General features: G+C 39.9%; 13 protein-coding genes, 1 long non-coding RNA gene and 1 other non-coding gene across 23 annotated transcripts; 8 read left to right on the top strand and 7 right to left on the bottom strand.

The window, feature by feature from the left end:
* Nucleotides 1-27667: 27667 nt before the first annotated feature.
* On the top strand, nt 27668-29363 carry Aos1 (SUMO1 activating enzyme subunit 1). The gene is made up of 9 exons (XM_090181274.1): nt 27668-27821; nt 27969-28080; nt 28161-28217; nt 28293-28552; nt 28608-28674; nt 28735-28837; nt 28895-29042; nt 29110-29179; nt 29252-29363. Exons 1-9 carry the CDS (start codon nt 27748-27750, stop codon nt 29339-29341), a joined length of 981 nt encoding a protein of 326 aa, XP_090037400.1. The 5' UTR covers nt 27668-27747; the 3' UTR covers nt 29342-29363.
* Nucleotides 29364-30895: 1532 nt separating this feature from the next.
* On the top strand, nt 30896-38595 carry LOC149936161 (zinc finger MYM-type protein 1-like). Its single transcript, XM_090153641.1, has 3 exons — nt 30896-30980; nt 37719-38112; nt 38184-38595. The coding sequence occupies exons 1-3, from the start codon at nt 30896-30898 to the stop codon at nt 38593-38595; spliced, it is 891 nt and encodes a 296-aa protein (XP_090009767.1).
* An 11041-nt stretch (nt 38596-49636) lies between these two features.
* Nucleotides 49637-50493, top strand: Srp14 (signal recognition particle 14). Its single transcript, XM_090154115.1, has 5 exons — nt 49637-49806; nt 49886-49958; nt 50035-50156; nt 50219-50251; nt 50317-50493. The coding sequence occupies exons 1-5, from the start codon at nt 49783-49785 to the stop codon at nt 50404-50406; spliced, it is 342 nt and encodes a 113-aa protein (XP_090010241.1). The 5' UTR covers nt 49637-49782; the 3' UTR covers nt 50407-50493.
* Nucleotides 50494-50518: 25 nt separating this feature from the next.
* Nucleotides 50519-53749, bottom strand: LOC149936159 (Golgi resident protein GCP60). Of its 2 annotated transcripts, none has more exons than XM_090154112.1 (9): nt 53417-53749; nt 52997-53138; nt 52617-52757; nt 52373-52486; nt 51879-51966; nt 51763-51816; nt 51437-51704; nt 51056-51376; nt 50519-50996 (listed from the first exon to the last, which is right to left on the bottom strand). In XM_090154112.1, the coding sequence occupies exons 1-9, from the start codon at nt 53637-53639 to the stop codon at nt 50755-50757; spliced, it is 1593 nt and encodes a 530-aa protein (XP_090010238.1). In that variant the 5' UTR covers nt 53640-53749; the 3' UTR covers nt 50519-50754. The 2 variants fall into 2 exon arrangements, with proteins under 2 accessions (XP_090010238.1, XP_090010237.1); XM_090154111.1 differs by having other exon boundaries at nt 51056-51379; nt 53417-53743.
* Nucleotides 53750-54030: 281 nt separating this feature from the next.
* LOC149936158 (uncharacterized) lies at nt 54031-64826 on the bottom strand. 2 transcript variants are annotated; one of them, XM_090154110.1, is made up of 8 exons: nt 64808-64826; nt 55983-56647; nt 55582-55922; nt 55451-55529; nt 55208-55392; nt 54914-55141; nt 54572-54858; nt 54031-54514 (listed from the first exon to the last, which is right to left on the bottom strand). In XM_090154110.1, the coding sequence occupies exons 2-8, from the start codon at nt 56632-56634 to the stop codon at nt 54448-54450; spliced, it is 1839 nt and encodes a 612-aa protein (XP_090010236.1). In that variant the 5' UTR covers nt 56635-56647; nt 64808-64826; the 3' UTR covers nt 54031-54447. The 2 variants fall into 2 exon arrangements, with proteins under 2 accessions (XP_090010236.1, XP_090010235.1); XM_090154109.1 differs by lacking the exon at nt 64808-64826 and adding an exon at nt 56896-57038.
* LOC149936157 (acylphosphatase-2-like) lies at nt 64333-66743 on the top strand. Its single transcript, XM_090154114.1, has 5 exons — nt 64333-64439; nt 64544-64691; nt 65543-65559; nt 65644-65753; nt 66588-66743. The coding sequence occupies exons 2-5, from the start codon at nt 64562-64564 to the stop codon at nt 66700-66702; spliced, it is 372 nt and encodes a 123-aa protein (XP_090010240.1). The 5' UTR covers nt 64333-64439; nt 64544-64561; the 3' UTR covers nt 66703-66743.
* Nucleotides 66744-66907: 164 nt separating this feature from the next.
* Nucleotides 66908-68707, bottom strand: eIF3k (eukaryotic translation initiation factor 3 subunit k). The gene is made up of 8 exons (XM_090154113.1): nt 68573-68707; nt 68143-68241; nt 67952-68072; nt 67820-67891; nt 67682-67754; nt 67534-67611; nt 67349-67474; nt 66908-66990 (listed from the first exon to the last, which is right to left on the bottom strand). Exons 1-8 carry the CDS (start codon nt 68623-68625, stop codon nt 66959-66961), a joined length of 654 nt encoding a protein of 217 aa, XP_090010239.1. The 5' UTR covers nt 68626-68707; the 3' UTR covers nt 66908-66958.
* A 507-nt stretch (nt 68708-69214) lies between these two features.
* Nucleotides 69215-71387, bottom strand: LOC149936155 (uncharacterized). Of its 6 annotated transcripts, XR_016472172.1 has the most exons (9): nt 71167-71385; nt 70924-71068; nt 70771-70858; nt 70542-70694; nt 70437-70460; nt 70119-70369; nt 69943-70059; nt 69796-69882; nt 69215-69738 (listed from the first exon to the last, which is right to left on the bottom strand). It is a non-coding gene; the product is annotated as an uncharacterized LOC149936155 (long non-coding RNA). The 6 variants fall into 6 exon arrangements; XR_016472169.1 differs by having other exon boundaries at nt 70437-70707; nt 71167-71387; XR_016472167.1 differs by having other exon boundaries at nt 70437-70694; nt 71167-71386.
* Nucleotides 71388-98408: 27021 nt separating this feature from the next.
* Nucleotides 98409-100277, top strand: L2HGDH (L-2-hydroxyglutarate dehydrogenase). The gene is made up of 8 exons (XM_090154532.1): nt 98409-98534; nt 98602-98869; nt 98930-99061; nt 99124-99300; nt 99359-99523; nt 99577-99734; nt 99799-99930; nt 99987-100277. Exons 1-8 carry the CDS (start codon nt 98437-98439, stop codon nt 100189-100191), a joined length of 1335 nt encoding a protein of 444 aa, XP_090010658.1. The 5' UTR covers nt 98409-98436; the 3' UTR covers nt 100192-100277.
* Nucleotides 100188-104645, bottom strand: LOC149936152 (eukaryotic initiation factor 4A-III). The gene is made up of 10 exons (XM_090154533.1): nt 104546-104645; nt 102199-102401; nt 102030-102102; nt 101701-101963; nt 101406-101628; nt 101085-101339; nt 100912-101019; nt 100710-100837; nt 100482-100537; nt 100188-100314 (listed from the first exon to the last, which is right to left on the bottom strand). Exons 2-9 carry the CDS (start codon nt 102365-102367, stop codon nt 100521-100523), a joined length of 1236 nt encoding a protein of 411 aa, XP_090010659.1. The 5' UTR covers nt 102368-102401; nt 104546-104645; the 3' UTR covers nt 100188-100314; nt 100482-100520.
* Nucleotides 100382-100450, bottom strand: LOC149936153 (small nucleolar RNA U54). Its single transcript, XR_016472714.1, has one exon. It is a non-coding gene; the product is annotated as a small nucleolar RNA U54 (small nucleolar RNA).
* On the top strand, nt 102519-105531 carry LOC149936151 (inactive rhomboid protein 1-like). Its single transcript, XM_090154531.1, has 11 exons — nt 102519-102669; nt 102742-102972; nt 103151-103303; nt 103374-103451; nt 103514-103641; nt 103699-103814; nt 103874-104005; nt 104080-104244; nt 104316-104485; nt 104552-104794; nt 104853-105531. Exons 2-11 carry the CDS (start codon nt 102748-102750, stop codon nt 105321-105323), a joined length of 1881 nt encoding a protein of 626 aa, XP_090010657.1. The 5' UTR covers nt 102519-102669; nt 102742-102747; the 3' UTR covers nt 105324-105531.
* On the bottom strand, nt 104799-106913 carry LOC149936150 (DNA-3-methyladenine glycosylase-like). Of its 2 annotated transcripts, none has more exons than XM_090154535.1 (2): nt 106829-106913; nt 104799-106165 (listed from the first exon to the last, which is right to left on the bottom strand). In XM_090154535.1, exons 1-2 carry the CDS (start codon nt 106871-106873, stop codon nt 105563-105565), a joined length of 648 nt encoding a protein of 215 aa, XP_090010661.1. In that variant the 5' UTR covers nt 106874-106913; the 3' UTR covers nt 104799-105562. The 2 variants fall into 2 exon arrangements, with proteins under 2 accessions (XP_090010661.1, XP_090010660.1); XM_090154534.1 differs by having other exon boundaries at nt 104799-106258; nt 106829-106905.
* A 21042-nt stretch (nt 106914-127955) lies between these two features.
* LOC149936149 (uncharacterized) lies at nt 127956-129553 on the top strand. The gene is made up of 7 exons (XM_090153247.1): nt 127956-128060; nt 128142-128435; nt 128501-128735; nt 128825-128989; nt 129070-129262; nt 129323-129403; nt 129467-129553. The coding sequence occupies exons 1-7, from the start codon at nt 128056-128058 to the stop codon at nt 129487-129489; spliced, it is 996 nt and encodes a 331-aa protein (XP_090009373.1). The 5' UTR covers nt 127956-128055; the 3' UTR covers nt 129490-129553.
* LOC149936148 (uncharacterized) lies at nt 129513-131572 on the top strand. Its single transcript, XM_090153248.1, has 9 exons — nt 129513-130001; nt 130079-130198; nt 130271-130390; nt 130464-130583; nt 130656-130775; nt 130848-130967; nt 131043-131158; nt 131217-131384; nt 131494-131572. The coding sequence occupies exons 1-8, from the start codon at nt 129893-129895 to the stop codon at nt 131382-131384; spliced, it is 993 nt and encodes a 330-aa protein (XP_090009374.1). The 5' UTR covers nt 129513-129892; the 3' UTR covers nt 131494-131572.
* The last annotated feature ends 10596 nt before the right edge of the window (nt 131573-142168 follow it).

Genomic DNA, 142168 nt, shown 5'->3' with positions numbered 1-142168 from the left:
CATTGGAATAACGCGTACAGTCCATTGAAATAACGCGTAAAACCATTGGAATAGCGCGTACAGGCCCTTTGGAATAACGCGTACAGTCCATTGGAATAACGCGTACAGGTCTATTGATATACCGCGTAAAACCATTGGAATAACGCGTACATGTCCATTGGAATAACGCGTAAAACCATTGGAATAGCGCGTACAGGCCCATTGGAATAACGCGTGCAGTCCATTGGAATAACGCGTACAGGCCCATTGGAATAACGCGTACAGGTCTATTGATATAACGCGTAAAACCTTTGGAATAACGCGTACATTTCCATTGGAATAACGCGTAAAACCATTGGAATAGCGCGTACAGGCCCATTGGAATAACGCGTACAGTCCATTGGAATAACGCGTAGAGGACCATTGGAATAACGCGTAAAACCATTGGAATAGCGCGAACAGGCCCATTGGAATAACGCGTACAGTCCATTGGAATAACGCGTACAGAGCCCATTGGAATAACGCGTACAGGTCTATTGATATACCGCGTAAAACCATTGTAATAGCACGTACAGGCCCATTGGAATAACGCGTACAGAGCCCTTTGGAATAACGTGTAAAGGGCCACTGGAATAACGCGTAAAACCATTGAAATAACGCGTAAAACCATTGGAATAGCGCGTACAGGCCCATTGGAATAACGTGTACAGTCCATTGACATAACGCGTACAGGCCCATTGGAATAACGCGTACAGGTCTATTGATATAACGCGTAAAACCATTGGAATAACGCGTAAATGTCCATTGGAATAACGCGTAAAACCATTGGAAAAACGCGTACATGGCCATTGGAATAACGCGTACAGTCCATTGAAATAACGCGTAAAACCATTGGAATAGCGCGTACAGGCACTTTGGAATAACGCGTACAGTCCATTGGAATAACGCGTACATGTCTATTGATATACCGCGTAAAACCATTGGAATAACGCGTACATGTCCATTGGAATAACGCGTAAAACCATTGGAATAGCGCGTACAGGCCCATTGGAATAACGCGTACAGTCCATTGGAATAACGCGTACAGGCCCATTGGAATAACGCGTACAGGTCTATTGATATAACGCGTAAAACCTTTGGAATAACGCGTACATTTCCATTGGAATAACGCGTACAGTCCATTGGAATAACGCGTAAACGACCATTGGAATAACGCGTAAAACCATTGGAATAGCGCGAACAGGCCCATTGGAATAACGCGTACAGTCCATTGGAATAACGCGTACAGGTCTATTGATATACCGCGTAAAACCATTGGAATAACGCGTACATGTCCATTGGAATAACGCGTAAATACATTGGAATAGCGCGTACAGGCCCTTTGGAATAACGCGTACAGTCCATTGGAATAACGCGTACAGTTCTATTGATATACCGCGTAAAACCATTGGAATAACGCGTACATGTCCATTGGAATAACGCGTAAAACCATTGGAATAGCGCGTACAGGCCCATTGGAATAACGCGTACAGTCCATTGGAATAACGCGTACAGGCCCATTGGAATAACGCGTACAGGTCTATTGATATAACGCGTAAAACCTTTGGAATAACGCGTACATTTCCATTGGAATAACGCGTAAAACCATTGGAATAGCGCGTACAGGCCCATTGGAATAACGCGTACAGTCCATTGGAATAACGCGTAAAGGACCATTGGAATAACGCGTAAAACCATTGGAATAGCGCGAACAGGCCCATTGGAATAACGCGTACAGTCCATTGGAATAACGCGTACAGAGCTCATTGGAATAACGCGTACAGGTCTATTGATATAACGCGTAAAACCATTGTAATAGCACGTACAGGCCCATTGGAATAACGCGTACAGAGCCCTTTGGAATAACGTGTAAAGGGCCACTGGAATAACGCGTAAAACCATTGAAATAACGCGTAAAACCATTGGAATAGCGCGTACAGGCCCATTGGAATAACGTGTACAGTCCATTGACATAACGCGTACAGGCCCATTGGAATAACGCGTACAGGTCTATTGATATAACGCGTAAAACCATTGGAATAACGCGTAAATGTCCATTGGAATAACGCGTAAAACCATTGGAAAAACGCGTACATGGCCATTGGAATAACGCGTACAGTCCATTGAAATAACGCGTAAAACCATTGGAATAGCGCGTACAGGCCCTTTGGAATAACGCGTACAGTCCATTGGAATAACGCGTACAGGTCTATTGATATACCGCGTAAAACCATTGGAATCACGCGTACATGTCCATTGGAATAACGCGTAAAACCATTGGAATAGCGCGTACAGGCCCATTGGAATAACGCGTACAGTCCATTGGAATAACGCGTACAGGCCCATTGGAATAACGCGTACAGGTCTATTGATATAACGCGTAAAACCTTTGGAATAACGCGTACATTTCCATTGGAATAACGCGTAAAACCATTGGAATAGCGCGTACAGGCCCATTGGAATAACGCGTACAGTCCATTGGAATAACGCGTAAAGGACCATTGGAATAACGCGTAAAACCATTGAAATAACGCGTAAAACCATTGGAATAGTGCGTACAGGTCCATTGGAATAACGCGTACAGTCCATTGGAATAACGCGTAAAGGACCATTGGAATAACGCGTAAAACCATTGGAATAGCACGTACAGGCCCATTGGAATAACGTGTAAAGGGCCATTGGAATAACGCGTAAAACCATTGGAATAACGCGTATATGTCCATTGGAATAACGCGTAAAACCATTGGAATAGCGCGTACAGGCCCATTGGAATAACGTGTACAGTCCATTGACATAACGCGTACAGGCCCATTGGAATAACGCGTACAGGTCTATTGATATAACGCGTAAAACCATTGGAATAACGCGTAAATGTCCATTGGAATAACGCGTAAATCCATTGGAAAAACGCGTACATGGCCATTGGAATAACGCGTACAGTCCATTGAAATAACGCGTAAAACCATTGGAATAGCGCGTACAGGCCCTTTGGAATAACGCGTACAGTCCATTGGAATAACGCGTACAGGTCTATTGATATACCGCGTAAAACCATTGGAATAACGCGTACATGTCCATTGGAATAACGCGTAAAACCATTGGAATAGCGCGTACAGGCCCATTGGAATAACGCGTACAGTCCATTGGAATAACGCGTAAAGGACCATTGGAATAGCGCGTACAGGCCCATTGGAATAACGCGTACAGTCCATTGGAATAACGCGTACAGGTCTATTGATATAACGCGTAAAACCATTGGAATAACGCGTACAGTCCATTGGAATAACGCGTACAGGCCCATTGGAATAACGCGTACAGGTCTATTGATATAACGCGTAAAACCATTGGAATAACGCGTACATGTCCATTGGAATAACGCGTAAAACCATTGGAATAGCGCGTACAGGCCCATTGGAATAACGCGTACAGTCCATTGGAATAACGCGTACAGGCCCATTGGAATAACGCGTACAGGTCTATTGATATAACGCGTAAAACCATTGGAATAACGCGTACATGTCCATTGGAATAACGCGTAAAACCATTGGAATAGCGCGTACAGGCCCATTGGAATAACGCGTACATGTCCTTTGGAATAACGCGTAAAACCATTGGAATAACGCGTACATGTCCATTGGAATAACGCGTACAACCATTGGAATAACGCGTACATGTCCATTGGAATAACGCGTACAGGCCCATTGGAATAACGCGTACAGTCCATTGGAATAACGCGTACAGGTCTATTGATATAACACGTAAAACCATTGGAATAACGCGTACATGTCCATTGGAATAACGCGTAAAACCATTGGAATAGCGCGTACAGGCCCATTGGAATAAAGCGTACAGTCCATTGGAATAACGCGTACAGGCCCATTGGAATAACGCGTACAGGTCTATTGATATAACGCGTAAAACCATTGGAATAGCACGTACAGGCCCATTGGAATAACGCGTACAGAGCCCATTTTAATAACGTGTAAAGGGCCACTGGAATAACGCGTAAAACTATTGAAATAACGCGTAAAACCATTGGAATAGCGCGTACAGGCCCATTGGAATAACGCGTACAGTCCATTGGAATAACGCGTAAAGGACCATTGGAATAACGCGTAAAACCATTGGAATAGCACGTACAGGCCCATTGGAATAACGTGTAAAGGGCCATTGGAATAACGCGTAAAACCATTGGAATAACGCGTATATGTCCATTGGAATAACGCGTAAAACCATTGGAATAACGCGTACATGGCCATTGGAATAACGCGTACAGTCCATTGAAATAACGCGTAAAACCATTGGAATAGCGCGTACAGGCGCATTGGAATAACGCGTACAGTCCATTGGAATAACGCGTACAGGTCTATTGATATAACGCGTAAAACCATTGGAATAACGCGTACATGTCCATTGGAATAACACTTAAAACCATTGGAATAGCGCGTACAGGCCCATTGGAATAACGCGTACAGGTCTTTTGATATAACGCGTAAAACCATTGTAATAACGCGTAAAACCATTGGAATAGCGCGTACAGGCGCATTGGAATAACGTGTAAAGGGCCATTGGAATAACGCGTAAAACCATTGAAATAACGCGTAAAACCATTGGAATAGCGCGTACAGGCGCATTGGAATAACGCGTACAGTCCATTGGAATAACGCGTACAGGTCTATTGATATAACGCGTAAAACCATTGGAATAACGCGTACATGTCCATTGGAATAACACGTAAAACCATTGGAATAGCGCGTACAGGCCCATTGGAATAACGCGTACAGGTCTTTTGATATAACGCGTAAAACCATTGTAATAACGCGTAAAACCATTGGAATAGCGCGTACAGGCGCATTGGAATAACGTGTAAAGGGCCATTGGAATAACGCGTAAAACCATTGAAATAACGCGTAAAACCATTGGAATAGCGCGTACAGGCCCATTGGAATAACGCGTACAGGTCTTTTGATATAACGCGTAAAACCATTGTAATAGCACGTACAGGCCCATTGGAATAACGCGTACAGAGCCCATTGGAATAACGTGTAAAGGGCCACTGGAATAACGCGTAAAACCATTGGAAAAGCGCGTACAGGCCCATTGGAATAACGTGTACAGTCCATTGACATAACGCGTACAGGCCCATTGGAATAACGCGTACAGGTCTATTGATATAACGCGTAAAACCATTGGAATAACGCGTACATGTCCATTGGAATAACGCGTAAAACCATTGGAATAACGCGTAAAACCATTGGAATAATGCGTACATGGCCATTGGAATAACGCGTACAGTCCATTGGAATAACGCGCACAGGTCTATTGATATAACACGTAAAACCATTGGAATAACGCGTACATGTCCATTGGAATAACGCGTTAAACCATTGGAATAGCGCGTACAGGCCCATTGGAATAAAGCGTACAGTCCATTGGAATAACGCGTACAGGCCCATTGGAATAACGCGTACAGGTCTATTGATATAACGCGTAAAACCATTGGAATAGCACGTACAGGCCCATTGGAATAACGCGTACAGGCCCATTGGAATAACGCGTACAGAGCCCATTGGAATAAAGTGTAAAGGGCCACAGGAATAACGCGTAAAACCATTGAAATAACGCGTAAAACCATTGAAATAACGCGTAAAACCATTGGAATAGCGCGTACAGGCCCATTGGAATAACGCGTACAGTCCATTGGAATAACGCGTAAAGGACCATTGGAATAACGCGTAAAACCATTGGAATAGCTCGTACAGGCCCATTGGAATAACGTGTAAAGGGCCATTGGAATAACGCGTAAAACCATTGGAATAACGCGTATATGTCCATTGGAATAACGCGTAAAACCATTGGAATAACGCGTACATGGCCATTGGAATAACGCGTACAGTCCATTGAAATAACGCGTAAAACCATTGGAATAGCGCGTACAGGCGCATTGGAATAACGCGTACAGTCCATTGGAATAACGCGTACAGGTCTATTGATATAACGCGTAAAACCATTGGAATAACGCGTACATGTCCATTGGAATAACACGTAAAACCATTGGAATAGCGCGTACAGGCCCATTGGAATAACGCGTACAGGTCTTTTGATATAACGCGTAAAACCATTGTAATAGCACGTACAGGCCCATTGGAATAACGCGTACAGAGCCCATTGGAATAACGTGTAAAGGGCCACTGGAATAGCGCGTAAAACCATTGGAAAAGCGCGTACAGGCCCATTGGAATAACGTGTACAGTCCATTGACATAACGCGTACAGGCCCATTGGAATAACGCGTACAGGTCTATTGATATAACGCGTAAAACCATTGGAATAACGCGTACATGTCCATTGGAATAACGCGTAAAACCATTGGAATAATGCGTACATGGCCATTGGAATAACGCGTACAGGCCCATTGGAATAACGCGTACAGAGCCCATTGGAATAAAGTGTAAAGGGCCACAGGAATAACGCGTAAAACCATTGAAATAACGCGTAAAACCATTGAAATAACGCGTAAAACCATTGGAATAGCGCGTACAGGCCCATTGGAATAACGCGTACAGTCCATTGGAATAACGCGTAAAGGACCATTGGAATAACGCGTAAAACCATTGGAATAGCACGTACAGGCCCATTGGAATAACGTGTAAAGGGCCATTGGAATAACGCGTAAAACCATTGGAATAACGCGTATATGTCCATTGGAATAACGCGTAAAACCATTGGAATAACGCGTACATGGCCATTGGAATAACGCGTACAGTCCATTGAAATAACGCGTAAAACCATTGGAATAGCGCGTACAGGCGCATTGGAATAACGCGTACAGGTCTATTGATATAACGCGTAAAACCATTGGAATAACGCGTACATGTCCATTGGAATAACACGTAAAACCATTGGAATAGCGCGAACAGGCCCATTGGAATAATGCGTACAGTCCATTGGAATAACGCGTACAGAGCCCATTGGAATAACGCGTACAGGTCTATTGATATAACGCGTAAAACCATTGTAATAGCACGTACAGGCCCATTGGAATAACGCGTACAGAGCCCTTTGGAATAACGTGTAAAGGGCCACTGGAATAACGCGTAAAACCATTGAAATAACGCGTAAAACCATTGGAATAGCGCGTACAGGCCCATTGGAATAACGTGTACAGTCCATTGACATAACGCGTACAGGCCCATTGGAATAACGCGTACAGGTCTATTGATATAATGCGTAAAACCATTGGAATAACGCGTAAATGTCCATTGGAATAACGCGTAAAACCATTGGAAAAACGCGTACATGGCCATTGGAATAACGCGTACAGTCCATTGAAATAACGCGTAAAACCATTGGAATAGCGCGTACAGGCCCTTTGGAATAACGCGTACAGTCCATTGGAATAACGCGTACAGGTCTATTGATATACCGCGTAAAACCATTGGAATAACGCGTACATGTCCATTGGAATAACGCGTAAAACCATTGGAATAGCGCGTACAGGCCCATTGGAATAACGCGTACAGTCCATTGGAATAACGCGTACAGGCCCATTGGAATAACGCGTACAGGTCTATTGATATAACGCGTAAAACCTTTGGAATAACGCGTAAAACCATTGGAATAGCGCGTACAGGCCCATTGGAATAACGCGTACAGTCCATTGGAATAACGCGTAAAGGACCATTGGAATAACGCGTAAAACCATTGGAATAGCGCGAACAGGCCCATTGGAATAACGCGTACAGTCCATTGGAATAACGCGTACAGAGCCCATTGGAATAACGCGTACAGGTCTATTGATATAACGCTTAAAACCATTGTAATAGCACGTACAGGCCCATTGGAATAACGCGTAAAACCATTGGAATAACGCGTACATGTCCATTGGAATAACGCGTACAGTCCATTGAAATAACGCGTAAAACCATTGGAATAGCGCGTACAGGCCCATTGGAATAACGCGTACAGTCCATTGGAATAACGCGTACAGGTCTATTGATATAACACGTAAAACCATTGGAATAACGCGTACATGTCCATTGGAATAACGCATAAAACCATTGGAATAACGCGTACAGGTCCATTGGAATAACGCGTAAAACCATTGGAATAGCGCGTACAGGCCCATTGGAATAACGCGTACAGTCCATTGGAATAACGCGTAAAGGACCATTGGAATAACGCGTAAAACCATTGGAATAGCACGTACAGGCCCATTGGAATAACGTGTAAAGGGCCATTGGAATAACGCGTAAAACCATTGGAATAACGCGTACATGTCCTTTGGAATAATGCGTAAAACCATTGGAATAACGCGTACAGGTCCATTGGAATAACGCGTAAAACCATTGGAATAGCGCGTACAGGCCCATTGGAATAGCACGTACAGGCCCATTGGAATAACGCGTACAGGCCCATTGGAATAACGCGTACAGAGCCCATTGGAAAAACGTGTAAAGGGCCACTGGAATAACGCGTAAAACCATTGAAATAACGCGTAAAACCATTGGAATAGCGCGTACAGTCCATTGACATAACGCGTACAGGCCCATTGGAATAACGCGTACAAGTCTATTGATATAACGCGTAAAACCATTGGAATAACACGTACAAGTCCATTGGAATAACGCGTAAAACCGTTGGAATAGCGCGTACAGGCCCATTGGAATAACGCGTACAGTCCATTGGAATAACGCGTACAGGCCCATTAGAATAACGCGTACAGGTCTATTGATATAACGCGTTAACCATTGGAATAGCACGTACAGGCCCAATGGAATAACGCGTACAGTCCATTGGAATAACGCGTACAGGCCCATTGGAATAACGCGTACAGAGCCCATTGGAATAACGTGTAAAGGGCCACTGGAATAACGCGTAAAACCATTGAAATAACGCGTAAAACCATTGGAATAGCGCGTACAGGCCCATTGGAATAACGCGTACAGTCCATTGGAATAACGCGTACAGTCCATTGAAATAACGCGTAAAACCATTGGAATAGCGCGTACAGGCCCATTGGAATAACGCGTACAGTCCATTGGAATAACGCGTACAGGTCTATTGATATAACGCGTAAAACCATTGGAATAACGCGTACATGTCCATTGGAATAACACGTAAAACCATTGGAATAGCGCGTACAGGCCCATTGGAATAACGTGTAAAGGGCCATTGGAATAACGCGTAAAACCATTGGAATAACGCGTACATGTCCTTTGGAATAACGCGTAAAACCATTGGAATAACGCGTACATGTCCATTGGAATAACGCGTAAAACCATTGGAATAGCACGTACAGGCCCATTGGAATAACGCGTACAGGCCCATTGGAATAACGCGTACAGAGCCCATTGGAATAACGTGTAAAGGGCCACTGGAATAACGCGTAAAACCATTGAAATAACGCGTAAAACCATTGGAATAGCGCGTACAGGCCCATTGGAATAACGCGTACAGTCCATTGGAATAACGCGTACAGGCCCATTAGAATAACGCGTACAGGTCTATTGATATAACGCGTAAACCATTGGAATAGCACGTACAGGCCCAATGGAATAACGCGTACAGTCCATTGGAATAACGCGTACAGGCCCATTTGAATAACGCGTACAGGCCCATTGGAATAACGCGTACAGTCCATTGGAATAACGCGTACAGGTCTATTGATATAACGCGTAAAACCATTGGAATAACGCGTACAAGTCCATTGGAATAACGCGTAAAACCGTTGGAATAGCGCGTACAGGCCCATTGGAATAACGCGTACAGTCCATTGGAATAACGCGTACAGGCCCATTAGAATAACGCGTACAGGTCTATTGATATAACGCGTAAACCATTGGAATAGCACGTACAGGCCCAATGGAATAACGCGTACAGTCCATTGGAATAACGCGTACAGGCCCATTTGAATAACGCGTACAGGCCCATTGGAATAACGCGTACAGAGCCCATTGGAATAACGTGTAAAGGGCCACTGGAATAACGCGTAAAACCATTGAAATAACGCGTAAAACCATTGGAATAGCGCGTACAGTCCATTGACATAACGCGTACAGGCCCATTGGAATAACGCGTACAAGTCTATTGATATAACGCGTAAAACCATTGGAATAACACGTACAAGTCCATTGGAATAACGCGTAAAACCGTTGGAATAGCGCGTACAGGCCCATTGGAATAACGCGTACAGTCCATTGGAATAACGCGTACAGGCCCATTAGAATAACGCGTACAGGTCTATTGATATAACGCGTAAACCATTGGAATAGCACGTACAGGCCCAATGGAATAACGCGTACAGTCCATTGGAATAACGCGTACAGGCCCATTGGAATAACGCGTACAGAGCCCATTGGAATAACGTGTAAAGGGCCACTGGAATAACGCGTAAAACCATTGAAATAACGCGTAAAACCATTGGAATAGCGCGTACAGGCCCATTGGAATAACGCGTACAGTCCATTGGAATAACGCGTACAGTCCATTGAAATAACGCGTAAAACCATTGGAATAGCGCGTACAGGCCCATTGGAATAACGCGTACAGTCCATTGGAATAACGCGTACAGGTCTATTGATATAACGCGTAAAACCATTGGAATAACGCGTACATGTCCATTGGAATAACACGTAAAACCATTGGAATAGCGCGTACAGGCCCATTGGAATAACGTGTAAAGGGCCATTGGAATAACGCGTAAAACCATTGGAATAACGCGTACATGTCCTTTGGAATAACGCGTAAAACCATTGGAATAACGCGTACATGTCCATTGGAATAACGCGTAAAACCATTGGAATAGCACGTACAGGCCCATTGGAATAACGCGTACAGGCCCATTGGAATAACGCGTACAGAGCCCATTGGAATAACGTGTAAAGGGCCACTGGAATAACGCGTAAAACCATTGAAATAACGCGTAAAACCATTGGAATAGCGCGTACAGGCCCATTGGAATAACGCGTACAGTCCATTGGAATAACGCGTACAGGCCCATTAGAATAACGCGTACAGGTCTATTGATATAACGCGTAAACCATTGGAATAGCACGTACAGGCCCAATGGAATAACGCGTACAGTCCATTGGAATAACGCGTACAGGCCCATTTGAATAACGCGTACAGGCCCATTGGAATAACGCGTACAGTCCATTGGAATAACGCGTACAGGTCTATTGATATAACGCGTAAAACCATTGGAATAACGCGTACAAGTCCATTGGAATAACGCGTAAAACCGTTGGAATAGCGCGTACAGGCCCATTGGAATAACGCGTACAGTCCATTGGAATAACGCGTACAGGCCCATTAGAATAACGCGTACAGGTCTATTGATATAACGCGTAAACCATTGGAATAGCACGTACAGGCCCAATGGAATAACGCGTACAGTCCATTGGAATAACGCGTACAGGCCCATTTGAATAACGCGTACAGGCCCATTGGAATAACGCGTACAGAGCCCATTGGAATAACGTGTAAAGGGCCACTGGAATAACGCGTAAAACCATTGAAATAATGCGTAAAACTATTGGAATAGCGCGTACATTCCCATTGGAATAACGCGTACAGTCCATTGGAATAACGCGTACAGTCCATTGGAATAACGCGTACAGGTCTATTGATATAACGCGTAAAACCATTGGAATAACGCGTACATGTCCATTGGAATAACACGTAAAACCATTGGAATAGCTCGTACAGGCCCATTGGAATAACGCGTACAGTCCATTGGAATAACGCGTACAGGCCCATTGGAATAACGCGTACAGGTCTATTGATATAACGCGTAAAACCATTGTAATAGCACGTACAGGCCCATTGGAATAACGCGTACAGAGCCCATTGGAATAACGTTTAAAGGGCCACTGGAATAACGCGTACATGGCCATTGGAATAACGCGTACAGTCCATTGAAATAACACGTAAAACCATTGGAATAGCGCGTACAGGCCCATTGGAATAACGCGTACAGTCCATTGGAATAACGCGTACAGGTCTATTGATATAACGCGTAAAACCATTGGAATAACGCGTACATGTCCATTGGAATAATGCGTAAAACCATTGGAATAGCGCGTACAGGCCCATTGGAATAACGCGTACAGGTCTATTGATATAACGCGTAAAACCATTGGAATAACGCGTACATGTCCATTGGAATAATGCGTAAAACCATTGGAATAGCGCGTACAGGCCCATTGGAATAACGCGTACAGGTCTATTGATATAACGCGTAAAACCATTGTAATAGCACGTACAGGCCCATTGGAATAACGCGTACAGAGCCCATTGGAATAACGTGTAAAGGGCCACTGGAATAACGCGTAAAACCATTGGAATAACGCGTACATGGCCATTGGAATAACGCGTACAGTCCATTGAAATAACACGTAAAACCATTGGAATAGCGCGTACAGGCCCATTGGAATAACGCGTACAGTCCATTGGAATAACGCGTACAGGCCCATTGGAATAACGCGTACAGGTCTATTGATATAACGCGTAAAACCATTGTAATAGCACGTACAGGCCCATTGGAATAACGCGTACAGAGCCCATTGGAATAACGTGTAAAGGGCCACTGGAATAACGCGTAAAACCATCGGAATAACGCGTACATGGCCATTGGAATAACGCGTACAGTCCATTGAAATAACACGTAAAACCATTGGAATAGCGCGTACAGGCCCATTGGAATAACGCGTACAGTCCATTGGAATAACGCGTACAGGTCTATTGATATAACGCGTAAAACCATTGGAATAACGCGTACATGTCCATTGGAATAACGCGTAAAACCATTGGAATAGCGCGTACAGGCCCATTGGAATAACGCGTACAGGCCCATTGGAATAACGCGTACAGGTCTATTGATATAACGCGTAAAACCATTGTAATAGCACGTACAGGCCCATTGGAATAACGCGTACAGAGCCCATTGGAATAACGTGTAAAGGGCCACTGGAATAACGCGTAAAACCATTGGAATAACGCGTACATGGCCATTGGAATAACGCGTACAGTCCATTGAAATAACACGTAAAACCATTGGAATAGCGCGTACAGGCCCATTGGAATAACGCGTACAGTCCATTGGAATAACGCGTACAGTCCTATTGATATAACGCGTAAAACCATTGGAATAACGCGTACATGTCCATTGGAATAACGCGTAAAACCATTGGAATAGCGCGTACAGGCCCATTGGAATAACGCGTACAGTCCATTGGAATAACGCGTACAGGCCCATTGGAATAACGCGTACAGGTCTATTGATATAACGCGTACAGGTCTATTGATATAACGCGTAAAACCATTGTAATAGCACGTACAGGCCCATTGGAATAACGCGTACAGAGCCCATTGGAATAACGTGTAAAGGGCCACTGGAATAACGCGTAAAACCATTGGAATAACGCGTACATGGCCATTGGAATAACGCGTACAGTCCATTGAAATAACACGTAAAACCATTGGAATAACGCGTACAGTCCATTGGAATAACGCGTAAAGTACCATTGGAATAACGCGTAAAACCATTGGAATAGCACGTACAGGCCCATTGGAATAACGTGTAAAGGGCCATTGGAATAACGCGTAAAACCATTGGAATAACGCGTACATGTCCTTTGGAATAACGCGTAAAACCATTGGAATAACGCGTACATGTCCATTGGAATATCGCGTAAAACCATTGGAATAACGCGTACATGTCCATTGGAATAACGCGTACAGTCCATTGAAATAACGCGTAAAACCATTATAATAGCACGTACAGGCCCATTGGAATAACGCGTACAGAGCCCATTGGAATAACGTGTAAAGGGCCACTGGAATAACGCGTAAAACCATTGGAATAACGCGTACATGGCCATTGGAATAACGCGTACAGTCCATTGAAATAACACGTAAAACCATTGGAATAGCGCGTACAGGCCCATTGGAATAACGCGTACAGTCCATTGGAATAACGCGTACAGGTCTATTGATATAACGCGTAAAATTATTGGAATAACGCGTACATGTCCATTGGAATAACGCGTAAAACCATTGGAATAGCGCGTACAGGCCCATTGGAATAACGCGTACAGGCCCATTGGAATAACGCGTACAGGTCTATTGATATAACGCGTAAAACCATTGTAATAGCACGTACAGGCCCATTGGAATAACGCGTACAGAGCCCATTGGAATAACGTGTAAAGGGCCACTGGAATAACGCGTAAAACCATTGGAATAACGCGTACATGGCCATTGGAATAACGCGTACAGTCCATTGAAATAACACGTAAAACCATTGGAATAGCGCGTACAGGCCCATTGGAATAACGCGTACAGTCCATTGGAATAACGCGTACAGGTCTATTGATATAACGCGTAAAACCATTGGAATAACGCGTACATGTCCATTGGAATAACGCGTAAAACCATTGGAATAGCGCGTACAGGCCCATTATAATAACGCGTACAGTCCATTGGAATAACGCGTACAGGCCCATTGAAATAACGCGTACAGGTCTATTGATATAACGCGTAAAACCATTGGAATAACACGTACATGTCCATTGGAATAATGCGTAAAACCATTGGAATAGCGCGTACAGGCCCATTGGAATAACGCGTACAGTCCATTGGAATAACGCGTAAAGGACCATTGGAATAACGCGTAAAACCATTGGAATAGCACGTACAGGCCCATTGGAATAACGTGTAAAGGGCCATTGGAATAACGCGTAAAACCATTGGAATAACGCGTACATGTCCATTGGAATATCGCGTAAAACCATTGGAATAACGCGTACATGTCCATTGGAATAACGCGTACAGTCCATTGAAATAACGCGTAAAACCATTGGAATAGCGCGTACAGGCCCATTGGAATAACGCGTACAGTCCATTGAAATAACGCGTAAAACCATTGGAATAGCGCGTACAGGCCCATTGGAATAACGCGTACAGTCCATTGGAATAACGCGTACAGGTCTATTGATATAACACGTAAAACCATTGGAATAACGCGTACATGTCCATTGGAATAACGCATAAAACCATTGGAATAACGCGTACATGTCCATTGGAATAACGCGTAAAACCATTGGAATAACGCGTACATGTCCATTGGAATAACGCGTACAGTCCATTGGAATAACGCGTAAAGGACCATTGGAATAACGCGTAAAACCATTGGAATAGCACGTACAGGCCCATTGGAATAACGTGTAAAGGGCCATTGGAATAACGCGTAAAACCATTGGAATAACGCGTACATGTCCTTTGGAATAACGCGTAAAACCATTGGAATAACGCGTACATGTCCATTGGAATAACGCGTAAAACCATTGGAATAGCACGTACAGGCCCATGGGAATAACGCGTACAGGCCCATTGGAATAACGCGTACAGAGCCCATTGGAATAACGTGTAAAGGGCCACTGGAATAACGCGTAAAACCATTGAAATAACGCGTAAAACCATTGGAATAGCGCGTACAGGCCCATTGGAATAACGCGTACAGTCCATTGGAATAACGCGTACAGGCCCATTGGAATAACGCGTACAGGTCTATTGATATAACGCGTAAAACCATTGTAATAGCACGTACAGGCCCATTGGAATAACGCGTACAGAGCCCATTGGAATAACGTGTAAAGGGCCACTGGAATAACGCGTAAAACCATTGGAATAACGCGTACATGGCCATTGGAATAACGCGTACAGTCAATTGAAATAACACGTAAAACCATTGGAATAGCACGTACAGGCCCATTGGAATAACGTGTTAAGGGCCATTGGAATAACGCGTAAAACCATTGGAATAACGCGTACATGTCCTTTGGAATAACGCGTAAAACCATTGGAATAACGCGTACATGTCCATTGGAATAACGCGTAAAACCATTGGAATAACGCGTACATGTCCATTGGAATAACGCGTACAGTCCATTGAAATAACGCGTAAAACCATTGGAATAGCGCGTACAGGCCCATTGGAATAACGCGTACAGTCCATTGGAATAACGCGTACAGGTCTATTGATATAACACGTAAAACCATTGGAATAACGCGTACATGTCCGTTGGAATAACGCATAAAACCATTGGAATAACGCGTACATGTCCTTTGGAATAACGCGTAAAACCATTGGAATAACGCGTACATGTCCATTGGAATAACGCGTAAAACCATTGGAATAACACGTAAAGGACCATTGGAATAACGCGTAAAACCATTGGAATAGCACGTACAGGCCCATTGGAATAACGTGTAAAGGGCCATTGGAATAACGCGTAAAACCATTGGAATAACGCGTACATGTCCTTTGGAATAACGCGTAAAACCATTGGAATAACGCGTACATGTCCATTGGAATAACGCGTAAAACCATTGGAATAGCACGTACAGGCCCATTGGAATAACGCGTACAGGCCCATTGGAATAACGCGTACAGAGCCCATTGGAATAACGTGTAAAGGGCCACTGGAATAACGCGTAAAACCATTGAAATAACGCGTAAAACCATTGGAATAGCGCGTACAGGCCCATTGGAATAACGCGTACAGTCCATTGGAATAACGCGTACAGGCCCATTAGAATAACGCGTACAGGTCTATTGATATAACGCGTAAACCATTGGAATAGCACGTACAGGCCCAATGGAATAACGCGTACAGTCCATTGGAATAACGCGTACAGGCCCATTTGAATAACGCGTACAGGCCCATTGGAATAACGCGTACAGTCCATTGGAATAACGCGTACAGGTCTATTGATATAACGCGTAAAACCATTGGAATAACGCGTACAAGTCCATTGGAATAACGCGTAAAACCGTTGGAATAGCGCGTACAGGCCCATTGGAATAACGCGTACAGTCCATTGGAATAACGCGTACAGGCCCATTAGAATAACGCGTACAGGTCTATTGATATAACGCGTAAACCATTGGAATAGCACGTACAGGCCCAATGGAATAACGCGTACAGTCCATTGGAATAACGCGTACAGGCCCATTTGAATAACGCGTACAGGCCCATTGGAATAACGCGTACAGAGCCCATTGGAATAACGTGTAAAGGGCCACTGGAATAACGCGTAAAACCATTGAAATAATGCGTAAAACTATTGGAATAGCGCGTACATTCCCATTGGAATAACGCGTACAGTCCATTGGAATAACGCGTACAGTCCATTGGAATAACGCGTACAGGTCTATTGATATAACGCGTAAAACCATTGGAATAACGCGTACATGTCCATTGGAATAACACGTAAAACCATTGGAATAGCTCGTACAGGCCCATTGGAATAACGCGTACAGTCCATTGGAATAACGCGTACAGGCCCATTGGAATAACGCGTACAGGTCTATTGATATAACGCGTAAAACCATTGTAATAGCACGTACAGGCCCATTGGAATAACGCGTACAGAGCCCATTGGAATAACGTTTAAAGGGCCACTGGAATAACGCGTACATGGCCATTGGAATAACGCGTACATGGCCATTGGAATAACGCGTACAGTCCATTGAAATAACACGTAAAACCATTGGAATAGCGCGTACAGGCCCATTGGAATAACGCGTACAGTCCATTGGAATAACGCGTACAGGTCTATTGATATAACGCGTAAAACCATTGGAATAACGCGTACATGTCCATTGGAATAATGCGTAAAACCATTGGAATAGCGCGTACAGGCCCATTGGAATAACGCGTACAGGTCTATTGATATAACGCGTAAAACCATTGTAATAGCACGTACAGGCCCATTGGAATAACGCGTACAGAGCCCATTGGAATAACGTGTAAAGGGCCACTGGAATAACGCGTAAAACCATTGGAATAACGCGTACATGGCCATTGGAATAACGCGTACAGTCCATTGAAATAACACGTAAAACCATTGGAATAGCGCGTACAGGCCCATTGGAATAACGCGTACAGTCCATTGGAATAACGCGTACAGGCCCATTGGAATAACGCGTACAGGTCTATTGATATAACGCGTAAAACCATTGTAATAGCACGTACAGGCCCATTGGAATAACGCGTACAGAGCCCATTGGAATAACGTGTAAAGGGCCACTGGAATAACGCGTAAAACCATCGGAATAACGCGTACATGGCCATTGGAATAACGCGTACAGTCCATTGAAATAACACGTAAAACCATTGGAATAGCGCGTACAGGCCCATTGGAATAACGCGTACAGTCCATTGGAATAACGCGTACAGGTCTATTGATATAACGCGTAAAACCATTGGAATAACGCGTACATGTCCATTGGAATAACGCGTAAAACCATTGGAATAGCGCGTACAGGCCCATTGGAATAACGCGTACAGGCCCAATGGAATAACGCGTACAGGTCTATTGATATAACGCGTAAAACCATTGTAATAGCACGTACAGGCCCATTGGAATAACGCGTACAGAGCCCATTGGAATAACGTGTAAAGGGCCACTGGAATAACGCGTAAAACCATTGGAATAACGCGTACATGGCCATTGGAATAACGCGTACAGTCCATTGAAATAACACGTAAAACCATTGGAATAGCGCGTACAGGCCCATTGGAATAACGCGTACAGTCCATTGGAATAACGCGTACAGTCCTATTGATATAACGCGTAAAACCATTGGAATAACGCGTACATGTCCATTGGAATAACGCGTAAAACCATTGGAATAGCGCGTACAGGCCCATTGGAATAACGCGTACAGTCCATTGGAATAACGCGTACAGGCCCATTGGAATAACGCGTACAGGTCTATTGATATAACGCGTACAGGTCTATTGATATAACGCGTAAAACCATTGTAATAGCACGTACAGGCCCATTGGAATAACGCGTACAGAGCCCATTGGAATAACGTGTAAAGGGCCACTGGAATAACGCGTAAAACCATTGGAATAACGCGTACATGGCCATTGGAATAACGCGTACAGTCCATTGAAATAACACGTAAAACCATTGGAATAACGCGTACAGTCCATTGGAATAACGCGTAAAGTACCATTGGAATAACGCGTAAAACCATTGGAATAGCACGTACAGGCCCATTGGAATAACGTGTAAAGGGCCATTGGAATAACGCGTAAAACCATTGGAATAACGCGTACATGTCCTTTGGAATAACGCGTAAAACCATTGGAATAACGCGTACATGTCCATTGGAATATCGCGTAAAACCATTGGAATAACGCGTACATGTCCATTGGAATAACGCGTACAGTCCATTGAAATAACGCGTAAAACCATTATAATAGCACGTACAGGCCCATTGGAATAACGCGTACAGAGCCCATTGGAATAACGTGTAAAGGGCCACTGGAATAACGCGTAAAACCATTGGAATAACGCGTACATGGCCATTGGAATAACGCGTACAGTCCATTGAAATAACACGTAAAACCATTGGAATAGCGCGTACAGGCCCATTGGAATAACGCGTACAGTCCATTGGAATAACGCGTACAGGTCTATTGATATAACGCGTAAAATTATTGGAATAACGCGTACATGTCCATTGGAATAACGCGTAAAACCATTGGAATAGCGCGTACAGGCCCATTGGAATAACGCGTACAGGCCCATTGGAATAACGCGTACAGGTCTATTGATATAACGCGTAAAACCATTGTAATAGCACGTACAGGCCCATTGGAATAACGCGTACAGAGCCCATTGGAATAACGTGTAAAGGGCCACTGGAATAACGCGTAAAACCATTGGAATAACGCGTACATGGCCATTGGAATAACGCGTACAGTCCATTGAAATAACACGTAAAACCATTGGAATAGCGCGTACAGGCCCATTGGAATAACGCGTACAGTCCATTGGAATAACGCGTACAGGTCTATTGATATAACGCGTAAAACCATTGGAATAACGCGTACATGTCCATTGGAATAACGCGTAAAACCATTGGAATAGCGCGTACAGGCCCATTATAATAACGCGTACAGTCCATTGGAATAACGCGTACAGGCCCATTGAAATAACGCGTACAGGTCTATTGATATAACGCGTAAAACCATTGGAATAACACGTACATGTCCATTGGAATAACGCGTAAAACCATTGGAATAGCGCGTACAGGCCCATTGGAATAACGCGTACAGTCCATTGGAATAACGCGTAAAGGACCATTGGAATAACGCGTAAAACCATTGGAATAGCACGTACAGGCCCATTGGAATAACGTGTAAAGGGCCATTGGAATAACGCGTAAAACCATTGGAATAACGCGTACATGTCCATTGGAATATCGCGTAAAACCATTGGAATAACGCGTACATGTCCATTGGAATAACGCGTACAGTCCATTGAAATAACGCGTAAAACCATTGGAATAGCGCGTACAGGCCCATTGGAATAACGCGTACAGTCCATTGAAATAACGCGTAAAACCATTGGAATAGCGCGTACAGGCCCATTGGAATAACGCGTACAGTCCATTGGAATAACGCGTACAGGTCTATTGATATAACACGTAAAACCATTGGAATAACGCGTACATGTCCATTGGAATAACGCATAAAACCATTGGAATAACGCGTACATGTCCTTTTGAATAACGCGTAAAACCATTGGAATAACGCGTACATGTCCATTGGAATAACGCGTAAAACCATTGGAATAACGCGTACATGTCCATTGGAATAACGCGTACAGTCCATTGGAATAACGCGTAAAGGACCATTGGAATAACGCGTAAAACCATTGGAATAGCACGTACAGGCCCATTGGAATAACGTGTAAAGGGCCATTGGAATAACGCGTAAAACCATTGGAATAACGCGTACATGTCCTTTGGAATAACGCGTAAAACCATTGGAATAACGCGTACATGTCCATTGGAATAACGCGTAAAACCATTGGAATAGCACGTACAGGCCCATTGGAATAACGCGTACAGGCCCATTGGAATAACGCGTACAGAGCCCATTGGAATAACGTGTAAAGGGCCACTGGAATAACGCGTAAAACCATTGAAATAACGCGTAAAACCATTGGAATAGCGCGTAAAGGCCCATTGGAATAACGCGTACAGTCCATTGGAATAACGCGTACAGGTCTATTGATATAACGCGTAAAACCATTGGAATAACGCGTACAAGTCCATTGGAATAACGCGTAAAACCGTTGGAATAGCGCGTACAGTCCCATTGGAATAACGCGTACAGTCCATTGGAATAACGCGTACAGGCCCATTAGAATAACGCGTACAGGTCTATTGATATAACGCGTAAACCATTGGAATAGCACGTACAGGCCCAATGGAATAACGCGTACAGTCCATTGGAATAACGCGTACAGGCCCATTTGAATAACGCGTACAGGCCCATTGGAATAACGCGTACAGAGCCCATTGGAATAACGTGTAAAGGGCCACTGGAATAACGCGTAAAACCATTGAAATAACGCGTAAAACTATTGGAATAGCGCGTACAGGCCCATTGGAATAACGCGTACAGTCCATTGGAATAACGCGTACAGTCCATTGGAATAACGCGTACAGTCCATTGAAATAACGCGTAAAACCATTGGAATAGCGCGTACAGGCCCATTGGAATAACGCGTACAGTCCATTGGAATAACGCGTACAGGTCTATTGATATAACGCGTAAAACCATTGGAATAACGCGTACATGTCCATTGGAATAACACGTAAAACCATTGGAATAGCTCGTACAGGCCCATTGGAATAACGCGTACAGTCCATTGGAATAACGCGTACAGGCCCATTGGAATAACGCGTACAGGTCTATTGATATAACGCGTAAAACCATTGTAATAGCACGTACAGGCCCATTGGAATAACGCGTACAGTCCATTGGAATAACGCGTACAGGTCTATTGATATAACGCGTAAAACCATTGGAATAACGCGTACATGTCCATTGGAATAATGCGTAAAACCATTGGAATAGCGCGTACAGGCCCATTGGAATAACGCTTACAGGCCCATTGGAATAACGCGTACAGGTCTATTGATATAACGCGTAAAACCATTGTAATAGCACGTACAGGCCCATTGGAATAACGCGTACAGAGCCCATTGGAATAACGTGTAAAGGGCCACTGGAATAACGCGTAAAACCATTGGAATAACGCGTACATGGCCATTGGAATAACGCGTACAGTCCATTGAAATAACACGTAAAACCATTGGAATAGCGCGTACAGGCCCATTGGAATAACGCGTACAGTCCATTGGAATAACACGTACAGGCCCATTGGAATAACGCGTACAGGTCTATTGATATAACGCGTAAAACCATTGTAATAGCACGTACAGGCCCATTGGAATAACGCGTACAGAGCCCATTGGAATAACGTGTAAAGGGCCACTGGAATAACGCGTACATGGCCATTGGAATAACGCGTACAGTCCATTGAAATAACACGTAAAACCATTGGAATAGCGCGTACAGGCCCATTGGAATAACGCGTACAGTCCATTGGAATAACGCGTACAGGTCTATTGATATAACGCGTAAAACCATTGGAATAACGCGTACATGTCCATTGGAATAACGCGTAAAACCATTGGAATAGCGCGTACAGGCCCATTGGAATAACGCGTACAGGCCCATTGGAATAACGCGTACAGGTCTATTGATATAACGCGTAAAACCATTGTAATAGCACGTACAGGCCCATTGGAATAACGCGTACAGAGCCCATTGGAATAACGTGTAAAGGGCCACTGGAATAACGCGTAAAACCATTGGAATAACGCGTACATGGCCATTGGAATAACGCGTACAGTCCATTGAAATAACACGTAAAACCATTGGAATAGCGCGTACAGGCCCATTGGAATAACGCGTACAGTCCATTGGAATAACGCGTAAAACCATTGGAATAGCGCGTACAGGCCCATTGGAATAACGCGTACAGTCCATTGGAATAACGCGTACAGGCCCATTGGAATAACGCGTACAGGTCTATTGATATAACGCGTAAAACCATTGGAATAACACGTACATGTCCATTGGAATAACGCGTAAAACCATTGGAATAGCGCGTACAGGCCCATTGGAATAACGCGTACAGTCCATTGGAATAACGCGTACAGGTCTATTGATATAACGCGTAAAACCATTGGAATAACGCGTACATGTCCATTGGAATAACGCGTAAAACCATTGGAATAGCGCGTACAGGCCCATTGGAATAACGCGTACAGTCCATTGGAATAACGCGTACAGGCCCATTGGAATAACGCGTACAGGTCTATTGATATAACGCGTAAAACCATTGGAATAACACGTACATGTCCATTGGAATAACGCGTAAAACCATTGGAATAGCGCGTACAGGCCCATTGGAATAACGCGTACAGTCCATTGGAATAACGCGTAAAGTACCATTGGAATAACGCGTAAAACCATTGGAATAGCACGTACAGGCCCATTGGAATAACGTGTAAAGGGCCATTGGAATAACGCGTAAAACCATTGGAATAACGCGTACATGTCCTTTGGAATAACGCGTAAAACCATTGGAATAACGCGTACATGTCCATTGGAATATCGCGTAAAACCATTGGAATAACGCGTACATGTCCATTGGAATAACGCGTACAGTCCATTGAAATAACGCGTAAAACCATTATAATAGCACGTACAGGCACATTGGAATAACGCGTACAGAGCCCGGTGGAATAACGTGTAAAGGGCCACTGGAATAACGCGTAAAACCATTGGAATAACGCGTACATGGCCATTGGAATAACGCGTACAGTCCATTGAAATAACACGTAAAACCATTGGAATAGCGCGTACAGGCCCATTGGAATAACGCGTACAGTCCATTGGAATAACGCGTACAGGTCTATTGATATAACGCGTAAAACCATTGGAATAACACGTACATGTCCATTGGAATAACGCGTAAAACCATTGGAATAGCGCGTACAGGCCCATTGGAATAACGCGTACAGTCCATTGGAATAACGCGTAAAGGACCATTGGAATAACGCGTAAAACCATTGGAATAGCACGTACAGGCCCATTGGAATAACGTGTAAAGGGCCATTGGAATAACGCGTAAAACCATTGGAATAACGCGTACATGTCCTTTGGAATAACGCGTAAAACCATTGGAATAACGCGTACATGTCCATTGGAATATCGCGTAAAACCATTGGAATAACGCGTACATGTCCATTGGAATAACGCGTACAGTCCATTGAAATAACGCGTAAAACCATTGGAATAGCGCGTACAGGCCCATTGGAATAACGCGTACAGTCCATTGGAATAACGCGTACAGGTCTATTGATATAACACGTAAAACCATTGGAATAACGCGTACATGTCCATTGGAATAACGCATAAAACCATTGGAATAACGCGTACATGTCCTTTGGAATAACGCGTAAAACCATTGGAATAACTCGTACATGTCCATTGGAATAACGCGTAAAACCATTGGAATAACGCGTACATGTCCATTGGAATAACGCGTACAGTCCATTGGAATAACGCGTAAAGGACCATTGGAATAACGCGTAAATCCATTGGAATAGCACGTACAGGCCCATTGGAATAACGTGTAAAGGGCCATTGGAATAACGCGTAAAACCATTGGAATAACGCGTACATGTCCTTTGGAATAACGCGTAAAACCATTGGAATAACGCGTACATGTCCATTGGAATAACGCGTAAAACCATTGGAATAGCACGTACAGGCCCATTGGAATAACGCGTACAGGCCCATTGGAATAACGCGTACAGAGCCCATTGGAATAGCGTGTAAAGGGCCACTGTTATAACGCGTAAAACCATTGAAATAACGCGTAAAACCTTTGGAATAGCGCGTCGTACAGGCCCATTGGAATAGCACGTACAGGCCCATTGGAATAACGCGTACAGGCCCATTGGAATAACGCGTACAGAGCCCATTGGAATAGCGTGTAAAGGGCCACTGTTATAACGCGTAAAACCATTGAAATAACGCGTAAAACCTTTGGAATAGCGCGTCGTACAGGCCCATTGGAATAACGCGTACAGTCCATTGACATAACGCGTACAGGCCCATTGGAATAACGCGTACAGAGCCCATTGGAATAACGTGTAAAGGGCCACTGGAATAACGCGTAAAACCATTGAAATAACGCGTAAAACCATTGGAATAGCGCGTACAGGCCCATTGGAATAACGTGTACAGTCCATTGACATAACGCGTACAGGCCCATTGGAATAACGCGTACAGGTCTATTGATATAACGCGTAAAACCATTGGAATAACGCGTACATGTCCATTGGAGTAACGCGTAAAACCATTGGAATAACGCGTACATGGCCATTGGAATAACGCGTACAGTCCATTGAAATAACGCGTAAAACCATTTGAATAGCACGTACAGGCCCATTGGAATAACGCGTACAGTCCATTGGAATAACGCGTACAGGTCTATTGATATAACGCGTAAATCCTTTGGAATAACGCGTACATGTCCATTGGAATAACGCGTAAAACCATTGGAATAGCGCGTACAGGCCCATTGGAATAACGCGTACAGTCCATTTGAATAACGCGTACAGGCCCATTGGAATAACGCGTACAGGTCTATTGATATAACGCGTAAAACCATTGGAATAACGCGTACATTTCCATTGGAATAACGCGTAAAACCATTGGAATAGCGCGTACAGGCCCATTGGAATAACGCGTACAGTCCATTGGAATAACGCGTAAAGGACCATTGGAATAACGCGTAAAACCATTGGAATAGCACGTACAGGCCCATTGGAATAACGTGTAAAGGGCCACTGGAATAACGCGTAAAACCATTGAAATAACGCGTAAAACCATGGGAATAGCGCGTACAGGCCCATTGGAATAACGCGTACAGTCCATTGACATAACGCGTACAGGCCCATTGGAATAACGCGTACAGGTCTATTGATATAACGCGTAAAACCATTGGAATAACGCGTACAAGTCCATTGGAATAACGCGTAAAACCGTTGGAATAGCGCGTACAGGCCCATTGGAATAACGCGTACAGTCCATTGGAATAACGCGTACAGGCCCATTAGAATAACGCGTACAGGTCTATTGATATAACGCGTAAAACCATTGGAATAGCACGTACAGGCCCAATGGAATAACGCGTACAGTCCATTGGAATAACGCGTACAGGCCCATTGGAATAACGCGTACAGGCCCATTGGAATAACGCGTACAGGCCCATTGGAATAACGCGTACAGAGCCCATTGGAATAACGTGTAAAGGGCCACTGGAATAACGCGTAAAACCATTGGAATAACGCGTACAGGCCCATTGGAATAACATGTAAAGGGCCGTTGGAATAACGCGTAAAACCATTGGAATAGCGCGTACAGGCCCATTGTAATAACGCGTACAGTCCATTGGAATAACGCGTACAGGCCCATTGGAATAACGCGTAAAGGTCTATTGATATAACGCGTACAGCCCAGCCCATTGGAATCTTGGTAAGAAAAATTCTGAAATAGTTTATTTATTTGCTTCACTCTCCCTATTGAAACGCCCCTTTCGCATTCGGGTAAACGGAATTTTTGTTCGGGGAAATGGGCATTCGGGCAAATGAACGTTCGGCCAAATGGGTTTTCGGGGAAATGGGTATTTGCCAACTCTCCATCTCAACAAACGGTAGGTCCTGGAAGGTGGATTTGGACAGCGTTGCCAGACGTACGATAAGTATCGTACATGTCGATAATTTCGTGCTAATTTTTAGGACGTACGATATTTTCAATGGCGTACTATATAGTACACAATTTTCGATAATTCAACTTGCGCGTACGATAATGTACGAAATTTTTTAAATTGACTGAAAACCAGTTAAACATTACTTTTAAACATAAGTTTTCAATGGTTGTATACCATTGAACCGTATCCCGTTCGACCGAATCCCATTGAACCGAAAAGTATTTTCGTTTATAGCCCAACATGGCGGGATTCAGTTGAATGGGAATTTAAATCTGGTTCGTTTTCACTTCGGGTAGGTTAGTTCAGGTTGGGTTAGGTTAGGTTAGGTTAGTTCAGGTTGGCTTAGGTTAGGTTAGGTTAGGTTAGTTCAGGTTGGGTTGGGTTGGGTTAGGTTAGGTTAGGTTAGGTTGGGTTAGGTTAGATATGGTAGGCAACTATTTCACGTCGGGTCTTATCAAGATTATTTTCCAAAATTAAACCCGGAAAATATCAAATTTCAAGGGAAAAAGGTCTAAAAATACACGTCGGTACGAAATAATAAATATTTAAGACATAGTTTAGTCCAAATTAGATATACTATCGTCACGTAACCTACGATATGTAAATATGTATCATTAACGGTATATTGAATGAAAACCGTGCAAAACGCGGTTTTCGGTCGATTGGAATTCGGTTGAATGGTACATTCGGACGAATGGTCTACAATCGTTTTCAATCGGTCGAACTTTAAGGGTTATTAAATATTTTGATTTCACAAGTTTAACGTCAATGTTTAAAACAAAATTCAAATATACGGCCAGTTTTCAGCCGTACGATAATATTTTTCTGAAATCGATAATTTTTAGGCTCTGGTACGATAATTTAGTTTCAGGAACTGGCAACGCTGGATTTGGATCTCTATTTATTCTACCTCATTGGTTTTAGCTTCACATTTGGTACCCACGTCTTGCCGGAAATTATTAGTTTGTTAATATTTTCGTTTTACTCGGAACTTTTTATTATGAATATAACAGAAGATGAAGCGGCTCTTTATGATCGTCAAATTCGATTATGGGGACTTGATGCTCAAAAACGGTGAGAACTGAGAACCAGAAACCTTCCAATTGATAAACCAAGGCTTAGACATCGAAGGATTAGGATTTGACTATATTATCAGATATTATTAATACAAGATTTGACAAAAAACTTGACCATGGTGGTTGTTTATTTGAAATCTTTTAGACTCAGGGCGGCTTCTATTTTAATAGCCGGGCTTGGAGGTCTGGGTGCAGAAATTACCAAAAATCTAGTCTTAGCGGGTGTCAAGGAAGTTGTGCTTCTTGATCACAAAAATGTTAGAAGTTAATGTTTGTAAATTACCAAAGATTTTTTCCCTCTGTTTTGATAAATATCTTTTTTTTTTTAAATTATTAGGTCACCGAAGGCGATAGAGGCCAATTTTTATTCAGTGAAGGTGAAATGGGAAAAAATGTTAGTTTCATTTACACTTGCGCAATGCACATTTTAACGTAATAACAGTTAACAATGTGGTATTAATTTTCACAGCGCGCTGAAGCATCTCAAAAAGCAGCTGAATCTCTGAACCCTATGGTTGTGATCAAAGTAGACAAAGAGCCTCTTTCAGCAAAGAGTGATGATTTCTTTAATTCGTTCACTGTTATTTGTGTGACTGGTGAACCAACCTCAAGCCTCCTGCGCCTAGACCAAATTTGTAGGAAAAATCAAATAAAATTTTATTCTGGTGATGTTTGGGGCTGCTATGGCTATGGATTTGTTAATTTGGGATTACAACATACTTACGTTGAGTAAGTAACAATACATATATAATATGAATATTTCTTAAGTAACTCATTATCATAGGGAAGTTAAGACAAAAGCAAAGGATAGAGAAAGTGCAAAAGATCAAACTACAGAAATGCAACAAAAAGTAAATTTTTTGTCTTAATATATTTTATTATTCAACACAATTTCTTAATTTATTTTGTAGGTTGTAGATTATCCTACACTGGAAAAAGCTCTTTCTGTGAAATCTGGGAAAGTTGGATCAGGGATAGATAAGAAAACTTCCCCAGTTTTATTTCTTGTTCATGGTAAATATGAAAAAATCTTATTTAAATTTAGCATTATATTTGAATATTTTATTTAAGTGATGTTACAATTCATGGAGCAACATAAGAGGTTTCCTATTTCTGATGGAGGCTTACAAAAGGATATGAAAGACCTCAACAATTTGAAGGAAGAAATTTTAAAAGAATTGGGTGTCGATGGCAAACGTCTTCCTGATGATTGTTTACAGTATTAAATTTTAAACATTTTACGAAAGGGGTGTATTTTTTTAACATTATTTTATTACATTTTATAGGAATGTTTTTGGTGAATTAAGTCCAGTGTGTGCTGTAGTGGGTGGCGTGATAGCTCAGGACATAATAAAAGTATAATAATTACTTTTTAGAGGTTTTTGTTTAAACTTTTTCTTATTTTCTTTAAATTTTTGTGTTTTTTAGGCAGTTTCTGGAAAAGATCAACCTATTCGAAATTTTTTCTTATTTGATGGTGAAGCTTGTGTGGGATCTATTGAGTGTGTTGGAAAATAAATGTCAAGACTTTTTAAGTATTCTTTTGTGTAATTGTGTACATTTTTTCCATTTCATTAGAATTTCTGAGCCATTAATTTTTCTTATTACCACATACTATTAAACTAGTTCATTTATAGAGATTTCATATTCATTGTGTTAATTAAAAAACAAAACAAAGCTAATAACTCAATGTGATTTAAGTACGAATTTGAAATTTTAAGTGTATAAAGCTTAATTAATGGCGTTAACTTGGGCCTAAAGTGGTGCCTTGGGTATTAGCCTAGCAGATTATTTATTCAACAATTAACCATGTCTTCAAGGTCATTCAAAATGTATCTCGAGAACCATTAAAGATAGAAAATTGGTTCCAATTATAAAAGTATTCCCCATCACTATTTATGTAGAAATGGCTTTAACCCAACGTAATGTGCTAAATCGAAACCTGATAAGTTTTATACCAAACACATTATATATTATTATTATTAGTAGGAGTTGGATGGTTGGGTCAAACCCAACGTAGCACTTGGACCATAGGTACATTGTGCAGCCCAGCGTTTTAGACAAGCCCAGTCTCCAAAATGAAGCTCAAGATTTGCTTCGTCGAGATATTGGCAAGATCTCTCGTTTCTAACTTGTGCATACCAAGATGCTCAAACCTTTGAGCTGCATAAAAATCACAGACACAAAGGACATGAGAGGAAGATTCCTCCTCTGCAAGACACGCCCTGCACATAGGATTCTCACTGATGTTAATCAGATGCAGATGTCTATTTAGCTGGCAGTGACCTAAGAGTAGGCCTGTAACCACCATGATACTACTCCCTTCCATAAACTGCCACTGAGTAACAGATGGTGAGGCAACCCTTCATGCTCGCCAACTAAGGCTCTACTTCTTCCTTAAGCCAAGGTGTAAGGTATTATGATGAGGGCTGACTGGTACTGGGGAAGCAAAAACATGGTTGTAACTAGCCTTCCACTCGGAAGGAGGACTACCGGGTGGTGACCTTTTACTTTCCTCCATACTCGTGGGATCGTTCATGAATTCTAAAAAACAAAATGAGCCAGGGTCTGCTTACAGCAGTACCCGGCTTGATGAGGAGTCTGGGTCATCTTCGGATATTACCCAACCCTCTTATCAGAAATTTCCACCTGGCCGCAGGTGCCATAACCTACCTGTGTGGGGATGCCCCAACTGGGGAGTGGTTGAGGAAGATCTTTCACCAGAATGACTGTGCTTTGGAGAGCACGAAGCTTTTGGTAATAAAAACAAGTGAATTACCGAAACCAGTCATGGTCGCCTTCAGGACTAAGGATGTCACCTCTGTCTATGACAAGAACTCAATCTGCTGTATTTTCCAGATGGATGAAGAGTCTGTCGCAGTTATAAAGAAGACAGGATTTTCTGCCTACACAGGGGTGGATAGAGGTACTTTCCAAGTCCTTAAAAATCCTAACACCCCAGCGCAGCCTGAAGTGGTGGCAGAGGACTCTGCTACTGAAATGTCGGACTTCGATCTGGCCGGATAACTGGGTTATATCACCCTGGGCTCCTTGTTGGATATTTCCGACATTATGGTGGTGGAGAACACCTCCACCGGTAAAGAAGGGTCAGCCCAACCCACAGTGGCTTCAGGTGAAAGTGAGAGTGGTCTGACTGGTGAGGGGGTAGGGTTAATCCTGTACCCACCCCCTTAGCAGGCGAGTAACCCAGCACCAACACCAAAAACTGTGGTTGGGTAAGGCAGCCTCAGCAGTCCTCTGTCGAAGGTTTGCAGTGGAGAACTAGACGTGGCCCTCATACAGGAGCCTTAGATCCATAATGGAAGAATCCTGGGTCTCAAAAATGCAGATACTGTATACTATGATTACAAGTCTACTAAACCAGAGCATATATTTTGATACGAAGGGGTATTCACGCTCTTCCTCTTTCATTATACCAATCTAGGGACACTGCCGCCATAAAAATCTTCTCCTCGTTAGCTGATGACCGTCTCCTTGAGCGGGTTTACAGGCACCATCCGGAATTGTATTTGTTTTTACGGCAATGCTATAAGGCCCCGACGCATCTTACCTACGGTGAGGCTCTTATTTCTTCGGAAGGGGGTGTCCAGCAAGGTGATCCCTTAGGTCCGGCACTTTTTTGCCTTCTCGTTCAAAACGTAGCATGCCGTATGCAATCAGAGTTAAATACATGTTACCTGTTTGGGTGATGTTCCTAATGTCGTCTTGAAAGATCTTCAACTTCTACAGGAGCTTTCGTCCGACATAGGCCTTGAAGTAAACCCGTCGAGGTGTGAGCTTTTAATTCTTAACCGGGTTGCTTTCCCGAACAGCACTTTAAATCTATGTTCGCCGCGGCAGCACCTGGAATGAAAATTTTGTCTCGACCAAATTACGTGCTCCTCGGTGCGCCCCTATCTGCTGAAACTATTTCCTCTTGCTAATTAGCTAGTAAGACTGAGGCTTTAAAGGTGATGGCGAGAAACCTCGAGAACATCGCAGCCCATCACGGTTTCTTCCTGCTTAAAAACTCCTTGGCTATTCCGAAGTTGTCGTATCTTCTCTGGAGCGCTCCTGTGTGGCTTTGTGAAGATGGCCTCAGGCAGATGGTTCGATCACTTAGAAATTCTACCATAGGAGAGTTTTTTTTTCAAAATAAGAAAGATATTTATTTGGTGCCTATGACAGCGGGGTCTTCGCACCACACACTCCAAAATTACATAAAAGGACTTAGCACCAGAACAAAGAAGAGGAAAAATTAAAAAACAAAAACGAAAATAGAAAAAACTGACAACAGACGAAATCTAATGACAGCCAATTAAAAAACTAGGCAAAACAAAGGTAGGAACTTAACTTTAATTGATTTTCGCCACTTTAAAAACCATAGGAGAGTTTGGCTATAGAAAAAGTGGCAAATAGATGGCGCGCCGGACACTGTGTAGCCCCTTCAGATACTTATGGGCGTTCCCCCAATGCATAGAAGTACTGAGGTACAGCTTAATTTATAGGATACAGTGGGAAATTTTACAAGCTAACTGGGATCACTTTAATTTCTGTTTCGTTTTTACACGTGTGAATTTTAAGGAAATTTATTTTTTTAATATTTATAATTAGCGAACATTAAATTACAGTTTCTCAGATATTTATTTGAATTGAAATAAAAATTTTGTACTAGAATTAATAAAGGAATAACACTGACCGTAGTTTTGCCTTGGATCCGCTACTATAGGTGCCTTCATTCTCTCTGGTGACATTAAATTCTTGGCAGAACCACTCTTTGAGCTCTGATTGGCTGAGATCTGGCTATCGTCTGCCACGGCGTTTGGCCATTTGCCAGTTACACGGCAGCATTCTAGTTACCTATGAGATTTCTATGGTCCCCCCCCCCCCCTTAGACTTTCTATATCTACGCATGGGCAAACTACTAGTAGTAGTTTGCCCATGATCTACGTGCTTGAGGGGCTACTTAGCGTCACTAGCGCCATCCATGGTAGAAAAATATTTCGCCAAATAAAAAATCTAAGTGATGGTGATAGAACAATCTCCAGTAGTGCCGCCAGCGGTAGGCACAAGTAGGCACGTGCCTACGTTGACAAATTTTGGGCCTATACTTAGGGGGCCTCCATTTTAAGAACTATAGGCCTACTTGGGGCCTCCAACTTAAGAAAAGGTGCCTACTTTAGGCTTCCAATTTACGAAAAAGGTGCCTTCTTGGGGCCTAAAATTCATTGACTACCAGTTTTATTTTATTCCTGAACGGCCGGTAATCTTTCCTTTCCACTTTAGAAAACAAGCCCCCTCAGGGGCCCCCTGCAGCCTAAAAAGGGTAGGTTAAGCGTTGTTAACATTCCGAGTTTATTTGTAAAGGGGGATCATGGTAATTCGGGGAAAAAACAGCTGCTTCCATAAGTCGCACACGTTATCGTAAAACGTAAAAATTACCTCGGACCTTAGCTCCCCTCCACCTCGTGGCAAGTTCAAAGAGCGAAATGTCTCCCTGCTCACAAGATGCAAATCGAGAAAGGGAGCCCTTGCACCTGACACCTGTTCGTCCCATAGAAATCGGATAACAAACTAGAATTCTTAATCGAATGGCTGACAAGGTACCGATTAGATTCTTGGCTAAAACGACAGTAACGCCATCTGCGCTGCAGCACCGTAACCAGGATTTGATTTCAGGGTGGGCACACAATGGAAAAAAATAAAAATAAAATAAAAAATTGTACATACAACCATACGGTTCAGGGTGGGCACGGCCCGAACGCCCCCCCCCCCCCCCCTGGTTACGGCCCTGCTGCGCTGCCTAAGGAGGCGCGCTCGCGCGTAACTTGGTTAAAAGTTTTCCTCCACCCCATTGAAATTAATGTAAAGTTGGCGATAATTAAACGTTAATTAACCTACCAAATGATATAAGAAATATTCCACTGACAATTTTTCCCGTTTATATGAACTTAAATGTAATATAAAATCGTCTTGAAAAATCGTTTATCGCTTTATAACATTCAAAAATAATATTTTCCCGCACCATGTAGATAACCGAGCATCTGCTCGTCTAGGTAAAGTTTGTGTTGTTAACGCGCGTATTAGAAAGCAAAGTGAGATTTTAGAAAGTAGGTTGTAATTCGGAACGATATTAATACTTTTCACGAATTTTGTCATCAGTGAATTATAATTATGACTTGAAATAAGTTTCAAGGTTTATTTAAAAGCTAGTTTCATAACTTCAGAAATACATGAACCGAAATTATCAGCGTCCTATTCCTCTAACACGGGAGGCAAGTTCCCCGTTTTCCCCCACCTTAGTGGCCGGATGTCATTTTCTCCTTCTCGAAAAGAGAACCTCCCCACCTCCGCGGTGAAGGTTTGAATACGCTACCTGGCGACGGCCGAGCGAAACTTTCTCGAAAAACAAATAAATAAATAAAATATGCTGCTGGGGAAAAATTACAAGTGCATCATGTGTCTGTCGAAGAAAGGCTGTCACTATTAGAAGAAACGTCCAAGGAAAGAATAGCTCAAACAAATATCATCGTAATCAGTTAATTGTTATTAATTAATGAAGCCCAGTTAACGACTAATAAAAACTAGTTTAACTTGACTACGTTAAAAATTATAAACAATAAATATTTGTATTATTTTGTTACAATAATTCTACTTGTTTTATTTGAAAAATAAATCTGAATAGAAACATAAAGGTAGCCTTACTCGTAAACGAAATCATCATTTCTATTGTTTATTTCTACTAGTTCTTTTCTTGTGGTTTATTTCAGTTTCTTCTTCTTCCGTAGCCTTCTGTTTCTTTGGTCTTCCCATATTCTTTGCTACTGCAGGTCTAAATATTTTTATCTGGGTTTCATATATCTTAAGTAGCTCCATTAAGTAATTTATATATTTTCCGATTCTAATAAAACTAAGTATTTCTCTGTTCTTTCATACATAAATGGTCTTTTAAGATTAGTTGAAAAGGTTTTTAATTCATCTACTTTTTCCATATTGAACAGCTGCTGCAGCTACCGCCTTCCACCTTGGATTAATTTTAATCCAAGCTTCCACTGACCTCTCAAAAACAAAACACGGCTAAGCCAAAGACTATATAAAAGCTTATATAGTCTTTGGGCTAAGCCTAGGTTTACAGACCACGTTTCTCACGATCTTCTTCGATTAAATAATTTATCTTAGCCTCACTAGATGGCGGTATAGTTACCCGTGGTGCATTCGAAATTCTCCCTGTAGTCGCGGGAGGCGGAAAATTAACAAGGCCTTGCTTGTTAACCCTCCCCTTTCGCACGAGGAAATGATAACTTTTCATCCATTGGTTCGTTCAGAATGTATCTTTAAAGTAGACGAAAATTTTAAGGCGCGGAATCTTGCCCAGTCTTAAGCCTCGGTTTAATCTACTGCGTATTTTGAAACGGAAAAACCCGATTACTATCGTTAAATCTTGGTTAAATGTTGGCGAACGCTCCTTGTAATAAGAAACAAATAACGAAATACGTTCTAAGCTTATTTAACGCCAAAAATTCCACGTATTTCGTTATTTGTTTCGTATTAAAAAGATCATATTATTAATCCAAGATTTAACAACAGTAATCGGGTTTTTCCGTTTCAAAATACGCGCGTTGACAACGCAAACTTATTATATTATTAATGTTAATAATTTTAATATTATTTTTGAATTTTATAAAGCAATAAACGGTTTTTCAAGACGATTTTATATTACATTTAAGTTCATATAAACGGGAAATTTTCTATGTTGAATATTTCTTATATCATTTGGTAGGTTGATTCGCTCGCGTTCTACATTTCGAACAGTCTCATCGGTGTCGTGTTTTCTTTTCAAAGCATTGATACTGGTCTTTTGGATTTTTCCTTACGGCAGTCAGTATGAACTTAAATTGAAGTGATCCATTATTCCGACTTTCCCATCATTTTGTCTCACACAACCTTCACAATAGCTTCATTTTCAAGCGATTTATTGCAAAAATAACAAGAGTTAGCTGGGTGGTAAATTTTAAACGCGGTTACATGAAGAGCGGCGGATGCGTTTTAAGTAAACGAAGGTGCAAAATTGTAAGACGCGTTTCAGGTACAACGTTAAAACCGCGATTACGACACAACGATTGCTCGTATGTAAAATGTTCATAGCACATTATTTGTAGGAAATAGCCGGACCCTAATGTTCATACTTGGTTTTATAGCTGTACATACAATACTAACGTAGATATTCGCGATAAACCATTACTGTGCACCGGTTTTCCCCATAACCATTGCTCGTAAAGCAACTATTTCTAACAGTAACCTGTGAAAAGATATGTTTTTGTTTGAGTAATTACTCCTTAAATATTTGATTACGGAATTTTGGACCATTCTTCATTTTTTATTTAAAAAACTATCTTTCTATGATTTGAAAGAAACGCGTTTTCTAGTGCGTTCTTAGCGATTGGAAATTATGGTAAAAAGAAAACTATTTCTAACACTAACCTGTGAAAAGATATGTTTTCTTTTGAGTATGTACTCTTACACGATTTGATTACTTTAATTAAACATAAGTTACTTTAAAGATGTAAAAAAAACCGCGTTAGCGTCGAGCTAAAGTCGGCCATTTAATTTTAGGCGAAATAGAGTGCTAGTTCACCAGTTTGGCATCGATGGCGTAACTTTCGTTGCCAGTCAAACGAAAAGCATGGGCCAAAGGCAGGGTTTTTTAAAAGTTCTAATCGGAACCCGCGACAAAATTTCAAAAATCGTTCTAGTTTGTTATCCGATTTCTATGGTTCATCCCAGAGCTACCGTGTTGTCAAGAATGTCGTTTGTTGATAAGCGCAATATCAACCTAAAAGGGTGGGCCTCCACCATGGGGGTAAAAATGGAAAGCTCCAGTTTATTTGGGGGTTTGTGATTCGCCCACTGGGTCACGTGTTCGAAAGGCCGGTGGTCACTCTTATCTTAACGAAGTTAAGACATTATTTTTACCAGAGTTTGATTTCATTTTGTGCGCTTCTTCAAAGCAGTTCTCTACATTTCGAGTCTTTCTCAGTCAGTTAATTTAGTGTCCTTTTTGTTTAAATATTTTTGGCAAGTGCCGACTTCTACCTCCTAGAGGTTTAAAGAAGCCGTACTGCGCTTGTTTTAAAAAAAAAACATTTCGGGCTAGTTAATATAGTTATAGTTGGCTTTTTCAAGCTTTTAGTAGATAGATATTTTGAACCAAACTATTGGTGGTGCCGAGGGTGGTACCATTCTTAAAACTAGTTTTTTAAGACTATAGTGGTACCATTTTTAAAAGATGTAATATCTGTAGTTTTTACTTTAAAAACTAAAACCAGAATGAGTTCCCGAAAGTTTATGTCGGGGCCCAAAAACGCCAAAAATGTAAGAGAGAGGCGAGTATAGTTCAACCGTCAGCTAAAATAAATAAAATGAATTCTGGGGAGACTCTAGGTTTTACAGAGCCTGAAAATAGTAAAAAAAATGTTGTTGACGTTTTACCCAATGTCGATGTCAGTCTAAATTCTGAGTTATCGGAAATTTTGGTTGAATCCTCTAATAGAGCCTCGAGTGCAAAGATAGACAATTCAAACGTAAGACGATTAATTGCTTTAGATATTAGTTTAGATAAGGATTGTCTGCCCGTTCAACCTAACCTCGCGTCTTTTCCCAAAACCCTAATGGGTGGCAAAACCGAGGCTTCAATTCTTCTTGGTACACCAAATACCAAATGCTCGAATATTCTGTAGCAAACGATAAAGTTTTTTTTTGTTGTCGGCATTTTTGAGGTGGCAGAAATACGGGATTTATTGAGGTGTTTTCGGACTGGAAAAAATGGCCAAAAAGTTCGAAGAACACTTTACTTCGACTAAATCTTTACACCAACAGTCTTATAAAAAATATTCAGACTATTTGGAATCGAAATCTCGAAACTCAATAGTATGTCAGGTTGATCAGCATCATAAAACAGACGTTGCTAGAAATAGAGATGTCTTAGCTGCTCACGTGCAGATAATAGTACTGTCACTACTGTGCGCCCAAAATGGGAACAGGGGCAATTTCGTAGAAATTTTAGATTTATTAACGAGAAATTATCCCGACTTAAAAGCCACGTGCGAAAGTATGCCAAATAATGCTAAATACATACATAGCACTGTCCAAAATAAGCTGATTAACCTTAGTGGAAATTTTGTTAGGCGAATGATGGTAAAGGAGGTTAATGAATCAGGTGGTTTATTTTCCTTAATTGCCGATGAGATTAGAGATAATGCGGGAGTAGAACAGCTGAGTGTTTGCATTAGGTATACTAGAAAGGAAATTGACGTAGTAGAGTGATTTTTAGCATACACAGATTTGCATAAGTTCGACTCAGCTCTGCTATAATTACCCTTTTGACGGAGAAAGGACTGAAAATTGAAAATTGCGTTGCTCAGACTTATGATGGGGCCAGTGTAATGAGTGGGCACGTAAAAGGGGTGAGGGTTCAAATAGAGAAGGCTGTAGGTGGAAATTGTCCGTACGTTCATTGCTATGCCCATCGTTTAAATTTAGTTTTGGTTGAATGCTGCTCCAATATAGTCGCGGTTAGGGAATTACTCGGATTAGTTCAAGCGATCTCTAATTTCCAAAGCAATTCAGTTATTAGGAGTGAATGTTTTGATAATTCTCAAAAAGAGCTGGGCTACGAAATAGATCTTAAAATGCCGCAAAACTGCGACACTAGGTGGTGGAGCAAAAAAAGGGTCTTCGTTACTTCAGAAGTAGATTTGATTATGTTCTATTAGCATTGGAGAACTTGGTAGAAAATGGTAAGCCCGAAGAAGCTACCGAGTGTCGAGGGTACATATTGCAATTACAAAACTTAACTAACTTGATTTTGATTACGGCTTTAGTTGAAATATTAGGTATTAGCAACTCCTTGTCGGAATATTTACAAAGTTCCAGAGTCGTTCTAACTTAAGCTATCGCTATTTGCATAGCTACCATAACTACCTTAGAGGAAGTAAGGAACCCCGAAAAATTCGACTTAATTTGGGACGAAGCTTCTAAGTTAGCAGAATCCGTTTTTATCACGGTTCCCGATCGCAACACTGTACCTTTAGCTTTAAGAAAACGAAAAATAATCCCTAATCAAAGACTAAAGCATAGTGTGGTAACGTGTACAACAGGAAACTGAGACACTGAAGCAAAGACCTTAAATGAACAGTTGAGATCAACTTACTACCAAATAATCGATAAATTTATATCAGAAATGAAAAACCGATTTTTAGAAAAAAATAGCCTAATTAAAGGAATAACTGCGTTTGACCCCGACTCGGAAACTTTCTCGTTGAAAATGACGTCCTAGCCCACTGCCAAATATACACTCGCTTTAATTTCGACCTAGATTCATTGAAAGGTCAAATTAAAATAGCCAGAAATTTAATAAAATCGAAAAATTTGAAAAGCGTAACAGACTGTTATCACTATCTATAATGACGATGGAAGGTGGCTTTCCCGACTTAGTTACTATAAAGTTGTTCTGTGTATTCCCGTGGCCAATAATATTTCTGAAAGGAGTTTCAGTTCCTTGAATAGAATTGTAACGCGTCTACGGACCACAATGCGAGAGGATAAACTTTCCAACCTGGTCACATTATCCATTAATCGAGATTTATCGAATCATTTAAAAGAACATCCGATGTTAGTGGTTGATGATTTTGGGAAGAGCTCTAATCGCAGAGTGTCATTCATTGAGTAAAACGACTTTAATATTTAAAATAAGGGATTATTGGAATTGGGGATATTGGATATCTAAATGTTGGTTAAACTGGGGGACAAGTGAAAAATTAATTTAATTTTAGCTTCACATAATTTTGCAATAAGAAACACGGGGAACTCTTTCAAAACGGAGAGTTTAGTTAAAAGAAAAAAACGTGAAATTATCGATTGAAATTATTGCGTAGAGGGGGCCTCTAAATTCATCGGTGCCTACTTGGGAAAAAATCCTGGCGGCGCTACTGTCCTCGATGCTTCATTTCCACATGTAGAAAACGATTTGCGGTGGACGATAATGTGTCGTTGTACAGGTAATAGTTTGGGTTTTCTTAAGCGGTAAATTGGAACAATAGCCCCGCACACACCCTTTCCTCCGCTTTCCCAACCGCCCTTAAAATACTTTTTAAAATTTTCTAAGGAGATTCCAATGGTGCAAAAATTATTCCCCGCATAGCATTATTAAAAAGTTATGGTTACTTAAACGAAAAGTGTAACGTAACCCCCCCCCCCCCCCAATAAAAGCGTTTCTTCTTTGTATTCCTTGTTTTAATCGTAAAAAAACCTTTTAAAAAAAAGAAAAAAATGGTAATTTACTGATTTCCTAAATTACGGTAATTTAAGAACTCTAAGAGGGAGTAATCTAGATTCTAGAAATATGGATTTTAAAGAAATGGACCGCGAGTGCCGACCCCTTTTTCGCCAATGTAGGAAGCCATGAAATGGGCAGATTACGTGGCGTCATCGACGCGCGGTGAAATGAAATACATTAGTCCTTTTTGAAAATCAAGTAGGTGTTTTTTTTTTCGCTTGTCCGGGGACAAAAAGTGTAAACTTTATACCCTAAGACGTTTTATTCGCCTGTTCTCGGGGTAAGATTTACCCTGTCCCGAATTTTGTTCGCTTGTTCCAGAGCTCGAAGTTTACACTTTTTACTCCTCCTCGAAATTAGGTGTAGAGGGAGTAATCTAGCTTTGTCGTCTGCTTAAATTTCGTTTCACGAAAACATGACGGGAAACTTTTTATAAATAACCTTTAACCTTTAACTACTCCCTTCTTACTCCAACTCGTTTCTTTCGTCAAGACAGAATTGAAGTAAAATGACGTCATATGGCTACACTTTTTAACCTGCTCAAAAAAACCCAGAACAGGCGAAAAACAATTCGGCCCAGGCCGTAATATTAGTTCCACATCAGTGTATTAGAGTGGACAAATAAATACACCCTTAGTAGACACAGGTAGGCAAACTAATACAAAAGCTAATGAGGCTACGTGATTTATTATCTTTTTATAAATAAATTGCCACCCTAAGTTAAAGAGTGGATGCCGCCCACCATCAGCTGAACCGGGTGGGCAAACTAATAAAAAATCTGTTGGGCCCATGTGATTTCCTATTGTTTGAAATAAAATTAACCATCCTATGTTAAAGAGTGGCCACCGCCCACCCTCATGAAATCAACTTTTTTTCCCGGTAACTCTCCCTTTAAGGGGGTTGGTCGGAGGGGGCGGAAATTAACGGCACTGCGTGCGCGTTAAAGAGTTCTATCGAATGAGACCAACTGTTTTTTTTCGGTCACTCTCCCTTTAATAAGAAAGTGCCACACTTATCTATTACTTCTGACCATACACGGTTTCGATAAGAAAGTGCCACACTTATCTATTACTTCTGACCATACACGGTTTCGATAAGAAAGTGCCACACTTATTTATTTCTTCTGACCATACACGGTTTCGATAAGAAAGTGCCACACTTATTTATTACTTCTGACCATACACGGTTTCCATAAGAAAGTGCCACACTTATTTATTACTTCTGACCATACACGGTTTCCATAAGAAAGTGCCACACTTATTACTTCTGACCATACACGGTTTCGATAAGAAAGTGACACACTTATTTATTACTTCTGACCATACACGGTTTCGATAAGAAAGTGCCACATTTATTACTTCTGACCAAACACGGTTTCGATAAGAAAGTGCCACACTTATTATTATTATATAATATTATATGCTCTCTGCTGCAATGTCTAACGGATCTATCTCTCCTGCCTTTACGGGCACTACTAGTTAACAATCTACTTGTACCGCTATAGAAAGTGCCACACTTATTTATTACTTCTGACCATACACGGTTTCGATAAGAAAGTGCCACACTTCTTACTTTTGACCAAACACGGTTTCGATAAGAAAGTGCCACACTTATTATCCCCAGTCCGACCCGCAGACCGCACCGTCAGCGGGGCTTCGCGATTCAGGGGCGAGGGAGAAAATTGACGGGCGAAAAAGCCTATGTGATACGAAAAGAGAACGGAATATGGTTGTCCGCAAATCCCCAGTCCGACCCGCAGACCGCACCGTCAGCGGGGCTTCGCGATTCAGGGGCGAGGGAGAAAATTGACGGGCGAAAAAGCATATGTGATTCGAAAAGAGAACGGAATATGGCTGTCCGCAAATCCTCAGTCCGATCCGCAGACTGCACCGTCAGCAAAATTTCGTCCCGCCCCAATGGAAGAAAAAAACTGTTCAAGGGTAAAATTTCAAGCAAATGTATATTAAAGACGGCGTGGCTAGGTTGGTAGGCCGTGGGATTATTTAGTGATTACGCGGCTAGCGGCTGTCTGTGTTCCAGCCCCGGCCAGGCCAACAATATAAAATATATTAAAAAATTATTTTTCGCAGCTCCATCTACCGTGTCGTCGCTTTTCCACAACAAACACACAAACACACAAACAACAACACTTAACGACAATCCGTCCATAGCAATAGTCCCACTTCGATATATATATCTCGATGTGGAACTAAAAACCACCTACTGTCATTTTATGTAATCTTCCCTCTATTTCTTTTCTATCTCTATGAATCTAGCTTATATAGAAAATTCGTCTGCTTAAATTTCGTTTCACGAAAACATGACGGGTTTTGAACATCTTCACATGTGGCAAGCTTTTAATAACGAAAATCTAATTGTTAAATGCTAGTTAATGACTTTAAAAGTCGCTTGATGACTTAGGCCTAAGGTGGTCCCTTGGGTATTAGCCTAGCTGATTATTATTATTATTATTAAATAAATAAGAAAAATGAGTCATATATTGATGACCTCACCACCGGTCGCCATCTTAAAAACTAAACAAATAAATAACCTTTAACCTTTAACTACTCCCTTCTTACAAGGAGGATTAAGGGAAGGGGAGTTGTATTGAGGCTCCTTTTATGGCTGCTTCCGTAGTCAGAGACTCAGAGAGCGTGAGACGCCCAGTGGGTGGGAGCGGGAGGAAAACGTATGTAAAATACCGGCTCGCGTTCCTGTTTTGAGCGCCCTCAAGTTCAAAACAATTGTTGAAGGTTATTTCGGTTTTTATTTTGAGAATTTTTTTGCTGCTTCGGTGTTTCGTCGTGAATACGCTAAAAATGAATGTCGACTAGATTTACTTAGTAAATAAAATTCGAATTTTTTTATCACGCGAAGGTTAATATCATATAACTTAAGCAAGAGCATTTTCCATATAAAAAAATATTTTGAGTTTTGCAAATTGTTTACTAATTTACGGCATTAGAAAAACAAACACCAAAGTAGCCGAATTCTCAAAATAAAAACCGAAATAACTTTCAACAATTTTTTTGAACTAGAGGGCGCTCAAAACAGGAACGTGAGCCGGTATTTTACATACGTTTTCCTCCCGCTCCCACCCACTGGGCGTCTCACGCTCTCTGACTACGGATGCAGCCATAAGAGGAGCCTCAATACAACTCCCCTTCCCTTAATCCTCCTTGGTACAATCTAAGGCCTCTTGCATGTGACGCCGCAAGAGAGAAAGCGAAAACCCAGGAAGAAACAAAATAATATCGTCCGCATAGATGGCGACGTGAGTGCCGTCTGGCAGAGCTTGAGGAAGGTCATCGAGAAGCAAGCTAAACAACAGCGGGCTCAAAACCGCCCCCTGAGGCACACCGCGAGTAATCGCATGGACCTCAGAGAGGGCCCCAGCCAAGCGAACCTGAAATGTGCGGTCAGTCAAATAGGAAATAAAAAAACGGAGGTAATGGTCGGAAAGACCCAAAGTTATGAGCTTGGACAGTAGATGAGAATGACGAACACTACCAAAAGCGTCCTTAATGACCAAGAACACAAAAAAACAAGAGCCCTTTAGGGAGAAAGAATGACGCGCGACATAAGATTATCAACACAACGCCGCCCCCGTCGAAAGCCGGATTGAAATGGAGTCCGCTTGTCAGACGTTTCAAGCAGCCAATCTAGACGGGCCCGAATGAGGTGCTCAAATAATTTTCCCAATACCGAGAGCAACGTGACGGTAGGAAGAAGGCAAGCCAGGGTTAAAGAAAAGCAAGGACCACACCAGACTTCCACCGAGAGGGCATATAAGCCAAACTCCAACACATTGTACAAAGAGAGCAGCGCCTCATGAGCCACCAGCGGAAGATTACGTAAGTGCAGGGCCATGGCCATATCCTCCCCCGGAGAAGTATTCTTCAACCGCTCAACAGCATCCAGAAACTTCGCCGAAGCAAAAGGAGGCTCCACACCATCCCCAGTAGAATGAGCTGGCAGAACAGGACCGGGATTAGCAACAGACTCCGTCTCAGCGTAGTGATCGGCCAGAATCGTCACCGCCGCCTTAGCGGAAGCAACCCGACCTCCGCCACTAACTAAGGATAGAAAAAAAGGAGGGGGAGCGGAACCACCGCGAAACCAGCGCACCCGGCGCCAGAGAACCGGGAGATGAGAAGTTGTTGTCAAAGAAGAACAAAAGGTCCTCCGGGAACAACGCCACGCATCACGAACCATACATTTGGCACGTGCGGTCAAACGGTGAGCTTGAAGAAGATCATCGTCACGGTAAGAGCGGGAAGCTCTACGACGGGCCACCGCCGCAGGTTGTAAAGAACGCTTACAAGTAGTAGACCACCAAGGGGAAGGACGAGGACAACTTAAAGACGAAGACCGTCCATTGCGAGAAAAAGTTTGCTCCGCCACGCCAATAAGCGTACAGGTAAACCATTCTACTGCACATTCAGGTTATAAATCTGAAAAGAAAGACCAATCAACCGCGGCAAGAAGTTCACGATACCTCAGCCAATCCGCCTTAGAAAAGTCCCAATGCAAAGGAGTATGGAGCACCGGAGGAGGAGAATACCCAAACCCTACACGAATAGGAAGGTGATCACTGCCGGAAGCCGGCAAACGCCCCCACGAGACACTAGGTACCAGATCGGAGCTAACTAAAGTCAAATCAATCGCCGAGTCACGTTGGCCACTACGACCCGTGGGGGTCGGGGAGCCATCATTAAGCAGAACCATATTATCGGACTCAAGATACCAGTCCGTCACAACACGACCCGCACGGTTCTCAATGGAATCCCCCCAGAAAACATGATGGGCAGAACCCTGATGATTGTACACATTAACAAAAGTACACCAACCAAAACCCAAGTGAACCTTCACAGCGACAACCTCTAAGGCCTGAAGAGGAGGACACGCCAAGTGGTATTGTGGAAAATGACTATGCACCAACAACACAACACCACCATGAGAACGACCCAAACGATCGTGACGATAAACTTGAAAGATACCAAATGTAAGGTTATAGTGAGAAGAGGGACTTAAACAGGTTTCCTGAAGCCCCACAATCGTAGGAGATTCCTCTAATACTAAATTGGCCAACCAATACCGTCAACATTCCATTGCAACAATGAAAGTGGGGAACTAGTCATGCTTATGACTAACAGACCCACCTGTGAGCGGTGAAAGAACAGCCTGAAATGCAAATGCATCCCTCAAGACAGTACCCCAAGGAGAAGAGCACACTCCACCATCTTCTCAACTCGCTGAGCTTTGTCTCCAATATCAAGTGTCTCTATCAAGACTGCGCCGAGGAAAGAAATAACGGAAGACAAAAACTCAGGGGGAGCCGTAGAAAGCGTCAACAAGGAAGGTGACTGACTGGAAGAAGTAGTCTGCGAGCGGACTGAAGCCGACGGGAGAGGGGGAAAAGCTTCCGCCGTGAACGACGGGGCGGAGGGCGTAAAGGAATGAGTCTTCGTCGCCCCAGCGTAGGAGTAAAGGGCACGGACCTCCGGGAACGAAATCCGACGTTCTGATTGGAGACGCTTAACGTCCAATTCCCGCTTAAAAACCGAACAGCTTCGAGAAGCCGCCACATGATCACCACCACAGGAAACACACCTTGTAGACACCAAACAGCCAGAGGACTCATGGGCCCCCCCACACCTAGCACACCACTGTTCCGAACGACATTTATTCTTAGAATGGCCATAGCGAAAACAGTTCCGGCATTGCAACGGACGCTCCTCAAACGGAAGCACCGCGAACCATTGACAATAAATATAGACATAATTGGGAATATCAGACTCACAAGAAAAGCCAAGAAGGACAAGCTTGCTGGTAGCCCCAAGACGCCGAATCTCCCGTGGAGAACCATTTCCATCCGTGCGAAGTTCCGCAGTCAGATGCTCCGGAAGATAGGAAACCGGGACATTAATTTTCTTACGACGATACAGGTGCTGATGCAACTATTCCTGTACAGTGAAGGTAAGACCACCAAACAACGTAGGAAGACTTAAAAAGCCTTAGACACCAGCACACAATAACTGATTAATCAGGGTGAAATATGTGTAACGGCCACGCCAACGGGGGGATACGTGGGGACAAGGGTGGGGACACCCGCGGCGGAAGTATCCCGACCACCCGTTGGGGGATTGGTGGTCGTCCTCACACGGCCATCCACAAACTCTGCCTCCCAGACGCTTGGGATTACAGGAGTACGCCACTACTACCGGCCTTGTAGTCGAATTTATCAATATAGGCCAAGTCCCAACCGCTGTTCAATAACCACGTTTCAAATTTTGTAAATTGTTTCAACTTCGCGCCAAGAATCATTCTTGCAGTCGCCATAAAAACACTTTTTACCGTCATTATACGTAAAAAATTTAAATTTTTGGTAAATAAACAAAGAGCTAGGAGGCAGCCATATTGGTCTAGCTCTCTCGAGATACACTTTTTAGCGCCACATCGCGGTATTAACGGTGTTACCCTTTGAATATATTAAATAAATTAAATACTTTTTTTAAACTGAAATTTTAAGAAATTGTTATAAAATTTTATTCAAATAATTTTCTATTTAAAGTTTTAAAAAAATTAGGAAAACAACAATTTTTAATATAAAAGAATTTAACATGATTAATTTCTAAAATCTGTAGTAATTGATTTATTAAATAGAAATTATTAAAAAGAAATTTAACATATTTTAATGTGTGGAGGTTGTTATTTTTTAAAGTTAACTAATTTTAATTCGTTTAATAGCATTCATAAGACACTATTTTAAATAGAAGAAATCAACAAGATTGGCTCTTAAAATTCAAGTTTTTATTAATTTTGATTTCTAGACTAGATACCATCAAAGATAATATAACTACGTAGTTAACTAGTTATATTATCTTTGATACCATTTTTGTAATTTCAGAATGTTGACCAAGGCCTAAGGAGAGATAATTTATTAATAACTCATTATTTATTTATAATAAATAAATAAATAAATAAATAAATATATATATTTACCTTTAATCGTTTAGCAATCGTGTAGAAATGGAATTTTCCGATGAAAACAATATCGTACTTCGTTGACAAACCGAAACTTGTCGCGGGCGCTAGAAAGCGCTAGTAAAGTATATTCATAATTTTAAAATTCTGGCCTCTATATTGCGCTAAGTACCGCATATCAGGAGAGCCAGAAACCGAGGGGGGGGGGAGGAAGTTACTCTTTCGAAGCCAAAGTAACTTAACCATCTCTTCTATAGCCTTGCTTATTGTAACGAAAAACCATAATCGTTCCATTCGATTCAATGCTAATAGTTAGGTCCGGAAGTGGCGCCAGCGCCTCCGTAGCGGTAAAGAGCGAATTTCGCTATTTTTGATCTTTTGGGCAGGCCGCGTGGGGCGAGCGTAGTGAGGGCGCGAAGTTGGCCATGACCAGTACTTTCGTTGCCAGCCAAACGAAAAGCATGAGCCAAATGCAGGGTTCTTTAAAAGTTCTAATCGGACCACGCGACAAAATTTCCAAAATCGTTCTAGTTGGTTATCCGATTTCTATGGTCTAAGTTGGCCGTGCTCAGGTAAACGAAATCTGTAACTCATAACATATCCATGAACTAGATATACAATTAGAGTAGAATAGAACAGAACAAGCAGAAAAGCCTAAAAAATACTTTCTTTCCCGTTTAGAGAACGCTTTTCCCTCATTTCCCCCGCGAAAGGCCATTTTCCGCTTTCTTTATTAAATTGCATCATTCCCTTTTAGCGTTTTGGGAGGTTGAAAAATTCCGAAAAGCACTGGCCGCACAGCCCGCGCTGTAAAATTGCAAGAAGTGTATACTATTCGCTTGTTCCTGGATTTCAGAGTAGGGTACGAAGAGTAACGCTATGACGACATTTTACTACGATTCTGTGGTAGCGAATAGTTCGAGTCGGAGTAATAACGTTTTTCTATAATTTTGGTGGTTTCTTTTCACCTGTTCTTGAACCCTAAGACGTTTTATATGCCTGTTCCGGGGATGAGAATTACTCCACACCATAAACTATTCGCTTGTTCCGGGCATGAGAATTACTCCACCCCATAAACTATTCGCTTGTTCCGGGGTATTAGACCTTTTAAGCAAATAAATTTTGGCTAGCAGACGACAACATCCGGTTTACTCTCTTTACATCTCCTTTTCAGAAGGAGTAAATAGAGTAGCCCTAAAATCCTGGTACAGACGTATATTTTATGGTGTAGCGTAATTCTCAGCTCCGGAACAGGTGTATAGTTCGTTATACGGTTAAAAGAGTACACCTTTAGTCCGAGAACAGGCGAAATGTATTCACCTACAACTAGGTTTGCCAGTAGCTCCGAGTTACATACAAGAAACTGATCCAAGGAAAACACCAAATCTAAAATGAAGGCCACCTTTATTTTTGCTGATCGATCTGAGAGCGCACAAAGCAGCCCGTCCATCCTCACCTCGACTACTGCTCCAGTATTTGGCCGCCTCACGTGGTAAAAGACATTACGAATTTGGAGAGGGTGCTGCGAAAGGCCACGAAACTTGTATCTGGCTTACCCCGATCGCCTCAAGCACCTTAAAATCCTGTCTTCGAACGGACCTCGTGGAGACCTTTAAAATTATTTACGCCCACTACAACATCACAGCTGATCTGTTTTTCACCATCAAATGAACTGGGCGCAAAGCCCCCTTATTTTTAAAAACGATGTTTCAGCGCGGTTCGACGTAAGTTCTTTACCCAACGGGTGGTTAACGTCTGGAACAGTCTTCCCTCTGATATCAAAGCTAAATCGTCCGTGTCTGCCTTCAGGGATCAGGGCCCACCTCGATAAGTTTCGGGGTTAGCGCTAGTGTTGCTTGCCCATGTAATTCTCGTTGCTGTAATATATATATATATATATATATATATATATATATATATATATATATATATATATATATATATATATATATATTTCTGTAAACATCCATGTACATCTGTAAATACCTTCGTTGAAGCCATTGTCAAAATAGCCTTATTTGCATATGTCACGTCTATCCTTGACTTTTGCTTGTCCGCATCGTGATGTCGGGGCACAGTGTATAGTTTTACCCATAGAAATCTCATAGTTAACTAGAATTCTGCCGTGTAACTGGCAAATGGACCAAACGCCGTGGCAAACGATAGCCAGATTCAGCCAATCAGAGCTCAAAGAGTGGTTCTGCCAAGAATTTAATGTCACCAGAGAGAATGACGTCTCCTAGCTCCCGCGATAGTAGCGGAACCAAGGAGGATTATTATCCTCCTTGGCGGAACCACTCTACGGCATCTCATTGGCTGAAGGTTCAAAACGAACTGGCGACAAGCTCGGACGTAGGCGGCAGCATTCTAGTTACCTATGAGATTTCTATGGTTTTACCTGACGAATAAAATTATTATTATTATTAGTAAATGTTTAGTCCATTGTCAGGCAACTTTCACATATTTTACTGCATTTTTCATTTCACGGCCTGGCAACACCGTTATATAAAAAACTGAAAGAATTTCCACATGCTGAATTGCTGATGTTACGGTCTTCTTAAGTTTTCGCTCTTTAAAGCAGCCAATATTATTTTCAATTCATAGTTTGGGTTAGGTTGAGTATTTAAAGATTATAACTATGGTACTTCTAGAAAACGAATCGGTATGTTGGCTCCAACATATTTCCTTTCGTTCATTGTAACAAGGCTTAACACTTCTCTCCCTTTTTTTCCATTGTCAAGTTCCTGAGCGAGTTAACACGTATGTTTCAAAAAAGTAGAGTTGCTGGCTCCGTTTGTATTACGATGAAGAGGTGTAAGTGTATTTAAGACAATCATGGCTAAAATTTTCATTGTTAAAGTAACCTTTATTGGTTTACTTCATATTGTAGATGATGGAAAAACTAAACCAAAACCAAGACCAGAAAAAGCACCTGAAGTCCCTCCACCCCCACCATCAGAGTATAAATGTCTAGTCAGAGCCACATTAAGGAACAAAAAAATTACCACAATTGTAACGCCCATTCTAAAGTGTCAACTCAAAGAACTCGCTAAAACCCCTTTTTTCCATTGTAGGTCCATGCTAAAGATGTCAATAAATTTCAGCTAGTAAGATAAAATTATGAAAGTTAAATAACAAGTGTTTGATTAATACATGTACAATCTTTTTTAAGGCTTACTCGAATTTGCTGAAAGGAAATATTGATGGACTAAAGAAAAAAGATAAGAAGAAAGTTCCCTCAAAATCAAAAGCTACTCAATGATGTTTTTTGAACACTGCTCGCTAATGTTGTATTTTATATTTGTATAAATGAATTAAATACCCATACTATAAAATATTTATCTTCTAATCCCCATGAAATAATATTCACACAATGGGTCTTAAATTTTATATATAATTATGAATATTAACCTCTATAAATATATTACTACAACTTTACTTTCAAAACTTAAAAATAAAGGACAAATTTTTGGCAATACAAATAGCGGGGCAATTCAGCACATGGGGTACAAAGAAAAACATTTAACTCTGGCATATAACGTAAATAGAGCTTTAAAATCTTACATATTCAACCTTTAATTAAAGTGTAAGTGAAACTTTCAAGCAACCATTACCTGGTATAATAAACTCTGTAATAAAGGGACTTGGATCGCCAAAGTGAATAAGAGTTGTCAAATTTAAGTAAATAAACTCCTTGGCCAGGATACGCATGACTACCTGCATACACTTCTTCGTGACAGTCTCTCCTGTAAACCGGAATAATTACGCTAATAGGAGGCTTTTTAACTAATTTTCCTGAACCCTCGGCATTGGCAAGCTCAGTATGGTGGTTTCTACCTCCTCGCTCTACATCTGGAAATTCAAAAATTAATCGTATCGAAAGTAAAAGACCTATTTACTTTCTATTTTACCTATATCATGTTCTACATTTTCTTCATTTGTATCCTCATCATCAGTGTCTTCACTTTCACTTATGTGAACAGAAACCTGTGTTCCAGGGTTTTTGGTCCATTCAAAGTATACTCCAAAGCCAATGTCATAAGAGTCGGTGGCAAATTCCCAGAACAAACACGATCCATCAGAATGAGTAGGAACCCGTACCGTAACAGTCTCTCCGTGTCCAACCCTTATTACACTGTCCCCACTCCCCTCTTGACGAATAGATTCTTTAAACTCTGATATTTCCTTTCTTGTCCACATTGAAGCTGAAGCTATGGGTGGGGTTCCATCATCTACTAAAATAATAAGACAAATGTAATACATTTATAGCAAAAACCTCAAACGTTACGTACACTCTTCTTCACTGGTATCAGGCTCCGAAGATCCATCTTCATCCAATTTCTCATTTCCTTCATCATCTATGGCATCAATATTTCCAGAGAGATGACCTTTGTGTAGACTTTTCACGTTAATATTGTTATTGTTGCTACTATTACGCGCAAACCTCCCAGTTTTAGAATTTAAAGGAGCCGCAGTGAAGGAAGACAGGGAATTAGTGACAGAAGAGCCATTCAATTGATGAGACTGCTGCTGTTGCAGAAACTGGCGTTCAAGTACTTGCTAGATTTAAAATGTTGCTTATCCATATTTTTTTATGAAAACTAAGTGCAAAGATTACCTGCATGTATTGTTGATAATGTTGGGTTTGTAACTGTCGTATTAAACTTGCTTGCTAAAAAAAGGAAAATGAATAAATAAGCAGGCTTAGTGCAATCATTATATAGACAACTTTACCTGTTCAGGGTTACCAGGATGCTGCTGCTCTGCGTATGTCTTAAATTGGTGGAAAGTTTGTTGATTTAGGGCATCTTGGATCAGCCTCCTAGAACATTTCATACATTGAAATACAAAATCTGCTATACTCGGTTAAAGTCTTAGAAAGGAGAAAATTCTAATACAATTTGAGAATAGATATCAATACTTTACGGGGAATTTTTTAAAATTGACTAGTAATAAAAGAAAACTGTGTATATTTAATAGCAATTTTCTCAAATAGGATCGATTCCTTTCTAAGGTTGCAATCGCATATAGGTACTGAATTTCAGCTATTGACCTTAACATAGTTTGACACCCCCCAAACACAAGGAAAAGAGGGCATAATCAATATATTGATTGAAAAGCCAATGATAGGTTTTAAGCTTAACTAAAGAAAGCATTAACTGTTTTGTTTAATCTCAATAACATTCAAAAACAAAGGAAAAAACAAATATTTGGAACAAAAAGAATACTTTTGTTGAATTTGTATTTGTCTGTCTGTTTCTTCTTTTCTTCGAGCTTCTTCTTCAAGCCTGAGACATTCTGCCTGCTCTAATTCCAAACGTTTTTTCTCTTCCACTTCTTTCCTGAAAATTTCAATTTCAGCTCAATATATTAACTTTATGAAGTAATAAATGCTGTGGCACTTCATTAATTTTACCAAAAATAAATATCACGAGTATAATTTGAAATACAATCTGATCATGAGATATTTACCTAATTTTCTCTTTTTCGTCCAAATCAAGCTTATGGGCCTTCACAAAAGGGTGAAATAAAGGACATACGCTATCTAATAGGTTAATAAATTTCTCCATAGCTTCATTTTGGTGCAAATTGCCCAACGCCGACCAAGCTTGCCTATTAATAGAAATTTTATCAGTATAAACAACAAAATTAAATTAAAAATTGCTTTATTGAAGCGAATCTTCAATATAACTGACTGAAATAGTCAAATGTTTCTTATTATTGTAGCAGAGTAAAATTTAATCAATTTGAATAAAATTTCGAAGGGAATTAGATCTACCAGACAAAATTTAATTTTCCATCTGTGGCCTGAGTTATTCAGTGATGAGTCACTAGAGACAACCTAGTAATACCTTCTGTCTCTGCCAATTACATCGAGGTAGCCAACAGGAGGTGAACTTTCCACAGAATATTTTCCATGGGTCACTTGTTGGGTATACGCAATAAGGTGAAGTTTATCTTTATAAGATGCGTGGAATGCTTTTCCTTCATGCTCTGTAAAAATAGAATAAAAAACCAATTCATTAAAATTTTCTGAAACCAAAACCAAGTATTCCGGGTGTAATTAAAACCTTGGTTTTAAAACAAGGGTAACTGGCTTAGCTTAAAATTGTTAATAAAGAAAAAGAATTGAATGCGACAATTGTAGGTAGCCAAGGTATCTTCTAGGTTAACCAAAAAATATTAAAACTACATAATTTCGAGCTTTTGGCCACTGTAGGTCTAACCAAGGCTTTATACTTCTTTCACAAAACACTATGTAGTCCACAAACCTTTCAGAAATGTTGTAGCGATTTTATACAGTTCTTTTACGTTGAATCCCCAAGTTTTATCAAAGCTGTCATGTTCAACGTTCAAACACTTATCTTCCATACTTTTCTTCCCTTCATTACGATTTAAATTTTGAATTTCAGGTGAACTCGTCATTTCTTTACCGTCAGGCTCCATCTTCATAATTTTTTGATAACAGTTCACAACTCTTCTGGACCTTTCCATTGATCTATTTACACCACGTGCTCAAACGAGAGTGCACCAGTACACAAAATGCTAACGTCATCGCGGATTGCGTGGCAATTGAATTTTAAAGGCAACTTAACAGGCTAAAATTTATTTATTAACCTTGGCTTCTAGCTGCTAGCTTGTTCAAAGTTGCGTCAAGTTAACTTACAAGTATAGATTTATTTATTTAAATATACAAAGGCTCCAAAAGCCACAGAGTGGGCTTCTCTTGGAACTTCGAAACAATGAGAAGAAATTAGACAGAAAAAAAAATACGTATTTTCAGATTAAGGCTTAATAAAACGGTTACCTTACTTGAAAGTAATGAAGTGTCAAGAGTAGCTAACAGACAAGCGTTAAACTAAAACAAGAGCGTAATAAGAACTAAATTTACCAATTTAATTTTTATCATAATTTAGGTTTACAAAATGAAAGCGGTGCTTCATACATAAAAAATGTGCGCATGGTAAAAATACATGTTTGATATATTTTATAAAAATAATCCTACCTAGTTTTCCAAATTAATATTAGAGATAATTATACCGCTACAAGTTCTAGACTAATACTTCGGAACTAAAATAATTTAAAATAAAAATTCCCCCTGTCCTATCTCAACTTCTCAATACTAAGAACCATTGCTAAATGAAACTTCTAAAACAGACTAGAAAATAGTGTAAAAATATTCAGAAGGCATGGTGCTTTTTAGGATGCTTTATAACAAAAAAAAAGCATCATTAGTGAGACTAGGCATGAATCATTTGCAGCAAGGCATTTTAACACGGACGGAATGATTTGGAGTTTCCTATTAAACTTGAACACCTAAACTAACACCCGCTAACTTCTTTCGCAAAACATTAACAAGTCGTTCCAACCTAGAAATTACATAATAAAATTAATAAAAAAATAAAGAATAAAAATGAAAAACCTACTTTCTACAATTATCTTCAGCCTCATGCCTGGCTTTGCTTTCATTTTGCAGTTTCACTCTGAGATCTTCTTCTAGCCCACTTCCTTCACCCTCCAGATGAAAAACTCCAATTTCTTCTTCTTCATCATCATCCTCAGAATAAGGGAATTTCAATTTGTCTTGGCAGATGCTTTTCTCATTGTCACATCCATTTAGGGAGTCATTTGGGAGAGAGTACAATCGCAATGATGTCAAATCATCTTCCATTTCTGACATTTTTAGCATAGTTTTACTACGTTCCTCCGAAACCTATTACAACAGAAGTTTTTTATCCAACAGAATCAGAAAATGGTAATTCTCTTACTTTTTGGCAAACAAAACCATCGTAATTCCAAATGGCAGCAGGGTCATTCAGTTCATCCATTAAAGACTGGGGTTGAGAAGAAGTCTTCCTTGAAAACAATGAACCATTGGCCAGATGTTTCCGCTGTTTGTTAGCGCGATTTACTTTGGCTAAAATCTGTTCCTTGTGTAATTCCAGTTTCGTAGGACTACACGTATCGTCTAACCCTTTTAATAACTGATCTAGCCCCTTCAATACCAATATAAATTAATAACTAATCTCACCTAATTATTCAGAAGTTACGCAGACACTTACAACAGTGTCGCAATCACTTTCTTCTTCATTGCTTTCATTTTTCCAAAAGTTTTGCCGAAATATAATCTGCTTCAAATCCTCTACTTCAGCTAGAAGTTTATTTCTCTGATCAGTAACCATTTGCAAATGTTCTTGAATCGCTTTATCCCTTTCTTTTTGAGCGTAATAAATATCTGACAATAGGTCTGTAAAAATCAAAATTAGTAATAAAACCCCCGACTGTACAGTAAAAAGAGTTTATACCAGAAAAATTGCTTTTTCGATTGAACATATTTGAGCTATTTTTATCCGATTGGGACTGATTTTGATGTTTATTCCAAATCTGTAATACAAGTCTTACTAAATGTTATAAAAAGGATCAGTTTTAAAAATACCCTATGGCATATATCTTCAAGAGTATCTGTTTTCTCTTGTTTAGTATTAATCCAGGTATCCAAACAACAGACAGAGGGGTGAGGAAAGACCAATACACGAGGACTCTCTGGAACGTCTTCATGGTGATAGTGATGAAGATGATGTTGACCGCAGACAAACGACTGGCTACGTTTCTTACGCCTACTAGACTCTTCTATATAATATCTTTTGTTTCTTCCTAGTAAAGTCTTTCCCATTCCTGAAGTTTTCAATCTACGTGACGGACGCCTTTCCAGCGATATTTGGGGATCACTATTATGCCTTCTTTCTACTCCGCAACAGCCAGACTTATCCTTTTGTCCTAAAAGCAAACGCAAAAGTTAAAACTCGATCTAAGGCAATTTTCACTATAAACTTTTACCACAAAAAGTTTCGCGAAGGTGTGAATTACATAAGCTCCTTTCCTTGTCAAAGTGGTTTGTCGAGCGAGGTGTATTACAAGGTGGAGTATAATAAACCGAATTGTTCAAATGGTTTGATGGAATAGAGCGAGACATTAAGTTATGAGGAGATTTTATAGGTGTACTGGAGGAGCAACAGTGAATATAAGAGGTAGATGTATCTAAATAAGAGTTCTTGTATTGATGTTTTTGAGGGGTTTTAAAATCGGCTTTGGAAGGCATGGTTGGCCATTGCTGGATTAAATGCTCTGTGCTAAAGTCAGAGGAGTGAAAATTGGGATGATCTCCTTGAAAACTACCATAATCAGAGCCAAGATCAGTGGAAGGACAACAACTTTCTTTGCTCGCTGAGCTAGCGGAGCTACTTGACTTGGATATGTTTTGATTCCTGCTTATATCTCCCAAAGATTCAGGCAAGTGATGATTCAAAACCTTACTACATTGCCTTCTGTTTTCTATTAGTTTACTATTTTCTGGTGACCCATTTATTGCTGAAGAGTCAGATGTTCCTTTTCCACTTTCACTTGAATAAGACAGTTTTCTCCTGGGTGGTTTTGCTGGTGGGCATTTAAGCTTTGGTAAAGTGTTCATGTTTTTGGCGCCTATTGCCATGAATAATTGTTATCTATATTTAAAAAAAATGTTTAAACAGACATTATGAATACAATACAAAAAAGGAATGGCCTAAAAACGTATGTGTTTCCTACGTAGTCATTTTGCTACGTAGGGAATCCCGGCAATAGGCTACTGCAAAATAAAAAATTTGACACGACAAAGGCTAAAAATTTAAAAAATAATAGAAAGGTCTAAGCTTATCGCACCAAAAAATTAAAAACAAACAATATAAAAATGTTGATCGCAGATTATACTAACATGTTTCCGAAAAATGACATTTTGGAAGATAAATGCTTTCTAAAGTGCATCATATATTTTTTTAAATAACATTTTAATTTTTAACCGCAGTTTGAAACTCTTTGAATTTGAATAGTAATGACCAAAGACTATTTACTAAATGGCCATAGACAGGTTTTTCTCTGGATTATTGACAGAAGGCGAATTCTGGCTTTGTTGTGGCATCATCAAGGAAATTGCCAAGAAATATACCATTATACCTGCAAGTTACCGTTTACATAGCGCTTGTTCAAATAATGGAAACTTTTCACCTGTTAATAGAACGTCGTGTTTTTGGTAAGCCTTAATATGTATAAAAAAGCTACCTGGTTAAAAGGAAACTTCATTTTTGCATACAATACAACTCTCTGGTCCAAATGAAAAGTTTCCATTATTTCAACAAGCCATATATAAACGGTAACTTGCAGGTCCTGGCTCTCGGCAATATTACTACTTGACAATTTCCTTGAAGATTTTTTATTGAAGCATCTATTAATTTAATCTTTGGGCAGCTCCAATTTCTCGAAAAGTCACTACGTGTCCTATTGCACTTTTGTCATTTAAAGATTATAAAAAGTTTCCATGTCTTATATAAAATTTTAGAGAATAATTTTCAAGAAAGACAGTCAGACTGCTCTTTAAAATATAGAAATGGTTGGTCTTTTTTACTTCTTCGCGATTTAACTACTTAAATAAATAGCCAACTTTGAACATGCGGAGGGAACTGTAATTTCTGCAACGCTTGGTCCAGCCGTGACCAGTCTTGGAAATAGCGCACGTCCACCAAGAAGGATAGGAAGGGAGGCGAAAGGATGCTGGCTCGTTCATCCCTCCTACTGTAGGAGGGATGAACGAGCCAGCATCCTTGTATGAAACTTAGCGCGCGCTCGGCGGGAAAATTTCGGAAAAATGGCGGCAAGATTGCGGCTGCTACGCTACGTGTGACCGCCATTTTTCCGAAATGTTCCCGCTAAACTTCTTACAAGGATGCTGGCGCGTTCATCCCTTCTACTTCGCCTCCCTTCCTATCCTCCTTGCGTCCACTCTCGCGTCCACTGGTCCAAAACCAGTTTATTAATCGCTTGGACCAGTTTTTTAAGTATTTCCAAGATTGGCCGTGACTGTGGCTATTTTGTTGCGTTGCCGAAATTACAGTTCCGCCCGCATGTTCCAAGTTGGCTATCAGTAGAAAACTCCAGCAACCTTGATAGTCCAAAGGATAGCCACTACAGCCACAGTGACTTGACTCCCAAATTGTTCAAAAAATCGCCCAATTTCTAGCCCAACTAAAAAACCCGCGATTTTTAAACTAGCCCAATTTAACGCTCAAAAACGTAAATATTTATAAGAAAAAGTAAAAATTTTCGATTAAAATAGCAGGAATACTTAGGTTTAATAGAAAATACTATGAAACATTCATTGAGTGACATGGAAAATTACGAAGTAACTATTATCATATATGTTACATAATTACTCATAAGTATGCCACTAGCTCTATTTCTTCACTAACGGTTTGTTTCACAGATATTGCGTCATCCTTACCCTACGTAATATTTGACGTCATCGAATCTCAAATGCCGATAATGCCGTCGAATAATTAGCTCTACGTCTGATCTTGGTCTGATAAACCGACGGCCATTATTAGCTGAAAACTATTCGTGAGTTCTGAACCGTTAAGAGAACGGCCCAGGACTGAGCTGTGACGTCACGAAAAAGTTCTGGATAGTTCAGAACTTTTGTACGAATAGTTGTCATTCAAATTAGGATCGTCCGATTTGACGTACGCAGCCCGATGTGCAGACGAATTTTAGAGATTTTAACCTTGAGTTCCGGCAAAGATAATTTAAACTCGTACCCTAGATTCGAAATCACTCTCTCGCGCGTTGCCGATAGCGTTTACCCACTTCCCGCCGGAACTCAGAAAAAATTCGCTCCATGGTTGGCGCCTTACCGCAACCACGGCCAACGTCGATCACGTGCTATAGCGCGGCAGCGCGTGATCGAAGTTGGCCGTGCCGCAACCGATGGAGCCCGATTTTTCTGAGGTCACGTGCCGGAAAAGGGTAAACGCTTCGTAACAAAACCGTCAATAGGACAGCTCTCAGTATTCGAATCTAGGGTACGAGTTTAAATTATCTTTGGTTCCGGCCAGTACTTGCTCTTGAGCAGGTACCGTTAAAACGGTTCCGAACGGTTCAACAAGAGGTTCTTGTCTGCGAATAGTTTGCATTTGGGCAGTTCTAGAATTTGTTTTTGCCGAATAGTGCGCATGGGGACTGGTTGAACGGTTCAGAACTCACGAATAGTTTTCAGCTATTTTAGTAAACAAACCAGTTTGAACAACCAAGGCTTAGGAGCTAAAATGAACTACAATATAGTGTCAAGTTCTGTTAATGTAATAAATTTGCAAATCAATGAAGTACTTGGAGACTCACGTTCTAAAATAAATTTGCATTGTCAAATAAAAGAAGCAGGTTGATTGGAAAAAATAGTTGAAATTCAGGTTGAGCTTTTCTAGCGCATCTACAAGGATTAAGGTTGGAGTCTTTGCAGATTCTTTTGAGCCTAGGCCTAACTCTTCTAGGCTTGATATGGGTTTTAATAACGCTGGTGGAATATCCCACTTCGACGACTTGTTCCATTTTCAGAAAGCGATCACTTATAGGTAATTTTCCCCAACCTTTTATTTTTCTTAATTACTCATAATTTAACTTCATCCGCACAAACCGAGCGAGTTTATAAATTTCAATAAAGCTACATTGGGCTGACTAAAGTTCCGACGTAAAAAATTCCTTCTGAATTTAGAGGTTTTCCATTGGCTTAAATAAATATGTTAGTCGCCAATAGTGTGACTCCCAAAATTACTAGGATGAATAAAAAGGTTAAAATCTAACGTAGTCCACCTTTTTACTGGTTCGTGGTGAAACAAACCGTTAGTGAAGATTTTAGAATGGAATAAAGGTATAGTGGCATACTTATGAGTAATTATGTTACATATGCTATTATAAAGAAGTTTTTGTTTATGTTTTTAAAATTTGAAAAAATTTTGGGAAAAGTCAGGGAATTCAATTTTATCTCACCTTTTTTTTAGGGTAATTTTACACTAGATCTATGACAAATTTTATAATTATCATTTATTTTCTTGAAAGTTTGGCTTATTTTTTCAACATTGCAATAACCTTTTTGAATTAAATATAAGTCCCTTTAAATTTATTAATTTCTGATAAAAGTAAGATATAAAATAAAAATTTTGGCCTTAAAAAGTCAGGGAAAATCTCTTAAAATAGTCAGGGGAAACAGGGAATATGAATCTCAAAATTTTGTGGCAACCCTGTTATTGATGGAGGAAAATACCAAGATTCATCCTAGGAATATGAATGACCCGTATCCTCCTAGGTCGAAGACCGAAGACTTCTAAAATAAATGATGACTCTTAACATAGAGGAATAGCCTCCAAGCTCTTAAGTTCCAATCGCAAATATGAGTATGACCTAAAAACGTATTCGAGTTTTTCTTTACCCCCTCCCCTTTCTACCCTACGCTATATTACTATATTAGGGTCTTTGTATTTAGAAATGAGCAATAAGGAGGGCAGTTAAGGGGAAAACTAAACATGCACCTGCACAGAAAAATTTCACTATAAAAAATGTATTATATGTATAGACCCCGGCCATGCAGAACCGTCTAGCAAACAGGTGTAAAAACATAATTGCAGACACTTAAAGGGCAACGCAAGTGAGCTGGCATTTGTGTGAATATGTATGCAAAGTGCGAAATTTACGGTAAACTCTGCGTGGTCTCGCCAGTACTGAGGGGGGTGTAGGGGGTTAAAAAGCACGTTACTCTTTCTTTATTTTGCCACAGAGCTTACGTTGCCCTTTAAAGGGGCTCCAAAGTTCGGTGGCAAAAAAATAAAATTGAGCATGCTTTTCCTCCCCGCAAACCACTCACTCGGCCTTGGCAGAGGCGGGCAGAGTCAACCGTAAATTTTGCACTTTACTAACTTTACACACATTTTGCCACCGAACTTTGGAGCCCCTTTAAGACGATAGTTTTTTCAGTGTGAAATAATAAAGAAGAATAAGTTCCGTCAATTGCTAAAAATAAACTATACCGAAAGTCAAAGAGAGGAGTCTAGCCCAAAAAACAGCCCTGGTGACTTGTCTAAGATGACCGGGGCTCTTCCACTTTGAGGGATTTTATCCCGTTTAAGGGATTTTCCGAACTAAAAGGGATTTATTTTGGTAATAGAGGGAAAAATTTAAGATTAAGGGATTTTTCAAAAAATAAAGTTTTTGGGAATTTTCCTATATTTCACCCTCGACCTTTATTGGACCCCCGAATGAATTTAACTGGGAACTTGAGATTCGGAATCCCAGGCGGAGGCGCACTATCATTATGTCACATATTTTAAAACAATTTTAAGACCTAAAAATTATAAATCTTATTGTTTTAGTTAAAGGAAAAGTCCAGGTTCGGTAAAAATTGGGTCTATTTGAAAGATCATGTCTAAATATACTCAAAAATATCAGTCGTAAAATTGTATCTTTTTTTAATGACGAGAAATTAATTTTTAAACGACTGAAATCTACCGGCCAAGCGAGCTGCCATTTTCTTCCGTCTTCCCTCCGCAGACCGCACGCGGAGCAAGCGCGCGCACGGAACAGAGCGCTGGTATAGCGCGAACCATAGAAATCTCATAGGTAACTAGAATGCTGCCGCCTACGGCCGAGCTTGACGCCAGTTCGCCTTGAACCTTCAGCCAATGAGAGGCCGTAGAGTGGATCCGCTACTATAGCGGGAGATAGGTGACGTCATTCTCTCTGGTGGCATTAAATTCTTGGCAGAACCACTCTTTGAGCTCTGATTGGCTGAGATCTGGCTATCGTCTGCCATGGCGTTTGGCCCATTTGCCAGTTACACGGCAGCATTCTAGTTACCTATGAGATTTCTATGGCGCGAACCGCCCGTGATTAAAGTCCTAAAACGTCACCGCGAACATGATCTTTCAAATAGATCCAAGTTTTACCCAACCTGGACTTCTCCTTTAAAAACAGAAAATTATTTAAGTTGGTGAACAAAAATTTCTTTGTGAAAGGGATAAAATTGATTTATAAGAACCGACAGAGGGATAAATGAGATTGTCCAAGCGGCAAGGGCGTATCCAGGATTTTATTTCAGGGGGGGTTTGAGGGGAAATGTCAAGGGGGGGGGGGTGCTGATGGAAGTTTCACTGATTTTTATTAGGCACCCCCCCCCCCCAGTCATCAGCATTTCGGGGGGTTGAACCCCCAAAACCCCCCCTTAAATACGCCCTTGCCAAGCGGAAGCATTGCTACAGTCTTTGAAAAAAATTACTTTGGCCATGGAACGTGCTTTGGAAATGAATCCATAGTGTTTACAAAAAGTAAAGTACCTTTAATTCAGTTGCTCGTTGTTATATTATTTAATTTTCTTAGCATTTAATTTGAAACCATGGCACATGGGCAGATTTGCGTCGCCCAACATTGTTTTTCTCAAAAGCGTCGAAACCCTGATTTAAAGGGAATATAACCTCTGGTATTTCTGTCGCGCTCCAAGGTTTCCAATATTGTCCGCTGCCTCCCATGGCTTTTCACACCTGCGGCGCTGATAATCGCTGATTGTGAAGAGAATAATGGAAATTGATGGGGTCTTCCATAAAGAACGCGTTGGAGGTTCTATCCCCTTTAAACTTATTTAAATTTCCACGATATGACGTTGTAAGGTATTACACTTAATTACATTACACCATACACCCACAAAATTTAATCACACCATTATTCCAGATGATTAACAAAAATAGTGGAAAAACCAATGGTTGATAAAGTTTACGAAAACCCCTTGAAAACAAGATACTGCCATTTATGTGCTAAACACTTAGATGACAGCCAATTTATGAACGTTCAGAAACGAAACTCTCTTATTAAACATGCCATTCCAACCATTTTCTTTGATAAACATAATCAAAGGATAACAGATGATACCCTTGGGCTTGATTTCATTGAAAGTTTCAAAAATCCAGTTAAACCTGTACCATTAGAAACTTTTAACACCCAGAAGATATTGGACTTAATGAAATTAACCCAAAGTTCTAACGCAATTCGCTTGGCAATGCCCAATGCAAATAATAAAGCTCAATGTGTGCAAAATCAAATTTAATCGATGGAACAATTTAAGAACCAAAATATTATTATTAAGTACCAGAAAAACACAACAATTCCAAAAAAATCAAATGGTAATATTGTAGTACTTTAAAAGGACAGTAACCAGTTTAAAGAAAACGTCAGTAACACAAATACCATCGTTCATAATATAAACAAGGTTTTGGGTCACTGCAATCAAAAACCTGTGCCAACTGCGAAAGAAAAACGCCTAAGAAAGACCATCAATTGTGAGAGCCAAGATATATAGGTTGAAGAAAACTGTTCTTCGATTAAAGGATAAACTAAAGGAACAAAAAGAATTTATGAAAATTGATAGCATAGTAGGAAAGGCCACCGAAAATTTAGAGGGTTTCAGCAAGGAATTGGTAGAATATCAATTGCGAATGAGCCACAGAAAGAAAATATCAAACAATGGTCACTAGAATTATTCAGAAAATATCCAGCGTCATATGGGGAGTTGAACAAACATCTTTGCTTGCCTCATAAGAGGACAATATCCAATTGGTTAGCTGGCATAGAGGAACCAATACCCGAAAGCCTGATGGAGGCCGAGAGGAACACAGATGATGATGAAGACCTCCTAAGCGACTTTGATGAGGAGGACATCAGAAAAGCAATGGGAAATGCGGAAGAGAGCCTCAGTGACCTATGTGACAGTGACAGCAAAATCACCTCCGAAATTTACAAGCACACCAACCTAAACAGTGATAGTAGCGCCCAAATTGATCACCCAACTACAAACCTTTAAATAATCATCACTAATTAACTCTATCAAAGAAATTATAGGTAAATATTCTATAAAAACATTAAGGTTTAAGTTCTGTACATAAAAGTATTTTTAAAATAAAACTAAAATGGATTGATTTTGGCATCTCATATGAGTTCGTATCCTTAAAGAGCGTTTCTATTTACTATCTAGAAGAATTTTAATAAAGGTCTCGTGATCTATTCTCGTCTACATTGCAATTCAAACATTCCCACGTTAGACTGGTACCAATTCCGATATAGGTTACTTCAAATAAGGTTCGGGTTGCTTAAAAAAAGGTCCAGCTTTTTCCAATTTTTAAAATTAACTAAAAATTTATAGCCCTCGGAAAATGGGTTTGTAAAAACTGCGAATAACGCTAGTTCGCGCATTATCGCCCTTCCCGAATCCGGACCGGTAGTTTCGATATTCTAAAAATAGGAAGCCATCCAATCTCCCTCCTCCCTCTTCTTCACCACTTTCTTGGCAGTGCTCGCAGTTTTACCACTTTCTATCCTAGCTTTCTCTGGAATACATCTTCAAAGAAATCTCTCCCTCACTTTCCGACTTCTCAAGAACAGCGTTTCTCTGAACAGGTGGTTTAAAATAAATTTCGCATAGATTGACAAGCGATTTTTTTTTTCAAACGAAAACTAGCAACAAATTACTGTTAAACAAGTAATATTTCTTCCTGGGACAGAGAAAACAAGTGAGAAAAATGGTCTACTGCGATCTTATAGCGAGGGAAACATCCTGGATGTGGACACCTCCCAGTATTCTGGAACGCTACTACCAAACTCATCCCCTTTTGGTCCAAGTAGATTTCGAAGTTTTCGGAGGAGTTCACGGTAAGGTTTTGCGTTTTGTTATTTACGAAGTAATCGAAACCACATTTTCAAATCAGATTCATTAAAAAAAAATTCCTTAACCCTCTAGAAGAAAAGTTTAAATATAGTCGCTTTACCTTGGCATCGTTTGAACGTTTCTTTTTTTTATCCGAATGATTCCAATCCAAAAACCCCCACTTCCGTTACGACTACTTCCCGCTCGCTAAAGATAAAATTTTAATTTCCCCGCAATCTAATTTTAGAATTTTTATTCATATCGATCTAACCCCGTCCGATTACGTGCGGATCGCGTGCTGAAAAATCATGAGGATATTAGCCCTTCGAACCATCAAACCGTTCCGGAATTGTGTGAGGTACAAAAATTCTTTCAAGCGAGCGATATAAAAAAAACCGCTTATACAAACGTATAAATGCGAACGAGCGGAAAATTCTAAGTCCTTCCTAATTTGAAAGAAATTAGGCAAGCGTACCCCGGAAGAATAAAAAAGTAACAATGGGCAGATGCTGCTACAAGCTCCAATTCCGACTCTCTTTGTACAAGAGAGGTAAAGAGAGGAGAGCAATATATTTTAGACGCCTAGTTTCCCGGCAACATATCTTCTGGGAAACCTCTTTGGAAGAGACAATAGCGATAAGAGCATCCCACATTCCCAAAAACCTCGAGGTTAAACGCGGAAGGTATCTGGTAAAGTGCCAATATCTTTCAAATAGAGTGCCTAGCTGTTAAGTTCCAGTGTCAACTACATGAAAGTGGGCTAACTTTGAATATTTGGTTCAGATTTTCCTCGCCTATAAACCAAGCAAAAACTAACTAGAATGTCGCGTCTAATTAATATTTATATTATTTGCAGGCGTTTACTTCACCAAGGTACAGTGAATTTCGTAAACAAAGTAACTTTACAATGAATTATGGAACTAATGTTTTTTGGGGTGTTTGTATCTTTGAAAAAAGTACGCCCGAGATATGACGAATGTTTTGGGTATCAGGGGATGGATCCGATTGACGAGGTGGGGCACTGTCTTTGGACAAATTCAAGGTGAAAAGGATAAAGTGGACGAAATGTACGTATCATTTTGACCTTGACAGCTAGTAAATATCGCCACGTGGTCTAAAAAAAATAGAATTTCCCGCTAAAATACGAGGTTTTGGGTAATTAAGGTGAAGCCCCGCCAAATCGCTTCAGACTGGATATAAACCTGTTTGCTCACACAAGAATGTAATAACCTACCACCTAGTAAATTTATGGGGAACGAATTGTTTTTCTTTTTGACATTCTCGTAATCGTAGGTTAAACAACCTCTTGAGGAAGGGGTAAACTATACAGACTTTTTAAAATCTAATAATAAACTGGCGGTGTAAGCGAAATGAGACGGCGACTCAGCTGCGTGTTTACAAAAGACAAATCTAAATTGCAAGCTTTTTAAGAGGCTATACTTCCTTCTCCACAGATGTTAAATTGTTCGAAAATACATTTAGTACAGTTCTTTTCATAAAAATGTTATTATCTATGCTATCTAATAGTTTAAAATCAAATTTAAAAATATGCTGAATTGGTTTCTAAAAATAAACAAAAGTAAATAAGACTTTACTTTTGAAATAAGGGTATTTATAAAAAATCTTAGACAATCATTGAAAATAACTATAGGGTTTTGTCATTTTGCAGGCTATAAATTGGATGATCACAGGCACAGAATAGACCTTTAATCACTAGTTTGCAACACCCACAGTTTTAGAGCATTGAAAAATGACATCTTGTGATGATGAGGGGAACTGCTAAATCTCTCCTTTATTTTTTTATTCAGTTTTCCCTCCCCAAAGAAAATTTGTGAATGTGAAGATCAAACTGATTTTAACTGTATTCCTTTTCTAAAATGATTTTAAAATGTTTCTTCCAGGGCACTTTGGCTAAGACTTCAAGGAAGCCCTGGAGCTAGAATTGAGAGGACAGAGTTCAAGAACTGGCAAATTGTTGATGGCTATTCTTATCGAAACTTCACTGTCCGTTTTTAAACCACTTGTAATGGGAAATTAAACCATTCCCACTCACTTAATACTGCCTAATACTTTTAAAACTACCCCATTTTATGCCTGCGAGAGTTAATTAACAGGCTTCATACTTCTCACCTTTACAAATTCCAGAAAGTAATCTACGTCAAACTGCCGCATGTAATGCAATAAATAAAAATAATGTTATATGCGCCTTTAAAATTGCAAGTTCCAAAATTAGCCAAAAAATTATCTTTATTCCCAAATAATAACTTCACTTCTAGCGACTTGTTGCCATGATAGCGGCTACACCTGCAATTTAAAAAAGAGAGGCAATTATTTTTCTGGAACAATTTAAACGGACACTACTGTACAGACTTGTAAAAAAGGAACAAAAATTACACAATGAAGCCTAAATAAAATATTATATTTTCTTAAGGTTGAGTTAAACTATGTTAAGTGTCTAAAAACTGGTTTCATGAAAATTTGCAACATTTCCATTTTATTAAACGGCAGAAACAAATATAAATTGAAAAGAAATCCTACTCAATAATGATAGCATAGAAGATGAAGAATTTTAAAAAGTAAAGAAATAAATTAAAAAAACCAGCCACAACTGCTTAAAGTTTAACTATGCCATGATTTACAAGCTGTATTATAGAACACGTACTATCAAAGTCAATTTTCTCCGTGATATTTTTAGTTTTCACATTTTCTTCTTGAATTGCAATAAATATTAACCCATTGGGAAGCTGTTTCCAGCCATATTTATGCATCCATTGAAGCAGCTCAGCATCTGGGTCATTAAATTTCATTAAAAGGGTGAAAATACACCATTTTCTTTAAACCAAATACCTTGCAGTCCACCAAGTAAATTGGAAAGAACAGGCTTTTCGATATGTTGGTAAGTTATATTTACCACGTGACAAATAACTATTAAAACCCATGTGATAAGAAGGATTATAAATTATTTTGCGTCGTGCAATAAATAATAAAGTCATACATTTCCTAATGGAGTCCTCAAATCCAATATTATTCGCTATTAGTCCATAATTAGCTGGCAATTTCAATTCAGTCTATTTAAATCGAAGATTTATTGATTCAATGTGAAACATTTTATGTACTTCATATAAATAATTACCCAAAATGAGGAAAACTGGCATGTTTCAAGTAAATTGTGAAGTTTAAAGATAGTCTTAATATTTTCTTTAACCTGTAAGAAGAACTGTAAACATTAATATCTTTTTTTTGGTATTATTTCCTTATAACTTACAGCTTTTTGTTCCAATAAACACTTGCAAAGTACAAAATCCGTGTGGGGAAGATTAGTAAGAGCTTTTAGTAAAATACTAATTACAACTTCAGATTTATAATCAGGAGGATTAAACTGATATCTAAAAAATTATTTCAGAAACATTAGAAATGGTTTTGTCCTATATTGGTTTCCATTTCTTAAAACCATACAGCTTCAAAATGGCCAAATTTGCTTCCAGATCATAAGTGTTTTCACGTCCTTGCATTTCCACATAGTGTTCTAAAGTTGCAATGTTAGCAGGATTATACCTACAAATTAAACAATTTGAAATTTATTCCAATAACCTCCGAATAGAGCAACTACGTTCTTCTTATGTGCTCAATTGATATTGCTACTATGCTCAAGTTATATAAATGAAACCAAAATACAGGAACAAAGTTATATAATATTAATTGTATTATAGCTGGTGAATCTTTTTACACGTAAATCACATGTAAAAAACCACCAAGGCTTAAGGAGCTGCGTCAATAATTAAAAATAACAAGTGTATTCAGTCTGACAATAATCCTAATTAAATTTTATTAAACAATAACCAAGAACAATAATTTAGATTATAACACTTCCTTATTTAAATTTTACCTGTCAATGCCTTTTAGCATGGATGCAACCGAAGCTCGCATTTGATCTGCCATTTATGATTATCTAAACCTACTAACCTAGGCCACGTTCAGTAACAGCAAACCATTGAGTTGGGAATATTAATCTAGAGATCCAATCAAATCTGCTCCCCGCGAAACAAGTTTTTGAAAAATACGAATGTGCCGTCTGCTCTAAAATGACGAGCAAACGCATAGACATAGGAACTATACTTATACCTAGACGGAGTATTGCAGATTCTGAAGGCACTAGCTTTTTGTGCCCGGTTTTCAGTCCCACGCGCGTCTCATGTGTGATATGGACAAAATTCCGTGGCGCCACCAAATCGTTTGGTGGAGAATGGAGAAACTATAAAAAGCGGAAAATTCTAATGCTGGACGCAAAAACGTATTTGCTTACCGATACTTGTAAAAATTGTTTAATTTTCGAAAATAAAGTTAGTTTTTGGTAAAATACAACGCGAAATAAAATATTTTACGTAAATTTAAACTTCAAACAATTGAAAATGGTACAAACTTGTGTGGCTTCCAATCGTCAAAGTCGGTCACCAAAGGAAAAAATACCATTTCACAAGTATTTCTTGTTTTTATCATAACAATTTCAGGTCTTTACATTGTATTGTCCATTTTTCACAATAAAGATTACCTCAATCTAACTTAAACTTGTGCTCAAAATATCTTAAGGCAATAAATCGATTGAACTTAATACCCGGAAAGTATCACTTTGTTTGTGGAAAACACTTTAAAGAATCAGATTATCATATTGGCAAAAACGCGAAAGATCTCACGCGGAAAATTCTTAATGAAGACTCAATTCCTTCGGTTTTTGCGAGCGGAAAAAGTGATCTAACATTCACCTTAAAAATTTATAAAGGAAATTGAACAACATTTAATGTAAATATTTAGAAATTCGAATGGGCATATATTGCCATCCTTCAGAGGTATCAAGAATATGAAGGATTAACGTTGGTTAACAAATTATCAAAATTTCATATACAGTTTAAAACTCAAAAAATGAAAGTCAACTTGGCCGCACAAACAGTTAGCAGTTCTGTGGCAAAAAGCATAGAATTTTTGAAAGAGGCTGGTGATCCAGTGTTTCAAGGAAGCGGGCCAACATCTAAATTTATATCAAAAATTGATCGGTATCTACAAAAAAACAATTTTTAAGCAACTTTTCTCCACAATTTTGACACCGTATCTTACCTCACTGTCCCTTGCAGTTTGTTTGAGGTATTGAACTCTCGAAATCCATGGGCTAAAGGTTACAAGGCACCAATTCGGCTTTCCAACCTTGAAATAACCAAATGTTACATAATGAAGACTAAAGAACTTCTATTCAATTTAACAGACCTGGAAGGCAACTTGATTTTTTAAAGCCAAAGAAAGACAGCCATTATTGGTTTTGGTGTCACAATTCACAGTGTTTTGGACATTGGAGAGAAGTACATTGTTCCCCCTGATGGACCACTGAAGTATATTTTTTAAAATACCAGATTTTGCAAACAATTGTTTATTTTTTAAGGTACCTTTTAACTTAAAAACTTTCGCAGGACCATTTAGAGTTATATTTTAAGTTTTTAACACAATTCGTCAGCGAGGAGGTTGGAACAACAATCCTACTTGTAGAAACTTCACTGCTGCATACAAAAACACGTTGGTTACTAAAATTGAAAATCAAAAAAGTGGCCACTTAATTGCTTTGGACAACACTCATGTTCCAAATTTGTGCATGGTGCCAGTTCCAACCAACGAACTTAGAGTTATTAAAGAAGAATCTCTAGAGGAAGAAATGGATGACTTTATTATGTTTCTTACTGATGAAACATCAACATCCAACATCTTACGAGAAAACATAATCCGTTATATGGCTGGTTTTGTTGTAAAGAAATTACAAAAAGAATTAAAATTCGAAACATGTTTACACGCTTTAGACGAAAGGCATTCCTCACTATCAAGTCAAAGCTATGTAAAGGGTGATCCAACCAAACTTCTTCTCCTTTTAAAGGACAATGGTGGATTATGTCATCCGACAGCTAGTGTTCTCAAGATTTGTAGCTTGACCGAGAAGGCAGTGAGATACTTTGGATCAATTCAAACTGTGGCTAAAAACATTGACTTAAAAATAGAATGTTTGGTTCTGCGCCAGTTAGTAACGGACAATATTTTTCCAACTCTTACTGAACACATGTTTGATGACGAACTTGGATCACAACACCACGTTAATGTTTTGATGAAAAAGATTATCAAAATATACGTTAACATAAGGCTGAGGAAAATAAGCAGAGACATAAACAATCAAATGAAGAAAGAAGCTATTCGAAAAAGACTCACCAAGCTAATACTTTTTCAAGGGCAATAAGAGTTCTTTAATCCTTTATCACTGTGTGTAGAATCCCTTCCACAATTATACCTCCCTTTTACATCCTTTGATTGCAATGTCAATAGCCAAATACTCAGACACTGTTTATTTTTATTCCTATTATCATGTATTTCTGCTATTATTTATATTAATATTGAAACTAATATATTCATAAGTATTACATTAACAGATAAATATCATTAATATTTACTCACATTGCATTATATAATTGGGAAATTTATTGGTACATTCCTCCATACTTCCTTTGTTTACATCTTACAGCTGACTTACTTTTTTTAGTATAGTCAAGGCTATAGCCTAGGTATAGTTAGCCGCGCGTAGACGCCGTAGGCGGCGCCACATAATTTTGTCCATATCACGCATAAGAAAGCGCCATTGCTCAAAACCGGCCTCAATTTCGTAGATCCAGCAGTTTGTCTAGGTATAAGTATAGTTCCTATGTCTATGAGCAAACGTTATCATATGACCCGTGGCGCCATCCATTATTTTGAAGAAAAAAAAATCTTTTTGCTTGAAAACGCGTCTTATTTGAATCATTGAGAGATAGACGGCGCCACGGGTAGAATGATAACGTTTTCTCGTCATTTGGGACGCCGATGGGAGCAGACGACAGTATTATTATTTTTAAAAACTTGTTTCGCGAAATACTGAAATCCGACGTTTCGATTGGACCTCTAGATTAATATTCCCAACTCAATGCAGCAAACGGTTTAACCGTTCACGGCCCACTGCGCATGCGTTCGCCCCATAGCGGCCCGCTCAAAGAATTTCAAATCCATGTATTGGCGCGAATCAAAAGTTTAGCGATTAGTGTCATCGTCGTCCGCCGGGAGCGCTTCGTCCCAACCCTAAAAACGCGTCTTTTTACAACCGATTTAACATCATACTCTATGGTGGGAAACTCAACAACTGATGAGTACGTGCTGCTAAAAAGTACCTAAATATTCTTAAAGCTAATTTTTTTCATTTTTATTTTGTAATTGAAAGTTATATTTCCATTTATAACTTAAAAAATTAGGTTATAATTCAGTTTTTTTCAAATTGTTTAGCAAGAAAGTTAACCCTAGTTAGTTTTATTTACAACTTTTACCTTGTCTTGTAGCCATTTTTCCATACATATAACCAGAAATACATGAATTTCTGATATAACTATATAATTTTCATTATCTTCTAAAGAAAATAAAATGTTTATTTAGGTGGAATTTGTTCATTTTTAGTATAAACATGTTCTAAGATTTATATGGTTTCGAATTTCATTTATCAATAAGTCAATGGATTCACTAGATTATACAAACTAGAAATTAAATAATTTTTATTCAACAATTTAGTTACCCTTACTTAACTAGATTAAAATGCTTTTGCGTTCCTTATTGCAAATCTAAAAAAGTGATGAAATTCTGTGAGAAAGATGGCTGAAAATCATATCACATCCCGTGATAATTACAAAATAAATGACACATCAGCATCAAGTTTAGTGACACAGATAAAGGTACAGAATTCATCTTTAACAGACAATTGTGGGGCTTGACATTTTCAAAGAACCTGTAAACAATTTGGTTATAAATGCACTGGCGTCTCTAGACCCTTGGGGGTGGGATATACTGACCTGAAATTAATAATTAGTAGTCCCTCAAAAATGTAAATAATTTTTAGTCATTTTCTTGCCTCTTAAAAATCAAGTAACCAAATTCAAACAAATATTAGATTTATTGATTAAACGAATCAAATTTCGAATTGGGATTTACTACTCTCTGCTCCTTGATTTAATTTAACTATCAGACAGAGGTGGTTTAAAATATCCAAAGCAGAAGTTTGATTGATTATCTCAATTGTTTTGACCTTCATAGAGGGAGCGATTCCATATTTACGAGAAACTCCTGGAATTTGTAACAATTTGCAGAAGCTTTCTAAATGTCCTCTTTTACAGTGTGATTGCAATGACACTTATGCTTCAACTTCTGCAAAATTTATCTGTGACAAAATAATTCCACCTTTAGTTGATAATATAACACGGTTAAATTTCAGCTTGTTACGAGAAACTTAAAGAACTTAGTTTTAAGCCTCAAACAATAAAGTTTCTCCAAATGTGAAATGTCCAATACAACATTTACGGCAGTCATTCCTGGAAACAGATAAATAATAACTTTGTTTAAACTTCTCCATATTATGGATTGTAAATATTTAAATAATAACTTACTTTCCATTTCCCAGTTATTAAAATATTTGCTATTGGCTTAGCTACAAGCTTTAATTGTGATTATCCAAGCAGTCTTTTTCATCGACGTGTTGTCAACTGTAACAGCTGATCTGGTGATTTTAAAATATTATTTTCGGTGGGAAAAACAAACGTAAAATTTTTTAAAAAGTGATTAAAACGTATAAAAAGAGTTGATTTACCTTTCATTTCCTTGAAAGTGCCTATTAATTCTTAATCTTTTTCATAATAAATCAAAAAACAACATATCTCCGTAGGATTCAATGTTAAAGAGAGGTCAGATTATAGCGCTCCAGCCTACGTAGCGGCCACAAATGGCATTCTCTATTTTGGGCTGATTGAGCGGGCCGCTATGGGGCCGTGAACCGTTGAATGCGCATTCGCTACTGTACGACTTTTTTCACTTCCGGGATTGACGTCACGTTTGCAAAGCTGCTTATTTTGGCTACGTTCAGTGAAGCTTAACGGTCTTACGTTTGCGTTAATTCCGTTGTGACTTTTGCTGAACGCTTTTTTACGATTGTTGTAATTTTTTAAATATCGTCTGCCGAGTCGGCCGCAGCTAGCCTTCCCGTGTGCTGTGACGTCACGATTCCGTTTAAGATTTCTTGCGATCTTGCTAACTTGACGATTTTCAAAACCGGAAACAAGAACTTTTGATCTCACAAATCTTGCGAGATTCCCAAGATCGCTTTCGAGGTAGTTTTTAACAAGATTCAAATGGCGTCGAATGCCAATGAATTATTTGGCGTAGCTCTAAAAGATGATATTACGGGAATAAATTATAATTTTGAGGTTTCCGCCGAAGAATTCCAACGACTTGTAAATGGTTAATTTCCGGTGTGACGTAGCGTTGCTGAACCGTTGCTGAAACATTTGAACCTGCTCTTCCAGCCGGTTTCTTCCATAGATATAAGAAATGTATATAAAGGTCTAGATAAATTTCGGGGCGTCCATGGCTACGTTCAGCAGCAGTCATAGAGATAGAAAATAAATAGAGGGAAGATTACCGGGTTAAGGCACCCTGTTTTTGACCGGGAAAATTCATCCCCCCCCCACGCATGTATGAAAGTGGAGATGTGCAGAATTTGCAACGCCATCTATCCTTCCTTTGTTTACATCAAATGACAGTTGAATTTCAAAAAAGCATAATGTATTTCATTTCACCGCGCGTCGATGGAGCCACGTAATCTGCCTATCTCATGGCTTCCTACATTGGCGAAAAGGGGGTCGGCACTCGCGGTCAATTTCGCCAGATACAATAGTGCCTCTATTTCTTTTCTATCTCTATGGCAGCAGTCAACGGAAAAAAACCGGATGGATTTGATGCCTACTATCAAGGGAGAAAAACCGTTGAGTTATCGTTGAGTTCTTTTAATCAACGCTACGTCACAAAAATCTAAAAGTTGTTGTACGATTTATAGTTCGCTGACTTAACGAACAAAATATCGTCTGCTACCCCTCCTTTAACTTTGTCGAATGACGTCACGACACCGATGAGCAACGGAAAAACCATCTCGCTCAGCCGATGTTTCTTCTGAGTCTCCGATGATCAACGTGACGTCAAAACCGGAAGTCAAAAAACCGCTGACCGTTGAGCTCAGCGCTGAGCCTTTTTAGAGTTGTTGAACGCAGCCGATATTTTCCACCGATGACCTTTTTCGTCATAATGACGTCGTAAGTTGCTGAACGCTTTTATTCAGTCATCGGTGTTTTTTAAAATGCCGTAGCTTTTATAGTAGTTTTACGTCAGAAATGACGTCAGTCATCGGAAAAACCGACTCTTCCATCCGATGACTTCGGTGAGTAACCGATGACCATCGTGACGTCAAAACCGGAAACGCGACAATGCGTACAGTAGGAAACCGATGTCACCAATTAGTAATCGGTGAGTTCGATGAGCTCTGCTGAGTGCTGAACGTACCCACTGCCTAACATAAAATACGAAATTGACACGTAGCAGACACCGAGGAAGGCACATGACCAGGAGCGCGAGGTCTCTTAGCATTTTAGTACTAAGTGCTTGACCTTTCCGCAGGCCGTAGTCTTTAGACACCATCTGTTGGTGACTTTTAGTATAATTTTTAAGCAGGAGACCATGGCTCTCGCGACGATAGCACGAGCTTTCTTACCGATAGATAGCGTCTTATAAGGATAGCCTGCAGAAATTACGCGTTTTTGCTAGCTGTCACCTCCGTATTCACTCCCTTTGAAATATTTTATCTAGACCTTTATATACGTTTCCTATATCTATGGTTTCTTCGTTGTTAAACGGAATCGTGACGTCACAGCACGCGGGAAGGCTAGCTGCGGACGACACAGCAGACGATATTTTATAAAAATTACAACAATCGTAAAAAATTGTTCAACAGGCCAGGCTAAAAAGTCTCAACGGAATCAACGCAAACGTAAAACGGTATAAGACCGTTAAGCCAACGTCTCAAGGTTCTTACAAGCGGCACTATAGACTACGTCTGCTTTTTTCTTATAGAGTCACACGATATGGTTTCGGCTAGAGCCTTAGACGCCAACACAACAAATAAACGTCACAGACAATAGCGGCACCAACGTTAGAAGCGCTGAAGGGATCGCAAAAATCCCGACAGCAGGCGAAAGTATCCCGGGCGGGAGCTGCAGCTTCCTTCCGGAAGAGCGGAGAACGATAATAGAGAGTTCAGGGTGTAAGCCAACCCCCCGAAAAGCGTTCCAAAACGCCAAGCGAGAAACCGCTGAACCGGGGCAGAATAAAGCAAAATGAGCCAAATCTCCCTCTACCTGGTAGAGGAGGAGCGTACACCGAAACGACACAAAACCGCGGGAACCGAAAAACGATCAACAAGAGCCAACGACAGTAGGCGTTCCTGGGGCCTGCACAAATGACAGCCCCAGACCAACGGGACGGAAAATCCTGCAAGGAGAAGAGGAAACTTCCCAACGGAGCGTCAGCCCAAGCGCTCCGCCACATACGGAGAAGCGCAGACGAGCACCGGCGACGAATAGTAAGAGTATCTGGTGGCGGGACATACAGAGGAGCCACTGCATCAGTGGAGGCGGCTTTAGCAAGGGCATCGACCTGCTCATTGGGGCCGATACCCACATGGGAAGGCGTCCACTACTCATAGGGAGTTGGCACTCCATGTTATCTTCCCATAGACGCTAATACAATCAAAGGCAGCTGCCGTTTCCCTATAGACCCGACCCGAACAAGCCTACTGAGAGAGAGAGACTGTTTATATTTCTTTTTGCTAACTGCTAAATTCGTTTCTTCTATACAGTGTGTAGGGTGTAGAGTAGACAGACTCACGACACCCAGTCACCCACTCATACACACAATTGACACAAAGCCAAGCACACAGCATAGAGATGGAATTGCGAAAGCGGCGCTGGCGATTCCCGAGTCCGAAGCGAGAGAACCGTCAGTATAGATAATGGTCGCATCCTTGGCGAGAGTGTCAAGCGTCGCGAGGAAAGATTGCCTCAGCGCGTCCGAGCAGAGGTCGCCTTTGCGAGAATGCAACCAGTGGGAGATGACCTTCACCGTGGGCGGTTCCCAAGAAGGAGATGGGGTGGGTGGGATATGACTCCTGGAGGTATGAATGTAAAATGTTCATAGAACATTTTTTTGTAGGAAATAGTCGGCTCCTAATGTTCGTAATTGAATTCATAGCCGTACATACAATACTAACGTAGATTAGATAAACGATTACTGTGCACCGGTTTCCCCCATAACCATTGCGTGTAAAACTACTATTTTTAACAGTATAGATATGTTTTTGTTTGAGTAATTACTCCTAAAATATTTTATTACGCAATTTTGAACCATTCTTCATTTTATATTAAAAAAAACTAGCTTTCTATGATTTGAAAGAAACTTGTTTTCTAGTGCGTTGTTAGCGATTGGCAATTATGGTAAAAAGAAAACTATTTCTAACACTAACCTGTGAAAAGATGTTTTCTTTTGTGTATTTACTCTTACATGATTTAATTACGCAATTTTGAGCCATTCTTCAACTTTAATTAAACATAAGTCGCTTTAAAGATGTAAAAAAAACCGCGTTAGCGTCGAGCTAAAGTCGGCCATTTAATCTTAGGCGAAATAGAGTGTTAGTTCACCAGTGCGGCGCCGATGGCGTAACTTTCGTTGCCAGCCAAACGAAAAGCATGAGCCAAAGGCAGGGTTCTTTAAAAGTTCTAATCGGACCACGCGACAAAATTTCAAAAATCGTTCTAGTTTGTTATCCGATTTCTATGGTTTCCACCGAGCGGGCATGACGCCTTCCGCCCAAAGATTGTTGTAGAGCACTAGGAGGGCCGTACGAAACGCCGGCGTCGTGTTCTTTATGATGAGGTTAGAGACGTTATCGATCCCCGGGGAGGTATTGTGAAGGCCAGAGATGGCATCGTATAGCTCCGTTTCCGTAAAAGGGACGTTATACCTGGTCGGCGGTAATGCTGATCCAGACCGAATGTTGGCTGGGGGTGAATGTCTGCTCCGGCGGACTGAGTCAGGCGCTCGGCAACTGCAGATTGATCCGTTACGACCGCGTCCCCATGTTGAGGTGAGATGAGCCTGAGGGGACGATTACCACTTTTAAACCACCGAACCTGGGACCATACCTGAGTCAATAGGGTGGGCGCATGGAGCTTGCTGCAGTAATTTCTCCAACTGTCTCGTTTCTTTTCTCGAGTGAGCTTCTTAACTTTTTTTTTCGCGATTGTAGACCACCTGGTCCAGTGAATGCCCAGAGCGTCTAGCTCGCAGTGACTTTCTAACCCTGGTCGGCACAATAAAAGTCCCACCGAGGGGGCTGACGAGGAGCTGTGGCAACGGCACCACCCCGCTTAACCAGAATCGTGGCTATCACTGTTTGATGTAGAAGAGATTCCGCCGATTGGGCAGTCAGGTTATCTGATCCTAGAGAGTCATCCAGAAGGATCCGGAAAAGTTTCCAGTCAGCGGCAGGGTAGTGCCAATGGGCTGGACCTGGTGGACGGCTAGTGACGTGTGACGAGTCACCCAAGTAGATTGGCAGATGATCGCTGGTTCCGTGGTTCAAAATTGACCATGGAAGATGAATAGCCAGTTCGGTGCTAGCGAAAGCAAGATCCAACGCTCCGTCCGGGCCTTTAGGCGGGCTGCGTGTGGGTTCACCAGTGTTGAGGAGTACCATGTTGTCATGGGCTTCTAACCAACTCTGAATGACACGGCCTTGAGGGTCAGTCCTATGACTACCCCAAAGGATGTTATGGGCATTGAAATCACCCAAGAGTAGAACCGAGGTGGTGGCGTCCCGGAGGAGAAAGTCGAGAAAATCCTTGGTGGCGGAGCCCCTGGGGTGATAGATGTTGTAGAGGGTGAACTAACCAACCGAGGAGCGAATCCTCAAGGCTAAAGCCTCCACGCCGGCGCAGGCTGGACGGGGGAGACGGACGACTGGAAGGGACTTGCCTACCAGTGTCGCAACGCCACCCCGGACTCCGGAAGCCGAGGGACCGGGTGGAATCCTGTCCTCGCGAAAAGGTTCATAGTAGCCGAAATGTAGATTAACGGAATCAGTTGGAGTGAGAAAAGTTTATTGTAGCGCGATAATTGTTGGGTGTAAGTCACCGAAGAGGTCGATAATGTCCGGTAGACGCGAGCGAACACCATTGACATTCCATTGCAGGATGCTAGTCGTCTCCAGTAGCTAAGGGGGGAATTCCTCCTGTCTGAGAGCATTGAGACTCCGGGAGAATGTCGGAGCGTTGAGTTTCTCCACAAAGCCTTTGGTAAGAGAAGCAGCGAGTATTTTTAAAGCCGATCTCGTGTTCTGATTGTTGGTCTGTTTGTCCTGAAGCCTTTCGAGAGTATAGACGACTGCGGCCACAATTTCCGCCACCATGAGGGCAATGTCGCTAGCCGAGAGTAGGTCCCGGGGAGCAGCTGTCTCCGGTTTCGTTGAAGCGGTCGCTACCGGCGGTGCTTGACGACGTGGTGAGGGTACTCCTGGGACGAGCAGCGTGGGCATACGACTTTTGGGTTTGATCGAAATAATTTGAAAGACGTTTAAAGATAAGAAAACTAACTCGTTCGTTTATTTTCCGTCCGAATTCAAAGGAACCGGAGGTACAAAACTATGCCGGCAAGAGAGGAATCAAATGGATTTATATCGTTGAGCGAGCAGCGTGGTGGGGAGGCTTTTGGGAGCACATGGTTCGGTCTGTAAAAGCCTACCTCAAGCGTACTCTTGAAAGAACCTCTCTAAACTACGAGGAGTTGACTACCACCATGACCGAAATTGAAGCAGTACTCAACTCTTGACCCCTAACCCACACCTTTACCGAAGCCGGGGAACCAGAACCCTTAACTCCCAGTCATTTCTTGTTGGGTCGACGTCTCACTGCTCTACCAAACCAAGATTTCCGAGCCGATCCACCGACTGTTACCCGAGACCAACTGACGAAAAGACTTAAGTACCGGCAGCTGCTCCTTATCAGTTGTGGCGTAGCTGGCGTACTAATTATCTCATGGAGTTACGCTCAGCACATTCCTGTCCACCGGTTGTCAACGCAGTCCAGTTCAAGAAAGACGATGTCGTATTAATTGGCGATCAGCACCGTCAGAGACAGTCCTGGCGCCTTGCACGAGTCCTGGAAGTCTATCCTGGTAGAGATGGCTTGGTCCGATCCTGCTCACTTCGCCTGCCAGATGGTACAACCTTAAGGAGGGCCGTTCAAATGCTCTACAACTTGGAGGTCACTCAATAACCAATAATGACAACGTCATTGGTGGGGAGGATGTTTCCGACTACAAATTTAGAAGGCAGCACCTCCGCGAGCTAATTTAGTGTGCTTTGACAAAAAATATATACGCATATTTTTTATTTGTTTTTTAATGTATCGATCTCAATTTTCAGGGTATATTAACCCTTGTGTATATGTAAATAGCAGTCTTATTTTTAACATTGTCTTCAACTAGTAAACTAATCTAATATTTCTTATTCGAGTGTCCGACTTAAGTTCTTCAGATTTAGATAAACCCAACAAAGCAATCGCGAAAACGATTGAAAAACGAGCGAACGGACCGGGATTCCGTTTCGGTTAAATGGGAGCCCAATTCGATGCTGTTGATTTCGTCGGAAACCACGTCTGTGTTGTCCAATTGAATCGCCGAAGAAACGAACGGTTCACCGACGTCGTTCGAGGCGTTGGCCAATTCGTTCGCTTTGCCCAGTCTGTCGCCTTTCTTGAACGAAATTTCGTGATCGTTAGGATTGACGATAAATACGCTGGCCTGACCATCTTCGAAGTTCGCCAAACTAGCCATGATGTTGAAAGACCGTAATGGGTCGGAATATTGACGATGATGAATGAAAATGTATCTCGGACCCAAGTTCATTGCTTGTATATAGGCGCTCACAAAAGCACCCGAAAGTGGGGCCACGGTGTAGAAAAATTAATATATGTAAATTTCTATAATAAAAATATTGCTAAATATAATGTAAGAAAAATATAATCGCGCGCGCGAAGATTTTTGATGTTATCGAGCGTGAAAAATTATCAGTTGTATTTTTGAAGTTGTCCACGCGCGGACGGTTTGAAATCGCTTAAAATAAATAAAGGTGAAATATTTATTTTCGAAGTCATCGTTATTTTTCCTTAAAGTTTATTTATTTATTTATTATTAAGAAAAATACAAGTTACGAAGCAAGAATAGCTTGTATATAACCCACAGGTGGAAAAGCAAGAAAAAAAATTAAACGGTAGAATGGAGAAACTCCCGAATGTGGCAGCGGAAAGTCCAACGAGATTGAGCAGAAAGTACATCTGCGGGGAGGGAGTTCCAAGTTTGGATAGCACGGAAAGCAAGGTGCCATTGACGTTGTTTGGTCCGGGTCCGTGGTTTGAATATTTTTGCTGCATGACCCCTGGTCTTGCGAAGAGTGTCTAATTTGAAGAGAGCGGACAACTGGAGAGCAGACTGACCCGACCACATGCTCCAGATACACACCAAGTCATTAACCGCGTGTCTGAGAAGCGGGGAGTCCAGTTTGAGGGCCTCATTCCGCGCAACCGGAGGAAGGCACTCGAGGCCCTTAGTGAGTTTAGCAAAACGGTTGTGGGCTTTTGTAAGGTTGTCCCGGTAACCTTGAAGGGGCGGGCTCCACACTTGGGATCCAAAGTTGATATAGGGCAAGACAAGGGAGTTGTACAAGGTACGTATCAGCCGTGGGGAGCGAAAATAAAAAGAGCGACGCGTCAAGCCGGTGATAGAATTAATCTTTTTAACAGCTTTTGTGCAGTGGTGACTGAAGTTGAGGGAGGAGTCCACCCAAACTCCGAGATCGCGCACCGGAGAATCACTGGTCGGGTTAGTAGAACCACCCAAAAAGTACGAAGCCCAGGGATTAGAACGCCCAAGGTGGTTCACTCCACATTTAGAGACATTAAATTCCATTTTGTGAAATTTAGCCCAGGCCGCCACAGCCTGGAGGTCTTGATTGAGGCGCTGTTGGTCTATTGAGGTGGAAACCAGGTTTGCTAATTTTGAGTCGTCGGCAAATAAGTAGAGTCGAGAGTGCTGGACCGCCTGCGGCATGGAGTTGATGAAAACGGTGAAAAGGACCGGACCAAGCACACTCCCCTGGGGAACCCCTGTGAGAGGAGTTTGTGGTGGTGAAGAATACCCTTGAAGGACAACAGAATGCTGACAACCGATGACGAAGTTTGAGAGCCATGTGAGAGCAGCTCCCGTAATACCAGCTTTCTGCAGAGCAGCAATCAATTCAGGATGGGGGATGTTATCGAACGCTTTTCGGAAGTCAAGATAAATGACATTGACAGGCTTCCCCTCATCCAACCAGGTGGTCCAGTCGTTGGTGGAAGACAAGAGATTTGTGGTGCAAGAATGTTTGACGCGAAATCCATGTTGAGACGGATGGAGAAAACTGGTGGCCTCCAGGAAGACACGGATGGGTTTATCAACCAAGCGTTCTCCAATTCGAGCAACGTGACATGTGTTGGCAATAGGGCGGTAATTGGCAGGGTTGTCACGGGCGCCAGCTTTATGAATCGGAGTGATGTTGGCACTCTTCCATTGCTGAGGTACAATCCCTGTAGTGAAACTCATATTGTACATGATGCATAACGTAGAGGCGAGCGCATTGGCTAGGAGTTTAAGCAGGAACGGTTGTAGCCCATCGGGGCCAGCAGTTTGGTTAGAGTTCAACGACAGCAGTTATTTGTGTACATCAGCCGCAGTATAAGAAAAGGAGTCGAGAGAAGGCTGGGCACTGCCAGGGGTGGGAGGCACAGTAGAGGGCGAAAATGATTGATTGACAGTAGAGGAAACAGAGATGAAATGGTCAGTGACGATAGTAGCCATCAAACTTGGTTCAGTGACAAGTTGGCCATCAGAGGCCCTCATCGCTGTAATGGTGAATTTAGTTCGCCGCAATTTATTAACATGACTGTAGAAGACCTTCGGATTGGAAGCAATTTGCGCAGTGAGGTCAGCTTCAAATTTGCGCTTAAAGTTCCGACTAGCGTTAGTTACGGCATTCCTGGCATTTTTGTACGCGGCGTAGTCCTTTTCAACCCGAGATTGGAAGTACCCACGGCGTTTAGAACGCACGTACTGCGCCCAGGTAGTGGTTTTAAAATGGAAGGATTTCTGGAAGCGTGCAGAGAAATGAGCCGGACGAAGAGGACGGATGACCCGAAAAGGAACAAAACGCTGAATACCATCATGAAGGATGGCCGAAAAACGGGACCAGCAGAATTCAACGAGTCGTAGTCCCCTCTGAAGAAGTCACGACATTGGCTTAGTTAGGTTTAGTTAGGCCTAGTTTATTCAGTCGGCTAGGCAATACTATAAACAGTTGCTCTCCCATTATTACAACGTAAAAACTTCAACATCTTTAACACACGGTGACAGGAATTTGGCTGACAACGCTTAACAGTTGTTCCTTCACCTCTACAGTTGCGGTGGGCTTAGGTGGCACGGGCACCCACGAGTTTCGAAAGTGGTGGGTATTCTCGGTCTCGGAAGTTGGTGGCCATTCTGGAGGAATTTCAATGACTTCGCTTCCAGGGTGGAGGTAGCGGAAGTCGTTACGATTGTCCCGATAGATGAATCGAAAATGATGCCGGCTTGATTTGAAGAAAACCAGTCCACCCCTAAACTAAGGGTAGAATGGAGTTGGGAACGGCGAAGCATTCCACCTGAACCGCGTCGAATCCGCCAACCTCGACCGTAATGTCTATCACTCCTTTTGGCATGGCAAGGGGTTTGTCGAAACCGACGACCGGTGGTCCGTTCCACGGCCGCAAGGCTCCCAATAACTGGTTGTGGAGAACGCACGATTCATGGATCACCGATTTTCGAGCGCCGGTATCCAAAAGAGCCCGAATAGTTCCAATGTTCGCGATGGAAACGTCCATTACCGGTACCGCAAAACTCTCATTTTGAATGTCCGGTGAAGGGTCTTGTAAGTTCGTTGGTGACAGCTCCGCACCCCTCTCTACGAAGCTGGGTTCCCGTTTCCCGAATTAGCACCGCCGTTCGCGCCGTTGTTTGATCGAAGAGGTCGCAATGAGTTGTCGCATGGCAGGGTACAATCGCGTGAGGTGTCTGATACGGCCGCAGTTGTAACCATAGATATAGGAAACGTATATAAAGGTCTAGATAAAATATTTCAAAGGAAGTGAATACGGAGGTGACAGCTAGCAGAAACGCGTAATTTCTGCAGGCTATCCTTATAAGACGCTATCTATCGGTAAGAAAGCTCGTGCTATCGTCGCGAGAGCCATTGTCTCCTGCTAAAAAATTATACTAAAAGTCACCAACAGATGGTGTCTAAAGACTACGGCCTGCGGAAAAGTCAAGCACTTAGTGCTAAAATGCTCGCGCTCTTGGTCACGTGCCTTCCTCGGTGACTGCTAGGTGTCAATTCCGTATTTTATGAAATTGATCTAGACCTTTATATACATTTCATCTATGGTTTGTAACGTTAAATTTTGAATTATTTTAAATCTCAAGATAATTTTGATAATGAGAAAATACTTTTGCTATTTTATGACCTATTTGTTCCTACGCTCTCTCCCAAAGAGCTTTTAGCTAGGGGTCGCTCGTGCGCTGGACGCCCGAGCTTTTAACCCCTCTTTTATGGCTCTTGTTTTACAAGCACACCAAGATGGTGCTTGATAACCAGAAAAGGGAATGGGGTTGTAACTGGCCAGATCTCCTCCATTTCCACCGAGCCTTCCTTCATTTCATCTGTGTGTCGTTGCCCAATTATCCAACTCGCTCTCCTTCTCTGTGGGACTGCCGAAGAAGCCCCTTTTAGTTTTATAACCCCTGTCGAATTGACAAAGAAAGTATTGAGGTTTGCCGACTTTGCCAACAGATGTTTATTTCTTATATTTATTTGTATACGCGTTACCAATCTTGTTGTATTCTATTTTTGGATTTTACGCTCACCCGTAATGGGTGAAAAGTGTTTTATTTTATGGTGGTCACCCCGAATGGGTGGAAAGTGTTTCATTTTATGATGGACAGCTGGCGTCTTTCGCCAAACCAACTTTGAAAGTGAACGATTGCGCGAAATGCGGGTGGTGGTGATTTATCCTTTTGTAGATGCCGGACCTTGGTGACGATCCCAAAAATAACTTCGTGGGTAGGGATTCGTCCCGGGATTCCCAGGGGCACGGGTCTTGATTGGTCCAAAAAGGATGCAATTCCAAGAGACCACGTGACCCCACTCATATTTAAACTGGACTCAAACTTTTTAAAAAGTGCTCTTAGAAGTGCGACCGAAGAGAGACTTGAGAGAATAAAATTGAAGACGGGTGTTAAGACACCGCGGTTCGCGCGCAACTTGTCGGACTAGGGTTCTAGTCCCGACGACGCGGAGTGCGTGCTTTTCCGAGAAGTTATCCCGAGAAAAGAAACGGCTTCGGATCCGTAGCCAACGTGGCCGCGTGTCCATTTCTCGCGCCACCATCACGACACCAATCTCCGATGTAACTCAACGCCATCCTGATGAGCGCCACCAGGACTAACGTAATCTAGCTTTCATGTATGTAAACATGTAAATAAGACTAATGATGTTAATATTATTAAGTTCCCTATAAAGCTGCGCAGCTACTGCTCGTCCCCCCCCCCCCTTGTGTGGGTATGTGTTTCTAAAAGTGTCCAATTTGATTTAATCGATTATTAACTGTTTTACTTTATCTATGATTAATTGTTTATTAAACATTGTCATGGCAAACCTCAGTCCGAGTCTTCACTAGTATCTATTAAGCTAATTTAATTTAAATGAAATCCCCTAGACATAAAACTGACCATATATTGTAATTTCCTTATGTTAACTCGCCAACCCCATTAGTGAAAGTTGAGCGAGCACCCGGGCCATAATTTATTGATGTAGTCCTTACATGATTTTGCTCCTTCCTTCTTAAAGGAGCTTCCCGAGACCCGATACGTCCTACCGAGGCGTGCAAAGGCTACAGGTTGTAACAGTCCATACCGCGAACAAAACGTTTCGGCGATAATTGTTCGAGTTTTGGAAATTTCGTCGATGGATCGCGTTATCGATATCCCGTCGGTCTCTCTGTTGGTTCTCCTCGATTTTCTTGATCAGCGTTTCGAGTTTGTCGATTTTCACCGTTAAGAGCTTGTGTTTCGGGTCTTGCCCCGGGGTAATGGGTACGGGCGTTCTAGGGTATCCGAAAGAGTGTCCGTAGGATTGCGGGTGGGCGACGGCGGCCATCGTCCGGAAGAGCGGGTAGCCGTACCAACCCCAGTAGCAATTGTCGCCTGCCCGACGGCGCCGATTTTCGGTTGGGCCGACTGTCTGACGGCGACTGGCCCTCAAGGGTTCGGAGTGTGCAATAACTGGTGGCTGTACCGGGGAGTCGGGGTCCGGCTCTTGTAACCCGTAAGGGCGGTGGCGCACTGGGAGATGTTAGCTCCGTCCAAAGGGTCCTATCTCCAACCTCCGACTTCGGTCAGGTGTGGGCTGGATACTGGGCTTCGGCCCAGGCTAATGGAGAGGGGCCGGGCAACCTGGCCGCCTCGGCGGATTGAGTAGCCTGCTGTGGGGCTGCGGGCCTCCGTATGAGGGCACGGCGGACCCATCTCCCAGCCTTTTGGGCTCCCACCGGGATCTCCGGTGCCAGCTGTGCCGGGTTATGCGGGCTGCTGTGTGCCCGCCGTTCCCCTTTAGGAGCTCTCTCCAAAGGGCTTGGCTCCCTGCCTTTGTAGGTGGGGTGTTGGCCGGAGTTGCCAGAGCATCCGTTCTCTATCCCACTGCTGTGTGCGAAGTGGCGGGCTCGTCGTCCCATTGTTGCACCTTCTGCTGGGTTGAGCGGCTTGCGTCGAGGGTGCGACCATCAGTAGTGGGGTTCTGCTACCCATGCTGGTTTTGTCACCTGTCCGGGCTTGTGGACGCTGGCGTAGGGCATTCTGATGATAGGCCTCCGGTGGTGTTGTTCTTTTCTTACCGGTACACCGGGCTATAAATTCTGACAACATGTCTGACGGCGACTATTTCGTAGCCAAAATACAGTCGGGAAACTACTCTTTTGACTGGTACTATGTCCGCCCGAATTAGAGTCGATGAAGCTATTTTTACGGCAAAGAAATTACTTTCCGACTAACAATGGGTAGGTATTACGACTCAATATTGCAATGATACCCAACTCCATTTCGGATTCATAACCGACGCCGTTTCGGATTCATACCCGACCCCGTTTCGGATACATGCCCGACCCCGTTTCAGATTAATACCCGACCGCGTTTCGGATTCATACCCGACCCCGTTTCGGATTCATACCCGACCCTGTTTCGGATATCCACCCGACCCAGTTTCGGATACCCACCCGACCCGTTTCGGATACCCACTCGACCCCGTTTCAGTCTCATACCCGACCCCGTTTCGGTCTCATACCCGACCCCGTTTCGGATTCTTACCCGACCCCGTTTCGGATTCTTACCCGACCCCGTTTCGGATTCATACCCGACCCCGTTTCGGATTCATACCCGACCCCGTTTCGGGTTCATACCCAACTTAATCAAAATTCAAAATTTTAGCCAGAGATTCCAACAGTAGACCGCTTTCGCTTTCGCTTTATTTGGGGCTCATCAGTACTGTGCAGGAACTCTGGATGAACTCGGAAATCTGCTGATATCAGTAAAACTAATATACATTCAGAGTGTCCTATATGTGAGCAGTCCATTGCAACTTATAGTGAAATTCTTCACCAATTATTGCATGGCGGTCGCTATTCAGCAGACATCTTTTACGCTCGGGCTTCCGTTGAATTCCAACGTTAAGATTTTTATATCAAAATTAATTTTTTTTTAATTTTTTAATTATGTTCAGATTTCCAGCATTTCGGTAATCAGGCCCGAAACAAGTATACTACCGACAGTTATTTGAACAGTCGGCCAATTGTAATTTTTACCGTCTACAAACTTTGGACTCTTACCCGACACATGGACTCTTAACCAACTGTATTTCGGCGCCTATGTGGTACTGGGGAAAGAATATAAAGCCTCAGGAATAGAAGGATTGATATTGTTGGCCACGTGTTTTGGCTGCGCTAGAAACGTCCGGCAAAGCAAATCAGAGTAACCGGAAACGATTACCGCAACCCGGTCTCTCTTTAAAAACGAGAGGCGCAAAAGTTCCACTAGACGGAGCTACACCTTCCATTCCTGGGGCTTTATATTCTTTGGCCGTACCCGGGAAAAGGCGCGGGTAACGGAAAAAGTTAAAGGGAATATAACCTGCAAAGCAATCTTTATGGAAGACCCCTTCAAATTTTCAAATATCCCTGTACAGTGGCGCCAAACATTTTTAAAGTGAAAGGCAAGAGCGGCCAGAGCTGCAAACGTTGGTGTTCCACACTAAATACCTGAGGTTATATTCCCTTTAAACGGGTCGGAGACGTTGGGCGGAAGTCCCGCGACCGCCGCAGCTGGGCGAGGTAACTAAAACGCGGTTGTCGGGTCTTGCACGATGTGGAGTCGATCCAATTTTTCCAAATCTTTCGCGAGCTTAAAAATTTCGTCGGGCGTTTTTGGGTTAGAGGAGTTAATTACCGCCGAGTGATTACGATTCACGAATCCCGATATTATGTGGCACACGGTTTCTGGGTTTTCGGCGTCAAGACCACTTATTTTACAAAGATCGAATTTGGCATAGAGGTAGCCCTCAACGGTCTCGTTTGGCTGTTGTAAACGCTCTCGCATTTGGGTCCGCCAGTCGGAAAATCGCTCGGGGAACCTCGGCCAGGAAACTTTCTTTCCAGGCGTCGAAATCTTTACAATCTTCTCCGACGACTCGTTTCCAGTTGTAGGCCTTGCTGTTCGGAAGCATATACCCTGCGGTGGCGCTTTGTTTTATGGCGGCTGTCCATTTCAGCTGCGTGGCGACCATAGAAATCTTATAACATAGAATGATTCCGTATTAATACAAAATGGGAAAATTAAATTTTCGGAGGTTTCGTCATTATCAGCCAATCACGATTCAAAGAGTGACTACGGCAACGACTCGTTGCCATCTAGTTTGAGTTACTGAAAATAATAATTCGATTATGGATTACGTCATCTTAAGAACCCGCATTTGATTGGCCCACGTCAATCGAGTCACGGCCCCCTGCACTCGCTCACGTGAGCGCGTGCATGGGGCCGTGAACGAGTTTAATGTATTTTTTAAACATGGTAGGCTGTTTCTTTACTCGTAAAGATTTTTCTCTTATATGCAAACGTTTTGGATAACTATTGCGTTGTTTGTTGTTATGGCTCCTCGATGTTTCATTTCCACATGTAGAAAACGATTTGCGGTGGACGGTAATGAGTCGTTGTACAGGTAAAAGTTTGGGTTTCCTTAAGCCGCGGGGCAATTTGGAATGTTAACCAACGGCGGGCTTTCAAAATGATGATTTGGTAAAAATTACTTCAGGAAGTTCAGTGAGCCTAGTGGAACAACAATTCAGGACTATAATTACTGCAATATCCGGTTTTTTAAAAACACTTTATTTAACATTGTAAATATCAATCTTCGTTGAGTACTATCTCTTATGTTGTTTAACAGTGGAATGTTGAATTTAAGCAGAGTGCGAGACATTTATCTTAGCTAAGCTTCTATGAGAAAAAGGATATTATTAAATAGAAGGAAAAGTTTTGAAAAATAAGACAATTATCAGTGTGATTGTTGCTGTTTAATTCAATGACTATCGTCAATTCGTCATAAGTGTCATTCTTTAGTGTAATGTATTTTTTTGGGATAAAATTACTCTTTCATAAGGTTTTTGTTTATCTAAGTTTCTACAAACATAATAATAAATATAATATTACTTACTTTAAATGTGAAATAACCTTTCAAACCTAAACGAAATCTCATTTATCTTCCTCACAATGGCATTTAAATATTCCTTATAATAAGTAAATATGAAAACAAAACTAAAAGTTCAAAAAATCTTAACACTATTATTAAATAAAAATTCAAAAACGTTGAAGCATGGATAGTATATATCCCTAAGGGGACGAGAAATCGCCTACCTTCCACTGCATTAACGTCGCTGTTTCTCTCACTGACGCTCTGTTATTGAAAGAGGGGGGGGGGGGGACGCGTAAGCTTCTAAGTGCTTCAAATGACCTTGAAAGTTCCCGTTTTTAAAGTACGGCCGTCTTTATACAGTTGGGGCCCTAGCATCGACACGAACTCTTGCAGCTGGCCGCAAAGCGACTGTGATGGGGTATAAAAATCAGTGCGTATTCTCGCCCCCTTAGGGATATATACTGTCTATGGTTGTAGTAGTTCATGTGAAAAACTCCAGCAAAAACCTATGGGAATTCTGCGAGCTTGGATCGGATCATAGACAGCATATATCCCTAAGGGGACGAGAAATCGCCTACCTTCCACTGCATTAACGTCGCTGTTTCTCTCACTGACGCTCTGTTATTGAAAGAGGGGGGGGGGACGCGTAAGCTTCTAAGCGCTTCAAATGACCTTGAAAGTTCCCGTTTTTAAAGTACGGCCGTCTTTATACAGTTGGGGCCCTAGCATCGACACGAACTCTTGCAGCAAGGAGGATTCAAGCTAACCGTGTTTTCATATTTCTAGCTTGCAGCTGGCCGCAAAGCGACTGTGATGGGGTCTAAAAATCAGAGCGTATTCTCGTCCCCTTAGGGATATATACTGTCTATGATCGGATGGATCCTGTAAAAATCGTCTGAGCTTCTACTATTTTTAACCGCCATGTTATGGCGCTAGCGGCTTGCCGTAGCAGACTTGTAAATAGCGGCAGTCCACCCGTCGAAAACCCCTTAAAAAAATCATGGGACTCTTAAAAAAATTACTTTAGAAGGGGGTAAAGAGTCCACGGGACTCCATCAAATTAGATGTGTAAAAAGAGGGAAAATTTCGATAATTAAATAAAAAGTAGAATTATTTTTCTCTTTGAGGCATCTGTATAGTGTATACTGACCGCCGCTATTTCAGCTCTCCGAATATTAGTTGGACTCCCCGCGGAGCTAGAGCTCCCCTCTCTACTTATCTGTGAGGTCTATAGAAATTAACAATGACCAATGAAAAATTGGAAAAACCTCTTTTAACTTAAATAGGTGTGGCCCATGTGGGGAATAATTTCCATACTTCGTTAGTCTTAGACTAACGATGTATGGAAATTATTAGTCCATAATTAATAGTCTTGCTCTGTATTCCATTAGGCACAGTAATTGTAACAGTGCCATTGAAGACCAAAATTTTGCTTTATTAAAATGAATAAAGGTAGAAAAAAATTAAGCCCTATGGGTTTGGAATAAAGACTTTAATGGTTAAATTAAATGGGATAATATTTACGAGCATTTTAATTTACCCGATCACGATTATGTCAACTTTGATGCTGTAGTTCGATTACTGATTGTCTCTTTTATAGGCCCACGAGGGGTCGGAGTGTGCAATAACTGGCGGCTTTACCGAGGAGTCGGGGTCCGGCTCTTGTAACCCTTCACGGGCGGTGGCGCGCTGGGAGATGGTAGCTCCGTACAAATGGTCCTATCTCCACCTCCGACTTCGGTCCGGTGTGGGCTGGTAACTGGGCTTCGGCCCAGGCTAACGGAGAGGGTCCGGGCCACCTGGCCGCCTCGGCGGATTGGGTAGCCTTCTGTGGGGCTGCGAGCCTCCGTATGAGGGCACGGCGGTCCTGTTTCTCGGCCTTTTGGACTCCCACCGGGATATCCGGTGCCAGCTGTGCCGGGTTACTTGGACTGCTGTGTGCTCGCCGTTCCCCTTTAGGAGCTCTTTCCAATGGGTGTGGCTCTCTACCTTAGTAGGTAGGGTGTCGGCCGGAGTTGCCAGAGCCTCCGTTCTCATTCCCACTGCTGTGTGCGAAGTGGCGCGCTGGTCGGCCCATTGCTGCACCTTCTGCTGGGTTGAGCGGCTTGCGTCAAGGGTGCGGCCATCAGTAGTGGGGTTCTGCTACCCATGCTGGTTTTGTCACCTGTCCGGGTTCGTGGACGCTGGCGTAGGGCATTATGATGAAGACCTCCGGTGGTGTGGTTTGAATCTTACCGGTACACCGGGCTATAAATCTGATGCGTCTCTTTTATAATTACAATAAAACTTTTATAGGCTTTGCCTGGTTAGGTGCCATTTATTTTCGAATATAATATGGAGGAATAAAGAGAGAATAAAGAACATATAAATTTAAACGAGGGGGGGGGGGGCGAAGAAAGAGGGAAGAGTCCAGGACTCGTCGAAAAAATAGATCAGCGGAGGGGTCCGGGTCCAGTGGACTCTCTTAAAAATATACACTATTTACAAGTCTGTGCCGTAGTCAATGAATAGCCGCTGATTGGCTGAAGCTTAAGCAAAGACTATATAATCATTAGTCATTGCTACAAAATGTCTTGGCGTCAGGTTCTCCCGTAGACGGGAGCATTCTAGGTAGGAGTATAAGATTTCTATGGTGGCATGGAGGAAGAGAGAGGAGGCTTTATGAATAACCTTTTTACCCCGGGATGGTGGCGACCCTTTCAAACTGAAGAATCCATTCGGTGGCCGATTCTCCGTAGTCCGCCGAAAAATAGCTAACTTGAAGCGTCGGGTTGCCGTGGTTGCAAGCCATCTCGGTCTTCAATTAATCAATCAATCAATCATTTTTATTTATTTTCTTTCCAGAAATTATTTAGTACAAACGTTTCGGGGGCCAAGTCAGCTACTCTAAAAGAGCAGTCTCACTACTATTACACGAACGAATAATGCAAAATCTCCCAGGCATTTTGTTGAAAATAAATTTACGATTAACATTAAAAAATATAGACCAAAACTGAAATTAAAAATCAAACGAAAGCTTGAGGGGAAAAACCGAAAGTTTCACGAGGCTTAAAGGGGCTCCAAAGTTCGGTGGCAAAATGTGTGTAAAGTCAGTAAAGTGCGAAATTTACGGTTAACTCCAAGGGGAGCGCATTCGCGTTTTTGCCCGGCGTTCCTTTTGAGAAAACTCGCTAGCTCTCTTTCTACCGCGCGAGTGACGTAGGTGGTTGACGGTTTTCCCGTAGACACGGAGAGTAGGGTGTCTTATAAGTACCGTGTAGTTTGTCTGTCATGGGTAAAATAAATCTGTGCAAAAATGTGGTGAAATTGCATAATCTTGGGAGAATGTGAAAGAATATAAATACGTTGGAATTATATTTGGGTTTTTCAATTATTATAAAACTTTTATTAAAATAAAAAATAGGAACATTTTAATATTGAAAAGGCACATTTTGAAATTCATTAAAAAATTATTATATTCTTCCGTTTAAATCTGTCAACTGAACAAAAAGTCAGCTTATTTTTTAAACTTCACTACTTATTTTTTTAGTTTTATTATCTTTTTTCCTGTCTTGGGTCTCAGTAATATTTTTTGAATTTAAATATTTAATTCTAGTTCTCATTTTTAAATAACAAAAAACAATCTCTCTTGGATATTTTGAAAATTATGGCATACGTTCATTAGTTAGGTTATTGATAAAAATTTAAATCTTAATTTCCTTTACAATTTCACTATTAATTTATAATAATATTAGGCCTAGGCCCTATGCATGCTATAAGCTTATAAAAGTTCTGGGTTTAATGTCAGCTAATACTGGAAGTTTTAATAATTTAGAGAATATAATACTTACAGAAATGTATATTAAGTGCCAAAAACAAGTGTAAAATTGAAGGGAAAACGACCGCACGTATTTATTTTCTATACCGCATTTTTTCGGGTTTCTTTTATTAGGAATTCGACTGATATCTCTAGTCTCTCCTCTCTTCGCGCTCCACTACCCTCCCCGCGGCTTGTTTCTGGTATCCTGTCAACCAGCGACGTCACTGAAAGTGGGCCGGTAGTTGCCAAACCCCCAACGTACCCGCTGAAGCGCTTCTCTACAGACCCCGTCGAAAGAGCTAACCTTATTATACGCAGTATTTTACCAACCTTGGGTTAACTCTGCCCGCCTCTGCCAAGGCCGAGTGAGGGTTTGGGGGGAAGGAAAAGCATGCTCAATTTTCTTTTTTTTTTGCCACCGAACTTTGTATTTTCCTCGTGTCATACTAAGGAACAACCACTAGGAGAAAATATTTTCGTTTCCCTCTAAATGGGCAACCTATCGACGGTGGGGGGGAAACTCGAGAAAAGGTGACTTTGGGGGGGGGTCGAAAGAAGAGCACCGGGGAAGATGGCAGCCCCCATCCCAAGGTGCGGCCCCAAAGTAAGAGGCTATAAACAGAAATAAACAAACAAATATTAACAATATAAATTTAAAAAAAAACATTAGAGAGTAAACAAGGGAACAAAAAAAAGTTGAGATAAATTTTAACACTTATATAAAAATCACAATATCAAACTGTATCAATAAAGGTTCTCTTGATCGGGGCTAAAAAAATGCCCTAATATTATATTTGTCAAAACTTTTTTAAGGGTGTATTTAGAGTTACAATTTAAAATTTTGGGGTAAATAAGGTTATACTTCTTACACCCATTATAGAATAAGGAATAAGGTTCTTGGCTTTCATAGTATTCTTCCCCCGTGAATTCAGGGGTTTTCGATATCGTAGACCTCCGTCGAGGGGGCGCTTGTGGAATCCTGAATTTCGTCCGTCGTGATTATTCGAAATAATTGATGCAGGCGTAACAAAGCACCTGTGCGATTGGATCCCATTTCTGACACCAAAACAGTGGCGGATTTACACATTTCCCAAAAGGAGGCTGTTCACATTTTGCCGCCCTTACCTTTACAATTGTCAGTTCCCATTTTTTTTTACAATACAACAACTTGGTTAAAATTGCACAGGAAATAGTTTTTGGGTATATTTTTTTTAATAAAAAAACGACTTTTATTGCCTTATTTACGAGTGGCCCTTCATTCCACGCGAGCTTACCGTCAGCTCCCTACACTCATAGCCGGCTGTATTAGAGAAGGCCGGGAAATCTCGGCGGTTGAAAAAATATTTACTGGCACGCGGCCAGACCCCAACCGCCGATAGATGGTGCTTATTGGAGTAGGAAATATTTAATGATGTCATTGCTTTTTGATTTTTACAATTTTTCTTCCACGGTGAGCGTCTGCTAGCTAGGCGGCGGTGTCAGCTGTCTAATTGTTATAAGTACCGACAAAAAAATGTTAGTACAGTTTTGTAATAATTCGTTTCATAATGTAATATTTATATCTTCCTTTTTTGAGATTATACCGAGATATTTTTTTCATTGTTATGTAAACTATAAGAAAAAGCCTTTATCTAGAAAATATCTTAAACTTTAAATTAAGGTTTGTGATATGTGATTTTGTAAATCAAAAACAAATGTTCTTATTTTTAAAGTACAAAGTTCCTGTCCCTAGAATGGGCTTAAAGTTTAATATAATAGCGAAAAAGCTGCATATGCTAAAACTTTATAAAGAAATAATAAATTCCTTAAAAATTAAATGGTTTTATTAAAATAAGTTCAAAATAAAATTATTTTGTTTCATTATTTAAGTAGAACAACACTAACAATATGATAGACGAAAATAGTATTCCTAAATGGGTTTCAAATAGCTTGTTCAAAAACTTACAGGGAAGATAAATATATATAATATTTGAATCGCGCGCCTTTAGTTACTACTCCAATAAGTACCATCTAGCGGCAGGAAAAAATTACTCATGTCGCCGCCTCCGAAAATTCTATTTCCTGGCCTTCTCTAATACAGCCGGCTATGCTACACTTAACCGTTAAACTCCGCAATTTTCAGGGTTTAAAAAAAAAACGCGGGTTTTTTGTATGGGTTTTTTTTATTTCGAACCCTGCTTACAAACAGTTAAAAAAAATACAAATTGCATGAAGCTATGAATACAATACCTAAAGTGCACATGTGATACTGATTAAGCTTTTTTAATTTTTAAGAGAATAAAATTGTTTACACGTGTTTGAATTTTCGGTAAAGAATATAGATAATAACTACAAAGGTGTTAAAAATATATTTTAGTTTAGTTTTACTTTCGGGCGTTTCGGTTATGTAAAATTTTCGATTTCAAAGGTTAATTCGATATGAATAGTGAATAAACTTTTTTAACAATAACAAATACCTATATATATCAATGCCATGTAAAATTAATGCCATAATAAAAAATACAGAAAATAAAAAACTAATAGCCGCCTGACTCAGGAAAACAAAATTCGTATTTGGAATCTTCGATAATACTAATACAGATGCATTTATATTTATTATTTAATTTATTTATTATTTATATTTAACTCCGTAACTTAATTTTTTAACGTGTATCAGATACATTTTGCAGGATAAATGTTTCTATTTTTTAAATTAAATTAAAACAACTTCCCAACGCTGCCACTGGGCCAACTAAAAAAATTTGCTTACCTAATAGTCCTAGAATTTTTTGCGCCCCAAAAAACCCTGGCGCCCGTACGCAGTTGCGTACCCTGCGTACCCTATTTCGCCGCCCCTGACCAGTTACTATAGTCGGACTTGTATGACAGGGGGTACTGTAATTTTGCTTTCTTCTCACTCATACAAAGTACAGGCAGAGACGCAGAAGCCGATTACTGGTTGTGGGCCGGGAACTGGATGTCTTAGCATAGAACTTAGAGTACTTATATAAATTTGCGGTACGTTGAATGAACAATGAAATTGAAAGTCACCGGAAAATTTCTTGTAGACTTCTTTAGTTGCAAGACATCAGAAAACCGGCTAAAAAAATTCGGTCCCCAAATTTGCCGCCCCTAAAATCTGCCGCCCTAGGCTCCAGCCTTTTCAGCCTTATGGTAAATCCACCACTGCACCAAAATGTTATCGTGAAAAAGGGTTTGATCGAAATAATTTGAAAGACGTTTAAAGATAAGAAAAACTAACTCGTTCGTTTATTTTCCGTCCGAATTCGCAGTACAAAAATAGCAACCGTCTTCGTTCGTCTCCAAAAATCGACTCCCCTGCTGAGTCCACTCATCCTCCGTCCCTCTCTCTCCCTTTCTCCTTCTCCCCCCCTCGCGAAACCCCGTTGACCCCCGTGGAATCGCACAGCCTTGTCTTGTTTTCTGGCTCTTTCACTACGGTCCGAAATCCCGTGTGACACGGGATGCCAGATTGGGCTGGAAAGCAGCCAATTGGGCTTCTTTTCAAGAATATTGGCTGGAAATAAAAGGGTTGGCTGTTGGCGGGAAATTGGGCTTCTCGGATTTTTTCTTGGGCTTTCGGTACTAGAAATACCGCCAAGAGCCAAGACTAATAGCATTTAGCGAATTTACGGCGCACTACTGAAAGAATGTCTGAATGTGAAATAGCGGGTCAAATCGGTCTTGAACCACCTTTATCCCCAGCGCTCCCTTTTCATCGCGTTCTGAGAACGGGATTAAAGCGAGCTACTTAACGTATGGCGAACTGGTACAGTCAAACCTTTACAGCAGCTTATGATATGCCACTAAACAAGCTTTTCCAATTGGACGACGGAGATTTATTGAAGCTATTCTTGGACTTCGAAATTTTTTTTGAAGGAACGTTGAAAAGGATTTTGAAACTGATGGTCTTCAATGCGAATAAAGAAATGAACACCCTCCTAAAATTGGATTTGTCTGAAATGAAAACCGTGTATCTTAGTCCAAAAGACTGTGATCTAGGGGTGGAATTTTCATCGAAGCTACATAGCTCAAAACTCTCGGCTGAGACTAAACACCAAATTGAAGACAGATGTTTTGAATTTATCAAATCAGTAGCAATCCAATGCCAATTTAGATTACCAAGCAGTCAAAATGTGTTAAGGAAACTTAATACAATTGCCCCTACGAAGATTTTGACGGAAGGAGCCAAAGCAGTTGAAAGTTTACCAGACTCTATTTTTAAAAATAAGGGGAAACTGGAAACGCAAATGAGACATGTTTCAAACCTCGTTTGGGAAGAAAAAACAAGCGCTACCGCCTTCTGGAAGGAAGTGTTTATGTTTAGGGACGCATCCAATGAAAACCCCCTGAGGGAATTAGCTGAAGGTGCTCTTACACTTCTTTGTCTCCCACTCTCCAATGCCCACGTCGAAAGGGTATTTTCTCAAGTGAACATAACTAAAAACGACTTAAGAAACCGAATGGGTCTTGAGTTGTTAGAAAGTATTTTGTACTTAAAATTTGGACTACAAATGAAAAATATAAAAAGCTCTAAGTTCCTTCCACCTTTAGAATTGATTGAAAGTTTTAACTCGTCAATTTATGATTAATTAAACTGGTTTTATTTCCCTTTTGGGTTTTATGAATGGTTATTATTGCATAATATTTTAAACTCCTGTATTACCAAATGATTTAATGTAATACCTAAGTAATATTGGAAATATTTCAAATTCAATTTAGGAAATACAGAGGGAACGAGTGGAACTCTGAGGCAATATAATGCTAAGAATAATTATCTGAGGGCATCTGCGCTGTATTCCTGTTTAGAGAATGTGAGACATCTCGAAATAACTGTTGCCGCTGGCGGTTCCCATGGAGGGTTAGAATGAGCTAAAAAAATCAGGTCAAATTGTAAGACTTTCCGGGTCGAAGCAGGGTTCTATACCCTCACAACACAGGTCAAATTCAAACGCTGGTGTGGCACTTTAATCCTTACATTATTTATTATAAAGCGTGGGAAATTTGAAATTTCTTATCATCAACCGAAAAGCGACATCTTGTGGGAAAAGCCTGCATTTTCAGAATATATTGGAAATACTGGATACTCGTAGAGAAGGATATGTAAAATTAATGAACAACAATGTATAAGTCTACAAAAATACTTCATGAATCCTTTAAATTATGTGGTAAAGTCTCCAACATTAACCTCGAAAATGTAAAACAATTACATACTCAAAGGTGATCATTCCTCCATTAGATTTTAAAAATTTTATCAGTCAAATTTAATTTTTTTAAATTTAATAAGTGAATTTGATGTCATAATTGTGGGAGGAGGAATAATTGGGACTGCAGTTGCCAGAGAACTAATAACTCGTCACCCTCGCTTAAAATTCTGTTTATTGGAAAAGGAAAGCCAATTGGGAGCTCATCAAAGTGGACATAACAGTGGTGTTTTACATACTGGAATATATTACCAGCCTGGATCTCTTAAAGCAAAACTATGTACTCAAGGAATTCAACTTGCATACAATTATTGCAATGAACACAATATACCCCACAAAAAATGTGGAAAAGTTAGAAGCATTTTAAAAGCAAAGCAATTTCAGTAATACAGCAATTCATTGTTTTTACAGTTAATCGTAGCTGTCGAAAAGAGTGAGCTACCCCATTTAGACAATCTATACAAAAGAGGGCTTCAAAATAATGTACAAAATTTAAAAGTTATAAATGGAAGAGAAATAAAAAACATTGAGCCCAACTGTAAGGTAAATAAATTGGTTTACATCAACCATAAAATAATAATTAAATCACACATTAAAAATAACAGGGATTGAAAGCTATCTGGTCTCCAGAAACAGGTATTGTAGACTGGCAAGTTGTTAATGAATCATTTGGAAGTGATTTTAAGAAATGTGGGGGCCAAATCAAGCTCAATTTTGAAGTGAAGAGATTTGGCATTGAAAGTGATTCGAATAAATACCCTGTAATAATAAGTAATGGAAATGTAAGACTGTTCCGAGTCAATAGTAGATGTATTGATTAAAATTACCATATCTTTTCAGAGTGTTATTTCTACAAAGTTTGCTATAATATGTGGAGGTTTATACTCAGATAAACTAGCGCAATTAACTGGATGTAGTCCCACCCCTAAAATTGTTCCCTTTCGTGGAGAATATTTAATGCTCAAACCAGAGAAAGTTGGACTAGTCAATGGAAATATATATCCCGTAAACATTGACCTTTCATTATGCAAAAAATTAAACTAACCATGTTTTTATAGGTACCAAACCCAAAACTTCCCTTTTTGGGTGTTCACTTTACTCCGCGGATAAATGGAGAGGTATGGCTGGGGCCTAATGCCATCTTGGCTTTCAAAAGAGAAGGCTACAAAGCTTCTGATATAAACATAATGGAATTATGTGATTCAATTAAGTATCGGTTAGTACTCCTCGCTCTATCCAAAAATGGTAAAAATAAACTATTAAGTGCCATGTTCATTTAGAGGTGTTTGGAAATTGGCATTTAAACACTGGAAATATGGCTTTTGTGAAGCTTACAGAGGTTTTAACATTGCAGCTCAAGTTAAACAACTACAAAGATATGTGCCAAGTTTAAAACTAAGTGATGTGACTAGGTATAGACATCATTCAGTAAGATCTTCATTTGATCTAAATTATAAACTTTACACAGGGGTCCTACGGGAGTTCGTGCCCAAGCTTTAGATGAAAATGGTCAATTAGTGGACGATTTTGTGTTTGACAGTGGAGAAGGGGCCATGACTAAAAGAGTCATTCACTTAAGAAATGCACCGTCACCAGGAGCTACATCCTCCTTAGCCATAGCTAAGGTTGTAGCTGATAAATTTAAGGATACTTTTGAACTACGATACTGTTAACATCCGGAGATGTTTTATTTAAAAAAAAAGATACAATAAATTTATCCAATACATTCACAGTACTTGTGTGATTCTAGACAAATGAATTAAAAAGAGGTATTTACATCATCATTGACAGCTTCACTGTAAATGAAAAGAATATTGGTAAATAACAAAACCAGTATTGATGGAAAATGCTAAAATTTAAATTTACAATCAGAATAGCGTATAAATAATTATCATAGATGGGTCATTTTATTTTATTTTGTCCTCATTGCTAAGTAAAGTTTTTAATCTAAAAATTTATTTACCTATTCAAACCAGTTTAAAAATGTCTTGCGCAGGTTTATTTATATCAAGTCAGCAACTGAAAAAAAAAATCAATTGGTATATGAACTAAAAAAATGAACTGGATTGCTATGAATGAGACCACTCAGAATAGCGTATAATTAATATTCAAAGAAAAAATTAAATCTCATTTAAAGATTTATCCTCATTGAAATTTAAGGCAATGAAATTTTTTTAAAAATTCAACGTACCATTCATGGGCATTTCATCAATCTGTGTACTGTAGTACTGTTCAATATCTCTAAGAATACGAATGTCATCATTCTTAACAAAGTTAATTGCAACACCCTTGCGTCCAAAACGGCCCGATCGACCAATTCTGAAAAATAAACATTAAAATTTATACATTTGCGTGGTAAGTTTGATAGTACAATTCTAAAACAATGTTTGTACCTGTGAATGTACAATTCTCGATTGTTAGGTAGATCATAATTAATGACCAATGACACTTGTTGAACATCAATTCCTCTGGCCCAAATGTCTGTCGTGATCAGAACCCTCCTAACAACATAAAAACAAAAACATATATAAATACACCATCTATTTCATTACGGAAGAAATATTACGTTTGTCCAGCCCTGAATTCTTTCATGATCGTATCTCTCTCCTTCTGCGGCATGTCTCCATGCATTGATGATACAGTGAAGTTCGCTTCCCTCATTTTTTCAGTGAGCCAGTCCACCTTCCTTTTGGTGTTACAGAATATCACAGCTTGCGTGATTGTTAAGGTGTCGTACAAATCGCATAATGTGTCAAATTTCCATTCTTCCCGTTCCACAGCCACAAAAAATTGTTTGATTCCTTCCAAAGTCAACTCATCACTAGAGATATTATAGGCAAAATGTGTATTTTATAAAATATTTCAATAGTATATTAAACTTTCCAACCGTTTGACTAATATTCTGACAGGATCAGTCATGAATTTGCTGGTCATTTCTAATATTTCATGGGGTAAAGTAGCCGAGATGAGCACCACTTGCGTGCATGGTGGGAGATATCTGTAGACGTCATAGATCTGTTCTTTAAAACCTTTGTTAAGCATTTCATCAGCTTCGTCAAGAACTAACATTTTGATAGCTCTGGTTCTTAAATGCCTTCGACGAATCATATCTATAAAGAACAAGTTTTAATATAACCAAAACACTACAATAAAAATAAGCCAAATGTACTAATTTACCATACCAAAAACCCTGCCAGGTGTTCCTGATACTATGTGTTGTCCGTAGTCTAATTTACGAATGTCTTCTCCCAAATTTGTACCCCCAATGCAAGCGTGGCATTGAACACTCATGTAATCCCCTAATGCTAACATGACCTTTTGTATTTGAACAGCTAATTCTCTAGTTGGTGACAATATCAAAACTTGAGTTTCTCTAACTTGAGTGTCAATAATTTGAAGAACTCCAATGGAAAAGGTCGCAGTTTTCCCAGTTCCAGACTGAGCCCTAGAGATAACAACAATAATAGCAGTTAATAAAGACCACAGACATATATGGTATAAGAATACTAACTGGGCTATAACATCTCTGCCTTTAAGAATAGGTTTAATAGACCTCTGTTGAATGGCTGAAGGCTTTTCAAATCCTATGAAATTATATAAAAAAATCTCGTTAGTAATAGGACCTTGGTAAGCGTGGAGGACAGATGCTAAAGACAAAGGCTTGGCGAACCAAGGCTTACCATATCCATAGATCCCACGTAAAAGGTCTTCCCGTAAATTCATAGCATCAAACGTTGGAATAACTTCTACATCCTCACTAGTTTCAAATTCGACATTTGACAAATCGTCGGCTTGAACTATCCTACGATTAGGTTTATCCCGCGACATTTTTATAGATAATTGCTCCATTTCAACTCAAACGAACTTCTGCGAGGCTCTGTCTCTGAAAGGAATCAAAAACAGTTGATTGAAAAAATGGCGCTTGCGGCTTGCCACTAGTGAAGTTGGTGGCACCAAGGAGGATTTTAGAGTTGTCGACAATTATGACGTAATTAAACACCGCCTACTTTCAACTGCTTGAAAAACACCAATCAAAACGAACCTTGCCATAGCGCGTGATTTAAAAGCAAAAAACGCGTCTTTTTACATTAGGCCTAATATTATTTTGGAGCGAAATCAAAGATTCGTGTTTTGTAGAGTGAAAGTTAACAGTAACTATAAAGAATATATATGTAATATCTTATAATATAATCGAAATTAAATAATTATTTGTTCAACTTTAGAACAAAATGAGTGACCACAATAAGGGATCACCTTACATAAATCCTGAACCAACTGCCATTAATCAGCAACCAAATAAAACTAATGAACGGCCACGTCATATCAAATACAACCCACATAAACGGACTTGTTGTCCACCCCAGAAAGGATGTCAGGCACTATGCGAAGGATTAGGAATAAAGAATCCAACTTCTATGAAATTATGGAACGAGAATTTCCATGATCGCATTTCAGTTACAAAATTTTCCACTGAGGGGTGAAGATAGTGTACACTGCTGCTGAATGATATACTGAAAAACCTATCATAGTCGCTATCTTCTCCCCTTGGTGCCAAGTATTGCTTACACTTTCCATTAGGAATGAACAGCTTGGGGAATAGAATACAAATATATGTACTTCCTTTTCAATTAGGAAAATGAAATTGGTTTTTGCCTAAGAAATTCATGCACTTGCTGCCTAAACCTAGGAAAAATAGTCTCAAAATCCAAAAAAAATAAACCCAACAAATATCAAGAATCTAAAGCAAAAACTCAACGCAACAAGACTAATAACCAAGAGCAAACCGTAAAGAATAATATAAGAAATTTAAATTTACTTATTCAAACAAAACCAATTTTTAAAAAAAATAAAATAGGCATTAGGCCTGAAAGATACTAATGAGGACTACGCTTACGGAGCGGATGCATTAACATACTACGAGTATCTTCAAAAGGTGGGATTTCATGGTAAAAAGTGAATGATCACAAATTCTAAATAGTCCCTCATTTAAAATAGTTGGAATCTGGTATGCCAAGAAATGTTGGTGGTTCCAAGAATACTACTAAAAGACCAGCTTATGTATTGGAAGAAATAAGAAATGAAGAAAGGAAGCTAGAGACAGTTTCAGAAGATCAAAGAGAAGAGTATTTTTAAGTGAAATATTTGGTTTTTCAAGCAAATAACCGTGTTATCTAAAACAGATTGAAGGAAAAATTGGATCAAGATTTTATGCCAAAGCATCATCATTTTCCGTGGTTCATTATAGTGATATCAGTTATACAACTTATTGTTTTGATAGCTTCAATGGCAGTTGGTGGTAAGAAAATCCTAAAAACAACAACTAAACTAAGATAATAAGTCTTAGTAACATTAAAGGCATCGCTTGGATTGGAGTCGAACCAAAAATTGAGTTCGCAAAGGGTATGACCACCTTCAGAGGAATAGAGGACTATGATATTTGGCGACGACCAAATGTTTGGATTGGTCCAACGGTCCGACACCTGATTGGTAAAAGCATTCTCTTCAAAGAAGCTAAGCAGCCAACACAAGTTAATATTTTTTGGTGAATTTGATATTTTAAGAATGGGGAGCTATCTACGCACCATGCATGAGAACGGATGAAGTTATGACACTTATCCTATTAGCCCAGCCTCACGGATACAAAGAAAAACTTGGCTGTTGTGCAATTAAAAAACATGATATTGCTGGAACTGCAACTAGATCAGAATGCAATAATTTAACCATGGGTGAAGATCAAGCTCAAGTTTTTAAATCAGTTAATTTCTCGACTAGTTTTAACAATCTGTTCATATAAAAGGTGGAGGAAGTTGGTACAGCGAGGTTTGCTCTAAAGTTAAGCCCAGTGTAAGAACTATTTTAAGACCTTGCTGCTACGGTTTACTGGGAACTTGTAAAATGACAACGAAAGAAGGCTGCAAAGCCCACGAAGGATATTATCACGAAGACAAGTTTGAACACTGCAGTCAAGTAATAACTTTAATTATTCATAAGCTTAGTAAACTATATAAAATATAAAACTACGCTCACTCTCAGGTGTTCTGTTTCCCTCATTTTTGCGGAAGTGTTGGACTTAAAGCGGATGAGAAATGGCACTTCATGCCATATTCTCATAATCAGGGGTGGCGCTACCTGGCATCACTCTTTTCACACGCAGGCATCCTCCACTTTTTAATAGTGTTTGTTATACAATGGACTATAGGAAGACCCATTGAAGCTGCCGTAGGGCATATAAGAATAGCTCTGATATACTTTCTTGGTGCAATAGGAGGCAACTTGGTAAGTAGTGAAAAATGAACGTGTAAAACCAAACACTATACAAAAGATATGTCCACAGGTTGGTAGTTTTTTCGACCCTTACCTTCCCCAAGTTGGCTGCAGTGGAGCCATTTCTACTCTGATAGGCATCTCCATGTTTGAAGTTCTTCAAGCATTACCATACAAAAAGAAAAAATACGCTTGCGAATTTCTGATATTGATACTAGTGGCCATTTTTGTTCTTATATCTGGATTTTTTCCCTTTGTCAATAATTTCGCTCACGTGGGAGGTTTGATATTCGGAGTTCCAATAGCCTTTGCTATAGTACCACATTTATGCTTCAACAAATGGAACTGCAAAATTCGCAGACTTATTCTAGTTTTTTCCCTCATTTGGTTTATCTTTTTCATCATCCTATTTATCATTCTATTTTATGTGATTCAAGACACAGGTTTTTGCACCTATTGTTATTTCTTTAGTTGCATTCCTTGGACCGAAAATGTTTGTAACATTTTGGTAGAGCTTCAAGGCACTTTGAGCCACGATTAAGAATGTTTTTATTATTCCACTTTCGACTGTTTCAAACTAAATTCAAAGTTAATATTTACTCTCTCTCTCTATATATATATATATCCAAATATTTTTGACATTTTAAACTCTTTCCAGTATTATTTTTAAGTGTTTCTATCAAAATTTTATGTTAATTATACAACCAGTTTAACCACACATTTTTGACACTTCACATTGGTTCTATATAAACATTTACCGAATAAAATTGTATGGAAAGTTCACTGTTTATCTTTGATAATTACACTAACAGCCTTGTTTTCTTTGATGTAAAACCTCAATGGGCACTCTGCCCATTCTTTTCCAACTTTATCTATGCCAATTCTCTTGCAGCTTACAATCTGTTCATCAATGACATCATCACCCATTTCAAGCCATATTTTATGGTCCATTGTCAAATCCACCTTATTGATAGTGCTTTTATCAATTGAAAAGCTTTGACAGAGCTTGGAAGGTCCATTGCATAACTGAAAGGGCTTTAAACTTCCACCTTTGATTCGTCTGACATTTCTAAATTTCTCCATAAAGTCCAGACCTTCTATAGGTTCAATGGCTCTCAAAAGCACAGCGGCTCCTTCTCCCTGGCTGGATATGTTGAAACAATGATACATGCCGTAGATGGGATAGACATAGGCTGTTCCCGGTTGCATAAACATTGGTTCATTACGAGGTGTTCTCTTCCCTTGGAAGGAGTGAGAAGCTTTATCTTCATTCCCAAGATAACTCTCCGTCTCTACTATTTTTCCTCTAAGCGTATGAAAGTTACAGCTCACTTCATCATAGATCCTCCTGATAAGATGTTTTCCCAAAAGATTTTTGGCTAACTGAACACCATTTTGATTGTAAAAATCAAATAACAAACGTTTTGAATCAATATCCACATCAGCTGTATTTCCACAAGTAGTTTTAATTTCCAGCTAAAAATAATGTGTCATAATGAGACCTAGCTATTTACATTGGTACAATAATAGGCCCATATAGATTCAAAAAGTTTAAACCAGTGACATCAGAATGGGTATTCTGGGTATGTAAATTATACCAGGTTAAGCAAATATTGTCACCACAAGTACATGTGCAGGGGGCTGTGGTTTAAACAACCTCAGATATAGCTTTAAAGGGAATATAACCTCTGGTATTTCTGTCACCCTCCGAGGGTTCCAATATTGTCCGCTGCCTCCCATGGCTTTTCACACTTGCGGCGCTGATAATCGCTGATTGTGAAGGGAATAAAGGAAATTGATGGGGTCTTCCATAAAGAACGTGTTGGAGGTTCTATTCCCTTTAATAATGAATGGCATTACAGTTATAGTTTTTTTCTGAATTAGCAATAATACCACTCTGCCACCCACTATTAAATTTATATTAAGTGATACACATACAATATAGGCAGTTCATTTGTTCATTTACTTCTGCTATAGGTTTAGGGTGATTCCAATCTTTCAGACGCCACAGGTTGAAACTTTTCAAACACATGAATGATATATTACCTCAAAATCCATTTTTGGTCTTTTATTTTTTTTTATGCCTTCCATAATTAAAACAAAACAATTATCAAAAAACACTGTTTACCATCAACGGGGGCGCATCTCTAATACCAAAAATATATATAAAGACATAAAGTGAAGCACTGAAGCACAGCCAACTTGGATCACGCGTACAGCGCTTTAGCGGCCGGGCGGGGGGGGGGCAGAATAACGAGAATGGATATAAGTAGGTGTATATAGCAATGAGCCTTCACACCAAGCGCACAAGATTCAAAACAAATGGAAAATTAACAATCACTAATAGCGAACCATAAGCTGAAAACTATTCGTGAGTTCTGAACCGTTCAACCAGTCCCCATGCGCACTATTCGGCAAAAAAATTCTAGAACTACCCAAATGCAAACTATTCGCAGACAAGAACCTCTTGTTGAACCGTTCCGAACCGTTCTAAATGGTACCTGCTCAAGAGCAAGTACTGGCCGGAACTCAAGGTTGAACTCTCTAAAATTCGTCTGCACATCGGGCTACGTACGTCAAATCGTACGAATCACAACTATTCGTAACTGAACTATCTAGAACTTTTGCGTGACGTTACAGCTCAGTCCTAGGCCGTTCTCTTAACGGTTGGGGCTTATTCTATCTTTTTCGTAAAATCGAGACTCGTAAAATATAACGAGTTTCTTTTAACGAGCGCTTAACGAATTTTCGTTAAAAACGTATTCTATCTCGAGTTTCGTTAAGCTCTCGTTAAATTTTTCTCGTTATTTCCGAATTCGTTTTGGTAACGAGTGATGACGTAGTTCCGATTGATAAGCCAATGAAATATGGTGTTACAAAGGTGCCTTTTTTCACATTATTTAAAATTTATAAAATTTATCATTTGTTTCATAACCCATTCTTTTTAAGTTCTCCTGCCAATAATATGAACCTGATAGCAACCCACAGCGTAAAGCGTAATGCAATCAATATCTAGTTAGGTAATAATAATATATTGCGACGTTCAATAAGGTTGAGGAAGATCAACGGGTGCTGACGCTCGATTCGGAATTTTCGATTTTTATTCTCCGTCTCTCTCTCATCGCGCGTGACGTCAGCGTCGGACCTTGGGGGCTGCGGCGGCTAGTGAAGACGTAAGGTTTGTTACGTTTACTATCAAAATTAATTTATGAGATATAAAACTGACAGACGAAAATTTAATATAAAAAGTTAATAAATGTTTAGTGGTTTACGTTTTATAATACAATTCAATACAACAATATCAATACCTAAATGGTTTTTTTTTTAAATCTTACATATGTAAGATGATACAAATAAACAAATTATACTAATGAAATAAAAAATAATACTTCGTGCATTTATTGCACATATAGGAACTAGCATTATTACGTAAATAAAATATTATAAGTATGTGTAATGAGAGTATGATAGAACTCAAAATATTGAGATAATGCAATAACAATTGAAAAAATTATACTAATAAAATTAAAAAATAATACATTTGATGCATTTCACATATAGGAACTTACTTTTACATTATATATAATAATAACTTATGTATGATAAAACACATGGCAATAACTAACGAACAAATAACCTAATGAAATTAAAAATAGTACTTATCACAGAAAAAATTTACACATTGTAAACAATGGTTGGATATTATCACAAATTTATCACGACTAGTTTGGCAGGATAAGTTCATTTGTATAGTTAGAATATTTTAGGGTAATAAATAATTTTAATTGCCTATTTTAGTCATTTTTTTGGATCTTTTCCGCTTATCATCACTTGCTTCATTGTTCGTAATTTTAATTGAATTGAGGTATTTAATGCGTATAAAAATTCTAAGCTTAACAAAAGTGTTAACTATATTTAACGGGTATTTATCTTCAACTTCAAATATTTTGGCACTTATATTTTTAACTATATTTTCTTCATTCGACAATGACATGTTAGGTAATATGTTTTTAAAAATATCCTCATACACTTTAGTTTTTTCCAAAAATGAACTAGATGGAATGACTAGACCACCGAATGATAAAAAATTTGTCCAAGAGGGAATGTAATAATCATGATCTACCTTATTTTTGTCAATTAAATCTAATTCTGGATAGGTTTTGTAGTGTTTTTTAGCTACCCACCCACTGAAATACTCTATACCATTTTCTTCGAATTTTTTAAAATCATTATCTCCCTGACAAACATCAACAGTGGAGTTCATTTTATTAGTATTTACCGAACACGTTTGTAGAGGGGTATTAATAGGCAAATGGTCATTGACTAGTATTTCGTTTGATGTAAAAATAGGGACATCAATTTCTATTTCAGCGGTTTTTAAGATGCTATTCATAAGGTATTCATCATTATTTTTATCTGACAAACTTAAAACATTAGATGCTAAATACTCTCCATGGCTTTGATCGATTGTATTGCTACTGCAATTAAAAACGCCTGGGTTTTTTCCTAAAATGATAATTCGTATTCTGTACAATGCGTTAAGGGGTGTAGGGTGGTCATCTAGACCACCTCTTGTGCGCACTTGAGAAAAAAAATTCTCCAAACAATCCTGATTTAATTTATGGGTTAAAATGTGTCTAATATTATAATTATATTTTAAATCGAAAAATAAGTCTTTAAGTGATTTGCAAGAAATAATAATTCCCTTTTGAAAAATTTGAAGAAAGGATTTAGTTTTGCCTTTTTTGTCTATACATTGCATGTTATTAATTAATGATATCATAACATCTAAAACCTTTAATTGTTCTTTTAAGTGTACCCCGAAGCCGCTTTTATAAGGATTTGAATGGTTTTCTACGTTAGAATTAAACACATCGAACCAATTATTTACTTTCTCTATAAAATAGGCTAGTTCCATAGTTTCATCAGGATCAGATTCTAAGTTATCTTTATTTCCAGTTTTAGCCATGTATAAAAGAGCTTTAGACACTGTATTTGAAATAAGTTCTACCGCTAAAGCTACATTTTGTCTGACAGGTCCTTCGCAATCTAAATGACACTTCCTTAATTTAGGGCACATTTTAATATCACTCTTATGCGCATTTAATAACTTTTCTAGAGGCTTTTTGTTAATTTCTACATCTCCACCATCTAAAGAAAACCCACCATCTAAGAGCCAATTTCTTATTAGTTTTAACGCATGGGGAGCATCTGCGAAACAATATACATTTTTGTGAGTATTACTCGGGTGATTAAAAAATGTACGATTAATTTTCACCCCCAACTCATTCCAGAGACCCATGTTTCCCCCTCCCATATCACAAACAATAGCTACTACTAAATAACCAGATTCATATAATTTAGAAATAATGTCAAACAAGATTTTTTTTGTCATTTTCTGATCAAAATCTATATAAATGGGCTGTTTCCAATTCGCGAATAAACCTCTAACCATTGCTACTTGCATTTGACTATTCTTCCCAATTACTTGATCTGATTTCACATCGTATTCATACTGACTTTTGATTTTCATTTCGTCAAACGTTAAAACTGAGAGTTTATCTAATTCAGACATATTAATTCCAGTGCTTTTCATAATTTTTAAAATATCATCTAAAACACCTTTTCCTAGTTTTATTTTTGAGGCGTATCCTCTTAAAGTTGAGAGTCCTGGCAAGGGAATTCTAAGCTCATTTTTAACAAATAAATATGCCCGTTTACTAAAGTATCGCAGCGTAAATGCTTTGGTTAAGTCTTCTGTTGACCAGACAACCATTTTGTTACCCATTAATCGATTAACCTGACTAGCTGTAAAGACTGTGCTTAGTAAATCAGAACATTTACGGTTTAACAGCTCTTTTTTATCTTTCTGGGTTTTAAGGCGCTTAAGATCTTTCTTTAGTTGTTTGTGAGAAATGTCTTGGGCAAATTTTTCCATTTTTAAAGAGTTATTTTTTTTAATTTGCTTCATATATTTCAGTTTCATATTTGCATACCTTGTTTGCCAAATGTTAATTAGCTTCTTTTGCTTTTCTAAAGAATCACAACTGCAGCACCTCTGTTTCTTTATAATGCTTTCAGTACGTTCAACAGCCTCAGGAATTATGTCATTGGAAACAGTCGGCTCCGAATCAGTATTAGAAGAAACTACATCAGAGTTTATCACAACTGTAGCAACTTTTTTTCTTTCTCTTTTTCTGGCTCGCTCTTGCCTATCATTTCCTAAAACACTGCAGGCTGAAGACGTTACTCCTAGGTTTTGAGTGGGAATTGCACATTTTTTTAATTGCTTCGCATTTTTTTTTGGAATATAATTCAGTAATTCTGCTTTAAGGTTGCGCTCGTAATCCTCTTGAAGAAAATGATTTGAGCAAATAACGCTTGTAGACGGGTTAAATTTATCCTTCCTTCTACATTTGTTGATCCAAATACTTCTACGGTCGGCATCATCTTTCGGGAAGGCGTGATAAACAATATGGCATTTTTCTGGGTCTTTTTTAGTGACAAATAAACTATTGTTGCACAAAGCCACTGCACACCTAGCTCCTGGCATCTTGTTTTAAAATTATTGTACCTATAAAAACAAAGGCATTTGAGTCTTTAGAATAATGGCATTTGTTAAATGCCATTTGAGAAATTCCATCTGAAAGGCCTAGGCTTAACAGAAACGTAGTAATTTACATGTTAAAAGCCTACACGTGGTTTTTATGTCTAAAATCTCTACGGTTTGGCCTTTCAAACAGCTTAAATTTTACTTAATATATTTGGTATTTAAATTAAAATTGTTCTTACCTTGTCATTTATCATCCTCAAAACAAATAGAAACCGTAGCGAGCCGCGAGCGAATGGGCGCCAAAATAATCCCGCTCGCTTCTTGACTTTTCTCTTCTGGTCCGACGCTGACGTCACTAAAAACTCTCTTTCCGCCGCGAATTTTCTGTCTCAAAAAACGCTAGCGCTGGCCACGGCCCCCTGCACGCGCTCACGCTGCTCGCGACGATAGCGGCCCCGGCGATCGACTGAAAATTGCGAAAGTGAAATTAGTTAACTTTTTTCCTACATCGACCTTTGGCGCTGACGTAACAACTAAGAAATGGCTGGAGTATATGGCGAAAACATTCCAATTTTTAGAGTTTCATTAATTATTACTAATTGTGTAATTTTAGGGTTATAATTTCTTTCCGTAATCTTTAAATTGCTTATTAATAAATAAGTAAAATACGTTTGGATATTTTTTAAATCAAAATACGCGCCGAGAAAACCAGACAAAGAAGACGCTGTCGACGTTAATAATGTAAACAAAATAACTAGTCATGTGTCCGCTTATCAGCTGTTGTTTTTCGATTTTATTCTTACAGTCCTTTGATAGTAAGTTGTTTTAATATTTACAAAGTTAACTTCAATTTAAGTAAATAAGTAGTAAATGTAATGCAGATTATAAAACTAGAATATTATTTTTACAGTTAACAAAGTCAGACAATGTTGAAGATTGCTGAAAATCTATGTATGAGACATTTAAGCATTCTAAATCACAGACTCACTAGTCTCACTCACAGTTCACAATATTGGTTAGGCCTAAATGTAGAGATTCCCATTTTTTTTTACCATAATTTAAGTTAAAATTGGTTTTGGTTAATTGCTTTTAATCCATTCCTGACTAAGAATCTCGATAACTTAGTAGTCCCACGCTCACATTAAAGTAATCAGCTTTTTAAGTAAAATTCATCAAGATTCAATTAAAATTACTGGATGATGTAGGAACATGCTGGATGATGTAGGAATATGCTGGATGATGTAGGAATATGCTGGATGATGTAAGAATATGCTGGATGATGTTGAAATATGCTGGATGATGTGGATAAACATTCTTTTCGTTTCTGATGGTAGTTATATTCGAATTTGAGACCTAATCGTATATTGACTCATATGTAATGCCACCAATTAAGTAATAGGTAGTGACGTACATCTGGTTCCAAATCCTACGATTACGCATTAGCCTCACAACAGACTATCATTAACTGAAGTTCCTTAAAATGCAAACCACAAACCAATCTTCCATGTGAAGTGTATGCTTCGTTGACTACAAAATCATTCCTAGAGATGCTCTTAATCCACAGTTTGCATAAATTTTCATCAGCGGGTAACTGATGAAATGACACTTTGGCCTTCTTAAAAGTAGATGAACACAATGGAACAGAACAATGCTGGTATTTTTTAATTGGGTAATTTGGAGGGGCAGGTCACTTCCTTGATTAACGACGCACCTCTCAAAAGATTAAATCGTGATTATTTTGATTAAATTCAATTTAATCACGATTATGTTGATTAAATCATGTTTTATTAATTAATATAATCTTTAAATCTATTTAATCATGATTAAATGATTAAATCTGATATAAATGATTAAATCTGATTGAAACAATTAAATCTGATTGAAACGATTAAATCGTGATTAGTATGATTAAATCGCGATTAGAAATTAGAACGAGAATCAAAATGATTATATTGGTGATTGGAATGATTATAATTGTGTGATTTTATCGAGCTTATTAGAATAATTTACTAAGTGATTAGAATTATTATTTCGTATTTACCGCGCTCGATAAAATCTCGATTCGACCGATTATATTGATTAAATCGTGATTAAAATGTTTAAATCGTGATTAAAATGATTAAATCTAATTAAAATGTTTAAATCCTGATTAAAAAGATTAGATCCTGATTAGAATGATTAAATCTCGTTTAAAGCGTGGTTAGATTTTCTAATCTTGATTAATTTTTGTTGAAGAAATAAAAAAACAATGAAGATATTTTTTGTAACAAAGTCATTCAACAGTACTAGTCCGTTCTTACTAGTCAGTTTTCTGTTGTACTACCATCGTTTCATTAATTGTAATGTATATATATATTTTAACCAAGTCAAAAATAAACCGTTCATTACTTGTAGCTGATGTCACTGGATTTATTTCGGTATCTGCGCTCTGCTCCGTGTTGCTGTTGAAAACTTCAACAATTTTTTTAATTTTAATTACGCTGATTTAATCACGATTACCTTGATTTGATAATTTTACTATGATTAAGACGCACCCAAAATGGAAGTGACCTGCCCCTCCCAGTAATTTTCACTTATTAAAAAAACAGGATGTAACGCAGCCAGGGTAATAGCATTTGAGCAAATATTAATGTTTTATCTTATGCAAATTATAAAGAACAAAGTTTGGTGAATATGACAAAAATTATGAGCAGTTATCATAATTATAGTCTTAAATAACTACAAAATACAGTTTTTAATAACTTGAAAACTCATTGCCAATACAAAACTTAAACCATTTATGGTTAGGCTTAGCAATAAAATGTTACCACTCAAAATATTGAAATATTTATTAAAAAAAATTTTTGAAATCAAAACTTACATACTTAAAAAGTGTAATTACTAATTGTTTGTTACAAACTTCTCCAAATTCAATAAAACAGTTGGAAAAAAACTTCACTAATGCAAATTCATCGCCATTGAAACGTATGTTAAACTTCCCGCCTCTTTGATAGATTCCGGTTGTTACACCAGCGTTCCAAGCGACGGAAAATCGCTGTCGCGAAAATACATGGGGAGGAAATTCTTTGCCGGGGCCGCTATCGTCGCGAGCAGCGTGAGCGCGTGCAGGGGGCCGTGCGCTGGCACACCTATTATAGCGTATCTGTATTCACCTTGGAGGAAGATAATAAGTTTATTTATAACGAAAAGGAACACGACTGAGTAATAATTTAGAATAATAATAAAAGATAAACGCGACGTTCAGGTCTTGTAGCGGGGACGGAAGATTCTTGGACGAAAATAATACTTTTGCTTAGCGGCGATTTCGGCGGTTGAACCTTCTCCTTCCTTCTCCGGACTTAAACCTAAAACCCCTTCTTTTTAAAACCTCCTCTAACCGTCGTTTTTCCACCTCGCTCGAGCGCTCGTTCTTTAATATCCTCCCCACGTTCTCCGAAGCACGCGGGCTTTTCACCGATCTGGAATCTTGGGAAAGCTTGTTCTCTGAATGCGTCACATAACCCCCCTTCTCCGGAAGACCCGTCTCGGGTCTATCGTCTTCTCTACGATAAGCTAGTTTCATTTTGGAGATGTGGACAGTTTCAGTTTGCCGTTGTCCCCTGTTTTTGACTCGTACTGTAAAATTGACTGGACCCGTTTGACGAAGTATCTCAAAAGGACCGTGGAATTGATGAAGTAGTTTCTCTGACCGTCCTCGTTTTCGAGTCGGTTTCCTGACATAGACCCACTGGCCTGGGGTGAAGTTAACTTCCCGGCGATGAGCGTCGTGAAGTATGGTTTGACGGTTTTGGGTTGCTGCGATGTTAGCTTGTGCTATTTCTCGAGCTTCGTCGATTGGGTAAAGTGTTTCCAGGGAATCTTCAGCGACGGGTAACGTTCGATCCATAGGCAAGAATGGGTCTCGTCCATAAACGAGGGAAAATGGCGAGGCTCTTGTTGATTCCTGGACGGCCGTGTTATAGGCAAAAGTCACTCCCGGTAAAGCGTCATCCCAATCGGAATGATCCTCGGATACATACATGGAAAGCATGTCCGCCAGTGTCTTGTTGAGCCGTTCCGTTAAACCGTTAGTTTGCGGGTGGTATGATGTCGTTCGAATGTGTTTAGTTCCTATTTGCGTCAAGATGTTTTGGGTCATAGCGGCCATGAATTGGGTTCCTCGGTCGGTAAGTAGCTCTTTCGGGGTGCCGTGTCGGAAAACAACCTGTTCCACGAAGAATGCGGCGGCTTCTTCGGCTGTGGCGGCTGGTACTGCCTGGGTTTCCGCCCATTTCGTGAGATAATCAGTACACACCAAGATAAATGTGTTGTTCTGGCGAGACTTCGGAAATGGGCCTAGAAAGTCCATACCGACACGTGTGAAAGGCATCCCAGAACTGGGAATAGATTGTAGAAGACCTTGAAGTCCAGAGGTGAGCATCTTACGGCTTTGGCAAAGAGCGCAGGATCGCACATACTGTTGAAGTTTAGGCCAGAAGTACCGTTCGGATAGGCGCTTGAAGGTTCTTAAGAAACCCAAATGACCCGCTGAAGGATGGTCATGTCCAGCATAAAGGATTTCAGTTCGAAGGCACTTTGGTATGGCTAGAAGAGGGCGCTTCCTTGCTTTGCGATATAAAATTCCATCAGTCATTGTATATTTTTTGGCTTGACGTTGCGTCGAAACAGTGTGTACTGCACTCGGGTGTGTGATATAGGTTATGATTGGACCAAAAACGGGATCTTGTTCTTGGAGCTTGATGATCTCTGGTAATTCGATTAATGCGCCAATAACATCAGGATCGTCTGTATTGGCGGTGTCCGGAGTCGGGTTCCTGATAAGTCGGCTTAGACAGTCGGCATTCGAATGACGACGGCCGCTACGATGAACTATTTCCATGTCCTGTTCTTGTTCTTGTAAAGACCAGCGAGCAAGACGATTATGCGGGTCTTTGAGGCTGCGAAGCCAGCAGAGAGAGTGATGATCAGTGACAACCCGAACATGTCTGCCGTGGATGTAAGGACGAAATTGTCCGAGGGCCCATATCAGAGCTAAACACTCCTTTTCGGTTGTACTGTAATTGATTTCTGGCGTTGATAGTGATCGGCTGGCATAGGAGATAACTCGCTCCTCACCATTACTACGCTGCGAAAGGACGGCTCCAATGCCTTTGTTACTCGCGTCAGGGTGAATTTCTGTTGGTAGCGATGGATCAAAATGTCGTAGAATTGGAGATTGGGTTAACTTTGATTTGAGCGTTTTAAAAGCTTTGTCTTGAGCTGTGCCCCATATAAATTGGGCTTTAGAACTTGTGATTTCAGTGAGTGGTCGGGCCAGCTTGGCGAAGTTTTTTATGAATCGTCGGTAATAGGAGCATAGGCCAACGAAAGATTGGACTTCGGCACGATTGGATGGCGTCGGGAATTCGTCCACTGCGCGAGTTTTGACAGGGTCCAACGTAACTCCATTTTCCGAAATAATATGGCCGAGATATTTAATCGTACTCATGGCAAAACGGCATTTTTCCGCATTCAGCGATAGTCCGGCGTCACTGATGCGATGTAAAACTTCACGGAGGCGGTTTAAATGAGAGGCAAAGGTTGAAGAATAAACTACGATGTCATCGAGGTAGACCAGACAAGTGTTCCATTTAAGGCCAGCTAGTACAACATCCATAGCGCGTTGAAATGTGGCGGCAGCGTTCGAAAGACCCATTGGTAGTGCATTAAACTCAAATAATCCGTCTGGGGTGCAAAACGCTGTCTTTTCTTTGTCGTCTTCGGCCATTGGAAGTTGCCAGTAGCCCTTGGCTAAGTCCATAGTTGAGAAAAACTTTGCACCATGTAGGCGATCGAGGGCGTCGTCCACGCGAGGGAGGGGATAGACGTCACGCTTAGTCATGGCGTTTAAGCGACGAAAGTCTATGCAAAATCTTGGTGACCCATCTTTTTTCGCAACGATTACGACACGAGAAGACCAAGGACTCGAAGATGGACGTATTACGTCGTCTCGTAGCATTGTACGAACTTCTTCCTGAATCATTTCGCGTTCGGCGAAGGATGTACGGAAAGGAGGTAAATGGACAGGAAGGTGGCCTTGTGTGTCAATCGTGTGCGCCGGTAACTTTGAACGGCGTAGCGGGTCCTTTGCTGCCTTAAAGCAGTGATCAAACTCCTGTAGAAGACTTTCAAGTTCTGTCTTTTGGTCAGGTGTGATGTTGGTTGAAATTTCGGAGTTCTTCCAGGAAGGCTCGGTTGCTGCTTCTAGGTGGTTTATGTGACTGATAATCGTGGTACTCAGTGACAGAGGTTCAATGGTTCCCAACTTCATTCCCGGATGAATGACCTTTTCCTCCCAAGACATATTAGCGATCGGAGCGGAATCGAACGATGATGATAGAACAGAATATGGCGCCGTAAGTCCAGTTTTAGAACGTAGTTCAGAACTTGGAGTGAGTAAACCATCCCGAAACGGTGCTTTACGAGATAGTACAATGGGAACTAGCGTTTCGGTCCAAGGCTTCAGAATGACGGGTTCGGCGATTGTGATGAAGGCGACGATGGGTAGATTTTCAGGTGTGGTTGCGTCGGGATCTGTCGATGTGCTTGGAAACCGTATGGTAGGTTCGGATCCGAAATTAAGAACTAGTTTTGTATGTCGACACCAGTCAATTCCCAAAAGAATATCTGCCGGTAGATTTGGTAGAACAATTGCCGAAATCGTGGACTTATTGCCTTCCTGATTGATCACTATTTCAGTTCTTCCTACCGCAAACGCTAAGTGGCCACTAGCTGATTTGATAGGGACACTGCACGGTTGAAGACAAATTCGGTGAGATTCCACAAACGAGGTGCTGATAGCTGTGATAGCCGCTCCGGGGTCAATAAGGGCGGTAGCGGCGTGGCCATTGATTTCGCAGTGTCGTCTAAGTAATGCGTCATTGGCAGAGGTGTATGAATTATCCTCGGCGGCCGTACCCTCTAATACGACCGCTGGTGCTCGTTTCCCGGAAGTTGGGATTCGTCTTCCTGAGGCTGCTGTTGATTGTCCGGGGTTACAGTATTGACCGCGTAGGAGGGGCGATTTCGACAATGCCTTGAAACGTGGCCGATGTTATTGCAGATAAAACAGATTGGACGACCGTCTGGGGTACGCATCTGGTCGGCGCGCCGTGGCTGCTGGGTTAGTCGATTTGCGGGTAACTGCCACTGTTGTTGGGTTTTTGATGACAGTTGCAACTCCGTTTGATGGCAAGGTAGAGATCGGTAGTTGGTAGGTATATTTTTAATCATATTAGAGGCATCAGGGCGGAGCGCAAGAGAATTTGTATTTCTAGCGGCGGATCGACTACGGGCGGCTGCGTCTTTAGCTGCCAAGACCAGAGCGACGGCTTCTTTCAAGTCCCCCAATAAAATTGGCTTCATTTTGTACACGTCTTCTACGAGATCGGGACGTAGGCCATTCATAAGTCTTTGGACCTTCTCTGGCATAGTGACGTCTCGACTTAGTTTGTCGCACAGGGCTAAAACGTCAGCGCAGTATACATCATAAAGTTCGTTGGTTCCTTGGCGTCGGTTAAACAATTGTTGTTCAATTGTGGCGTCGTCAATGGTCTTCCCAAAAGTTGATTTCAGTTTGTTTTCAGCCCAGACCCAGGTTATTCCTTGTTTAGAAGCCGAGATATTTCTCCAGTAGGAAGCGGCTGTACCTTCGAGATTGAGAGACAAATACAGAATCCAGTTGTCGGCAGGCCATCCGTTCAATGTAGCGATGGTTTTGAATCTGTACAGCCATTCCTCGATGTCTTCAGTCGAATCACCTCGGAATGGGGAGATTTGTTGAGCCATAGTAACAAGAGGTGACGAATACGATTGCCCGGCGCCTCCACCAATGCGACGTTCAATAAGGTTGAGGAAGATAATAAGTTTATTTATAACGAAAAGGAACACGACTGAGTAATAATTTAGAATAATAATAAAAGATAAACGCGACGTTCAGGTCTTGTAGCGGGGACGGAAGATTCTTGGACGAAAATAATACTTTTGCTTAGCGGCGATTTCGGCGGTTGAACCTTCTCCTTCCTTCTCCGGACTTAAACCTAAAACCCCTTCTTTTTAAAACCTCCTCTAACCGTCGTTTTTCCACCTCGCTCGAGCGCTCGTTCTTTAATATCCTCCCCACGTTCTCCGAAGCACGCGGGCTTTTCACCGATCTTGAATCTTGGGAAAGCTTGTTCTCTGAATGCGTCACAATATTAATAAATTCTTTAAAATATTAAACATGTTTTCGTATACTTTGCTATCAACTGGAACAGCAGTACTCAGAGAGCCAGAAAGGCGATTTTCCAAAGTTTGACAAAGTTCTAAAACCAAAATTCTTGGAAGTCTGAACAGCTTTTCGAGCGTATATTCACTTAAGTCCCATCAGGAATTCATACATCGAACTTGGAATGGTTATCTCGCCCGATTTCCGTCTCTATCTAGGGGACCTTTTTTTTTCATCATTTTGACGTCAGAGCATACGTGTTTTCTCATACGATTTTCAATGGTATTAAATCAAGGATTCTTTATAAAGAATCCTTGATTAAATCCTAGTTTCAAATAATTTCATCCCCCTGTGTCGAAAAAGGGTTCAAACATCTTTTTTCTTTTCCCTTCGCTATCGCTCTATTGATAGCGACGGTCACCTCGTCATTCAGACTTCGCGGTTCTCAAGGGCATTGTAACTGCTGCCAATTTGACAGCGCTAACAATGCCGGACTTAATCCTTCCACATGGAGAGGTCGGGAGAGCGAGCTGACCCGTCGCTATCAATGGTGGGGTTTCAAACCCTAAATTTCGAAATGGCCGGGGAGTCGAACAACAAAAAACTACAGTTGTAAAAACGGGAGGTTGCGCGGGGTAAAAACTCCTAAAGAGGGGAGACGCGTGCGAGGGGGCGATTTTTTTTTCTCATACACGTCACTGAAAACGGTCCCCGAGATCTTACCATAGGGGATACGGCCGGATAACCATTCCAAGTTCGTGGTATGAATTCCTGGTCCCATGCATTGTTATTTTCATTTTCAAATAATTGCCTTAAAAACTCCATCCTAAAATTAAAAAAAAACCTAGTGAACTTCAACCTTTAAAAAACCACCAAATACTTTCGTCCAATGGGAGCACAGTCGTAACTGTTTACGAGCCAAAATAGCTCTCGTTATCTTTAACGAATAAGCCTAACGGATTTTCGTTACCGTTAAGAGATAGAATTGCTAAAAATCAGATTTCGATAAACTTAACGATTTTCGTAAAATTTTACGAGTAACGAGCCATTTTTAACGATAACGAGAGAGATAGAATAGTTTTCAGCTATTGAAATCTCATAGGTAACTAGAATGCTGCCGCCTACGGCCGAGCTTGTCGCCAGTTCGCCTTGAACCTTCAGCCAATGAGAGGCCGTAGAGTGGTTCCACCAAGGAGGATAATAATCCTCCTTGGTTCCGTTACTATAGCGGGAGATAGGAGACGTCATTCTCTCCGGTGACATTAAATTCTTGGCAGAACCACTCTTTGAGCTCTGATTGGCGTCGTCTGCCACGGCGTTTGGGCCATTTGCCAGTTACACGGCAGCATTCTAGTTACCTATGAGATTTCTATGGTTGAGGCCATAGATATAAGCAATGTATATAAAGGTCTAGATAAATTTCGGGGCGTCTAAGCCTAACATAAAATACGGAATTGACACCTAGCAGACACCGAGGAAGGCACGTGACCAAGAGCGCGAGCTCTCTTAGCATTTTAGTACTAAGTGCTTGACCTTTCCGCAGGCGGTAGTCTTTAGACACCATCTGTTGGTGACTTTTAGTATCATTTTTAAGCAGGAGACAATGGCTCTCGCGACGATAGCACGAGCTTTCTTACCGATAGATAGCGTCTTATAAGGATAGCCTGCAGAAATTACGCGTTTCTGCTAGCTGTCATCTCCGTATTCACTCCCTTTGAAATATTTTATCTAGACCTTTATATACGTTTCCTATATCTATAGTTGAGGCTCTTACTGAGTTCGCGCCGGAAGTTCGGAAAAATCGGGCTCCATAGCAGGGTGGGAAATAAGGAATTTCAAGAGATAACCCAAGATTATATTACTCACCTTTAGTTTTCTTTCGTTTAGAAACATTTTTAGAGCTTCATGCACAGTAGCGGCGCTAAGGGTGGGCTGAAGTGGGCTTTAGCCCCCTGCATTTCTGAGAGGGGCCACATATTTATATTAAAAGGGCCGCATATTTATATTTAAGAGGCCACATATTTGAAATTTCTTTATGTTTTTATTGCCAAGTAAAGTTTTTCGGGGGGAAAAATCTTTAAAAATCAATTCGTTTACTCAAAAATATAGTAGACCATAAACAGATAGATTCGGGAGGCGAAGGGAGCGGAAATGGAGAGAAAGTTTAATGAACAATGAAAGAAAAGAAAGGGGCTTGAGGGAATTTCGGGAAATACCCCAGCGGGCATGCACATCAATGCTCGGATACAAGCTCAGAAGGGGGTCCAGTAAACGCGACGATAGCCACAACAATAAAACGACCTTGCTCTTCTCGCTTCCTGGAAAATTCTGCGGTTTTTCGATTTCACCACTTTTGCCAAATATGGTCAATGCCAGGCTCGACCGCTAAGCTGCTTTTTAGTTCCACATCGAGATATATATATCGAAGTGGGACTATTGCTATGGACGGATTGGCGTTAAGTGTTGTTGTTTGTGTGTTTGTTGTGGAAAAGCGACGACACGGTAGATGGAGCTGCGAAAAATAACTTATTAATATAATTTATATTGCTGGCCTGGTCGGGGCTCGAAAACAGACAGCCGCTCGCCGCGCAATCTCTAAAAACCCCACGGCCTACCAACCTAGCCACGCCGTCTTCATTAAACATTCGCTTGAAATTTTACCGTTGAACAGTTTTTTTCGGTTCGACCTCATTTCTCCGACTCAACCTATCTCTCGAGGCTTCATTACTCCGACTTCCCATTACTTCGACTTCCCATTACTCCGACATCCCATTTCCCCGACTTCCCATTTCTCCGAAACGTCTTTAGTTACTACGGCGGAGGGAAAACTCCATCGACTGGGATGATTGGGATCGTTCGGTCACTCATCCGCTCTCCCTGGTGTCTTAAATAGCTTTCCCTTTATATAATTATATTTATATTAATTATAGGACATATAGTTTAGTATATTTTTTTAATGTAAGTTTGTTGAAAAATGTTTTGGTAAATCTAGTTTATCTCTTCTTTATTTTTATAACTAGTTTCATAATTTAGATGGCGCAATGTTTTCGCATAAGTCTATTCGCTACCGAAACTTATGCTTTTGGTCGAATGTGGCATAATCACGATTTAATCAATATAATCGGTCGAATCGGGAATTTATCATTAAAATCAAAACTAAAGTACGATTTAATCATACTAATCACGATATAATTTTTAATCAGGATTTAATCATTTTAAACAGATTTTATCATTTTAATCAGATTTAATCATTTAATCATGATTAAATCAGATTTAATAATTTAATCATGATTAAATCAGATTTAATAATTTAATCATGATTAAATCAGATTTAAACATTCTAATCATGATTAAACGTGATTTGATCAACTTAATCGTGATTAAATTGAATTTGATCAACTTAATCGTGATTAAATTGAATTTGACTAAAATAATCACGATTAAATCGGATTTAATCTTTTGAGGGGTGCGTCGTTAATCAAGGAAGTGACCTGCCCCTCGCTGTGAATAGGTCAAACAAACTTAACACATCAGAAGCGATTGTGTGTATTCTGACCGTCGTACGTGTACGTCTTGTGTCTAATTTTAAGTGTCCGCAATCACAAGGAAAATATTGTATACTACGTCGGTAGTTTAAATTGGGATTTTGTTTACTTGGCAATGGAAATTCCGAATTTACATTCTCAAGGTTATAGCAATTAGAAGACGACCATAGCGAGTCAGCGACGAAGTGACTAAATATCGAACGAGTTAAACTTATTGAATGTGACTTATGGTAGTATGCTACTAACGCATTCATTTCCAAGGTCAAATTTCCTATCACGAAAAAAGACGAGGGACAATTCGCGCTTTTGAACTGTGCCGTCTTTAGCTCTAGGTCAGAAAACGCCAACTATATTCCCAGTTGTCCCTTACAAAATCTATTCTTGGCCAAATTATAAGAAAAGCCAATACTCAAGTTTCCGCGCTAACAATGGCCAGCGAAAGAAGCGCTGCGACGTTGCTTACCAATTTTTGGAGTATAGTGGAAGGGTTGAAACAAAACCATGTAGGAATTGTTCAAGACCTTTAGAATACTGTGATATCACTGTCAAGCTAAAGTGTCGAGACCACGTTTTTGTATATAAATTTGAATCGGCCTGCGAGAGAGACGCTTGGTGTGACCAGAGGAATAGTTTCATATGCGTACGTTAATTTCTATATACGAAATCAATATTTAGATAGTGGTTAAAACCAATATTGAAAGATTTTTTTGTTTGCAACCCTTACATTAAAAGTGGATGTAAGAAGTAAATGTAATCTTGCATTAAATTATTTTTCATATTATTGGAGAAACCTAGCTATATACATAGTTTTCACTAAAGGGGGTTTCGTTCATTTCCCCCGGAATTCATCCCCCGTTCTCTCCCCGGTACCGGGATGCCAGTCACTTCGGTAGTCAGGAGTAGCAGACCAATTTTTATTTTAACATGGGAAAACGTGTAGGATTGCCGAGGCATAGCGACTTTAATAATAAAAAATGAGTTTAGAAAAAGAAAATAAATTTTTCACGGGTTATTTTAACTCTCTTGAAGATAAAGATAAAGTAATTTACACAAATAAGTACCTGAAATATGTTGGATTTGATCCGTATGAGGATTCTGTAAACAATTATGAATGTGACTGGCATCCCGGTACCGGGGAGAGAACGGGGGATGAATTCCGGGGGAAATGAACGAAACCCCCTTTAGTGAAAACTATGTATATAAAACTTGTGGGGGGACATATATTGGGGAAACCCAAAGGTCAATAAAAATTAGATTAAAAGAACACCAATACGCGTGTAAGAAAAAAGATAGTTTGAATGGCATCGCAAAACATTTGATTGAAACAGATTTTAAACATACAATAGATTGGGATTATTTTAGGCGGAAATTCATAGAGGGGTTTTTTATCAATAGTACCGGGGAAGGGGGGCTAAACTTGGAGGAGGGGAACGGTGAGGCGAAACTATGGGGAATATTAACGAATGTTAAAAAATAATTTTTGGTATCAGTTGTAAAAAATACGTATTGTCGGGACGTTCTCTGTATATTTTGTAATTAGTGTGCCTGACGAAGACCGCGAGGACGGTTGAAAGCTTGCCACGGCTTTTTGATTTTAATAAAAAGTTTTTTACCCATGAGACCTTTTCGAAACTGTTTTCTTTATTAATAATTACCATGGACGTACTAGGTTTTCAAATTAATTAAACCTAGCTATAGATGAATATTGATTTGCATATGTCTCCACACATTTCCAAAATAAATGTCACGACTATGTTTATGAAATTTACTTAAAGGGATCCGCAACCAGCTGTATTGCAGAAATTTGTGAAAAGTTGGGTATTGTGGGAATACGAAGTAGGCGCCGAAGCTACGCAGAGGGAATGATTAGCATATTTAGGGTACCTTAAATTCAAATATGCAACGTAAGTTGCTTATCCCTTTTAGTGTTTTTTTTTTTTTTTGGTTTTTGCCGTAAACATTCGATTTCTTATTTAAATTTAAAACTGATTGAAAGTTATATTTTTAGCTAGTTCTTGGCACATACTACATACGGACCGGTAGAGACGATATCATTTAATTTGAATTTTTAGATAATTTTTAAGCCAGTCAGCGGGACCCCCATCGTTAATTAGGTCGGCCCTATTCGTGGTAGAAAGGAAAGTGGTGGGTTGATAGGAAATATCTAAACTTAACTACTTTTCTTAGTTTTAGATCGGCCCAGGCCAGAGGCGTATTTTTTATTAATTTTTTTAATTAATTCCAGGTGTTTTAATTTTTTTATATACATTTTTTGTACACTCATAAATAGTCATTAAAATACTAGTAAGTTATAAATGATATTTTACGTTTAATTTAACTAGTTTGTACACTCCAATTCGAATTCACCCAATTAAAAACACTTAAACGGTTAAAAGTTAAAACACGCTATTCTAATGTAGCAGACGACGTGCACTGGTCATGGTCCAGTTTATTTATTCAGGGGGCACTGGTCACATGTCCACTTTAAAAAAAATCCTTATTTCTAACCCTGCATCAAACGTTTTACCGCGACGGACGGACGTTATTGAAAATTAACTCTGAGCGGATTTCTACCTTCGATATATTGTTTTCTACCACCAAACGTTTTCCGACACAACCTACTTTGTTACAGACAATTTTTTGTAACCAAAATTCGGTATTAGAGGGGCCCGTAGGAGTATTCTGGATTTAGGAGGTATAGTTTAAAAGGCGAGTTAAGTGCTAAAACATGATGTCATATAGGGCTATGGACGTTACACAGTGTCCTAATATTCATGATTTTTGGGTTTTTTAGCAAACGAAGATGGGTCCCTGAAATAATAACGATTTAAAATCATAGTTTAATTGAAATAATAACGATTTAAAATCATAGTTTAACTGAAATAATAACGATTTAAAATCATAGTTTAATTGAAATAACAACGATTTAAAATCATAGTTTAACTGAAATAATAACGATTTAAAATCATAGTTTAATTGAAATAATAACGATTTAAAATCATAGTTTAACTGAAATAATAACGATTTAAAATCATAGTTTAATTGAAATAACAACGATTTAAAATCATAGTTTAATTGAAATAATAACGATTTAAAATCATAGTTTAATTGAAATAATAACGATTTAAAATCATAGTTTAACTGAAATAATAACGATTTAAAATCATAGTTTAATTGAAATAACAACGATTTAAAATCATAGTTTAATTGAAATAACAACGATTTAAAATCATAGTTTAATTGAAATAACAACGATTTAAAATCATAGTTTAACTGAAATAATAACGATTTAAAATCATAGTTTAATTGAAATAATAACGATTTAAAATCATAGTTTAATTGAAATAATAACGATTTAAAATCATAGTTTAATTGAAATAATAACGATTTAAAATCATAGTTTCATTGAAATAATAACGATTTAAAATCATAGTTTAACTGAAATAACAACGATTTAAAATCATAGTTTAATTGAAATAATAACGCAGAGAGTAGAAAACTCATGGAATGCGCCCTGCCGGCTCCAATTAAGATTAAATCGTCTATTTTTGCGTTTATGAGTTGGATTGACAAATTTTAAGGATGGTAATGATCACGAATTCATTCTCTTTTTAGGCCCTGAGAGTCCAATGACGCCGCCAGCAATACGCACGAGTAGGCACGTGCCTACGTGGAAAACTAGAGGGGGCCCCAAATTTATTAAAAAAGGGGCCCTATTTTTTCATATTGGTAAATTTTCCGTAGCGGAATTAATAGAGAAATTGCTGAAAAACTTGTGACTATCAACTAATGCACATATTTTATGGGTTTATATTAACTCCATTTAAAAAGGATATAATGATTTAAGGCTTGTATATAATTCTCTTCGCTATATTTTTACGACTATTATGAAACGACCGTCAGTAGCAGAGATGTAGACTCACTTTCTCTTTTTATTTCGTGCCCGCCCTATATGGGGATTGGGGGGCGGGGCAAGAAATATTGCGTTTACTCAATAGTGGTACAATTAGATGGTTAGCTCCTGATATAATTATGCATAAATATTTTCACACAAAGTAAGCGTTATTTACATTTTTTAAAGCATTTCAATTTTTAATGAGCCTTGGCTGTATCACTCGTTGATTTCCAAAGACTAAGAGGAATTCGCCGAGAGTTATTAGTCTTAAGTGACATAATAACTTACGTTGTCAATGGTGAAACAGACTATTATTAAAAAAATGCATTAGGTAAATAGGTAGTGTCATACTTATGTTTATTATGTTACTTATGGTTGAAGTAAATATATTTAAAATTGGTGGGCAAGAGGGGGCCCCAAATTGTAGCGCCTACGTGGGAAAAAACCCTGTCAAACTTTAAAATCTTATCTTCACTTGATTAATGGGCCTAAACTTGTAGGGCAATGGGAGAGTCCGGCTTCCTAGAATTTAGCCAATTTGCGCGAAATAGGTAAACTTCACTGTTAGCTCTGAAATAAAAAACGCCCACCTCCCCCAACAATTTGAGTGGTTAGCCAGTGGCTAGAGGGACAGCGCGTCAGCCCTCCAGAATAAAACCGAACGTTGTCCACTTGTTCCGCAAATAAATTGTATTATACACGTCTTGAAAATCTTTTCCAACGAGATTTTGCTTTCCAGAATAGTCATGGAAATTATTACAGGTGAACAAAAAGGCAGTCGCGTGTTTAAGCAGGATGGTTATTTGTATTTAAGAAATAAAAAAAGCCCAATGGCTCCATTTACTTTCGGTGTTATTTCCAAACTAACACCGTATTAAAGTGCAAACAAACTGCAGTTTTGCGACCTGGTGCTGAGCGTTTGGAGATGTGTAATAACCATGGACACAATCACAATGGAGTTCAAAGGTAAATTACGGACTTTAGCAGCCTCAAGTTTCGCCTCGTCTTCAGAAGACAGTTTTCGACCGCCTTCGTATGGAGTAAGTAAATAATTTTCTTCCGAAAATCAGACAGTTTTGTAAAGGCGATTTGAAAATGACAACGGTATATTTGATATTTAGACATGACGTCACCGACGTGACTTATACCAACACGAAAAGCATGATGGGTAGAGCAGCACGGGAAAGATTTCCGGTGAATCCCAACAGCGTTCAGGGTGCTGCAGAAAATATGGGTCCAAGAGGCATAGCTGAACACTTTTCTAGAGATTCTTGTGGGAACCCATTTTTCAGAGTGATGCTACCCCTTTTTCACACTCTGGTTTTTGTGTCTCAGTACATGGCGGACAATGTGATGCCAGAAGCAACGTCAATGTTTGTAGACGGCACATTTAAAGTTCCAAAACTCTTCAAACAGTTAGTTGTGATTCATTTGGCAGCCAACCGTACAAACTATGTAAGTTATATTTTACTTATTTTAGCAGAAGTACTGACAATAGGAACTTTAAATTGGTGGCGGTTTTCTCAGCCGTTTACGCGCTGATGACTGTAAAATCACAGCAGGCGTACAACGAACTCTTCCAGTACGTTTCACAAGAGTTTCCTGCACTATGTCCGACCGAAATAATGACTGATTATGAATTAGGCCTTCAAAACAGTCTCAGGCGTCATTTTCCCGCCGCCCAAATGAACGGGTGCTGGTTCCACTTTGCGCAAGTAAATAAAAGCACCTTATACATTTTACATTGATGTCGCAGTAATTTGTGTAGTAAATTTAAAACATCCATTTTTGTAAAATAAATTAGGCTATATATCGAAAAATCCAAACCGTGCATTTGATAAATATCTACAAAGTTAACGGACCAGCTAGAGACGCATTGAAAATGATTATGGCGCTTCCTCTCTTACCAGCAGCACGGATTCAGGAAGGATTGGATATCATTAGATTTAGAATGGCAGCAATGGCCTATGTGCGTAGATAAATTATTCGACTTTTCGTAATATAATAGTAATGAGTATAACGGCTACAATAACGTAATTATTTATTTAGCTACCCAACACTAAGTTTGCAGCATTAAATGGACTTGCTCAGTATGTCCAAGACTACTGGATTAGAGTTGTAACGCCGGCGGTTATATCTGTCTGGAACTTACTGAGGAGGACCAATAATGATAATGAATCGTGGAATTCAAGATTTAACAGATTAGTGAACTATCAAAATATTGGAATATGGAAATACATTGGTATAAATTAAAACCATATTGTCGGTTCTTAATATTAACCAGTAATTTTCTGTTCTTTAGATCATCTCCAATTAACGGAAGACTCTCAAAGACGAGACCACTACGCCGCTGATCTTGAAGGGATGAAAATTCGATCGACACGTAATAAGCGTTACGTACAAAATGATAAATAAGCAATATTTTGACTTAATTCTGCTTTTAAAGGGTGTCAATTATACAAACTGTAACAATTTTGGTAGCCGAATACGAGCTCTTACCGAAGAATTTCAGAGCGAACAAATCGACATCGTTCAATTCTTAGAGCGAGCAAAGCACTTTATAAGCCCTGATAATGACGAAGATGACCAAGATTTCGGAGACCCGCAAATTCCAGGCAACCAACCACCTCCATCTCCACCACCGTTTCCACCACCATCTCCACGACAGTCTCCACCAGCTTCTCCACGGTCTCCACGACCGTCGCAACAACCGTCTCCACCCCCGTCTCCAGGACAGTCTCCACCAACGCTTCCACAAACGTCTCCACCAGTCGCGCCTCTGGTAGTAGCCCAACAACTACTACCACCATCACCACCACCACCATCAGCAGCAGCAGCAGCAGCAGTTACAGCTACTATTGAGACGGTGCGCATGAGGGTAGTGCGCGATCCAAATTCACCCCTCGGAATGAGATTGGAGCTGGTCGAAGCTCCACGAAAAGACGCCGCCTACGCTCCAGCGGTTCTTGGAATGGTTAATGGTAAGCGTAAACTAGGGACGTAGATCTGTTTTTGCAAAGTTTTTTTTCATTGACATATATTCAAAATTCCGCCACAGCGCTGCCAGGACAGTCAACCACCGTAAAGCCCCGGCAGATCGTCGGTGCCCGCCATGGCCTCCAAGGACCCAACCAGCCACCGTCTTCGACCGCGACAAACGCCGCAACGATAGTGAATGGTAAGCGTAAACTAGGGACGTAGGTTTGTTTTTGCCAAGTTTTTTTGACGTATTTTCAAAATTCCGCCACAGCGCTGCCAGGACCGTCAACCACCGTAAGGCCCCGGCAGATCATCGACGCCCACCATGGCCTCCAAGGACCCATCCAGATACCGTCTTCGACCGCGACAAACGCCGCAACGATAGTGAATGGTAAGCGTAAACTAGGGACGTAGATTTGTTTTTGCCAAGTTTTTTTTGACGTATTTTCAAAATTCCGCCACAGCGCTGCCAGGACCGTCAACCACCGTAAGGCCCCGGCAGATCGTCGGCGTCTGCCATGGCCTCCAAGGACCCATCCGGACACCGTTTTCGATCGCAACAAACGCCGCAACGATAGTGAATGGTTAGCGTAAACTAGGGACGTAGATTTGTTTTTGCCAAGTTTTTTTGACATATTTTCAAAATTCCGCCACAGCGCTGCCAGGACCGTCAACCACCGTAAGGCCCCGGCAGATCATCGACGCCCACCATGGCCTCCAAGGACCCATCCAGCCACCGTCTTCGACCGCGACAAACGCCGCAACGATAGTGAATGGTAAGCGTAAACTAGGGACGTAGGTTTGTTTTTGCCAAGTTTTTTTGACGTATTTTCAAAATTCCGCCACAGCGCTGCCAGGACCGTCAACCACCGTAAGGCCCCGGCAGATCATCGGCGTCTGCCATGGCCTTCAAGGACCCATCCGGACACCGTTTTCGATCGCAACAAACGCCGCAACGATAGTGAATGGTAAGCGTAAACTTGAATTTGTGTGCCAAAAAACTTTTCATTGACATATATTATAAATGAGCGTTCTTGAATCAGTTGAAGGCATGTTAAGAGATTACGATCTTTACGACGGCCTAATGCCAATTGAAGCTGATCGCTCTGAGGAAGAACCTGTTGCAGCACTAATTCAGAATGTTCTTCTTGAAGCACAAGTAAAAAAATAAATATTGTACGGAAATATACAAAATGTATTAAACCTTTTGGTTTTAGAACGATCAAAACGAATCTGAAGAGTGCAATATATGCTATGACAATATTGCCAGCACTAGAGCAATACCATGTAGCCATAAAGCATGTTACAGGTGCTTTTCTATGCTTCAAACAAAAAACCAATGTCTGTTTTGCCGTAGGACAATAGATTATTTGATTGGCGTCTAGGTAATAAAATCCTGTTACTTTTTGTTTTGTAATCATAAAAAACCAGTGTTTTAAGAAGCAATGCATCTTCCCAGCCACATAAGCAATTATTTTTTATGTTGAATTATAGATCTTCAACCTCATTTCTCCGGCTCCACCTGAATCTCTCGAGGCTTCATTCCTATGGCTTCTCAGTGGTGCCATTTTAGGGGACAAATTTTTAGAAAAAATCTTATAGAAAACATGCGTTTTTGTGCTATTACACCCAAAAATAAAAGTTTTTTTCAGTGACATACAGCGCTGCCAGGACAGTCAACCACCGTAAGGCCCCGGCAGTTCATTAAAGTTCGCCATGGCCTCCAAGGACCCATCTGGACACCGTTTTCGACCGCGGCAAACGCCGCAACGATAGTGAATGGAAAGCGTAAACTAGGGACGTAGATCTGTTTTTGCCAAGTTTTTTTTGACATTTTTTCAAAATTCCGCTACAGCGCTGCCAGGACAGTCAACCACCGTAAGGCCCCGGCAATTCATCAACGTTCGCCATGGCCTCCAAGGACACATCCGGACACCGTTTTCGACCGCGGCAAACCCCGCAACGATAGGGAATGGAAAGCGTAAACTAGGGACGTAGATCTGTTTTTGCCAAGTTTTTTTTGACGATTTTTAAAAAATAATTATTGTACGGAAATATTCAACATGTATTAAACCTTTTGGTTTTAGAACGATCAAAACGAATCTGAAGAGTGCAATATATGCTATGAAAATATTGCCAGCACTAGAGCAATACCATGTAGCCATAAAGCATGTTACAGGTGCTTTTCTATGCTTCAAACAAAAAACCAATGTCCGTTTTGCCGTAGGACAATAGATTATTTGATTGGCGTCTAGGTAATAAAATCCTGTTACTTTTTGTTTTGTAATCATGAAAACCAGTGTTTTAAGAAGCAATGCATCTTCCCAGCCACATAAGCAATTATTTTTGTGTTGAATAACTTGAATTATAGATCTTCAACCTCATTTCTCCGACTCCACCTGAATCCATTGAATTGGGAAAAATACTGCTAGAATTACAATCACGATTTCGGTTGCCATGGTTACGCGGGACCTGTTTTGAGAAGACTACGAAATTTATCTTTATAATTAGGTGGTAGTGCCATCTATATTTTGTAAAGTTATATGGTTGAAAATAAATAATTATTAGCTAACTCACTGTAACTTGTGCTAAAAAGGATCGTGTTGACAGAATAAAATTGTTTTAAACAACTTCAAAGGTTTGTTTTTTACGATAAATCATACATTTCAATTTCGCGTCAGATTCGCCCAAAAATTCAATTGCCATATAAAAACCACCACCAGAGAAAGAAGCCGCCACGGTAGAACGATCGATAAAATTGATAAAGTTTCCTTATTGAAATAAATTGTTCCCGCGTCAGCCAGATTTAGTTGTACCTCTATTTATTCCCAACTCAATGCCTGAATCATAGTGTATTTTTCTCTACTAACCTTGTGCCTGAATCTCTCAGTGGTGCCATTTTAGGGGACAATTTTTTAGAAAAAATCTTATAGAAAACATGCGTTTTTGTGCTATTACACCCAAAAATAAAAAAATTAATATATGTATTTCAAAACCAATTAGACTCATGCTTATTGCAATTTCAAATTTGTCTGCGATTTTTCAGAAACAAGTAATGACTTAAATGGATCTTAAGGACAATTGAAGAAATAAATCATTAAACTAGTTTAAAACCAATCAGACTCATGCTTATTGTAAATTTATCTGCGATTTTTCAGAAACAAGTAAAGACTTAAATGGATCTTAAGGACAATTGAAGAAATAAATCATTAAACAATTGATATTCAAACTTACCCGCCTATATTAAAAACATCCCGCTCAATAGTTTAGAATTTTCCCGACCAACAAATCCTACTACGCAGAGACAAGGGAAGTCGGAGTAATGGGAAGTCGGAGTAATGGGAAGTCGGAGTAATGGGAAGTCGGAGTAATGGGAAGTCGGAGTAATGGGAAACGTAAAGTCGGAGAAACGAATCAGCACCTTTTTTTCTTCCATTGGGGGCGGTACGAAATTTTGCGTTTACTCAAAAGCGGGACAAGTAGATTGTTAACTAGTAGTGCCCGTAAAGGCAGGAGAGCGCGCCGCTGACGGTGCAGTCTGCGGGTCGGGCTGGGGATTTGCGGACAACCATATTCCGTTCTCTTTTCGTATCACATAGGCTTTTTCGCTCGTCAATTTTCTCCCTCGCCCCTGAATCGCGAAGCCCCGCTGACGGTGCGGTCTGCGGGTTGGACTGGGGATTTGCGGACAACCATATTCCGTTCTCTTTTCGTATCACATAGGCTTTTTCGCCCGTCAATTTTCTCCCTCGCCCCTGAATCGCGAAGCCCCGCTGACGGTGCGGTCTGCGGGTCGGGCTGGGGATTTGCGGACAACCATATTCCGTTCTCTTTTCGTATCACATAGGCTTTTTCGCTCGTCAATTTTCTCCCTCGCCCCTGAATCGCGAAGCCCCGCTGACGGTGCGGTCTGCGGGTTGGACTGGGGATTTGCGGACAACCATATTCCGTTCTCTTTTCGTATCACATAGGCTTTTTCGCCCGTCAATTTTATCCCTCGCCCCTGAATCGCGAAGCCCCGCTGACGGTACGGTCTGCGGGTCGGACTGGGGATTTGCGGACAACCATATTCCGTTCTCTTTTCGTATCACATAGGCTTTTTCACCCGTCAATTTTCTCCCTCGCCCCTGAATCGCGAGCCCCCGCTGACGGTGCGGTCTGCGGGTCGGACTGGGGATAATAAGTGTGGCACTTTCTTATCGAAACCGTGTTTGGTCAAAAGTAAGAAGTGAGGCACTTTCTTATCGAAACCGTGTATGGTCAGAATTAATAAATAAGTGTGGCACTTTCTATAGCGGTACAAGTAGATTGTTAACTAGTAGTGCCCGTAAAGGCAGGAGAGATAGATCCGTTAGACATTGCAGCAGAGAGCATATAATATTATATAATAATAATAAGTGTGGCACTTTCTTATCGAAACCGTGTTTGGTCAGAAGTAATAAGTGTGGCACTTTCTTATCGAAACCGTGTTTGGTCAGAAGTAATAAATGTGGCACTTTCTTATCGAAACCGTGTATGGTCAGAAGTAATAAGTGTGGCACTTTCTTATGGAAACCGTGTATGGTCAGAAGTAATAAATAAGTGTGGCACTTTCTTATCGAAACCGTGTATGGTCAGAAGTAATAAATAAGTGTGGCACTTTCTTATGGAAACCGTGTATGGTCAGAAGTAATAAATAAGTGTGGCACTTTCTTATCGAAACCGTGTATGGTCAGAAGTAATAAATAAGTGTGGCACTTTCTTATCGAAACCGTGTATGGTCAGAAGTAATAAATAAGTGTGGCACTTTCTTATCGAAACCGTGTATGGTCAGAAGTAATAAATAAGTGTGGCACTTTCTTATTAAAGGGAGAGTGACCGAAAAAAAACAGTTGGTCTCATTCGATAGAACTCTTTAACGCGCACGCAGTGCCGTTAATTTCCGCCCCCTCCGACCAACCCCCTTAAAGGGAGAGTTACCGGAAAAAAAAAGTTGATTTCATGAGGGTGGGCGGTGGCCACTCTTTAACATAGGATGGTGAATTTTATTTCAAACAATAGGAAATCACATGGGCCCAACAGATTTTTTATTAGTTTGCCCACCCGGGTCAGCTGATGGTGGGCGGCATCCACTCTTTAACTTAGGGTGGCTATTTATTTATAAAAAGATAATAAATCACGTAGCCTCATTAGCTTTTGTATTAGTTTGCCTACCTGTGTCTACTAAGGGTGTATATATTTGTCCACTCTAATACACTGATGTGGAACTAATATTACGGCCTGGGCCGAGTTGTTTTTTTAAACATTTCTTTCCATTTCGTCTTGAGCTCCAGAACGAGTCAGGTCTATTTTGAAAGTCTTCCTCGAATTTTAAGTCTTTAGTCTTTCTGTTCTAATATTTTGGAAAGAGCGGACTTCTACCTCCTCGAGGTTTAAAGAAGCCCTAATGCGCTTGTTTAAAATATAAACACTTAGCTAAATGACTAGTTGATAGTTTAATTTTATTTCAACAGCCTTTTAAAGGCTAATTAACTATTAATAATTAATTTTTCCAAACAGCCTTTTTCAAGGCTAGCTAACTATTAGTAGATATATATTTTGAAAGTCTTTCTCGAATTATAAGTAGTTTAGTTTTTTCTGTTCTAATATTTTAGCAAGAGCGGACTTCTACCTCCTCGAGGTTTAAAGAAGCCCTAATGCGCTTGTTTAAAATATAAACACTTAGCTAAATGACTAGTTGATAGTTTAATTTTATTTCAAATTATTTCAACAGCCTTTTAAAGGCTAATTAACTATTAATAATTAATTTTTCCAAACAGCCTTTTTCAAGGCTAGCTAACTATTAGTAGATATATATTTTGAAAGTCTTTCTCGAATTATAAGTAGTTTAGTCTTTTCTGTTCTAATATTTTAGCAAGAGCGGACTTCTACCTCCTCGAGGTTTAAAGAAGCCCTAATGCGCTTGTTTAAAATATAAACACTTAGCTAAATGACTAGTTGATAGTTTGATTTTATTTCAAATTATTTCAACAGCCTTTTAAAGGCTAATTAACTATTAATAGTTAATTTTTCCAAAAAGCATTTTTCAGGGCTAGCTAACTATTAGTAGATATATATTTTCCAAACCGCCTTTGTCAAGGCAAATTACTATTATTAGTTATTTTTCTAATATCTTAGAAACTTAGTCTTATTATTTACTAAGATAAATATTCCTCGAGAATTAGAAGGATTTTAGAGATACGTTTAGATAATTATATCCGGTAAATTTAACTATTTAAGTATTGACAAATTAAAAAAAATTGGAGAAATGAGTGGGAGAAAATTTCCGTCCGGAAGCCAAAGTCGCAAAAAGCGAAAAGCCAGTCAAGAATTTTTAAATTCTCAAAAAGGGGCTCTAAATAAGTACTTCAAAACATCAATTCCAGTCTTAGAACAAACTCAATTAAATGCAATTGCGAACAAACTTGACTTACCAACCACTACTGAATCTTTAAAAAATCAACTTTCCCACAACGAAAACAAATCGCTAGAATCCGAACCAAAACAAAATAGTACTGACAATAAAATAAGCTTATTGAAGGACGCTATAGGGGTTCATGTTGAAAGTAATCTTTCAACTAATAAATCGAACGATGTTATAAATAAACATTCTATGTTGCAAACGAGTCAAAATGTTTTCGATAAAGTTGTAGAAGGCATTGAAGAATCAGTTATTGATAATATCTTAATAGGAGCTCCTAGTGAAAGTGAATCAAACAATTCAAATGACATTGCACTTTCATTTGTCGCTTCCAGGAATTCCCGATAACTCCATGAGAATAGCAGTATCGTGCACCATTTAACTCCTGCTCTATCTGATTTAAATGCAACTCAAATTATTCCTGACATTAGTATCGACATGGATTCTCCACTCGCTCAACCAAGGCTCTTATCATTTCCCCAAACGATTATTAGGGGTCAAAAACGAAGTTTCAATAGTATTTATTATGTAAAATATCCCTTTTTGGAATATTCTGTAGAAAATGACATGGTATACTGTTTTTGCTGCCGTCATTTTCCAAGCAGTGGTAAAAAAAAAATATTTCACAACTGGTTTTAAAAATTGGAAAAATATGAATGAGAAATTTCACGAACATTTTACTTCCGAGAAATCGACCCACCAATTAGCGGAAACGAAGTACATACATTTTTTACAGTCTAAGAAACGAGGAGCTATAACTTCACAGATAAATAAGCAACACCGTTTAGATACTATTCGAAACAGAGAAGTTTTATCCGCCCATGTGCAAATTGTTTTAACATGCGCTCAACAGAATATCGCGTTAAGAGGGCATCGAGAGAACGACGATCAGCAAAATCGTGGAAATTTCATTGAAATCCTAGAATTGTTAAAGCGCATTTCACCTGACTTAAAGAAAAAAGTAGATAGCATGCCCAATGTAGCAAAATATACCCACGGATCAATACAAAACGAGCTTATGTTCAGGATATTAATGATTCGGGTGGTTTTTACGCAATAATTGCTGATGAAACTAGGGACAGGCGGTGTAGAACAACTAAGTGTTTGTGTTCGATTTACCACCACTAAGGGAGAGGTTCTTGAAAGGTTTTTGTCTTTTGTTGTCTTCCGCGATTATTAATATTCTTTTATCAAATGGGTTAAAAATATCAAACTGTGTAGCGCAAACATATGACGGAGCGAGTGTAATGAGTGGAAGTAAGTCGGGAGTGAACATTAGGATTAAGGATGCTGTGGGTGAGATGTGTCCATATGTGCACTGTTACGCCCATCGCCTAAATTTAGTTTTGGTGGATACCTGTAAGAATGTACCAATAATTCGTGAAACACTTGGTTTGTTACAGGCAATTTAGACATTTCAAAGTAATTCGTCACTTCGAAGTGGGTATTTTCAAGAGGCCCAAAAAGAGGTTGAATACGATGTAATATTAAAATTACCCCAGAGTTGTGACACTAGATGGTCCAGTAAAAAAAATGTATACATTTTTTTAGAACTAGATATAATGCTGTAGTTTTAGCTTTAGAAAACTTAATTGAAAGTGGCAAATCTGAGGAAACAGCCGAATGTAGAGGGTACCATTCCCAGCTTCAAAATTTCAGCATTTTATTAATGGTCGTAGCATTAGATGAGATTTTAGGCGTAACAAATGTGTTGTCTGAATATTTGAAAAATCCAAAAGTAGTTATAACTCAAGCCGTAGCAATTTGCGAAACAATTAGCTCTCTCAGCCTCAATTCCAGTACCAGAAAAGAATAGTTCCGTCAAAGTACCCATGAAAAGAAAAATTATTCAAAGCAAAAGGTTAAAAGGTACCATAATAACGGGTACTATAGGAAGTCGGGAAACGGAGTTCAAAACTATTGGCGACCAACTTAAAGCAACTTATTTTGAAATTTTAGATAGATTCGTATTAGAAATGAAAAAAAGATTGTTAGAAAATTGTTCTATTTATGAAGAACTTTGCGCATCAGACCCAAATTCGAGCGAGTTTTTGAACGTTGAAAAAATTACTGCGTTTTGTCAAAACTACAAAAGATTTAATTTTGAAATGGAGTCTCTGAAAAATCAGGTCAACGTTGCTAAAATGTTATTTAGTACCAAAAGCGGTGAAAACATAAACACAGAAAGTTTGCAAACGCAGCTTGAAACCAATGAATATCTTAAACCTCAAAATTTGCAAAATGTTTCCGATTGCTATAAATATTTATTGACATACGAGCAGGCATTCCCAGATCTCGTAAAATATTTCCAAATTGTATTATGCATACCTGTTGCTAATACTATTTCAGAGCGTAGTTTTAGTACACTTAATAGACTCGAATCATTTTTAAGAACAACAATGTCTGAAAATCGATTAACAAATTTAGCCTTGCTCTCTATAAATTAGGGCTCGGATTTTTCTGATCGTTTCAACCGGTAAATTCAGTTAACCATGATTAATCGGAAACTTCCAGATAATTTAACGGTAAAATCTCGAGTTTGTTTATCAACTAATTATATAGTTTGAAAAAAAAACATTATCTTGATCGCAATAAATTCACCGCCGCCTTACTTTCCCCGAATGTATTTTTTTATCATGAAGCCGATATGAACTTTTATTTAAATAAATTTGTACACACTTGTTTTTTTTAAGAGAAATAAGATCAAATTATAACTCTTCGAAATATTTACGAATTAAATATTTACCGAAAAAAAGCAAATTGTTTTTTCTGGAAATATAGACCATATTTCTTCGTTAATCAATCATATTTGTTGTTCCAGTTGTGATGTACCCCGACTAAAATGTAATAAAACACTAATGGAAAACTCGTATTAGTCTACCCATGGATAATAGTGAACTACTTTAACTATTTTTTATAATAAAAACCATGGTTTAGCAAATAATATAACTATGTTTTCATCTGCTGCTGCTAGTATCTTACACTTAATTCCGAAAAGGATGGATAGATAAATCACGAAATAAACTGAAGTGTCAATGCTGACTAATGAAACGGTGAAATACATTTTATTTTAACAAAATGGATAAAGTTGGTCATAAAATTCCCTTTCTAATCTGGGCCGCGGAAGTCTACAGACATCGGGCCAGAGCGCAATATAACCTGTGTCGTTTGCGCAGTTTACTAAAATACGGGGCGACGTTTCAGTGAGATGGGCATTTTTGGTCCTCAATGCCCCCACAACGCGATTGAGTGACCAGTCCTTACAAGCACCCGGGTACAAGTATCGCACTTTCAATAATCAGCCTTTTCAGTTTACATAGAGCCACGTAGTGGCAAATGCAAGAAGCTCATAAACTGCTGGATTTTCGTCTGCTAAGCAGACGCTTTATGGAAAAATCGTCTGCTTAGCAGACGAAAATCCAGCATTTCATGAGCTTCTCGCATTTGCCACTATGTGGCTCTATGTAAACTGAAAAGGCTAATTACGTTTCTTTCTCCACTTCTGAAATAATATCCTTTTAGTAAGCTATGGAAATTTTACTTCCTTAATAGACAACATAAGTAAGGACTAGTAAACGTGTAGGGTGAATAAATATAGGAGTTATAGTCTTACAAGTTTACTCATTTTCTCCCAAGTTAATTTTTTCTACGCTTAACTTCCATAGTGTGCGTATAGATAATGTCAACAGTAGCAGACGTTGTCGTAGACAAATAAGTTACACGTAGAAAGGAGTTCTTCATAGTCCTTCAAAGAAAACAGGTGTCGGTTGCACACAGCAAAGCTATACGATATACACTCAGTGGCGTAAATAGCGCCCCCGCAGACCTCGCGGCGCGGGGGGGCCCCCGAGAACTAGGGGCCCCCAAACGTTTATGATTGAAATTGATGCTTTTTAAAAGGGCCCCGAGTCGTTTTTCAAGGGGGGCCCCGGAGTTCCTAGTTACGCTACTGTATACACTCCTAAAAGTTGCCGCTGGTTATTATTGTTATATTACTTATTGGCTTATATATGGGGCGCCAAACCGGAAAAACTAAATAACATTTCTAGGAATATTTTAACAATTCTAGGAATATTTTCAAACTTCTAGGAATATTTTCAAACTTCTAGGAATATTTTCAAACTCTAGAAATATTTTCAAACTCTAGAAATATTTTCAAACTCTAGAAATATTTTCAAACTCTAGGAATATTTTAAAATTACCTATCAATTTTAAAAATCCTATATATTTTAAAGCGTTTCCTAGTTATTTTAAGAGAGACGTTTCCTACATATTTTACAGACATAATATATTTTTCGGCAAAATGCGGGAGAGAAAGCAGCGCTTGTAGTTTCCAATCGGAGAGTTGAGTGTGAACACTGTAAAGGCTAGCTATGATGGGATGGTACTTGTACCGTTGATGGAGTGGTACTTGTACCGTTGACCATAAATTTTCTTGAGGCGAGAACACGTAGAGCTCAAGCATCCGAGTTCAATTAGGAATTAGGAGACCAGGTTTTCCAGAGGATACCCGTAAATCAGATCGCTTATTGAAGGATGCAGATTCGGACACTAGATCTTTCAGTGGAGGCTTATCATCAACGGTACAAGTACCTCTCCATCAACGGTACAAGAACCATCCCTGCAATGTAACAAGTACCATCCCATCAATGGTACAAGTACCATCCCATTAACGGTACAAGAACCATCCCATCAATGGTACAAGTACCATCCCATCAACGGTACAAAAACCATCCCATCAATGGTACAAGAACCATCCCATCAATGGTACAAATACCATCCCATCAACGGTACAAGAACCATCCCATCAATGGTACAAGAACCAATCCATTAACGGTACAAGAACCATCCCATCAACGGTACAAGAACCATCCCATCAATGGTACAAGAACCACCCCATTAACGGTACAAGAACCATCCCATAAACGGTACAAGAACCATCCCATCAATGGTACAAGAACCACGCCATTAACGGTACAAGAACCATCCCATTAACGGTACAAGAACCATCCCATCAATGGTACAAGTACCATCCCATCAATGGTACAAGAACCACCCCATTAACGGTACAAGAACCATCCCATCAACGGTACAAGTACCATCATAGTTCGCCTTTACAGTGTTCACACTCAACTCTCCGATTGGAAACTACAAGCGCTGCTTTCTGTCCCGCGTTTTGCCGAAAAATATTCTATGTCCGTAAAATATGTAGGAAACGTCTCTCTTAAAATAACTAGGAAACGCTTTAAAATATCTATAGAAAGTCTATTAAAATATATAGGATTCTTAAAATTGATAGAGTTTGAAAATATTTCTAGAGTTTGAAAATATTCCTAGAGTTTGAAAATATTCCTAGAGTTTGAAAATATTCCTAGAGTTTGAAAATATTCCTATACTAGAAGTGTTAAAATATTCCTAGAAGTGTTAAAATATTTCTAGAAATGTTATTTAGTTTTTTCCGGTTTGGCGCCCCATACGTTTCAGCCATGGTTAATCGCAACAATTAAACGTGAAATATTTATTTCAACTACCTTGCGCATAAGTTTTAAAAATCGTTTTTTTTTTAGTATGATAAGAAACCAAAAGTCTAAAGATTTTTTTTCCGGTAATTGATAAATATGAATTTTTTAAATATTACCAACTATAAATAAAGAAAAACTCACGGAAGATAATCAAATATAGTTTTGGCCAAAAAGTGATAGAATAATTTAATTTTTTGGTTGAAAAAAA

This window comes from Leiobunum rupestre, chromosome 7, assembly GCF_980474605.1.
Source record: "Leiobunum rupestre chromosome 7, qqLeiRupe1.1.hap1, whole genome shotgun sequence".
NCBI classification, from domain to species: domain Eukaryota; kingdom Metazoa; phylum Arthropoda; class Arachnida; order Opiliones; family Sclerosomatidae; genus Leiobunum; species Leiobunum rupestre.
This window is presented reverse-complemented; position numbering and strand designations above follow the sequence as displayed.

Coding starts and splice junctions, on each gene's coding strand:
- Aos1 (XM_090181274.1), top strand. CDS start 27,748: ATGAATATAACAGAAGATGAAGCGGCTCTTTATGATCGTCAAATTCGA. Junction 28,218..28,292: donor AAGGTGAAATGGGAAAAAAT/GTTAGTTTCATT, acceptor TAATTTTCACAG/CGCGCTGAAGCATCTCAAAA. Junction 29,180..29,251: donor TAGCTCAGGACATAATAAAA/GTATAATAATTA, acceptor TGTGTTTTTTAG/GCAGTTTCTGGAAAAGATCA.
- LOC149936161 (XM_090153641.1), top strand. CDS start 30,896: ATGGTGGTGGAGAACACCTCCACCGGTAAAGAAGGGTCAGCCCAACCC. Junction 30,981..37,718: donor AAGTGAGAGTGGTCTGACTG/GTGAGGGGGTAG, acceptor AAAAATATTCAG/ACTATTTGGAATCGAAATCT. Junction 38,113..38,183: donor CAGCTGAGTGTTTGCATTAG/GTATACTAGAAA, acceptor AGTTCGACTCAG/CTCTGCTATAATTACCCTTT.
- Srp14 (XM_090154115.1), top strand. CDS start 49,783: ATGGTACTTCTAGAAAACGAATCG. Junction 49,807..49,885: donor TACTTCTAGAAAACGAATCG/GTATGTTGGCTC, acceptor TCCATTGTCAAG/TTCCTGAGCGAGTTAACACG. Junction 50,157..50,218: donor ACAAAAAAATTACCACAATT/GTAACGCCCATT, acceptor TTTCCATTGTAG/GTCCATGCTAAAGATGTCAA.
- LOC149936159 (XM_090154111.1), bottom strand. CDS start 53,639: ATGGAAAGGTCCAGAAGAGTTGTGAACTGTTATCAAAAAATTATGAAG. Junction 52,758..52,996: donor GTAATTGGCAGAGACAGAAG/GTATTACTAGGT, acceptor TTCTATTAATAG/GCAAGCTTGGTCGGCGTTGG. Junction 51,705..51,762: donor ATTATCAACAATACATGCAG/GTAATCTTTGCA, acceptor TTTTAAATCTAG/CAAGTACTTGAACGCCAGTT.
- LOC149936158 (XM_090154110.1), bottom strand. CDS start 56,634: ATGGCAATAGGCGCCAAAAACATGAACACTTTACCAAAGCTTAAATGC. Junction 55,530..55,581: donor TTGAAGATATATGCCATAGG/GTATTTTTAAAA, acceptor CTTGTATTACAG/ATTTGGAATAAACATCAAAA. Junction 55,393..55,450: donor TCGAAAAAGCAATTTTTCTG/GTATAAACTCTT, acceptor TGATTTTTACAG/ACCTATTGTCAGATATTTAT.
- LOC149936157 (XM_090154114.1), top strand. CDS start 64,562: ATGGTCTACTGCGATCTTATAGCGAGGGAAACATCCTGGATGTGGACA. Junction 65,754..66,587: donor AAGGATAAAGTGGACGAAAT/GTACGTATCATT, acceptor TGTTTCTTCCAG/GGCACTTTGGCTAAGACTTC.
- eIF3k (XM_090154113.1), bottom strand. CDS start 68,625: ATGGCAGATCAAATGCGAGCTTCGGTTGCATCCATGCTAAAAGGCATT. Junction 67,612..67,681: donor TGAGGACTCCATTAGGAAAT/GTATGACTTTAT, acceptor GGGTTTTAATAG/TTATTTGTCACGTGGTAAAT. Junction 66,991..67,348: donor GGAGAAAATTGACTTTGATA/GTACGTGTTCTA, acceptor TTTAAATTGCAG/GTGTAGCCGCTATCATGGCA.
- L2HGDH (XM_090154532.1), top strand. CDS start 98,437: ATGTATAAGTCTACAAAAATACTTCATGAATCCTTTAAATTATGTGGT. Junction 99,062..99,123: donor ACATTGAGCCCAACTGTAAG/GTAAATAAATTG, acceptor TAAAAATAACAG/GGATTGAAAGCTATCTGGTC. Junction 99,524..99,576: donor TCAATGGAAATATATATCCC/GTAAACATTGAC, acceptor ATGTTTTTATAG/GTACCAAACCCAAAACTTCC.
- LOC149936152 (XM_090154533.1), bottom strand. CDS start 102,367: ATGGAGCAATTATCTATAAAAATGTCGCGGGATAAACCTAATCGTAGG. Junction 102,103..102,198: donor ACGTGGGATCTATGGATATG/GTAAGCCTTGGT, acceptor ATAATTTCATAG/GATTTGAAAAGCCTTCAGCC. Junction 101,964..102,029: donor GGCAGAGATGTTATAGCCCA/GTTAGTATTCTT, acceptor TGTTATCTCTAG/GGCTCAGTCTGGAACTGGGA.
- LOC149936151 (XM_090154531.1), top strand. CDS start 102,748: ATGAGTGACCACAATAAGGGATCACCTTACATAAATCCTGAACCAACT. Junction 102,973..103,150: donor ATTTCCATGATCGCATTTCA/GTTACAAAATTT, acceptor CTTTTCAATTAG/GAAAATGAAATTGGTTTTTG. Junction 104,486..104,551: donor AGTTTGAACACTGCAGTCAA/GTAATAACTTTA, acceptor GCTCACTCTCAG/GTGTTCTGTTTCCCTCATTT.
- LOC149936150 (XM_090154534.1), bottom strand. CDS start 106,873: ATGGAAGGCATAAAAAAAAATAAAAGACCAAAAATGGATTTTGAG. Junction 106,259..106,828: donor GACCAAAAATGGATTTTGAG/GTAATATATCAT, acceptor CATTATTTTTAG/CTGGAAATTAAAACTACTTG.
- LOC149936149 (XM_090153247.1), top strand. Junction 128,990..129,069: donor GAATGGCAGCAATGGCCTAT/GTGCGTAGATAA, acceptor TTATTTATTTAG/CTACCCAACACTAAGTTTGC. Junction 129,404..129,466: donor GATGAAAATTCGATCGACAC/GTAATAAGCGTT, acceptor CTGCTTTTAAAG/GGTGTCAATTATACAAACTG.
- LOC149936148 (XM_090153248.1), top strand. CDS start 129,893: ATGAGGGTAGTGCGCGATCCAAATTCACCCCTCGGAATGAGATTGGAG. Junction 130,002..130,078: donor GGTTCTTGGAATGGTTAATG/GTAAGCGTAAAC, acceptor ATTCCGCCACAG/CGCTGCCAGGACAGTCAACC. Junction 130,199..130,270: donor CGCCGCAACGATAGTGAATG/GTAAGCGTAAAC, acceptor ATTCCGCCACAG/CGCTGCCAGGACCGTCAACC.